Source organism: Amblyomma americanum, chromosome 1, assembly GCF_052857255.1.
Source record: "Amblyomma americanum isolate KBUSLIRL-KWMA chromosome 1, ASM5285725v1, whole genome shotgun sequence".
Lineage (NCBI taxonomy): Eukaryota > Metazoa > Arthropoda > Arachnida > Ixodida > Ixodidae > Amblyomma > Amblyomma americanum.
In genome coordinates this window covers 119,475,746-119,618,914 of record NC_135497.1, presented here as the reverse complement: position 1 = coordinate 119,618,914, position 143,169 = coordinate 119,475,746, and the positions used below count along the sequence as shown (strand labels likewise).

Genomic DNA, 143,169 nt, shown 5'->3' with positions numbered 1-143,169 from the left:
TCGCAACGGCGTCACTGTCCTCTGGCCGGCGACGTTCATTGACGCCCGAGTGGGTTTTGCGGCGCGTGGGGCCGTCGTGGGCGTGCTTCTGGCGAACGCATCACGGACACCGCGCTCTCTCCCTCGTGCCTACGCGAATCTGCTGAAGGCTTATTTAATTGGTGCCTTGCGGCGATAGGACTGCCCACATGCCGGACCACGGCCCATAGCCTTTCTTAAGCCACGCCGCCCCGATAGGTTCTGGAAAAAGTTCCAAAAAGCATGAGGAAATGAGTGCAGAGTGCTAGCCGGAAAAACTGAAGTAGGTAATTAAGGGTTACTTGGTTGCTTTTCCTTCCAGTGTATGGCTTGTCAGAGTTATTTTTTATAAGTTCTGACTGGAGCTTCCACATGCAGTCTGACTTTGAGACCTCCTTCGACATGTATGCTGTGTTTACCATATATAGTAGTCTAGACCCAGCGTATAGTCCGCAATGACTACTTTCGTCCAAAAATAGGCTTGTACACTGTCCGCAGATGTCCCAGGGAAGCATCCCACATCCGTGAACCTTTTCCATTGACGTCAAATTCTTGTGCCACTGCTCGGTCTGACTTTACTGCATGCACATGCTCGACCACCTTAAGCTTGAATGCTGCCAGGAAGGCTCTACGTCTTTTCGATCCATTGCAGCCATTCTTTATAAAGGACTGCAATGCCCTTGTCGTTAGTTCACTGTTTCTTATGTTGTTAATCGAGGTTTTGTGTATGTGCTCACAAATCCGAGCACTAAAAAGCGGTACTACCAGTAACATTTGCTTGCATGTCGAAGCTGATTGCAAATTGGAGCTGATCAAATTTGCTATGTGATTTTAGCACGTCAAAATGTCGCAGGCACAGTTGGGTCTACGTTTTTTTTTTTGCTTTGACAGCCACACTGGGCTTCTCCAGCCCTGACAAAAGGTCTTAAAAAAAATAAAATATGCATAGTCTGCATGACGTGAAATTTCAGCCTTGAAACAGGTATAGTTCATGGGCTATAGGCCAGAAAATACGGTAATTTTTCTCAGAAAAAAAAAAGCTACAGAATAATTGGCCTTCCTAATGCAAAGACGCATCATTTTATTTTATTACTGTCATCATACTAAATATTCATTTTTCTTTTTTTTCCTGTTTGAATACCTGCAGTATTTTCAATGTCGAACACCATCCTAGAATAAGCAACAATGATGCTTGGAGTCTTATTATTTGCTGTTGTTGAACCTTTGGTTCCCTTGATCTTGTTTTGCATGTTTTTTTTATCACATGGTTGATTTTGTCTGGGAAGACATCTGACCCTCATGAAGCTGTTTCACAGCTGTTGTGCAGTTTTTTCAACTAAAATTTAGGACACATATCATGGGTGCTTGTTTTCTAGAAAGCCAAAATGCATTGCATGACAGTTCTGCATCCTTGGGGCTTGAAAATATCAAACTTACTGCTATGAAGCTGGAATTTTATTGGTCATACTTTCTACTCATGTACTTGGTACCATAAAACATTAGTGCTTCGTACTATATCAGTACTTGGCACCACATTTACTTGTGGTTTGAGTACCTAAAGGTACTAATGTGCCGGCTCTTACTCAAAGGTTTGAGTGAGCTGTTCATCCCAATAAGGACCAAATACATGAAATGCACTTGTTTGCCATACTACCAGACTCCTTCAAGGCGCTATTGTGGCCGCAGGGCAGTGTGCGCACCCGTGAGCGAACCTTGGTGAGCCTCTGTGCATGCCCCGAACAGACAGGCTTTGCACCCAGTCTGTTCTCCGCCAGGCAATCACGCGCAGGGACCGAACGCTCCGCGAGTGCTACCTTAGACGATTAACAGCTGGATGCCCCACTCCAGCTGTAGTGAACATAGTTCTGTGCGCTTGTGTTTTTATTGCTTCATCATTAGCTAATCACGCGTGCAACCTGTACATATTTATTATTGTGTAAATAGTTTTTGTGTATATTACCTCTCCCCCCTATCCTCTCTTCTTGTCATAGTTTCTTACTATTAACAGAGTAATATAGAGTTTCTATGAATAGTAAGAAACTCTATGCTTCTTGTCCCCTCACCTCTTTCATTTCATTTCTCCATTCTGCCTGCTATCCTTTCTTTCTGCTGCCCCAGCTCAGGTACTTCAGTATCGATGGCAGATGCTGGGCCTAGCAAAAATCTTTTCCTTCCTTTTTATTATTATTTTAAAAAACCACTTACTACCACGACTACTACTACTTTGCCAAACAATTGCGTTTGATTTTAATATAAATCATATGCTAGTCAAGAATTTTCTTTCCTTTTGGCCCTTCACGGCACTGAGCAATGTTTATAGATATACTTGGCATTGAATGCATCCAGATTCCATTGAACAAAACTTTTTCTCAACTGCCTTCAAAATTTTTTGGCTAAGGCATCACCTGCACATGGAATTTTGTATGTAGCAGAGTCTGTAAGGTAAAAAGCCTAGCGATTATGGAGGAAGTATTATGGTTTTATATGTGCCAGGAGCACGTTTTTCTGCAAAAGTGAAACAAACAAATTGTCATGCTAGTGTCAAAACGTGCATAGTCATGTTTATGTTTAAAAAGTTAATTGGCTGGTATTGTTAAGGTAGGCAAGGAGTTTGGGCTAGCTTACATGATCTAAAAACTTCGTTTTTTTTTCTGCCAGAAGTATATCTGAAGTATGAGTTGTAGAAAGTAATTAAACTTTGCTTGCATAACTGTGACAAAACAGGCATAGGCAATAAAACAAATAAGACCCTCTGCAGATATTTTTTGGTGCTTGTTTGTTGGCTACCTAATTTCCATGGGGAAGGTTTCAACATATTAAGCCGTATTTCAGGGGAAACCCACTGTTCTGAAATGCACAACCTTATGTGATATGCTTTGTGCAAGGTTGTGCTCTTATGATCAGGAAGGTGTGTTTGTTGGGCATTTGACAGCTATTATGCTTTCTTGCTTGTTTTGAGCATGCTGGTTAGCTCCTTCTACGCTGCTGTTATAAGGGGCTCTGAAAGGGGCTCTATTCAAGTTGCGGTATGCCTGTGATGAAGACACCGCTTCACGAATATCCTCCTGGAAAAATTTGTTTGATTCGCTTTGTAGCTGAGTTATCCATAGTCAGAATTTGAATTTCAGCGTCTTCGCACCTTTCCCTCTCCTCTCATCACTTTTTGCTTGCTGAAAGGTAGGCGCTCCTTCGCCGACCCCCCTCTGGGAGCGGAGATTCCCGACCCGCCGGAGCTAAGCGGCTTATTGGCCGCAGCCATGGTAGCTGCCTGATGTCTGAAAGAATCTAACCAATAGCCATCTCAGAACTGGTATACGCAGTAGTAGCGCGACGAAGGAGGGTGCGAGCATGAAACAGTCGCCGGAAAGGGCTCGCGAACTTTCGTGCGTTATTGTGCGTTCTTTGCTGCATGTAAAAGTGCATTAGTATTTGGCTCAGGTGTCCATGACAACACATTGCAGTGATTGAGCGAGTTGATGTGCTCTTCTCGGAAGGTGTTGAGAGAGCCCCTTTAACAAAAGAAGTGGATTATTTTTAAATAACAAAATGTGCTTTGTACCTCTGGGCAAAGCCATTGTGTTGCTATTATTCCTATTGTAGTTCATTTCCTTCTTGTGGCCGATTTGAGTAATTATCACTTAGTCCTTGCATGTGTAAAAGCATCGTTGTTGTCTTGGAGTTTTTTCACTCCTTTGCACCAACCAGCGTGGGTCAAAAGTGAATTCATTTCCAAATTAGTTCTTCACAGAACATATATATATATATATATATATATATATATATATATATATATATATATATATATATATATATATATATATATATATATATATATATATATATATATATATATATATATATATATATATATTCTTCAGTATCGTTATACAGAGCAGCTGACTTATTTGTTGTACTGACCTTGGCACACTGTTTGTAAACATCAAGAATTTGTTTATTGATGTATAAAACTAATATATATAGAGAAAGAAAAAGACACATGCATGCATGTGTGAAGTTTCTCAATGTGAGTGGCTAACCTCAACAACATCTAGTTTGCTTATGTTGCCATCTTACACAACATTTAATCCAATAATGCTGCTCTTGTTCAGGTACAAATGCTCTTACGGGACCTGCAGATGTGCTTTCAATGAACACATTATTGGTCTTTTGTGCAGGTGTTGAGGAGTGGGCTGGCGGTGCTTGTGCAGCCTCCTCCCTCCCTCTCTTTTGTAGCGATACCTACATTACAGTAGCATTTCGAGCCTTTAGCATGGCGCCGCCGCCACCCTGTGGCTGCGTTGCCACGCTGTCACGCGGTTGGTCACGTGGTGCGGAGCAGCTGCCGGTGGCACGGCGCCGTGGCTGATCACCTGGTTCGTCACATGGTTGGTCACGTGACCAAGTTCCACCCAGGCAGCTGTAGCTATCGCGTCACTCCAGGTTTAACCAGAGCTAAACCACCACCAATTTTTTTTTTTGTATGCAGATTGTTTCCTCATATGCAAGGTAGCCAATTCAAGCCTCTTCAAAGGGTTGTCTAATTTTGTGCTATATGTTTTTTCAGAGACAGATCGAGAAGGGCAATGACCTTCTCGAGGAGGTGGCCATGGCATCTTCGGTAACAGGCTTAGCAAAGGGCACTCAGGAGCTTGCAGTGTCACTCAAGCATCACCTTGACTGTTTCACGGATAAGCTGGAGGACACTCGGGAGAAACTGGAGGACACGTCTCGATGCTACCTTCTTCTGGACCATGTGAGCGTCGAGCGACTCTCTTATTTCATTTTTGTAACAGTGCTTGTGCCATATATTGTACAAAGGGTTAAGCTCAATTGAATGATAGTTGAACACAGTGTATAAGTATGCTTGAAAGCTTTTGAGGTCAGTAAGATCAGCAGTTTTTTGGAGGAAAGCTTAAAAGTAGCTAATTGACTGCGTCCATTTTGCAAACAAGACCTGTACATATTTCAAGGTAATATAACAGCATTTAAGGCATTAAGTTCTTTTTTTGTAACAGTACTGGCTGTTCCGGTGTCAAAATTGAGTGTAAGTTCTAACTGTTGCTTTTGCCTCAGAACTAGTTTTTTTTATCGCACTACGTATAAGTACTGGTGTGAATAGAATAAATAGAGCGCAGACTAAACAGATCAGATAATAAGCAGGTGTCAAAATACATTCTTGCATCGCTTGGCAAGAATGGGAAGACCTGATGTGTGCGTGTGTGTGTAATAGTACTGCTGGTTTGGATGCACATGAACAGGCTATGACTCCTAATATGTGCTAAAACAAGCATTATTGTATTTGGGACCATATAGATTAAGTCCTGTTGATTACTTGTGGTGTGCATATTTTGGCTAGTATAGTTTTTTTTATGGTTTACGGGGTTTAACGCCCCAAAGCGACTCAGGCTATGAGGGACGCCGTAGTGAAGGGCTCTGGAATTTCGACCACCTGGGGTTCTTTACCGTGCACTGACATCGCACAGCACACAGGTCTCTAGAATTTCGCCTTCATCGAAATTTGACTGTAGCGGCCGGGATTGAACCAGTGTCTTTCAGGTTAGCAGCCGAGCACCATAACCACTGAGCCACCGTGGCAGCACTTGGCAACTATAGTGTAACATGCCACTTTGCATAATTGACTAGTGTTTTTGTTGATGAAAAAAGTGCCTAGGAGAGTGGTTACCATGAATATTGTCACAAGTGACAATACTTACTAGCTTTGATGGCTTTGATGTATTATGAAATTTGCCATTTGGTGGATGATTTCTAAAGTTACTGTTGCTGTACAGTGGGATCTGTTTAGTTTTCTTTCATTACAATATATCTACAGAGTAGCACTTTTACTTCCAAGAATTAAGCTGTTGCTATTTGTCATTGCCATTCATGAAAAGGCAATAATTTTTTTGTGGGTAGTAGTTCCTTGGAATACTCAGCAAGGGACTGAAGAATACTTTGTTACTGCACACATGCAAGTTGATTACTATTGTTATGTTCTATCTTTAGAGCTATGAATGGGCTTTGGATGCCATGAAATTTGTGTCAAGTATGAAAATGGACAATGCCTCCACTCCTGAAAGCATGACACAGCTCATGAGGCTTCTGCAAGAATATCAAGAAGAGCACCCTGCCCCTTCTGAGCAGAACTTCAGTGAGATGCTGGATTTGGCATCCAAGCTGGATAACCCCAAGCTCGTAGAACAGTGCAAGGTTTGTGCTTAACCTCTTACTTCCTGACTTGTATCATTGCTGTTACCATTTAATCCATGGAGCCAAGGTTGAAAACCCCCCCAAAAATTGGGCTTCTCTAAAGTGATCTTTGCTGGTCATTAAACAGAAGTTGCCGTAATAACCAGTTACATGATCCTTTTTCTTTTACGTGCAACGGCTGTCAGCCTTAAAGGCTCGGTGAGGACAAATTGAATTTGTCTTCTATTGATATAGTTCTGCATTCTAATCGTAGACCAATCTCACTGAAAGTGGAGCTTTTTATAAGCTAAAAAAGATGAAAAAATGAAATACAGATGTCACCATCACTGGATGATTTCGCAAGTAAAATGCGTGCGTCGGACACAGATTTTTGGGCGTAAATGCCTAAGGCTGCGCTACACCTCCATTCAGTTCAAAACAGTTGTAACCCATCCTTTTCGGTAAGGATGCCATAAGTTTAAATCATCTGGTGGGAAGGTTTTTAAATTCAATTTTCCCAGAGATGAATGTATCTTTTGCTGCTCAACAAACTTAAACAGAGCCGGAAAAAGCCAGAGAATCTATTTTTACTTGGAACAATAATTAGATGAAATTGCCCTCAGTGTACCTTCAAGCAATTCTCTTGGAATCGCCCCTGACATCACTGTAGTTTAGTTATGGAAACGGCTACCGGTGGCAATATTTATCTTACATTTTTCGCCCTTTTCTAGCTTTTAAAAGCTCTGTTTTCAGTGACAGTAGCTTCTTTATCATTGAAGTGGCAATCCATTGATCTAAGCCAACTTTGGTTTATCCTCAGTATCTCTTTAAAGAGGATCTTGTGAGGTATTGTGATAAGAGTGTTTGTAGTGTGATGTCACTTGCTGCGTTTTGCTTGAGGCATGTGACATGATCTCTTTCGCTGTGAAGTACCGTACCATAAAGAGAAATGCAAGGCCCTGTGCTTGAATGGGGAAGCCTGCATGGCGATTCTACTTACGAGCATCCTATTGCTCCTTTCTTCAGAATCATGAGGTCACTTTTATGTGTGGGCAAGCCTTCAGGCAGTGGCCATGATGTGTGTGTAATCCAGCGTGATTTTGTGCATGTTTGCTGGTCTTTCTTTCTTGGTCTTTTTCTTGAATTCGCTAAACCGCACACTCTTTGTGCTCCTCGCACAAACCGAAAGTCGAGGTTTCAGTGCATATTGTTACGTGGCGGCCATTTGAAGAAAGAGATGTGATGATCGATGGCAATGAGGTGATTTAATGGCCACTGGCCTAGTGCGAGCGCTCCTGCCCGTGCCACTGCACAGCTCGTCGTCTTCGTCACACTACCTGGGGCCACTGAGCGATCGTCCCGATCAGTGACAAAGAGACGCGCGAAGTGGTTACGGGCATAAGAGGATGGTTGGACAGGAACGAGAAAGTGGAGATGTGCTGACCGCCACGATGAAATAGATGGCTGACTGATGCCTGGTCCACGAAGCTTCCGACCCGCAGGTCGCCAGTAGCCGACGGTCGAGGCCCCAGGACGCCCCGAATGGCCAGGGCAGGGGAACGGTGTCTTCAGATGTAAGCGGGGCCTCGAGTCGGTGGGGTCGGTAGGTCAGGTCCTTGCGTCGGGTTCAGTTCGTCGTGCTGAGTGGTCTGGGCGGGGGACGAGGCGGGGGGGAACAACGGCGAGGTCGGTTCGGGTCTGGGCATGGCCGAGGGGCGCAGGCCAAGAACTCACGGCCGACGACCACAGCTGATGCAGGACGCCGAAGCTCCAGTACCAGGGTGGCGATGATACCCCGCACCTCCACCAAATGTTACATAGCGGCCAGTTGAAGAAAGAGATGCGATGATCGATGGCAATGAGGTGATTTAATGGCCACTGGCCTAGCGCGAGCGCTCCTGCCCGCTCCACTGCACAGTTCGTCGTCTTCGTCACAATATTGCACCTCTTGCAAATGTACCCAGGCCAATACGCCCGGGCCAGAGTGTAATTGTGCATGTATGCTGGTGAAACAGTTCTGTTAATTTCGTATTGCAATCTCTTGAGGGACAGTGGAATAACAACAAAACTAGTGAATGGCAACAATAAGTGTGTCGCTGAACGGCCATGTGAACTTTTCAATCAGGGGTACATTTGCAACAGATATGTTCATAGCGAAGGCTGTGGCCAGGCAATATCTTCCATCGTGCAAGTTTGTGCCACCTGCATATTAACTACAATGAAGCCCCATGTCGGGAGACGTTTGTTATAACCAAAACTCGGTGATATAGTGTACATCGTGATGGTAACATAGCTTTTATTCACACCAAGGGAATTGCATGGCAATGAAATCTAACCGAAGCGCTAGAGTTATACGCCACTTCTGCTCTCTAGAGTATTTACTGGCTACTTTTGTAGGCTACTTCTTGGGCAAGCGTCTGAAAAATGTTGCCTTCGCTCGCCATAGTCCCTTCATATTGCTCTTTTCTGCTTGACTTCAGAAAGCTAGCGGTTTTGTTTCCCTTGGTAGCTTTTGCATCAGAGTGAATACTTTGCGATAGCAGTTACAGAATGGAGAAAATTTGGATTGAGCTTCACCAAGCCGTAGAGGAAGTGGGTTTGGCTAGCACTTATCATCAAACAATGCTCAAACAAGTATGCTGGCTAAAATGAGGCAGAAAAATACTGTTGTGGGAATACTCTTCCTTGTTTTGTCTGCTAGAAAACTGGCTGCATGTTAAAACCATGAACAAATCACGTGACTGCATTTTGGAAGTGTGAGCATAGATCTTCAAAATATTGAAATGCCTAAAAGTATTAGTTTTCAGCATTCCTAAATCTGAGCATTATTTGGTTCAATATTTTAAGGATTTACACACTTTGCTTTAGGCTTCTGTTAAGGTGTTTATAAACTGTGTAGTAAATATCTTTCAAGTAGAAATGCTGCTATATAGAAAAGGATAAGGGGAGGCTAACAAGTCTTTTGTTGCAGAAAATTTTTTCCAGTAAATCATCCAATCTTCATTTGTGGGAGTGTTTTATCTGACAGTGCCATTTGCTTTTTTCTCTTGATGCAGACAGCCCAGGCCAGGTGTCGTGAAACAGCTGAGCTGATGGAAGCACGCCACACAACGCTAGTGAGAGCCCGCCAGCAGTTAGAGCTAGAAGGTCGCAAGTCACCGTCCCTGGGCACCAGCTTTCGTTCAGCAACCATGGAAGGATGCAGTCTCTTTCCTCAGAACAGCTGGGCCCCTGGCTCGACCAGTACACCATACTGTTCGTTTGTGAGGCGCCGCTCTATTGCTACAACACAACCCCATCTGTACTCGGCTCCTCCTCCCATGAACTCATACACAGCATTCCCAGCGCCTGGAGGCACGTCAGTGGTGCAAGACTCCTTTGCTCTTGACCAGTACATTCAGGAGAAAGAAGAGCAACTTCTCAGCCAGGGCCTCATTACTGATGACCTGACCCGAAGGTATGCTTGACGAATTTTTGCCTTGGCATGGTGCAACCGTGCACAGTCAGTAGATGCTCATTTCGGAAATGCTTGTGTAACTTATCTTTCAAAGTGAGTTTGTAGAAAGAACTGAAAAGCAGTCACGTCTTTTTATTTCCTCAGTATCTTCAATGTCTCGTCACTAAAATTATGGCAGACAACTCTGTCAACATTGAACCACTGGCAGTGGCACGGTAGCTAAGACGTTCTGCTGCTGTGTATGAAGTCGGCGTATCAAATTTCAGCTGTTACAGCAACATTTTGGTGGAGGCCAAATTCTAGAATGGCTGTGTGGTGTGCTATGTCGATGTACCTTAAAAAACACCAGTTGACCGAACTTAACCTGGAGCCCTCCACTGCAGCGTCTCTCACAGCAGAGGTGAAACTTAGGTATATTCAACCCCACTTACCTTACCGTATTAATTCATGAAAGTTCTACCATATCAGTGGTCACCTGGTTGAGCAAAACAAGAACATTTGCGTAATGGATTCATAATTCTGTCACATGGCACCACACACTTTTTGCAGAGAGCTGTAGACATAGCCGTAACCAAGTTGAGTTAGGCAAGGCACAGTTTTACGTGCTGTGTTCAGCTTATAAGCTGGAAATTTCCAGCTTATAAGCTGCATCTTATAAGTGAATTTCTTCCTGATGCTGTTTTGGTTTCGTCAGTCGAATGGTGGTTGTGACGCTTTGGGTGAGTTTAGGTTGCGTGCACAAATAAGCTTAAATTTGAATCACTAAAACATAGTTTTAATTCACTACAATGCTTAGGTTAGCTTGTTTCAAGAGACAGAATGACAACAAATGACATATCAGCGGTTGTGTTGCAGTTTTTTTTGTGCCTCACGTGACGTAAACACTCCTACTAGGTCACAGTCCTCGTTTTGTTGATAAACTGAAGCAGTATCAGGAAGAAGAATTCAGTTATAAATTATTTAGTGGTTGCAGGCGAATACCACGTGGTGAACCATGTATTCTAATATCAAACGCATAATTTGAAATAAGAAAACTCAACTAAAATTGGATGTGTTTAGGCTCCTTTAATAGCTATTCGTAGTAATATGCTTATGCTTTTTTGTCAGCTTAAGTTCCTATGTTAAGGCTTCCATTGTAAGGCATCGCGCAGTGTGCCTGTGTGTTTATTAAGGCGTGGAGTATCATTTTTTTTTAACAACGTAGTGGGTTTAGTCCTAGCTTCTTAAACAGTCCTTGAAACACTCTTTTACACCTTTTTGTTAGTTTATTTCAGTCATACTGAATCCCATATCAATCCCACAGAAATTTGTAGCTTTTTTGCATCGCTGAAAATAAATGGCATCAAGTGGATTTATGGAAATGAGGTACGTAGCATGACATTTTACGACTGGAAAAGTACCATAGGCATTGCACATGTTGCAGTGTCCAGGCACCACCCAGAATGGCAAAGTGATGAAACGATTGTGAGAACTCACAAAATCAAAGCACCAGCAGGTGGGATATTTCAAGCCTTTTTCAGCTTGAAATATATATGGAATTAGATTCTGTTGCAAAAGAATAAAGAGGTGCCTACTCTAAACAAAACAATCCCAATGAGGATCGCAGCGGTGGCCAGGTTGTTTGAGCACCCGCCTCATATACGGGAGGTGCAGGGTTTGATCCCCAGTGCGGCCAGGTACCCACCGGTGATACAGTGGGTTTAAGCTTTCCCCTGGCCTGCTGATGTGCTTTCCTGGGGTGAAATGCTTCGAAAATGGGTCTCTGACCCCACCTTGAGCAGATCAGCGTACCTAGTGCCATGGTGCTCGTTGGCCAAAGCTGCCTTTGCGTGATTAAAAAAAACAATCATCGTTATTATAACTCCCACTGAGGCTCAGTGAATGAGTGAGTAAACTTTATTAGTGCTTTTTAAATGCTGAAAAAGGAACTTGTTCACAAGGGCTTGCAACACTATCACAAGTTCAGTAAGGTTGTTTGAGGCCTTGGGATGGGGAAATGGCTTGCAGGGGAGTTTAAAGTGCATTTATGCAGGCTTGGCAGACTGCAGTGAGACATTATTGCAACTCATTGCAACCTTGTCTGTCATGGTTTTGTGTAGGGGTCCTGTGACATCCATTTCACGGAGCTTCCTGGAGTCTCGGAGCAAGGAAGGCGGTCCCCGAACTGCAGGTCTGAGTGCACTGCGTGAAAAAGTGCGCAACTCTTTGCACAAGGATGGCCACCAGTGTCGACCGCAGCGCAAATTAATGAGGCGAAGCTACACATGGCAGCTCTGTGAGGAGGCGCTGAGTCGAGTCAGTGACAGAGTGCGAGCCCAAAATGAACGGTTGGTGTCCGACCGTACAGCCATGGCAGACCTTGAAGGCAGCGATGGACTTGCAAGGTAAAGAATATATAGTATGGATGTGTCACCTCACATATAGGGTAGCCTTCTTCGCCTTCCTCTGTCTTGGTGTTCTGCTTATGCCGGTGGCAGTAGCGAAAATGCAAATGGCAGCAATTGAGGAAGTTTTTTGTTCTGTTTTGTTGAAAACTACTCACATGAGCTCAGCGATTCTAAAGTTCGATTTATTTTACTGGGATTGATCCTAAACTGCGTGATCCTTTGAAAAGATATGAAGAAGTACATTTTGTTGAAAGTGATGCAGCGTCCAACAGATCACTTCTCATCATATGTCTGTGGGTGCATCGACAGGATCCACATGCTGTTAATCTTAATTTCAGGAATGAGTGTGACATTTTGGTATATTCTGTTTAGCACATTGCTTTATGCGCAGTGTTTGTAATATTGGGACTTTGTGAATACTACTTAGATTTTAATATAGTTGTGCTACAGGTGGTTTAGTTCTAGCAGTTTACCAGGATTTAGATTGTATAAAGGCTTGAAAATTGCTTCCGAAACAAAAATCTTGTTTGCGAGGTCAGCAGACAGGTGTGGTAATACTGGTGAGGTTTTCTGCTTCTCTGTGCTCTTTTATCAGCATGTTTACAACATTTACTTCAGTAGAAAGATAGGCCTGTCTGCCTCAGTTTAGTACCTTTTATTGATGATGGTTATAAACAATGGTTATTGGCACCTAACATGAAATTTAGTAAATTGCTACTAGTGTATGCTGCTTGTAGGTATTCCAGCTCAGAGTGGTTGGTTTTGAATGATGTTGGCAGATGTGGTAAGCTAGTGTGTTCTGGTGAGAAAGGCAAAACAATAGCGTAAGGTTTACTTATTTTTTCTTCCCACACAATTTTCCCTACCCCAATAAAAGCTCCATAAGCTCCCCAGAGTCTGAAGAGCTGACTTCGCCGGACTCTGAGCAACCCAAGGGTGAAGGGCAGTCGTCTGACCTCGTTCGAGGGAGCAGAGTTCCTGTACCTGTCAACAGCCATCTCTTGACTCGAGCATCTGCTCTGCAGCTAGCTGACTCGGCCATTAGCGATGCCAATTTCAGCGAGGAACAGCTGAGGAACAGGAAGTCAGTCTGTTGTGCAATCCTCCTTTCATGCTTCTGTGTGCTTGGCTGCTTTGTTTGACTACTTCAATCTCTTCCTCACTCCCCACTCATCCCCTTCTTGTGCATACTGCTTCACTTTTATTGCTTGTATACAATTTCCTTTCCCCGTTAGCTGCCTTGGCTGTTCGTTCTCTTCTTTGTACTCTAGCTCCGAGGCTTTAATGGTCACTTTCACTGTGGCTGTAAATTGCTTTTCCAATACTGCTTGCTGTGTGTACAAAACTTTTGAAGGCTTATTTTATGGTGAATTCAGTAGCGCATTATGGCATGATGCAACTTACTGCGAGATGTCATACTGGCACACATCTATTTGCACTTAAATCATACATTGCAGTATGCTTTCATTCCTTTCCTCCTAGTGTTTTTTTACTTTTTAATTACTTACTGCTTTTCAGACATTTGATTTCAGTATGTAAAAGCCTGTTTTCAGTGGTACTTAATTGGTAATGTGTAAGAGTACAAGTGAAACGCAGACATCTTTATTTTCAGAACTCTGCTGCTCATTATGCGTGAAATGGTACAAACAGAACGGGACTACGTCAAGTCATTGGAGTACATTATTGAGGTGAGATGATTGTCCATAGATGGATCTGTACTGCAAAGCAACTTCATAAGTATAAGCGGCTATGTCGATTGTAAGTGCTTGAATATCAGGCAACTGATGTGCGCAGTTACCTTTGTAAGATGCTTGTAGTATGTTGTCTATCATTTTGGGCGAAACCTCAGTAGTAATTTGCATAAGGTGGCTTATTGTTCATGTGTTAAATATAAAAGTCTCACCCACATTTTTTGGCATACTACTTTGATTTTTGTTTAAAATGGCAGATGTAATGGTAATATTGTCACACTGCTGACACTGTGCCGGCGCCACCTGGCGGCCGAACCTTGTCTCCTAGTGCGGCCAAGCGCAGCTGTTTGGTGAGCCTCTCCCCAGTAAACTGCTGTGCTTCCCGCTTCGTGCTATGTTTGTCGGTGACAATATCTTGCATCCTTTTTTCTGCTGGCAGTGGCTCATTAGAGCAAAACCTGGTCATGGCTTTTAGCTGTCACTTTTTGTCCTGCTAAATGTGTGACTCGGCAGTAACTTAAGTGGCCCAACATGAAAATTTTTTACTAAAATGAATTCCTTGCTGAGGTTTGAGTTACTTTTTTTTTTCCATTGCTTTGCTACAGAACTACATTCCGGAGCTAATGAGAGAAGACATACCCCAAGCTTTGCGGGGCCAACGCAATGTTGTTTTCGGAAACATTGAGAAGATTTACGAGTTTCACAGCCTCTACTTTCTTCAGCAGTTGGAGCAGTGTGAATCCTGCCCCTTTATGGTTGGGCAGTGCTTCTTGCAATATGTAAGTCTAGTAGAAGATTGTCTTCTCTGTTATGATTAAGCACGTGCACAGAAGTTTTATTTAGTTTTTATCTTATAATAAATTAAATTGTACACAAAATGCAGCTGTACTTAACAATAGTTTCTTTTTTGTTCTTATTAGAGCAAATTTCGTGCTTATAGCTATTTGGAAGTGTGTTCAATGTAATTGGTAAGGATGTCAAGGAAATGGGTATTCAAACTAATGTGAATAGAGTAGAAACATTGATTGGCAACCTGGCTGTTGCCTCTCCTGGAGTAATGTGTCAGTGATGAAATGTGTGCAATGCCCCATGTTCTTATATTGGCATAATGGTAGTTTAAAGATGTCACTGGAGAGGAAGACATCACTTTTGCACTTTTTGAGCATTGTATGCTGCATAGGGGCATGTAATTTGGCTGAGCTTTTTGCAGCAATGTGCTCTGTTAAGTTTACTCCCCAAGCTCAAGGTGTGGTTCAAGGTTCCTTTGGGTCCTTTTAAGTATGGAATCGCATCGTGGTTTATATAGTTCATGGTTCATATAGTTACTGTGTGATTACTATTCTTAGTACATGCAAGTTTTTTCTCTAATTGTGTAACTTTGCGACATCATACTCCTTCTCCACAAAGCATTTTTAATGAACATTCTCTGATTCTATTTTTTTTTTTCAGGAACCTCAGTTTTACCTCTATGCCCTGTACAACAAGAATAAGCCAAAGTCTGATTCTCTCATGTCTGAATATGGCAATGCATTCTTCAAGGCAAGTCATGACCATATTATTGACTAATTGGCTGTTTGCCTTGCATTTACTTCTCATCCTTAATTCTTAAGGCGTGAGGGAAGGTGCACATTGGGAGAGAGCCAGGGGCATACAGGCATGAGCCTTTTCATCTTTCTCAATGCCACTGCGGTGCTCATCGTTGACTGTGATGGCGTGATCCAGATTGTTTGCAGTACAGTATCTGCTACACTGATAACGTGGCACATAAGTTACATTGCGAGGAGGGATATGAATGCAGCCAAGGTCGAGGTGAAGCGTAGTGCTCAGGTCACTGCATGTAAGCAGGAGACAAGAGCACGCAAAAGTGCAGTGGTTCAGATGCAGGGAGAATACGCTTTGGACACTGCCTGCAAATGCAGTTCGAGACGAGATCTGACACCCGTGCCCACACGTTTCTCAGACCATAGAGTACTCATTTATAACCTTCCCATAACATTAACATAGCCATTGTACTGTTATGCAAGATGTCGTCATTGCATTCTCCATTTTGTAAAACTTGTCACACCCTTGCGGTAAGCGCTTACAAATTTTTCAACAGGCTGCTTGTGAGTATGTGATGAAGGCAGGCATACCTTTCATAGTCTGAGAACCTGTGTTGCCGGGAAAGCTGCATTTGTTCATTGAGTCTCCTCTCTCACTTTTTGCTTTGTGGTTTGCGATTAGGAGAATTTATACTTTATTAACGCTGACCGCACCAGGAGTTTTATCGAAGTTGGGGCATGACCCAAGAAAGCTTAAAGCTTGCAGTGAACGTTTTTGGGTCCACTCTAATAACTTGTTGACATAAGAGAGGTGTTTAGATTATCAACCGCTGATGTAGATTCATATGAGTAGAGCCCTCTGCTTTCAGGTTTTATTTTTTTTGGTATTAGGGGTAAGAAAAAATACTATATCTTAACTTGAAAAAATTTAGGATTTGCACTCTTTCAAAAGCTGCTGCATAATTCTTTTTACAGAATATTTTTTAAGTGAAAGGAATAAACTTTGTGTGCTCAGTTTGATGTGAGACACTATATAATCTCATTTGTTGTTTACTGTTGTCAAAAATTCTCTCTAAAAGCAGTTTGCAGGATTGAAATGTTTACCAAATTCCACTTTTTTCTCTTAATTACTTATTTTTCACTTATATCAATAACAAATCTGCAGCATTTCCGTAGTCCATGCTAGACCTTTGTGTCTTCGCACGCGTGTTGCAAAAAAATTTTGGAAATCACAGCTGCCATTTGGATTGGAGAACATAGTGTTACTGGGGTGTTTTTAACATGGCTCGTAAAAATTGGGGTAAGACTGATTTTCATGAAGTCTGTTCGAGGTTTTGAAATTGGGAAGGTAAAGGGGGCTATACCTGAAAAATGAAGAGCCCTGTGCATGAACAAAATGGTGGTGCTAGTGGTAGTGGTTTATTTAAAATAATATAAAAGGAAGGTAAAAGATTTTTGCTAGCCCCGAATGCCATCACGTGCTGCGGCACCTGAGCTGGGGCAGCGGAAAGAAAGGATAGCAGGCAGGTGGGAGAAATGAAATAAAAGAGGTGAGGGGACAGAAGAAAGACTGAACAAAATTAATGAATACACAATTGTCTAAATGCTTAAGTGCTAGAAAAATCATGTTTGTAATCAAATTTATCTAATCTAATAAGATGCCTGTGTATTAGGCATCGAGATACTGCTTTTGCGTGTATTTTTTTTTGAGCATCTTTTGTGGTAATGCTTTGCCTTTTTGCATATGTAATTTGAGCATGACTATTGCATATTTTTTGTATGCTTAGTTTTGTTGTGCTTCTTGCTTGCCTTTGTTAGCGATGATTTAGTAAAGGTCAGGGTGCCAAAGAGGTTTTTTTTTTCTGTACTATATTTTTGCTAATGTCGGTCCACAGTAAATTTTTTTTTTTTTTCACATGGCTGGCTTGCTGGCTGGCTCATTTGTACTTGGGCTGCACATGCGTGGCATTTTATATTCGCCCCCCCCCCCCCCCCCCCCCTTTTTTCTTTTTGACGCCAACGGCAGTAGATGCCTGGTCCGATTACTGCAAAATAAAAGCCTCTTTGTTTTCTCCAGCAAATTGTGGCAGGTGAGGTGGTCTCAGTTGAGTGAGGTGGTGCGGGACCGCAGCCTGTTGGGAAGGAGGTGAAGTAAGCAATAAGCAGGTTGCCCGAGAAGTTGCGTGCTTCATCTCCTTAATGATGCGTGGCAGCAGCAGTTTGCTGAGCTGGTAACATTCCATTTGTTGCCACTTGCTGGTATGAATGGGGATGTCATCACTTATTATGAACAATCCAGGCAAGTGCTGTTCTAAAGTGTTACAGGGCAAACAATAGGAAGGAAAGATGCAAACAAAAGATGCAGCATTTTTTTGCAAACTTTCACTGGATATTTCCCATGAAAGTGGTTTAGACAAAAATGCTACCAGAATTGTGAAGTACTGCAGGATTAATGTTTATTAGAGCTGTTTTTGTCGTGTTCACTTCTAAATTGCTGCAGCTTTGAGAGGAAAAGTATTGTATACTTACAATTTTTTTTTTCAAATGTACTTCATGGAATTTGCAGTTTGCTTTCAAGTTAACTGAGACTTATTGCTGTCTCATCAGTCCATACATATCCTCTGCTTCATAACTGCCAGTTGACGTAGGCTGCCTTTCCCTTTGGTACCCTCGGAAAGCGAACCCTCAGGTTGGTCTTTGAAGATTTTCTTGCGCCTTCCTCATTTACAGCAAAAGCAGCTAGAGCTTGGGGACAAGATGGACCTTGCTAGCTACCTGCTGAAGCCAGTACAAAGGATGGGCAAATATGCCCTCTTGTTGAAGCAAATCCTGAAGGAGTGTCCAGAAAGGGAACCTGAACATGCAGATTTAAAGGTACCACCATTTTTGCTTCTTTATAGTCTGAAAGTGCATGCTGTTTTGTGTGAATTTAATAGTGGTACTATTTTTTTCCTTCAGTATCACAAGAATGAGGTGATGTCACATGGTTGAGGCCCTTAATTTACCTGGGATTCTGTGTAAAATCGTGTCTTTTAGCATTTTTCGCCGAATCATGTGTTAGCTGCTGCATCTTCTTTTTTTGATGATGTTGTATGTGTTTGTAGGAATGATAGAATGATGGGAATTTGACTAACCCTCAGACGGACACATTTTCTCCCTTTATTTTTCGAAAGTGGTACCAATGTGGTCGTTTATAGGGGTGTGTGGATATTAGAAATTTTGAATATGAATTGAATATTTTTGATATTCGGTTCGTATTCGAGAAATTGATATTAGAGAATTTTCTAATATTCGGAAATTCCTGAATACTCACCAGAGATCGTATACCATGCTGACTGTCATAAATTCGACTTTGGCAAAACCACAATATCTGGAAAAATTATCAGACGATCAAGTTTTAAGTTCCCGGGAAACAATACAAAGGTCCTGTTCCCTTTCTTCTTTGTCGTTTATCACATGGAAAGGTCACATTCCAATGCCATTAGGCTTGACCTCGTGCGAAATTCTGCAAGTGGGTTTTCCCACTTATCACATGTGCTGCAAACAAGACGGTCGATGACCCACTTCGAATAATCGCAACGCGGAAGTGCACTTTTTTTTTATTCTTCCGTAGTATGTTACGTATCTAATGCGCACAACCATGGCATTCGTCCTGTCTTCTTCATAACTTTCCGAGTTTGACCTCTGCCATCCCATTTTGGTCGACTGTGACATGCAGGAAAGTCTACTTCCGGAATTTCACGTGAGGCTCCCAAAGGGGAAAATCGAGGTGTCACAACAGGGCCAGCGATCCTGTAAAAAACCCGCTTATTGTATGGTGCATTGTAATCCGTGCACCTCTTAACTAGGCATAATGGCTGGTGTGACATTTTGCGGAGAGCCCCTGTTGCTAGGCACAAGAATATCCTGGCCACGTAGGTTTCGTTTCTGAGCTTCACCACTCGCCCGCAGTGATGGCAGTTGTTTGCCCGCACATTCGCTGGTAGTTCAATTCCAGCTCTGCGCCGCTTTTGGATGCCGACTGACGCATCTCTGGTCCTTTCTTTTTAGAAGTAGTCTGCCGTTCGTGTAGTTCATCCAGCACACCGAAACTGGGCGCTCATCACAGGCTTATAAGTTTTTGCATAGGGGAGCTGCCTCGTAAGGCTTTACCGTATTTTCAGCAGTTTTATTTTTTTCGGGGGCTGTGGGGCATTCTATAAATGACCTTTGGATAAACTGGGCATTTCTTCCAGTCTCTTGAACTCTGAATTAATGAGGTTTTACTAGTCATCATATTTTAACTTGATAGTGTTAAAAGCCCTGTTACCCAGAAAATCCTGCATCGGCATTGTTGGCGTTGTGAGCGAAAAATTGCGAACATGAATCTGGCAGGTGGTGCCCAGAGAGCAACATAGGAGGCAGGTGGGCCACCTATGTCACGTGACCTTGCGGTGTCATCACAACTTGTCCACCGAATTGCAGGCAAACTGCCCACTGTGGCAGGTGGCAGTTAAATTAATGAATGGTCGCTCGGGAAGAGCAACTTGGGCTACACAAGGTCCACTGCTGGGAGCACCTGCCATCGTAGGGCAGTGGCATATCGCTGAACCGCTGCACCACTGCACCAGGAGAGGTAGGAGGACTCCAGTGTTGTAGGCGTTACCAAAAAAAGTCACTAAATGCGTTACTCGTTACGCTAAGAAAAAAGGAACGCGTTACCGCTCTACATCACCTATTAAAAAAGGTAACCCGTTACCATTACCGGAAAAAAGTACCGCACGTTACTTTGCCATTACTCCATGGCCATAAATTTTAATCAATGCACCTTCGCTGCAAAACTCGTTATAACAATTTTTTAAAGCCCATATTTCACATAAAACATGTACATAATTCATTCAGTGGTTCTAATGTAACATGTGCCAAGGTTGAAGAAAGAGCTTGTGTTGTGGAAGAAATTTTTGCAGGAATTGTAGCATGGATTTGCATTGTTAATTGCAGTCTGATTAACATTAACATTGAGTTGCTGTGGAGAGAGGCAAAATGCTTAAATTCCCCTAGGGCATCAAAAGAAAATCGTGGGGCATAATTTTTGACAAAAACTTCATTATGATTTTTCTGCACTTGAACAATGTCTGTGGAATCGAAAATGTATGTCAAAGCAGCTGAATACTAAAAGGTCAAACCACTCCATTTAGAAGGTGAAGGCTTTGTTAGCCCAAACTATCTACTTCGCATATGATCGAAATAATTGGCAAGCAAAGTAGTCCAATGCATTTCACTTCATACTGTCTTTTGTGGGTCTCGTGATGGTGCCTACAAGCAAAAGGCTTTTTTTGTGCAGTCACCATGGGTTTCTGAAAAGCTTTGGTGAACCGTGTGTTTTTGATGTTTTCATATAGCCATGATGGGCTGGTGTTAAGTTGGAACCTTTGCTTTTTGTTGTGATGTTACATATCTTGCCCACAGTTGGTATAAAGTCTGAATGGTGTAGGGGGTGCGGCCATAATATTTAAATGAGGGTTATTGCAGGCTTGAATAAAAAGTATAAATTTTTCAAATGCATTGTCGTGTTAGCATGTGCTACCTGCTTGTACTAAAGCATTGGATAATTTCGTCTTTCTGTCTCAATGGTCTTATTCCGCAGCCTACCCACCTGGGTGTTGTGCAATGAAAATAAGTAAGGTGTTAAAAATGCGGATATTTGGATGCCATAAGTGTGTTAATAAGGGCACTGTGCATACAGGATTTTGTTCTACTCTATTATCACCCCACAGGCTGCAGAGGAAATGGTTCGCTTTCAGCTTCGCCATGGTAATGACCTACTTGGCATGGATGCACTTCGAGAGTGTGACGTGAGTCCTTTTCTTGTGCTTCTTGTGTTACGAAATGTTTTGTGAAGTTCTGTAGTCGGTTTATTCAGTACGCGGAGCTCCAGGAATTCAGATGTTGCCGCATGTTCAGTAGCTTCATTTCAGTGGTTCTATGGATCTTGGGAGTCAGCACCTGTGCATTTACTCTTGAGGCAGTTCAAAACACATGAGGCTAGTTGTGGCATAATTATTCTTCACAGTTTCGAACTTCTAGGAGGTTTGTGAATTCAGTTTCACTCTGTCAAAGGCATATTCAACTGCTCTTTGTTTAATTTCCAGGTTAATGTGAAGGAGCAGGGTCGCCTTCTTCGTCAGGATGAGTTTCTTGTGTGGCAAGGGCGCTCACGCAAATCTCTACGGCATGTGTTCCTCTTTGAAGACCTTATCCTCTTCAGCAAAGTTCGTAGAGATCCTGAGCACAAAGGCCATGACATTTACCAGTACAAACACAGCATCAAGGTGTGTATTTGCTTTATTTTCACAGTGGCATGAAATATAACTAGATTGACTAACAAGAACTAGATTCATTGACAAGGCTTCAAACAAGTTCAAATTCTTGTGCTCACTGGTCATGTGCATTTTTACTGTTAAGTGCACATGAAGGGTGGAATGCAAGCACTGCATAAACTTGAGACTAAATATGCCTGTGAGTTTGTGGTAGAGATAACTAGTTTTTATTTTTCTTATCATTTTTGTGAACAGTTGGCACAGTGCCTACAGATGACAATCGAAAATTCGGATGCCTGATTTTTCAGACGTGCTTGATTATTCATACTTTTTCGCGGCAACGAACATGGCCCATAGAGCCAATGTATAAGAGCGCCTGCAATTTCAGATGCACCGCAACTGACTGCTCAATTTTTCGGACCTTGATCGCACTCACTGCCAGTATCCAAGCCGCCAATAATGTGTACAGTGGAACAACATTAATTCAAACTGCAGGAGAGATTGAAAACTTGATCAAAACAAAATGAAATTCAAGCTTAAAGGGAGCCTCTTAACTTGCGATGCTGAAATTCTGCGCGAGTTGGCACATTGTGCCCGCGTGGTTTCGAATTCGTACTTTTTTTGAATGTCTTCCGCTGCACGAACTTGAACAGTAGTCAGAGTTCGCGGAACTCATCTGTGCCGCGTCTTTCGCCCTGAATATGGAAAGAGGTAGCAGTGAAGCGCGTGGGAGGCATACGGCTTCATGGAGACGGTGAGCGCGGGAGCAAATGGTAGTGCATTTCAAAGTGAGGTCAGCGTACCTGTGGCAAAATGCACCACAGCCCTGACTTTTTTGTCGTAAAACCGTAAACAACCGGCGTTTCGATGAGAGGCAAGACGCCTCTCATTATACGCAAGTCACCGCGGAGTGCATATCACCGAATACGATGCCAATTTCGGCTCTAGTCGCTAGGCCTAATGACGAAGGTAACGCCAATGGAGTGCTTGCGGCGGCTGTTTATCGGTTCTTGTTGTTTCGCCATCTTTGCGTTCTCGTTCCGGGTCCACCATGCTGCAGGCGCAGCGCAGTTTCCGCAGCGGCGTGTTCCCTTTCCTGTTTAGGCGTTGTCCGAACCCGTGCGCTCATCGGCGGCATGCTGAGGGCAGCACAGCCAGGTTGAGCCTGTGAAAGCAGTCGCCGCCTGTCGTCTGCACATTTCGCGCGGCAAAATTTAGTCATGAGGAGCTTTAGAATGTGTGCAATACAATTGACCCCTTCCTCTGGCATATTGATAAGTTCGGGATTTTTTCTGTGAAATTTGATTTTCCGGAATGCCTGATTTTTCGGTCGTTTTCACAGTCCCTAAGAGTCCAAAAAATCGGTTGTCGACTGTAGTACGTACTTATTCGGGAAATGGTAAGAAATGGTAACAAATTATGTGAACCGGCCTTTCATGTTTGACGTAAGAATGTCACCTACATGCTTTTAGTAGCTGTGGACATTCATGTCTCTCATTTAGGGCAGGGTGCTGTGAAACTTATTGCTTTCAGGAGTACATGTTTTGTACATAATGACCTGCACCCTATTTATTTATTCACTCAGTTCCTTGTCCATGTGTGCCCATTATGCGTGTCTTGTGTTGAAATGAATTTTATTGCCTTTCCAGACAACTGACATTGGCCTCACAGAACAAATTGGCGAAAGCCCAACGAAGTTTGAGATCTGGTTTCGCAAGCGCAAGTTGAACGATGTGTACCTGCTTCAAGCACCTAGTCCTGAAGTAAAACGGGCCTGGGTGCACGACATCTCCAAGCTTCTATGGAAGCAGGCGCTGCGAAACAGAGGTGCGTTGTTTCTCAAAATTTTCAGTGGTGGCAAAAATAATTTTGAAGCGTGGCAGAGGTATTGCTGGTTTGTTTGCTGAAACAAAATGCTAATGCTAAACCAAGATTTATTTAGCACCGATAATCTGTTCCTGCCCCCCAAATTGTTGCTTCTGAATCAGCTTTGCTGGCTACTGCATTAGTCTGCTTCATCACCTCTGCAGCCAAACATCCCACATATTTAACTGCCAGTCTCTCTCGTTCCGTGCTTTGGATGACATCGTCTTCATCAACTTCTATCTCTGTGCACTGGATCCAGAACACATCGCTATCTCATTGGTTTGTTAAGGTGACTTAAGCAGCCATAATTTTGTGTTATGCAAGGTGTCTGAAGTTTGTAGAAAAGGTTACTGTGCTACATTTTAGGTTTTTCTTGCATATGCATTAACAAATAGTGCTTTTGTTTGGTCAAATTATACTAAAGCTGTTTCACTGTTACCTTGGTGACCTCTTTAGTCACTGACAATGTTCTATCGATTCATATTACTGTATCAGAAGGACAGCTTTTGATATGGGTAAGTTGTTTAGCTCTGATGGTGATTTTTTGGTGGCAATGGTAGTACAGTCGAGCCCACATATAACGGCCCCACTTAAGACGAACTTTCGCTTATAACGAACGAGACCTGCGTGACCGTCAAAATATACATTAGTTCAATGGCACAAAATCACACGTATAACGAACGTCATTAAGCCCTGCTGATCGGTTACAGCGAACAGACGGCGAAAACCCGGCGCCGTGATGCGAGATAAACCTGCCTCGACCGCTTTGTGCCCCCGACACGCGGCATGTTTTCCCGAGCCTCATCGAAAGCGAACTGCCCGCCCCGCCAGACCCGCCATGGCCCCGCTTCGCGCCACTCTCATGCAAGCCCCCCTCCCCCCCGCTGCCCCGCCTGCCTACAAGTGTTGGCTTGTGCGGCGTGCGCCCTCCCGCCCCTCTCCTCTCTCTCTTGCAAAGCAGGCCTTCCGCGGGAGCCAAGAGGTGGCGGCACTGACGCTCATGGACGCCCCTCACGTCGCACGTTTACCGGCGTCTACCCCATCGTGCGCTTTTGTCAGATTTTTGTCACTCCTGTTGCTGTGCGGACGTTCCTTTGAAGTCTCGGGCCCTCGTTGTAATTCGGGATGGCAGACGGAAACACCGTGCCCGGAGCCGCCGGAGCGGTCACGAAACGAAAAGCTCTGGACATGGCAGCCAAGAGATCAATTTTGAAGGAACTGTCGGAAGGTGCCAAAAACTGCGAGTTGGTGAAAAAGTACAATGTGTCGAAATCAACAATCTCGACGATTCTGAAGAACAAGGAAAAGATCACCAGCTCGGAAGCCAACTCGACGGTGAGAAAGCGCCTGCGGAAGGCCACCTATGCGGACGTAGAAGACGCGCTGCTCAAGTGGTTCGTCGACGCATGGGCTCGCAACATTCCGATAAGTGGGCCGATGATGCTGGGAAAAGCCAAAGATTTCGCATTCCTGCTGGATTTTCCAGACTTCTCTCCAGGCAACGGATGGCTGCACCGATTCAAAGTGCGGCATGGAATTGTTTTTAAATCAATTGTCGGCGAGGCAGCTTCAGTGAATGACCATGACCTTGCCACTTGGCTTTTGGCAAACCAAGCCATTATCACAAGCTACGCGGAGCAGGACCTGTACAATGCTGACGAGACTGCATTATTTTTTCAAATGTTGCCGGACAAGACGCACGCCATAAAAGGCGAATCATGCGCAGGCGGAAAACACAGTAAAGTGCGCGTTACTGTACTTTTGTGCACTAATGCCGATGGCAGTGACCGGCGCGTGCCTTTTGTGATTGGAAAATCTAAAAAGCCGCGTTGCTTTTGGAGCTATGTACCCGTGCGCTACAGGCACAGTTCAAAGGCATGGATGACGCGCAGTTTATTTGCAGACTGGCTGAGCGAGTTTGACCGCGACATGCAGAGGCAACGCAAACGCGTGCTGCTTGTGCTCGACAACTGCTCAGCGCACCACGTGCAAGTTTCCCTGACGGCAGTCACTCTGCTTTTCCTGCCGCCCAATACCACTTCTAAAGTGCAGCCGCTTGACTTAGGCATAATACGTGCCTTTAAAGCATCGTATAGGCGTCGCATTGTGCAGCGCTTGCTCATCGCTGTTGACCGCCCGGCTGCCAACTTGCCACTTCGAGTTCCATTGTATTCAGTGGTCGAGATGGTGAAAGCGGCCTGGGCGGAGGTGACGACCACTTGCGTGTGGAATTGCTTCCACAAGGCCGGCTTCGTCGACACAGTGTCTGATGCCGAGCCTGATGCTGCAGAAGATGACCCGCCCGGCGGCGATTTGTGGCAGCGCGTCGTCGACTCCGACATGGGGGGTCATGGCATTGGTTGGAGTGATTTTATTTCTGCCGATGACGACGCCGATACCGCGGAACCATGCACGGACGAGGGCATCGTTTCTGAAGTGCGGGACGAGAGTGACACGGAGGAATTAGAGGAGGATGAAACTTCGGAGCCAGCACCCATAAGCACGCCTGTAGCAATGGGCTATATAGAGAGCCTCAGACAGCTTGTCTATGTCAAGGGCCTCGGCGAAGAGCACGCTTCTTCTTTAAATAAACTGGAAACCGCGCTCATCGCATCTGCGCTGCAAAAACAGACGTCGATCACGGACTTTTTCGCAAAGAAATAAATTTTGTGTATCTTTAAAGCTGTGGTCCACTTACTACGAACTTCGGGATATAACGAACAGACGCCGCGTGACGCTCATGTTCGTTATAAGCGGGCTCGACTGTATTGAATTTGTGATGCTACCTTGGCCTTGCTGACAGCTAAAAATTTACTGAGCTTCTTTTTCACTGCTCTGAAAGGAAGTACCCATTGAGAATGTCTGTTTTATGTAGCAAAAAAATTAAGCACCCAGAAGAAAGTGTGTAAAAAATGTTACGTGGTTCCTTGACAGCATACAGAGGTTGTGACTTACTGTGTGTCTGAATTTATACCATACAGGGCTACCTGCTATTGCTCCACAAAAACTGTTTTGAAAGGATTTGCTTTTATACAGGAGCCATATTATGGAACAATCACAATCTCAAAACAGCTGCAAAACTCGCAAAGCCCTGCTCCTATTGGTCAACATGAACTGGCGAACATATAGACCAGTAGGAGCGGGGCTGATGGACCTGTTTTTGACATGTTTGTGGTTTGATTGTTCTGTAATTCGGCACCAGGTTACAAGGTCTCATGCTGTAGGTTAAAATACTGAGCACAGATGTTTGGTTTGAGCTATTTCAGCTCGTACATGCATATTCAGACCTTGCTTATTAAATATTCGAATCCAAATGAAGGTTTCTGTTCAGGCCTGAAATTAAAAAAAAATCTCGCTACCTTCAGTATGTATATATTGGCACTTGAAAGATAAACTGCAATATGCTTGTACTGTTTCATACCTATTTTTGTGTTTATGGCACACATCATGTGCAAAATTTCTACCTCTGCAGTTCAACTTTTAGTATGAATTTGCCCTGTTCCATCAAAGGTTACTATAATCTAATGCTTAAGGTGTTTACTACCATGTTAAAGCATTACCAGTTAAATGTGAAAGGTTAAAGATACTTCAGTTGGTCTACAAAAGGTGGTATTTGAAGCGGAAAAGAAAACAATGCTCGGCTGGCACATATGGTTGCAGTCATGATCACAATCAGTTCTTTCATAGTTTCTGTGCATGGACAGCAGTTGACTGTATTGACTGTTTACTTCCAGAGATGCGCCTTGCAGAGATGTCGTCCATGGGTATTGGAAACAAACCTTGCCTTGATATTCGTCCCAGCAGTGACCAAATCAATGACCGCTCCATCACCTTCCAACAGCTTAGCCGAAGTATGTTAACATTCTATACCCGACATGCTAGTGAACTGCATTTTGGTCATTTCAGGTGTGTTTCATGACGGGTGTGTTTCGTGTTCCCGTATGAAATGGTACTTTTTTACAATCCTCTTTTGGTGAAATAGCTGTAGTCTCACTCTCTCTCAGCGTGCTTGCATACGTGCATGCAACTTTCATTTCAGCGCCCCTGCGAATATTGGAGCAGGGCACCTTCCAGGCATCCTCTCGATGTAGAGGTGCCCACAAAAGTTTTTGGAACACGAAAATTACTACAAGACATAATTTCTGAGCAGTTTCAGCATGCATCCTTGAATTGACGGATGAACTCCGTTCTTTCCTCCGCAAATAGCACGATGCACTTCTTAATGCCTGGCTATGCCTCTATGTAGTGAGAAAATTAAAACTTTTTGTGATTTCGGCGCTCCAAAGCCTTTTGTGGGCATCTGTACCATGGGCACCCACCAGAGAAAATGCAACTCCCACCTACGAGTCTCCATCTACTACCCACCCACCTTCACCCTTGAGAAGCCTGCAGCAAAATCAAATTCAAAGACACAATGAGAAGACAATCAATGTAAAATCCAAAAATTCAACCAGTGCTGCAGACACAGATGTGTCGCATTACATCGTATGGTTGCCTGTGCATTTTCCTTTTTGCTTCTCTTGTTTGTCTAAATGGCTCAGTCGCATAAATGCAGTGGTCAGCAGCATATGCTGCCTTATTTTGTGCTTCTTTGTGAGGTACACTGTTTAGCAGAGTAGCAACGAAGCAAAGGGGAACAATATTCATAGTGCACTTTACAGGTGCAGCTACTTCAGTTAAATTTAAATGCTGGTATTTGTTGGTTTGCCATGTATGGTTTTCCATAATGCACTACAGACAACGATGAAAGTACTTGTCCCATGTGTTGCTTTCTTTCATCTTTGTTTGTGGTGAGCTGTAAAAGACTATGTACTAGTTAGCTGTTCAGAGTTGTTGGTATTGGTGAAAAGCAGAAGTAGGTAACTAAATGTTGGTAATAAAACCAGACCAACGTTTGTTTCTATGGCTTAGCATGAACAAGTGGAATTAGTAGTTCTGCAGAGGAGTAAATATTGGAGCTTTTGCAGTGCAGCATTCCACCATACCCTCGTCTTTCCTTCCTTAAGACATGAAAACATTGATTTCATGGGATTTCAATAATGCTGGATATGAAGAGCCTGTGTGCTTGATGTTATTTTCTTTTCCACGTTAGCACCTTTGTTGTCTTTGCGAGTTTTTTTGGGAGTGTGGCAAAGCTATTTTGTCAAACACAATAAGTATTGGAGTTCAGTTCCCGCTCATCTTGGCTGGGTTTCGATAGTGCTGAAACTTGAAAAATATTTGCATGGTGACATTTGTTACTTATTGATTACATTATAATGGCATGGGGACCGTTGAACAGATTTTCTGGGAGTATGTGGGCTGTGGGCTGCTGTAATTGTGGCATCCTGGCTTGTAATAGTATTTGAATAGGATATTTTGCCATTTCTCTTGACCTGCTGCTATGGCTGAATGGCTTTGGCATTTGGCTGCTGAACATGAGTGTGTGGGTTCAGTCATGGCTGTAGGGTCACATTTCAATGGAGGCTAAAATGCCAAAAGTTAAAGAACGCCAGGTGGTTGAAATTAATCCGGATTCCTTCACACTGGCGGGCCTCATAGTCCACAGTGTTGCTTTGGCATGTAAAAGTCCCTTGGCTATTAACTGCAAGCATTCTCTGGTGCAGAAGTGAAGTGGTGAAATAAGAAGTGAAGTGTTTGGTAGCTTCTGGGATGTACTGGATTATAAAAAGAAACGTTGTGCTTCAAGCAGTGCTTCTTCTGCGAGAAGAGTGTGTAAACAATTTCTACCAGCAAAGTGGTGAACAGCCAAAGCATTCCAGGGCCACATCAATGAGTATATACAAAATAGGGCGGTTCAGCCAAAATGGCAAACGAGCTGGTATTGTTGAAGCTGCGTTGGCCATGCTCTTTACTTTTTCTTTTCATTTGTATTGCCCTGTTTTAAGTTAATTTGTTCATGAACGTGCCTGCATGATTTTTTTTTTGTTCAAAAATTGTGCTATCGTACCCTGCTTGAAAACTGAATCCGAAAGCTTATACAGTGTCCTCCATGCCTTAATAAGCCTAGCCAGAACTACAGTGACTACATTTGCCAGACTGTGTTCATAGTATCTTATGTAATTGGTGCACAGTGCCCATTGTATTCTCCCACACTACCCTGGTTCCTTTTCAAGAACGTGGTTTTGGCTCCTGCACTGCATTACTTTCTAGTTGTTTTCAGTGCATCTTTGCCCTTACAGTTTATTGCCCTACTGCAGAATACCTTACCTGTAACGGCACATTTATTAATGGAATTGTTAGAAACTATAAAACTAAGCGTTTTTATCATTTTAGTTGAAATTGAGCATTGTGTAAGGAGCTCAACGTTGCTACCACTGAACTTCCAATGTCAAGGTGACATCCATGCCATAGTGAGTGTAAAACAGCCGCACTTTTTTTTTTTCATTTATATATGCGAAGCTGTTTCTTTTGCCTCTTGACTTTGTAAAGAATTTGCATGGGTGCAGCTTGCTTACATCTCATTTCTTTGCTTGCATTTTTTTGTGCACCTTGTAGTTTTCGTTTGATATTTTAGACACAGAAGCGGCTTCGGAGTTTGGCTGCATTGTCTGCGCAGCCTTTTTCAGGCCAAAGTTCAAAGAATGCCGAAAAAAACAACAACATTGGCAGCTTTAGAAGTTTGAACACACTCACACGTTTCATTCATTCATTCCTTCATTCATTCATTCATTCATTCATTCATTCATTCATTCATTCATTCATTCATTCATTCATTATTACATATCTTGCGAAATACAAACAAACATTGATGGATCCATAGCCACTGGCTAGTAAATAAATGCAGCACGTGAACAAATGAAACAAGAAATGCAATTCATAACACAATAACTCATAACATGCATAGTTTATACAAAAATGAATATGGAGTCACTTATTCACAATATTTCTGAAAAAAAGAACCTCTTTAAAGCAGGAGTAAAATTAGGGGCTTGTTTTATGTTTAGTAGCAAAGAATTCCAAATAAGAGCGCCGTTAAATTCTAAGAGCCTTTTCCCGTACAGATTCTGACATGGAGGTAGATTAAAATTTTAATTTGTGGCAGCTCTTGTGTTTAGTAATGGAACTTTGAACAAAGTGATGGGAAGTGGATCTTTAGTTGCTATGATTCTATGAATAATCTGAGCAATTTTGAATTCGTACAGTGCATTTAGTGGCAGAACATGAAGAGAATTGTACAAGTACATGCTACTTTGAGAGGTCCTTGAAAAGGATATAATTAATGTGCGCTTTTGTAGAGAGAATACAGGCAGGTAAGTAGTAAAGGTGTTTCCCCATGACTCAATGCAGTAACTGAGGTGACTTTGAATAAAGGAAAAGTAAAGAGTGCGTAGGATGGGGTACTGGAAACATTCATGAGCTTTAAGTAAAGTTCATTAAAAAATTGACCGAAGTTGTTTCAGGGAACTGGTGAAGAGGGGAAGCGTTGCTGGTTTTTCATTGACCTTAAGCGCATTTGATTTTGTTGCTTTTGCAGCTGCCCCACGGCTGTGCAGCCCATTGGGAATCCTGGAGCTGGGCCGGGAGAGTGGAGCCAGCAAGCGACCCCATTCCATCATTTCTGTGAGCTCTTCATCATCGTCCTCCTCAAGCCAAGGCTCCCTGCACTGTGCCCTAAACCTGGGCTTTGAGGCTGGTGACAGCCCCCGACCCTTGCAGCGGTCACTTACCCACCAGTCCCATTGCTCCACAGGTGAGTCGTGATTGTGATAGTGAAACTGTACATCAAGTTCATTAAAGGAGTATGTATACCTAACTTTTGGGTGCGTGTTTTGTTTGTAAGGATGTATAAGGCATTATTATACATGGATTACCACCTAGCTATCTCCTGTGACCGCTAAATAGTTTATAACCGAATTTCTCGGGGTGCTTTGGTTTCAGTTTCAACAGCTGAATGAGGACTGTGACGTCATCGTGTGCTTACGGGTCACGTGAGACAACTGCAATTTAATCGCTGCTTCCACAGTCGTTGTCATTTTGGCTCTTGAGGAAGGCTGCCTTCAGCATTGTAATGAATAAAAACAACAAAGCAGCGATTGTATCGACGTTTTTCCATGCCTCATGTGACATAAAAGCACTCTTAGACGTCACAGCCATCGTTCAGCTGTTTAAACCGAAACCGAAACAGTATGACAGAAAAAATTCGATTATAAATTATTTTGTGGTCTTAGGCGAATATCACATGGTGATTCATGGGTAGTAGTGTCTTTTGCATCTAGAGAAGAAAACATGCCACCAAAATTAGGTGTCTATACTCCTTTAAGCATGCATTTATGTCTTGCAGTGATAATTCATGCCATACCATCAAGAAATTGGTAATTAACCTTGCTGTAATGAGCACTTTTTTTTTCAGGAGAAATGGAACCCAAAACAGGTTCATTCTGCATGCTCTGTCTGTTGATGAACGCAAGTAAATAACTAAACGTAAACATGCTTAAGTTTCAAGTATTAGTTCTAGGGGGGCTCCAAGAAAATAGCGGGCCCCAACAATGTGGATGCATACACAGGTGATTTTTAGAGTAGGTTTTTTTTGTATGTAGTGGCGCCAGGCTTGGATTCGTTGACTGCAGTGCCATTACTTCTTAGAAGAGAAATGCTGAAAATAAAAGTAAACATATGAAAATGTTTTTGTTTTATGTATTAGATTACTTTTTTGCAGCACCGAATTTGCATACAATAAGCGAAACAAACACAATCTACAAGGAATGCTTTTAACCTTTTTTTTATTGTTTGCCACATGCAGCACCCTCTCTGCAGAACTTGTAATGGTAACACTCGCAGATGTAATTATTTTGTTTTGTTGCGTGCATATAAATGAGACCTTTTTTTGAAGCAAAATTGTTAACCTGGGTACATATTCTGTGTTTGTGTCATAATGAAAAGCGTCGTAATCTGCCGCAGCGGGCACACCTGATTGGTCGAAATGCCGGAAGCGGATGTGGTGGTTCGGATGCAGTGAAAAGGGTTGAAGAAACCGAACGGTGACGTCAAACACATAGCGTACACAGCAGATGCTCGACAGCCAACATGGCGGCGCGCTCTGAAGTGGAGCCTCTCGCTTCGAAGTGAACTCGTCGATGTTACTGCGTTTTTTGGCCCGTGAACTGGCTATAAACTGGATACGGGACTTTCGCTTAGTCTTGTCTTGTCTATAACAATTTGGATGGACGATAAATTCAGCCTGTTTTTTATTTCGTTGGGCGATTCCGTAGCTCCTAGGCCTAACGAGCACCACCGGTTTGTTGCAGAAATTGTTCTCTTCATTCAAACTGGATGGCGCTCCTATCACAGAGTTATCTCATCTGCGTATGTTGACTGATGTAACATAAAGTAGAATGACCCGCAAAATACTTGCGTTTACTGCACACAAACGCGCATTTCCTATTCTAGAGCTCTCTATTAGCATTTGAAGTGTCCTGCGTCATGATCATGTGTAATGTCTGCCAGCGTGAAACTACTCACATGCACGGATGGTCAGTCGCCAGCGATGTGCTGCTACACCGAAGTGTTTGACATGCCAGAGGTGGTTTTTTGGTGTCCTTTACGGTTCTCAATAGCCGCGGTGGTGTGGCAGCATCATTGAGCTTGAGAGTTAGCTTGAAAGTTAGTTTTAAGGCGTCAGGGGCATGCATGCGCTTCGTACCATGGCGAACCTATGAAAACTTCGTCCGCCAAGTCTCCCAACGCATATATCAAGAGAAACACAGTAAGAAGATTTTTTTAGCTCATCCCTTTTATTTATTTGCATTGCCTGCATAAAATGAAGAAAAGACGTAAATTACCGTCTGCACAATTGTCCAATCACAGCACCAATTTACATTCAGCGATGTTGCAGACTGAAAGTCGTCATGACGTCTTGGTTCAGCCCGGCACGAAGCGCGCATTGTGCAGCGAGTGAGTGCATGCTGCAAATTTTCCTCTCTGTTCCCTTTTCCTCAAGATAAATGTAAAACGCCATGTTGTGCTAACAAGATAGCTGCCTTTTATTTACCATCGGCGATCGACAGCTGTAGAGGCTGCCTTCTGTCACTGAAAAGCCATGCGTGGTTGTGTACAATATTTTCTTCTTTAAGTACACCTCCGGCCTTTATGGTGCAGAAAAGACTGCCTGAACTATATTAACTGTATTTGCTGAAGTCAGTTGGGTAAATAGAGCAGCTTTGATATTACTCCTTTACAGTGGAATTCGATGTGCAACCAAACTTGTGGCTGAATGTTTCTTCTGTCGCAATGGTCGCGTTCTTTTTCTCAGCAAAGAGCAATAGTGCCGCTGGACGTTTCGCTGCGGCAACCGCAATGCAGTGACATCCTGCCGCTGCTCACAGTCACAACCGAACCGACATCTGCTTCCGTTTTTTTGACCAATCAGGTGTGGCTGCTGCGGGAGATTATGACGCTTTTTATTATGACACAAACTCTGAATGCGGCCCCTCTTTGAGCCTCCCATGCCTTCTGAAGTCAAACAGCATGAACTCACTAAGCCTAGCAACTCTGCAAATCCGGAAGCAATCTGAAAATTTTGCGCGTCTCATCACTGAAATTTTTTGGTATGGTCATCTGCATGCAAAGGGAAAGCCTTGTACGCTTTTTTTTTTTTGTGTGAATATCAGACACTGTGTAGCAGCAATGGTGTATCGGTGGTGAAGTGGGAGGCCCTGCTTCGATTGGCACCACCATGTTGCCTGAACATAGTCTCATTAGGGCGCACGCAGTTATGGCAAAATATACATTTAGAATAGGGGGCCCTAAGTCTTGGGGCTCCCAGGAAATTGGGGGTGTCGAAATGTGCATGCGCAGAATGCAAGGCACGCCTTGTGTCTGGGGCAGCGGCTCCTATATTCTTTCAGTGCCTGGCAAAAGAAAAGAAATAGAGCGCTACGGTCAGTGCTAGTACAAGGCGCCGCCGCAGTGGTTCTCCACCGCGCGCTTGCCCGTATTGTGTGCATGCAAAGCCGCATTTGTATTTGTGTGCAAAGCCAGGCCCGAACTAAAATTTGTTGTCCCACTTGCCGCACCAAAATGGGCTGAAAACTAGATGCTATGCCCAACTAGCACGCCTTTGCCTGTTACATGTAGAAAGTTGGGAGTTGCCAGCATGCTGCAAGCTCAGCAAAAAAGCCCTGGAGACCCTGCTGCTGCACTGTGATTCAATGTATAGAATGGGTGTACTGCATACCTTGTGACGCTTCCATTGGGATCGAAAAAGTGAATGCGTAAGAAAATCATTTGCATTCCGAGCTTCAGCTGGATGCTTTCTGGAGAGTGGGTTCTTGGCAATTAGTACCAATATGCATCCTGTCTGTCAGGGATGCTGAATGCGCAGTTTGCCAGGTCTCAAGTAGCACGCAGCTATAGCTTCATCACATTTAGTCAGCACATCTTGTCATGATGTTCTTTGCAGTTCAGTACTTTTGAGGCACGGAAAGCTGGAACTGCATGGTCCACTTACATTGAGTGGTTTCCGAAGAGTTGTATTCTCTTTCAATCTTTCATCGGCAAATTCAGTTTTTCAGGCAACGACATAGGTTTATAAAGTCTGCAGAGGGCAGCAAGTTCAAGGTGGAGCATTGCTCAAGATAGACCTTACATTACTGCGGAAATGTCCATCACCTCTTTAGAACAGGATCATGCTAATTATGCTTGCCATGCTTTGCTCTTGTGTTACCTTCGGCGGCAAGTACTGAGGGCGACCATTGAAAACGGAGGGTACAGCACCTTTTCTCAGTTGTCGACTTTTCCCTTCAATAAAATGTTCTTCTTCGGAGTGTCAACTACAGCCCGATGCATCGTTCATTGTCGCGTTCATGGAATCACAGCAAGCCATTTTCTCGCAAGCCGACGTTGCACTTCGTCAAAGTGCCCTGCAGTTTTCTTCTTTTCATCCTACTTGCAGAGAGAAAAGCAAAAACAAGACATTTTGTGCACCACAGTTGCCTGCCTGAAAGCACACGCTGGTCACATTTGCAAAAAGAATCAACCGTTTACGTGGTGCTCCCCTGCGGCCACCAACCATGATGGCGCGATGTTGCTTCAAGGGCGAATTTCTGGGCACTAATATACGCTAATATAGAAGGCACTGCTGTGGGGTTAACATTAGTGGCGAATGCTATTTTGCCAAAACAGCATGCATCCCAACTGCACTATACATTTGGGCAACATGGCGACGCCTGTCGAAGCAGGGCCTCTCGCTTCACCACCATATTGTCATTGTTGCTAACTGTGTCGCAAGTTCACAACAAACGAAAGGCGCACGAAGCTTTCGCTTTCTCTGAAGATGCCTGCACCACAAAATTTTAGCGATGAAACGCGCCAAGTTATCAGATTGCATCCGAATTTACAGAGCTGCTAGGCTTACTGAGTATGCATCATTTGACATTAGAAAGCGTGAGATGTTCAAAAAGGTTAACGATTTTGGTACAAAAAGGAATCTCAAAGAATTTGCTTTCCGCTAAATTTTTATTTATTTATGCAGTAATTTTTATTTGTGCCCAGGTGAAAATTTTCAGTTGGGAATCTGCTGGTTCCAACACAGCTGGGATTTTAGCTGATTCTCAACAAAAGTTGGGACCGGCAGCAGTTGGGACCAACAGGTGCTGGAACTTGTAGGTGCTTGCCTTGGTAGCGCTGAAACATTAAAATAACTTTTCTCTCTGCTTCGGTAAACAATTCATATCAATACCTTTTGTTTTCTACCTTTCTGAAATGTTACAGTCAAGTGCTAAAGTAAGTTTCTATAATGCTAAGTGCACACAAACAATTGAGGAGAGTGCTCGTGACCTACACTAATATGTCAGTCACCCTGCAGGGCCACGCAGATTGCCTATAGTGAGAGCACACTTACAGCTTTAAACCCCATTCGCAGCAACAAGCAATAACTACATTAACACACACAACTTGCATGTAGAACTCATACACTCATGTTCGAACTAATAACATGGGTTCATTGCTTATATATGCCCTCCGTTAAGGGTGTACTAGAGGTGTCATTGAGGAATGGTAAAGGAGCAAAGTTTTGTAATCAAATTTTGGTGCTCTTTATTCAATTTATAGCAGGTACAACCCAAGAGATCTAGCTGAAAATTTCTGTTAGTTAAAAACCATCATTACTATTCAAATGATAGCATAAGTTCTCCAAATTGAACAGCAAAAAGATCTCAGTTGGAACCAACAAGCTCTATAGTTAAGACCAGCTGGTTTCTGCTGGAACCAATTGGTCCTCTAGAAAACCGTCAAAGTTCTTGCTGGGAGCAGTTGGCCGAGTAGAAGACTGGCAAGCTGTGTTGCTGGGACCAGCTGGCACAGTACAAAACCAGCAAGGTTCCTGTGGGGACCAATTGAAACCAGCAGATACCAGCACAAACCAGCAGATTCCCAGTGGAAATAGTAGCCGACGGGTAATTCGGACTCCAGTAATTCGAACTTGTAGGATATTTCGGACCTCGATGAGGCGCCGTCAGTCACCCCATAAAAGCACATACATATTCGCAACGCATATTTCGGACTTCAAAAGTCCAAAAGTTCAATTTTTCAGACTAATTTCAGTCGCCTGCAGGCCAAAATCTGCCATCTTATCGGCTTTTCGCCGGCGCAAAAGGTGCCATCTTGGATTGAGGTGGATTTACGCTGCAGTTGGATTGGCTTAGCATACTTTCGGTACCTCATTGTTGCCAGTAGAGGTCCCTGCGATCTCTGACACTTCGAGGTGGCAGCCGGATTGTCATCGCCGTCAACTTGCTTTTGTCGCCGACGTTGTCATGGGCAGTTATTGCTTGTCCCATACGTTGAAAATTGGTTGTTGGGGGAAGGAAATTGTGCAGGAGCTATCTCGCATCTCGGCGGGAAGGAATAAAGGAGGGACTGAGAGGAGGAAGAAAGAAAGGTGCCGTAATGGAGTGCTCCGAAATAATTTCGACCTTCTGGGGATCTTAACGTGCACTGACATCGCACAACACACGGGCGCCTTAGCGTTTCGCCTCCATCGAAACGTGGCCACCGCGGTCGTGATCCAACCCGGGTACTTCGGATCAGTAGCCGAGTGCCCTAACCATTGAGCCATCGCGGTGGGTCTCATACGTCTTCCATTCGCCATTTCGTCACTTGGGTTCCTCTGACCGCGCCGACTGAGTGGCGCTCAGTCTTCACGAAGTTACATCCGTTCGCTGTTTTGTGATTGCGTTCGGCGGTTCTGCCGCTTTGAACGAAAAGTGCCTTATTTTTGCGTGTGTTTAACGAGCGGTGTGATGCACACTCGGGTTGTGGACAACATGGCCCCGCTGGGTCCATCAAAGAAGCGTGGGAAGTATTCCAACTAAGTGCGGTGACCTTGCTGTCTAGCATGTACAGTGAAAGCACAACTTTGGTGCAAATACAGTCACAAATCGTCGCCAGTAAGAGAAATTTGTCGCGAGGTAAAATCAGTGACATTTTAAAGCTGATTTCATCTCAATAAAGTGGTTTTTTTGTACTTCACGGATTTTTCGGATTGTTCGATTATTTGGACCATTTTCTGGGTCCCTTGGAGTCGAAAAATCGGTCGGTGACTATAACTACATTGCGACAGTAACCACTGCATGTTTTGGCTGAGATGGTGCTGCAAGTGGCCAACAATCCAAAAGAAAGGTCGCAAGCATTCCTTGGATGTTGCATTTGTGTATTATATATATGACTTTAGTGCTGCAGAAAAGTAATCAGACATATGAAACGAAACATTTTCATATGTTTTTTTTTATTTCTTAGCAATTTTCTTCTTGGCCATAATGATGCTGGAGTCACTGAACCCATGCCTGGTGCCACTGGGTAAAGAAAACCCCTATTCTAAATCTTTTCAATAGCATTCATCGCTAATGTTTACACAAGACACAAGACGTGCCTTACGCTATGCACATGTGCATTTCAATGCCCCAAACTTCTTGGGGGCCCCAGCGCTTCTGGGTCAGAGGCTTGGTCCCTGATTTGACTCATGGGGTACGATTTCCCTTGCATTTTTAATTTGATGGGTGGAAGTCCATCATTTTTTTTTGAGATAGCTTAATTTTTGCAATGCATATTCAGTACCTCTGTACACTGAAAATTCTGGTACATTGGGCTCTCTGATTTAACCTCAGTTTGAGCGTCTGGTTCTTTAGAACTGATGCTTTGGTCCTGTCAGCATCAAGCGTATAAAAAATGTTCCCCTTGATTCAAACTCCAGCTGATTGCAGCAAATCTTTGGTCCCCTTTGAGTTTGAGTGCCCAGGAATTGACTGTATTTTCCTTATCTTGGAACTCTGTTTATCTGTTTTTTTTCTTCTTATTTTTAAACTAACTATGGTACTTAGCGAGGCTTTACTGTACACAATGTCTTCTAGGTTTATTCCAAGTCCTCAGCGCAAAAATTAGCTGTGGTTTAAACATTGGTTAACCCTGGTGGGAAGTGAAAGCTTCCTTTTCATGGCTACATTCACGAATGCCACACACACTGCTGAACGGATTGTCTGTAAAGCGTCGAGGAAATGCCCGATGGGGCAGTTGGCACCTACCACGGTAGGCAGATTGTGATGACGTCAGTAGGTCACATCACCTGCCGCTTGACACCTGTCATGTGACTGCAGTGACGTTGCCCTCTTGAAAACCTAGCGTAGTGAAGCTTTCGCTTAAAAAAATTGACAAGGACGACAGAGGAACACCACAAAGGGCCGGCTACAACCAAGTTTATTGCCATGCGCTGTGCCTACATATATACAGTTCAGCGTGCACGCGAAGCAAAAGGTACACAAAAAGTGATGCTATCTCCGGCTGCAGCAGCAACCCACACATGGCGCATGCATAAGGCCCGGCCCGCAAAAAAAAAAAAGAACTACAGAGACTGGCCATATGCGTCGTATGCGGGCCTTATGCATGTGCCACGTGTGGGTTGCTGCTGCAGCTGGAGATAGCGTCACTTTTTGTGTTTTTTTTTGCTTTGCCTGCATGCTAAACTGTATATATGTAGGTGCAGCACATGGGAATAAACTTTGTTGTAGTCAGCGCTTTGTGGCGTCCCTCTGTCGTCCTTGTCCATTTTTTGCGCTGTGGAATTAGAAGCATGAGATACCAACCAGCCGAACAATTTTATTTTGAGCAAGTCTTGTAGGTTGCAGCTTGGTCCTAATAAGTGCTCGCGAATTTCAAAAGTTAACATAGCTAAGCTCATGCTAATTTCCCCTGTTGCTAAGCGATAGTACTCTTTGCTGTTCGATATGTTTGCCAGCTGTCTTATGGATGCTTTGGCACAGGTTTTGAAGCAAGTTGATGGTGAATAAAAATGACAAGGAGCATGTGTAGGCTGAAACTGAAAGCACACCAGCTACTTGTGGTGATACCACTTGGGGCTTTTTTTCTCATGATCTTACCATTTCTACTTCGCATTTTTTCTACAGCATCTCTCATAGCCAGTGTGCTGTTTTGGGGCATTAAATCCCACATGCCATACCATTCTGTTCAATCCTTAAGTAAATGACCAATGGCCGAATTCACAAACGTGCCTCAACTTGACGTTCCAACTTCACCCCATCGAATGGAGAAAACATTTGCTCCTCCACTTGAGTGTCGGTTGGGATTCATGAATGAACGCCGTTTGAGAAACCTCCCTCCACCACACCTTGAGGAAGTGTGAATGGCGCATGGGTACAAGATTAAGGCGAAAAGTTGGCCTGAAAGCTGCATGGTAGAACACGTAGCATTCACATTTTGTCACAATGAGCCTTCTGAACAACCGTCACATTCATCTTGACATTCACAGCCTAGTAGAACATGTTTTGTGGGCTAAATAAACAAAGCAGCACTGAAAAACAGCCAGAAATGTGTTTGCACCTGGCAGCATTCGCTGCCGGTGACGATCTACGCTGGACAGTGATGTAGGGCATCCTGGAATGGTGTGAAAAAATGTCTATTTGGGATTTGCGTAAAATTTCTTGCTCATGGCAGGGAGCAGCGAGCGGGGCGAGTGATGAAAACTTGTGATGTCCTATGCAGCATATTGCAACGCATGGCCCTGAACTAACAAGCTGGGCCGATGTTACGGTGCACTTTTCTGCATCCACATCATATGCAGTTTTGTGAAAAGCTTCGTCTATGGGTATAACGAGGTCCATATGGCGAGCGAAAGATCCGCCATGCTTACAAGCAAACTGGCCGCCGAGCAGCCCTTAAGGGGGACCCTGGTCTTTGAAAAAAAAAAGTTAATGAAGTCACGATTATTCAGTCTTCAGGAACCGTATTTTTGAGTGCTGATTCTTAGTATGTCAACTAATTTTATATAAAACATGTTCCTATGCACTTATGCAATATGTTGTGCAAGTTTTCTGGAGAGAGCATTTAAGGAATTTGGTGCAGAGAACTTTCTGGAAATGCATGCCATTGATTTGTCTTGATATCAGGGAATGCAGTAAGGGTAAAACTTTCATCCTGCCTATCATAGGGGTTTTGAAGTGGCCTCTTCAGAAATGGGAAGAAAAGTAAGTTGGTGTCCCTGTTTCTGAAGTGGCAACCTAAAAACCCCATAAGTCAAGTTCTATGATAGGCATGATAATAATTTTACCCTTATTGCATTCCTTGATGGCACAGGTAATGTCATGTTTAAGCAAGTTCCTTGCAGCAAAATTTCTTAACTCTCTGAAAGGGTACATAGCATATTATATAAGTGCACAGGTACTTTCATTACATGAAATTAAATTACAAATTTCATTACATATTTACATTACATATAATCGTATATTTTGAATCAGCACACAAAAGTACATCTTCCCTGCAAATTGCTAATTGTGACTTCAATAATTTTATTTTTAAAGAGCAGGGTCCCCCCTCCTTAAGGTAGCATTGGTGCTTTCTCGAGATTCTTGAGGAAATCAAGTTTTTCTTTCATTCGAGGAGTGACTTGAGTCGAGGATGGCTTCTGAAACTGGTAACAGGCCTCTTGGGCTGCTTGGCTTAGAAGTTCGATTTGAGGTGCATTTATGAATGCGGCGGTAAGCCTCAATATATTAATTTTATTATACTCTAAATATTTTTGTATCTTGCTCATTCTCATCCCAAAATGGCCATCACCTGCTGTGTTGAGAAGTACTGTATAAACAGGACTATAGGTCGGACCGGATTGTAGGTCAACCTCCCAACTAACCAATTCTAAAAATGAAAAAAATATTTCTCAATGTAAATAGTACTGAACTAACCAATGCTAAAAATGAAAAATATTTCTCAATGGAAATAGTACCGAAAGACACCCTTACCTTGAAACAAATGTGACCAACAGGTTGCACAATGGTGATAATAATAATAATTGGTTTTGGAGGGAAAGGAAATGGCGCAGTATCTGTCTCATATATCGTTGGACACCTGAACCGCGCCGTAAGGGAAGGGACAAAGGAGGGAGTGAAAGAAGAAAGGAAGAGAGAGGTGCCGTAGTGGAGGGCTCCGGAATAATTTCGACCACCTGGGGATCTTTAACGTGCACTGACATCGCACAGCACACGGGCGCCTTAGCGTTTTTCCTCCATAAAAACGCAGCCGCCGCGGTCGGGTTCGAACCCAGGAACTCCGGATCAGTAGTCGAGCGCCCTAACCACTGAGCCACCACGTGACAGTATTTATTTTCATTTAAATGCTGGTCATATGTACACCCGGCCAATTTGTTAACAGTATCATGCGCCCGTCTACCCGCATGTTTGTCAGCACCTTATCGTCACGGCACAGAGCGGCAAAAACAAACAAGATACGCACATGTGTACACATGCATTTACTCTCGCTTCATGCCGTGATGATAAGGTGCTGTTGATTTCAGCCGCCCATTGTTGCAAGACTTCCATATTTTTTCCGCCAATGATCGGTATATAGACGGGGGCCGACTGATAGTGTGCTGACTGAAGGTAGTGTTGACTTCAGCCACCCATTGTTGCAATACTTCCATAGTTTTTCCGCCAATGACCGGTATATAAGACGGGGGCCAACTTTTCGCCATGGTTTTTTGAAAAAAAGTTCGACCTATATTCTGGTTTTTGCAGTAGCCTATTGTGCCCTAGGCAGTGCGTGTGACTATTTTTTCTTTTTCTTTGTTGACCCTTAAGTATGCTTTCGAAAATATGTGGTGAGTCGCCATATGCTCCTGGCATTCATGATTCTTCTCTTAACAAAGCTTTTTGGTGAAGTCTGCACATTTGATGCTCTCTAAAGGTAATTAAATTAATTATTTGTTCTTGATTGACCTTTAATACAGGTGCGTAGACCCCTTGATATCTTTGCCTATGTAACTGCTCAGGGAATAAGACGGTAAAATTGATTTTGGTCAAATGTCTCCACCTACTATGGCTACTCTACCTTGGGGGATTCCCCTAAACATTTGACCAACACCGTTCCCACTTCGAGTTATTGATCAATTCGCTCTCGCCCTACCATAAGCTTGCCGTCCCTGTTAGCTCAGTTGGTAGAGCGACTGCTCCGGTGTAGCGGTGGTCCCGGGTTTGAACCCCGGACCAGGTCGAATTTTTCTTTAACTATGAAGTTTCTGAGAAAGCTGTATAGCTTTCCTTTGTAGCCGTATGGCTGCGCTCGTGTGGATGTCAATGAGTAATTACTCCCTTATGAAAATTGATTTTGTTTGGTGGAAAGGTTGATATAATATGCACATGCAGTCGGAGTTCTGCTTCCTGGCCTAGCCTTTCGGCTTTCATGAGCATGGATTTTCTTTAACTGCATTGCTCAAAATTTTCTTGGCCAGTTCTGTGCTGAAGTTAGGTGCTTGTGTGAGTCGCTAATTTGATTGCTTTTATCCATCGAGAAAAAAATTATACATACTTAAAGCAATTCCCATTTCTTTCACTCCTTTTTGCAGAGAGTGGCTTCTGCACGGATGCCAGCACTGCTGGGGACTGCAGTACAGATGCATCATTGATGACTGTGCGAAGGCACCGCAAGGCAGAACGCAGTGACTCACTCCTGTCCAATGACTCTCTTGCTACACATTCAGAAGAAGGATCCCACTGTGGGGAAGAGGTTACTTCCTCGCTGCATACCCAAGCCTTTTCACTGCATGAGTAAGCATTGCTGTATATTTTACTGCGTGTGGTTTCTGCCAATGCTGTATCTAAGCTTAGGAAGCAACATATTGCTCAAAAGCAGTTTTTGGTTGACAGGGTGTGAAGCTATTGCAGCTGGCGATTGTACAGATTGTGTATGCATTCTTCAGTTATTTAAGTGACAGATTTAAAGATTTTGTGCTCCTGTAGTAGTACATGTGGGCAGTCTCGTATATATTCAATGTAGTTATTTTTCTCTCCGATAGCAAACCCAGAAGAGCGCCGTATTTAATCGCATAATGAACCCACTTTTTTTAGAAAAGTTGACATCAATTTGGGGAGAGGGTTCATTACACAAAAAAAAGTTTTGACAGGTTTTTTTTGCGAGAGTTGAAATTTTATATACATCCACCCATCCATCCATCCATTCATCCACCATCAACAGAAGTGCGCAGTCAGCCTCGTTCATATCGTCAGTGTTTACCATCGTTCTCTTCAGAATGTGTCTGTTATCATGCGCTGTTATCACGGCACGATCTGACAATTTTGTGATAGTTGAGGGTGCTGGCCGGTTGTGGAGAGAGAAAGCGAAAATGCTGAACACTGGCCGTAAAGGTCAGTGTGCATTTTTTATGTGAGGAAAAAAAAAACTCGGACGGTTATGAGTACCGTAAAAACCAGCGTATAATATGAACCCGAATATAATACGAGGTGAGGTTTTAGAGACGCGAAGTGGGAAAAAAAAGTTTTACTTGCGTATAATACGAGTGACGAAAGCTCAGAGAAGACATTTATTCAAATCGCATCCCGCACTTCAATCACTTTCATCTTCAGCAGTGTTTTATTCGGTCATTTTTTTGTCCGACAAATCATCCCAAATGTACTCATCTTCAAATGTACTCATCTTCAGTGCCATCGAGGGCATTCGAGATGCTGCACTTCTTATAAGAACGACGCACAAGATCTTCTGGGATGGCCGCCCACGCGTTTGCGATCCATTTGCACAGCGTGGCTGGGGAAGCCCGCTTCAGCCGCCCGTTTGGCATCACTGCAGGCTCACCTGAGGGCATCCACTCTGCGTAGCACTGCTTGTCTGCGTCCTTGAAGGGTTTGTTTACACAAACATCAAATGGCTGTAGTTGTGAGATCATCCCACCCGGAATCACAAGTTCAGTGCCGCAGTCACGTAGCAGCCTCTTCACCGAGTCGGCCAAACGGCAACGAAACGCATCGAGCATAAGGATGGACGGCAGAGACAACAGTGCACTAGGTCGCCACATGGACTCTACCCAGTCCAAGACTAGATCCTCATTCATCCTCTCTTTCTCATGACATCTCACGATGGCATTTTTTGGCAGCTCCTCACCTTTCGGCATTGTTTTCCTCTTGAAGATCATCTAAGGGGGGAGCTTGTGGCCATCTGCCGTGCACAATAACATGACTGTAACTCGCGTCTTCTCGTTGCCAGTGGACTGGACGCTAACTTTTTTAGACCCCTTCTCGTGCACAGTGAGGGTCGATGGCATGTCAGGTAAACCGGTGTCTGATTGGCATTGCCTATTTGGCCTAACAGAAAGTTCTTTGACATGCGCAAAGAAATAATATGGCGCTGAAAACTCACAAGCAGCTCTTCGAACGCTTCAGGCAGCGTCTGTGAAATCGTGGTCCGCTGGCATAGTGAAAAGCCAGTACGGCATATGTAGCGATGAATCCAGTGCTTGTTCGCTTTGAAGGCAGAGTGCGGTATCCCGTTTTCTTTTGCATGCTTTCTAGCTTTTGCCTGCATAAGCTGCACGCTCACAGCTAGATGAGCGGCTCGCTGTTGCCGTATAAACTCCGTCAGGCCAAGTTCAATTTCTGGGAATGTGCCATTCTTCGGGCCATGAAAGCTTTGTTGCATTTTGCTGCACTCGAAAAATGTTTCTTTCTGTCATCGCCATCCACAAATGCTTCCTTCGATGACACCAAACTGCCTCCTGGCCGCACTGTTGCCGATGTTCTCCGCAGCTAAAATCACTTTTCGCTTGAAAGCAACCGTGTAGTCCTGTTTTCGAGACCCTGACATCTTGCTCCCAAAAAAACATCCATTTCACGAAGCGTGGCTTATGCGAGCACGTGCGTTTTCAACAGGCACATGGCACACCACGATCCCCCGGCACACCCAACGGATCAACAACAAAGAAACGACATCGTGACATCGATTGTCGAGAGTAACGAAGCCAATCCGTAGCCACGCACCAATAGCAAAGCCTAGCTGTAGCCACGCCGCAATAATGAAACCAAAGCTTCGAGCAACTTTGAAAATTTTTGTTCAGATTCACAAATGGTACGAGGTGGAAATTTAGGACGCTAATTATGGGGGAAAAAAACCTCGTATTATACGCGGGTTTTTACGGTATGTAACACGAATGTCTAAGTGTTAGCTATGGTATGAGTTAGGGGTTTAAGCATTTTCGCTTCCGATCTCGAGCGCACTAATAAGCTTGGCGGTCTGAAGGTCCTGGTTTCCATAGAATTTCAGTGTAAAGCATGCTTGACAGCTTGCCAGCTTTGTAAGCATGCACTACAGCAGTCCAGCGTGCAGCAGCATGCCGAGCAAGTCACCGCCGCCGGTGCTTCTGGCAAGGGTGCACTGCATCTTGGAACTGGAGATCCCGCCAAAAGATAAACAGGCCGTGATAAGTTATAGCTGTGCAGCATCTTGGTGCACTGCCAAGGTCTACATTGCAGATGGTGCAGAACTGAGGAACTTAATGCTTTAAAAAAAAAGGAAATTAAACTCTCGGGGACACAAGTGGGGGCCGAGTTCATTTTGTAAGTGGGTCCATTATGCGAGTAAATACAGTTTATCCTTGTCAGACCCGAGCAAAAGTTCAGCCTGTCAGCGTTAACCCAGATCCATATCTCAAGTCTAGGCGGTCTCGTGAATGTACACACAAAATCTGGCAGCCATAGGTCCAACAGTTCGTCCCATATGAGATTTCTCCATGATCTCTGCTACGGGCCTCTGGGCCTACATAAACATGCAACAGCGTTTTGTGGTATATATTTAGTTAAATACATGCATGACAGAATGTGCATTTAAATCAAAATTGCAAGAAATCTCATTAAAAAGCGCGAGTGACTTGGGAGTTGTTCGGCCGCTAGGGCCAGAAATTTGGTTTAGACATATCCACCAACTTAGGAGGCTGCTCAGAGCGCCCGTGTCGTTTCACACTTTTTGAAAAGCTGACTACTTGGGAGAGCACAGGGAGTGCTTTCTGGCTTCCAATCGCACAATTCCGCAAAACACAAACTTGCATTATAATGTACGCGGTGTCTGACGAGGATATATATGTATATTGAATCGTTTTATTGGGTGAAACTCATTTGTGTTGACATGAGATGGAAGTCATTTTTATTGGGTTGAAAGTCATTGGTGTTGACACAAGATGAAGTGTTGTTTCGTTTGGGTCAGTCACTCAGGAGTCTTTTTTTTTTTTTTTCTGCAGCACCTGACTACTGAAACCACAGCAAGAGGAGCGGTTTTCAAAGTGCTGAATTGCAGACCACACGATGATGCTTGCTTCTCTACCTATTATTTTATTATTGTCAAGTAACTTATTTCAGTCGAAAAATGGGGCAAGCAACCGTGTGAAAATCAAAAAGAGAAAAATATGGTGGAGTGGAACACCACTGTAACAACCAGCAAACCTCAGGGTCCTTCTTGTCTTCTATTACTACAACCATTATTCGTGTTTATTATTATTTCTTTGTGAGGGGTCATGTTTCTTTTTTTATCAAACTTCATGCTGCCACGTCACCTGAACAAGGAAGACATGAGCTTACATTGTACAATGTGCCATAGGAGTTGTGAAACTGGGTCTTCCTCCTCCTTTGCCCTCACAGTCTGTGAAATTTACCTGAGATGTCACAAAGACCCCTCTGACGGGAGCAGGTGCAAAATTTCCCACCACTGTGCCACGCTGCAAATTCTTTTTCTGAAAGGGAGGGGCGCGATGGGCTGTGCTGGCCATTGCTTGATGCTGGGGTGCTCTTTTGAAGGGTGAGCAGCCTTTCCAGCGAGCTGCCTGGTGAGTGGCCTGTCTCAAGAGATCGCGCTAGTGCTGTTAACTACCTGAGTGTGGAAATGAACGAGGCATCTCTTTTCCCCACTTTGTTTACTTCAGTTTCTCATTTTTCGTTCTTTTGCTCCCTGCACCATTTTTTTCATCTGCATGTTATGGCAGTATTGTCTGTGGTTCTCCTGCTGCTGTCTGCACATGTTTACCTGTATTTGAGACTGCCAGGACAAAAAAAGAAAAAAAAAAGCTGTGAACAAATTTCAGTTGGGCTTGTTTCTCTTTGTTCTGTCCAATGCTCAGTTACTGTTGGAAGTTGCCCTCTCCAGTTGCGTTCCTTCCTGTCTGTTTTCCTCGCCAAGTGCTCCATGTGGGTGCACTCGTGAGAGTGTGTTGTGTGTGCAAGTGTGCGCATGTAAGCCAAGTGTGCAACATGTAACATGCTGTTGCATTCAAGTGTGAATGTGGTAGCATGCTTACAACAATACCTCTTATATTCCTATTATTATTTTTATTATTATTGTGGTTGCTTAGTTAAGCCTGATATTATTACAGCTGTCATGTTATTTAATTGCATAGTGGAGCACTGCAGTTGGGAGTGTGCTAATCCTGTGAGATATCCTTAGAATGTTCCACTGTTTCCGATCTATCAAGTGATAGGCAAGATGAGAATTGTAAAATAGGGGATACTTCTAGCAGTAGAAAAACACTTATATTAGGAGCAGGTTGAAACACTGCTGCTTCAAGCATTTGCTCTTTTCTCAAACTTGTAAATAATTTGATTGTAAATGTCACAAATTCCAAATTTCTTAATTGTTTTTTCTGGTCACTTATTCACTTGTGCCATTATTGATTTAACTCTGTTATGAGCCTTACTGGATTTGTGTTGTGATGCTGTGTTTCTTTTGTAAATCTTAACACAGTTGTTCTGTGTACCTATTTCCGGTTTGTATAAAATAAATGTTTTGCCTAATAATTAGTGCAGTGCACTTCTATGTATCGTTCTGTCTTGCTGTAATCGGCATCTGAGCTCATTCTCTCTTCGCAGAGCCTGAAAAAGATGCAAGAAAATGTATACTTGATACTGCGCAAAGTTGCTGCCTTTTTTCTGCATCTGTAGTTTTGAAAGGGCTGTTTTTAATTATTTATTTTTATTTATTTGATTTTTTAATACCTGCTTCGCCTTTGCAGGCATTACAGCAGGGGGATACATGAAAATAAGCATCATATTTGAGACAAAGAAACTAATTACACTAATTGCATGAAATATGAATAGAATTAGAAACTGCATCTACCCATTCATACTACTTTGGTCACGGAGTGTAGCCCTCCATGTCAGGAATTGGAGCTTTCTCATGCGGTACATTCTTGATATTTTCATTCTAGTGTTGCACTAGGTAGGGCCTCATTAATAAGCTTAAAAAATGTGGGGGGAAAGCTTATGTGTGGAAAAAACTTGTGAGTGAAAGCCACCAAGATCATTAACGCAACAACAGTAAGTGTAAAGGTACTTTCGCTTCCTAAAACTGTTGCTTGGCTTAAATTTGCTGGTGTGAAGGCTGAAGAGCACCTTTCAGTACTTGCAAACTTCTATATGCATTTGCATTGTCCATAGCACAAAAGAAAATTTGCAACACATTTAGTCCAATCATGGCAAGTTCAAAAGTAGTGGGAAATTCTTTCTCGTTCCTCGATGACTTGTCTTGGCCGAGTTGCATGGGTGGCTCAGTAGTTGTCACGTGTGCAGAGTTGGAAATTTGTGGTTTTTTGAGGAAAGGAAATGGCGCATGTCTCACTTCTAGGTGGACACCACAACCCCTCTGTGAGGGAAGCGAGTCTGGTGGGAGTGCAGGCAGGGGGGAAACAGAGAAAGAGCAAGGCGCTCTCATAGGGGGTTACGTAATAATTTCTGCCGTCTGGGGACCTTTAACATGCACTGACATCGCACAGTACATTGGGCCTTTTGTGGTTTGCCCCCAATCGAAACGCGGCCGCCAAGCGTACATCTGTTAGATCGAGGGTAGTTTAGCGCCATGGGCATGAGAGGAAAGGGAACAGAACAGTGTAATGAGGCCAGACAGACCACCATAGCTGCAGGCACTGGACTGAGTAAGGAGTTGCTGGACCCATCAAGTGATTGCCAGACTCTGATGTGGGAAGCCACTACACAGGCTTGCACTCAGAGTTCCCAAGATGTCGGACTTTCACTTAACTGCTCCTCACTATGCAGAGAAGCAGTCCCTAACCATAAAGCGCGTTTTACAGCGAAAGCTTTACCGCGCCAGCCAGCGAGACATTTCGGCTCGTTGCGCAATTCAGCCGTATGCCGTGGCCGACGAACGACCTTGAGCCGCCGTTGCCTAGCAACGCCGCCGCCGCGTTCCAACTGATGGCGCCGCTCGCTCCCCCAGATGTGCTCCGCTGGGGTAGAGAGAGAGGAGGTGTCGCCTCGCGGGGGGGGGGGGGGCTCAAGAGACGCCAGAAGAACGCGCCGCACGATTCGAGAAGCGTCGTAACGAAGATGCGGCTAGAAGTGCCACGTCCCGGAGTGACTCCAACTGCGGAAGAGACCGGTTTGAGTTCTCGAGAGCGTCGGAGACGCTGCGTAGACGACGTGCCGAGGAAACAAAGCTTTCGCAACTCAACTGGGGTTAACCAGAGCTAAACCACAGCCAATTTTTCCGAAGATGTTTGTTTTTTCATGATACGATATTACGGACGACTCGCTTTATGGCCACTTTTGCACGGGAACCGAAGTGTCCATATTAACGAGGCACGACTGTTCCGATTGGCTACCCTAGAGTGGGCGTAAAAAGGAAAGATACGTGCTCAGGGTTAAGGGCACCAGGCGGAAACGCTACATGGGGTCTCCCCGTCTTTTTCTTCATGCTCAAGAGAAACACCAGATACGCACATAAGGTCAGGTGGCGCGTGTCACGCGACCTCGTCGCCGGGCGATGTGTACAGCGTACCATAAGAGGCAGCGTAATGCGCAGCCGGTATTACGCATTCGGCGCTTGTCTCCACCACTGACGGATGGAGAGGCGCCTGCAGTCGCCCACTCATGAACGCATTGCTGTGGCACACCCAAGTTCGTAGATTTGCCAACAGAATTGGTAACTTGCGTTGCGCCGCTTGCCTAGTGCATGAAACGACGAAATATCTCATTTGCATAGTCAGCACTGCGGCAGTGCTTTAGGCTAAAAAATGCGATAAATATCTATCGTGCAGCAGTCACACCATACCTTGTTTTTTCGAATTGCGTCATTTAATTATCGCAAACCGTATCGGCCAGCTCGCACACCGTAGGTGCACCGAGTGTTCCCGCGAACGACGGCTACAGAGTCCTCCGCGGGCAGGCTCCGGATCAGTGACGGTAGAACCACCCCGTGCACGACTCATGCGGGATGAATCCAGCGAAGTCTGGCCTCTTCTTGCGCAGGCAAGTGGTGCGGCGCAAGTAGTAGCCAGCGAAGTCTGGCTTCCTCTTGCGCAGGCAAGTGGTGCGGCGCAAGATGTAGTCAGCGGAGTCTGGCTTCCTCTTGCGCAGGCAAGTGGTGCGGCGCAAGATGTAGTCAGCGGAGTCTGGCTTCCTCTTGCGCAGGCAAGGGGTGCGGCGCAAGATGTAGTCAGCGGAGTTTGGCTTCCTCTTGCGCAGGCAAGTGGTGCGGCGCAAGATGTAGTCAGCGGAGTTTGGCTTCCTCTTGCGCAGGCAAGTGGTGCGGCGCAAGATGTAGCCAGCGGAGTCTGGCTTCCTCTTGCGCAGGCAAGTGGTGCAGCGCAAGTAGTAGCCAGCGAAGTCTGGCCTCTTCTTGCGCAGACAAGTGGTGCGGCGCAAGATGTAGTCAGCGGAGTCTGGCTTCCTCTTGCGCAGGCAAGTGGTGCGGCGCAAGTAGTAGCCAGCGAAGTCTGGCCTCATCTTGCGCAGGCAAGTGGTGCGGTGCGTTTGACTCGGTCCAGGGGGATGTTCCGAGCCGCCTACACTAGACCGCCGTTCCCTGGAAACTCCAGCGCGGGCGTCAGTCCGATATTTTCCACGGCAACCATTGTGCCGGGGGAACAAACCAAGGACTTGACAACCGGTTGCATCCGTGCAGCGTTCGAACACGTCAGGATCGTTGAAGCTCGTCACGCATACGTCGTATGAGTAGGGATGTGTGTTCCGCCGTGACGTTCCACTGTGGTCCGACTTGCTCAACACGTCGTCGAGGTCGTAGAATGCGTCCACTACGCGAAGTTCCCAGGAAGCTGTATAGTGCAGCACCATTTCGGCAGCAGGCTGCATGGAAAATGATGATGGAGTCCTGTGATTCGGTGACTGCGACGTATTGCACACGCTGGACGTCACTGTTCCTCTGGCGGCTCTGCCCTCGGAAAATGGCGAAGGAACGACCGCGAGCGGCTTTCTGCTGTTGTTGTTGTTGATAGCCAATCAAAAGATGGCACATACCCACCGCTTTCTTCGAGCGAACGCCATCGCGTGGCTGATTCCTCGTTGTCGTCATTCAATTGTAAATAATATATGTAAAATTACAGTTTGTTCTTTAGAAAATTTCGGTCGTCGTACTACAAATATCTGTTAAAGACCCTTGACATGGAAAAAAGCAAATTTCTGCTCTTAGAGCAGCATTCCGGAGCCCTCCACTACAGCACCTCTTTCTTCCTTTCTTCTTTCACTCCCGCCTTTATCCCTTCCCTTACGGAGCGGTTCAGGTGTCCAAAGATATACGGGACAGATACTGCGCCATTTCTTTCCCCCCCAAACCAATTATTATTATTATTATTATTATTATTAGAGCAGCTAGTAGTTTCAGTTTCGCTGCTCGCTGGAAGTAACGGCGCTGCAGTCACGCTTTTCTTCATGTCTCGCGCGTCGTGTGCAACGCTGCTTGGAGGGCACAAGTGTATCCACACTGAGGTTAGGACTAACGATATGATACGAGGCGCGCTTCGCATTTTTACGTGTTTTGTCTCATGCCGTCTAAGCACTTTAGTTTTTCACTGTGTACTTTTCGTCGGTTATTTTATAGCACTTAACCTCAATCGGATGTAATGACAAAGCTGTTACAATGTACAAGCATTTCGCCATGTACTATCATTCCACATGCTTATGATATGAACGCCAGGATCTTCAAAGGTAGGAGATCAACCAGTGCTGTTTAGAATCCTAGGTCTGTAACTTTTGAGAGTGCGGCCTTCAGTGCCAGCTATGACGTTGCTCTTTTTTATACCACGCGGCAGTTGCCTGTGATGAACAGTTACCGACATCGGCGCCTGTTCATCAGATTTGTATTTACACCTGCGCAGGTATATTTAAGCCACCGTCTTCCATCAGGATTCTCTTAAGGTCGGTGACAGAGGCTGCAGTCTTCAGCAGCTGCTTGTGCTGCTTGTAGTCATTCCCGACGTAGCTACCATACTTTTGACGACAGCCTTCGGAATTACTAGACGGATCTGCAGCTAGTTCTCTGCAGTAGAAAACTCCACACACCATCCGTGTAATTTCATCATGTATATACACATGATGAAATAACTGGGATGAAATATGAAATAACAGGCTTCATGTCGCCAGTCCGTAGAGGGTCGCGTCACAGTCGCCATGTCACCAAGCTTCAGTGCATATGTAATATCGCAGGCTGGTCTCTCCGAGCATGCAGGAAAGCGGCACCAACTTATTCGGAATGAGTGCATACGAACGGCTTGCTTCAAGATGACGTATGTTAACTGTCTATGCAAGGATCTCCGGACGTATAAGCTTGCCTACATGAAAGTACGCTTTTTGGGTGGTTTTCGCTTCATTGCATGTTTTGTGTTTTTGAGATTCTCTCCTTAAATTGAACTTGACATGGTTTTTTGAGAATCCGAGGTTATTCATGAATTCCAGTCTATGAAGCTTCTAGGTAAAGCCTGCAAAGTAGTTTTGTACTAGCATTTAAAATTACGGCGTAATCACCGATTAAAACCGCGAAGATGCTCAGACTTCTGCTCACTACGTTGGAGGAGTGCAGAGACACTCGTGAGGACGTCATTGTGGCCGAAATTTCAGATGACCGCCGCCTTCTCACCCGCCGCGGTGGCTCAGTGCTTAGGGCACTCGGCTTCGAACCTGACCGCGGCGACAGCCTTTCGATGGAGGCGAAACGCAAAGGCGCCCGTGTGCTATACAATGTCACTGCACATTAAAGATCTCCAGGTGGTCGAAATTGTTCCGGAGCCCTCCACTGAGGCGCCTCTTTTTTTCTTCTTTCAGTCCCTCCTTTATCCCTTCCCTTACGGCGCGGTTCACGTGTCCGCCGATATGTGAGACAGATACTGCGCCATTTCCTTTCCCCCAAAACCAGTTTTTCCTGCCTTCGCTGCCCCGCCGCGGTGGCTCAGTGGTTAGGGCGCTCGACTACTGATCCGGAGTTCCCGGGTTCGAACCCGACCGCGGCGGCTGCGTTTTTATAGAGGAAAAACGCTAAGGCGCCCGTGTGCTGTGCGATGTCAGTGCACGTTAAAGATCCCCAGGTGGTCGAAATTATTCCGGAGCCCTCCACTACGGACCTATTTGTTCCTCTCTTCTTTCGCTCCCTACTTTATCCCTTCTTTTACGGCGCGATTCAGATGTCCAACGATATATGAGACAGATACTGCGCCATTTCCTTTCCCCAAAAAACCAATGCTGCCTTCGCTCACATGCTGCCATGCGTCGTCCTGTGCATCCAAACAATTCTTCGTGGGCTTCCCTTTCGAAGGCGGTGGTTTTCTTTCTTGAAACAACCTTTTCTTGTCTGGAAACGTAGCGCCACCGTACTTGACGTCATCAGTGCTGCATCTGCCCGTCGCTGTGCACTGCAGAGAAGCCTGAACACCGACCTGGCTTTATTCGGCAGTTGCACCTCCATTTCAAACGCCAGCACAAAAATATTTCGCATGCTTTAACAGCACGTTGCATACATTCGACCACTTTAAACTCACCGAGTTCTAAAACCTCTCAGTTGCTCTTTAAGACAGGGAAAGAGTCCAGGGACGATACCGTGCAGCGCGCAGTTCCCACGAGGTATTTGCACCTTTAGCCGGTTTACAACATGCTTGTCGTCCTTGATAATATCTTCATCCTCATAATGACGCTCACATAGCTAGAAGTGCGACACAGCTGTTCTTACGACGCAATATTTGCTCCCACCTTTTAAACTGGCTGTCATCAAGAGGCGGCGGGAAAAATGATCGGTAGCGTCGTTTCTGTTGCCACTTGTGCAGCCGGGCGCAAATTTCACCACAGAGACGTTTTCTAGTTTTCACAATCACTGCGAGCACCATACACGCAAGATCCAGCCCGAAAATCCGACTAGCCTGTAATTACTGCAGCGAACGAAACTCCCGCGACAGCAGACGATGTAGAAAACCTCGACCACAGCGCCACTAGTTACCGCGGCCGCCACTTCAGGCACCTCCCGAGAGGAGCTGAGTCTAAGAACATTGGCTAGTGTCGTAGAGTTTCTTGCAGAGTATATTCTAGGCACTATACCGACTATACCGCTAACGTGCGTGGCAGTCCGTTTTCGAAAAAAAAATGTTTTAAAATACATGCAACTCATTATAATCTGTTTGAATATTTGACATGTAACACAGTGAGCATGGGCAATTTTCTGCACGGATTAAAATGTATTTTGTGCTCTGCGTTCCCTTGTTTTGCTGCGATTCTGCACTTTAACAAATTTAACACAAGCGTTAGACTGATGCAGATACTTTCACAGAATTACTTCGTGGTTTGCCGTGAGAAGAGTCGTGTTGTGATGGCGTATTGTAGTAGTATTGTAACGTATTGTAAAGGTATTTCGCGTTTTATGCCCAACAATAGCCAAGCCAAATATGAAATGTCATCTTCCGGACCGTGCGGGGGCGCGAGATTTTACCTTGGTACTAAGGTGCATTGAGGCGCCCCACCCCACCCCATAAGCTATATATTTATAATTATTATTCATAAATATTATTAATGCAGATAGTTTTTCATGAATGCTGAAAATACTTCCCGTGATAGAAAGTGTGCAGATCTCTGCAAAGCTTGTCGAAAATTGAAAATTTCTTCTGAGGAAAGGAAATGGCGCAGTAACTGTCTCGCTTCACGGTGGACACCTCAACCGCGCCGTTAGAGAAGAGAGGAAGAGGGGAATCAAAGAAGAGATAAAGAGGTACCGTAGGGGAGGGATCCAGAATAATTTCGGCCACTCGGGGATCTTAACAAGCACTGACATCGCACAGCATACGTGCACCTTTTGCGCGTTTCGCCTCCAAACGACCCTTCCAGACACGTTCGTCTCCAAGATGGCCTACACCCACTAACCACCACCACTCTCCGTAAATAGCCCCCGTTGGATGCACCTTCGGGCACCCACCGGTAAGAAGGCATCTCCCACCTACGAGCCTGAGCCCACAAAATTCTCTAGAAGGCCTTCACACACAACCCTCCGGAGGCACTGCCCTGCGGGTACAATTTCGGATACCCACCGGTAAATATACATCTCCCACCTGCGCTCTTCCACCCACCTACAGCTTCAAGGAGGCCTCCGCACTCCAGAAGCCTCCTCTGACACAGAATCTACGGCGAAATCAAATTCGAAGACGAAATGGGAGGCGATAAGTGTGAAATCGAAATGTAAGTACAATGACTGCTGCTAGCGCAGATTTGTCGCGTCACATCACATCGTGTTTTGAATTTTCTCCTTCCAAAAGTCATCGTTATCTCTATACTTGTCAAGAGGAAATACCTAGATATTTGGAAGGGACATGTGACCATTTTACACTTGCATGAAACAAAGGCGCTGATGTCCAGTTCCCATGCAAAAGGCCCGCACATTTGTTCAGATTAACAACGCTATTGGTTACATAGCAAAACCTGCGAACAACCGACATCACATGGTCTATGCTGCTGTGGTCGCTACAAAAAATTGCCACATCATCGGCATAAGCCATTACCTTAGCTTCACATGCTTCTAGTTCAAAACCACGAATAGAGCTGTTGTTTATTACATTCCGCCAGAGTGGCTCTAGGTACAGAACGAAAAGTAACGGTGACAATGGGCAGCCTTGCCGCACGGATGCTCTCACGGCAATTCTGTCTGTGAGCTCTCGGTTAACAACCAGATTCGTGGTACAGTTACTATAAGCCATTTAAACCCCTTTTAAAATAACTTCCCCAACACAGACATGTTCGAGGATTTTAAAAATAATATCATGACATACACAGTCAAAGGCCTTCTCTAAATCAATCTGCAACATTGCGACTCGCCTAAAGTCAGCGTCACAGCATTCCAGTATACTCCGAGTGGCATGAACACTCGTGAAGATGGTCCGCCCTTGAATATGGTCCGCCACGACGTCTCAAGCTTTAACCATGAATAAAGGCGCATCTAGTGAATCCACTCTTCCGATGCAGAAGTCTACGCGCTTTCGCTACCTATATCCTGACCTAACAGAGCTGGGCCATCAGTAATTTTTATATATGTTTTTCATCAATGGGAGATTAAAAAGCTGAAAAAACAACCACATGCCGCCGGTAAGATCGGAACCCACGACCTCCGAATTTCGCGTTCGGTACTTTACCAACTGAGCTACGGACGCTAATAATAATAATAATATTTTGGTTTTGGGGAAAGGAAATGGCGCAGTATCTATCTCATATATCGGCGGACACCTGAACCGCGCCGTAAGGGAAGGGATAAAGGAGGGAGTGAAAGAAGAAAGGAAGAAAGAGGTGCCACAGTGGAGGGCTCCGGAATAATTTCGACCACCTGGGGATCCTTAACGTGCACTGAGATCGCACAGCACTCGGGCGTCTTACCTCCATAAAAACGCAGCCGCCGCGGTCGAGTTCAAAATCGGGGCTGTCCAATCTTCGGCTTTCCGGGGTATTCATGTCTAGTGTAAGCGAACCTTGAGAGTGTTCATCAGCGCCACCAGTGTTCATATAGCGGCAGACGTAGTACGTCCTGTATTACCGCGAGTTCCAGTTAGTAACGTGGTCGAACGGATAGGGCGGAAGCTCAGCGAGTATACCTCTTTGCTACCGATAGATGGCATCAAGACTGCCAGAATCGAGGCTGTCATTGAACTATTCAGCAGAAAAGGGAATGGATGTTCGTTATGACATACATGACAGAAGCCAGCAGTCAACGAAACCAAGTAGCATAGGGGATGTCTTTTTTTAACTTGTGGTGTTCGTCAGTGGGAGATTCATAAAAGCAGAAGGAAAAGCAGCCACATGCAGCCTGTGGGATTCTTCTGCTACTTCACATAAGCCTGTTCTTGATCGACCCATCACGGTCACCGAAGTCACTATACTTTTGCACGAGAGTGGAAGCACACCAGGGAAGACAACAGGGAGCCAACAAACTCCGTGTAAAGTGCATAAACACCATGTAAAGTACATGGAGTTTGTCGAAAGTATGCGTAGTCATGCCTCGTAGTCATAGTCAACAATCATTGTCATTCTGCAATGCAGCATGATTCAGCACTTTAATGCTTTTGCATTATCACACGTAAGCATGCAGTCCTAAGTGTCTCTGGCGGATTTTTGCGATCGTGTCATTCTGAATCGCCTTCAACAGGTCATGGAGAGAACGGGAGCCTTCCCCTGCTCCTTGTTCTAGTTTCCAGCGCAGCTTTCTGCCGAAGGCATCCTTTTGCAGCTGAAGGAAACCTCTTAGAACATACCTCCCCGCTCAAACCTCGCAAGCTATCCTAGCTCACCATCTCGACAGAGCAATCGGCAATATCGGCCACGAGCTCATTTTCGAACGCCGCTTCACCACGGGTTGCGATGAACGCATGTAGGCTTATGTCCAGGCCTTCATCAGAGATTGCACGGCTACGATGGGCGTAGGCACCCTCTTACTCCACACATACCTTCCCAACGTCTTCCACATACTCAAAACTCACCATCGGAGCATGCCGCGAGTCAAATTGACATGGAAAGAGAGAGAGAGAACTTTATTGTCACGAAGATGGTGATCTTCTAATAATGCTTCAGCCGCTAAAGGTGGCCGGCATAATGCGTAGTGGAGGATTCAGTCCTTGTTTTTACTTCTAGCCTTTTTCTCCATACCCTGTTTTGCACTGTTTTCATACGACATTCTTCACATTCTTGGTTGCATTCGCCGCGCTGCTTTTCTTATATTTCGACGGTCACTGTCCATTGACGGGAAAATAGCGTTCCACGAGAAAGCGCAATAGACACGTCAACGCCGCAGTTGTACGAATCAGTGAGTGGGGGCGCCATGTGTACTTTGCTTTTACGGGATTTTCTGGCTTATAAAAGCTTTGGTTTTGGTAGAAGAGACATATGTGCTATCATGAGACTCTAACCTACCCGTTGAGACAGGAGACAATAACGAATATAAAGAAAAACAGAACGGGAGAACTACTCATCAAAAAGGATAACTTCATCTAACTTCATTCGCTGAGAAGCCAGAAGATATAAGGAAAACCGAAACATGCGCAGAACCAAGACCACACACAATCAACAAGCCCGTTCAACATACGAAATCTCGGTCCTAAAAAGGGTTACAAAGATATCACTAAAACAACCTTTTCCTATCTTTCTTACATGATCTGGTGGGGCCAGAATTGCACATGTCGATAACGTGGCAAAGAGCAACCTCTACGCATTTAATCCCATAATCATCTTGATCAGTCCGACCACATTCACTGCAGGACAAAGGGCACTCCCATATCTCTTAATCCTGGCCTGTGTCAGCCACTGTCACCTTATTCCCGCAAACTTGTTAATCTCGTCCGCCCACCCAACTTTCCGTCGCCTCCTGCTACGCCTGACTTCTCTTGGAATCCTGTACGTCACCCTCAAGGACCATCGGTTATCTTGACTTGGCATTACCCTGGCCAGGCCAATTTCTTCTTTTAATTTCGGTTAGGTAATCATTAGACTGCGTTTATTCCCTCACCCGTTCTGCTCTCTTCCTGTCTCTTAACTACAATTATCATTACACCTGTCCCTTTTCTTTTAATAGCTCGCTGCGATGTCCTCAGTTTAAGTTGAACCCTTTTCGCTAGCCTTGACGTTCCTGCTTCATAAGAGGGTACAGATATAATATATTACGGATACAATACAGATATATTAGTAAACTGCCATTCGTGATTTGATAGTTCCTGCGAAATGCGCTAAATTCCATTCTTATTTTTCTTGTTATTTGTCTATTGCGCTGACGGTGGGTGATGGTGGTGTTGAAGTCTGAGCAGAAAAGAAGAAAAGAAAAGGGAAAAAAGATTTTATACATTTTTGATACTTCGACTTCTTCATCCATTCCTTCATTGCCGCCTTTTCTTCTTCTTTATACCGCACAGCTCAGGAGAAATGTGAGAGCATTGATGCCTATAGGAACAGGGACCGCGAAGGAATCATTCCAATAAATATCAATAGATTTTTCCATCGTTACTGAGGCTCCAGAATAAATTTTGTGCTCTGGTGTCAACTGAAGGCCCCAGGGCTAAAAGGGGCTAATTAAGGGTCCGCTGCCTATTCTAGCCTGGTCTCATTCCGTGTGTCTATCGGCGACATGCTAAAGCGATCACCATCACTCGAGTGGGCTGCTCGAGGCGCGCCGTAGCGAACATCAGCGCGTGGAGCAGCGGCGGTCCGGTCACGAGGGGACCGATGGTCATCGGCAGCAGCCCGAGCATTCCACGGCCAAAGGCAGACACTCGCTACTCGTCTACACGGCTCACCTGGTCAACACATGGCTGGAGAACGTAAGTGGCGATGCACCGCTAGGCAGACCAGCATTTGAGCGAGCCGTACTCCTATAGATGGCCGCCGATGGCCAGACGCGTTACGATCGCGGGGAGGGGCTCTCGCCAGACGTCGACAGTGCTACTTCTCGGGATGGCTTCTGGAACCGCCCGATTCAAGCTTTGCGCTGCCCTGCAGCTTGTGCAGTGCGAGGACCTACTGGGGTTAGAAAGCAAGACTCACGTTGGCGCACAGCTGCCCTTAGTTGCTGCGCGGTGCACTCAAGCTGAGTTGTAAGGTCGCTTCATCCTTCTGATGTGTTCCCAATGCCAACAATGAGTCCCTGAGACTGAGCGGGCGACATTCCTGGAAGTTTCTAGCGGCTAGTGCGGTGAAGGCAGTTAGGGGGATGTGTGCCCCGTGGCGCAAAGAGCCTCTTTTGCGTTGCCTTGTGAGACGGTAAAGAATACGGGGGGGGGGGGGGGGGGTCTATGCGCCTTTTGAGTACATAAGCTGTTGCTCGGTGTACATGCAGGTTGTTTCACAATGTCCGTTCAGGAGCCCCAACCGGGCCGCCAGTGCCGGTCGGTGTCCTTCGACGATGGCAAGCGGCGTGTCATCGCCACCGACCTGGACCCCGAGGTGGAGCCGCTCACGCTGAAGACTTCCGTGGGCAGGCCCCCAACACCCCGGCCGCGGCTAACCGACGCAACACCTCTTCGTCGCCCAACGGCCAGTGCGACGAGTTGGGCGATGGCTGCTCGCGACCCCCCAGCGCAGCCTCGAAGGTGGGTGTCTCTGCCGCCGCCGCTTCCCTGCTGATGGAAATGGAGGTGCGCACGGGAGGCTGTTATATAAATTGGAGGATGTCTCTAATTATAAGCGCACTGTAACAGGGCCGTAGTTCGGCTCTGCTGTCGATTTTAACGTGGTCGCGATAAAAAGAGCTATTGTCGCCGCGGCATCTTTGACCATAACCGAAAAATCCACGATAATTCCCGCTGAGATGCAACGTAGAAGGTAGGTGGGCCACGGGGGTCACGTGACCTTGAGGCTTCATCACAACCGGCCCACCGGATTGTGAGAAACGCGCACCGTGGCAGGTGGCAGTTGAATCAAACATTTGTCCCGTGAGATTGCTGGGAAGGGCAACCTTGATCGCACAAGTCGCACCGGTGGCAGCACCATTGCGACAGTAGTGGTATGATGACTTCAGAAGATCTGTTTTCCTGCCCCACTTGTTGTTGATGCGGGGTTCAGTGCGAAACCTTGTCCCCTGGAAGGTCTATGGGAAGAATGTGGTCTTCCATCTGTTGTCACTGCATATATATGCTGGCAGGAATCCTCTTGTTGCGTATGACTGAAGCGTTCCCATGTGTCTTCATTCAGTGAGCTAGCGCGCCCCACCGTGACGAGAATAAGCGCTTTGAGACCTCACACGCTGGCGGCTCCTCTGCGCAGGTATTGCCGATGGCCATGCACGAGCCGTACCCGGGCCGTCAGTGGCGGTCGGTGACCTTCGACGATGCCAAGCGGCGTGTCATCGCCACCGACCAGGATGCGGAGGTGGACACGCTGAATCTGAAGTCCATCGTGGGAAGGCCCCCGACACTCCGGCCGTCGCGAACCGACTGCTGTTGAAACTTCGTTTTTTTTCATATTTATCCTGTGTATTTGTGTCATTTTTTAATACGCTTCGCGAGACAAAACACAGGCACCTCCCGATTGTTTATGGCCGGCAGCGGCTCCCCTCGGGCGACGGGACTCTGGGAACCCGAGGGAGAGGGCCAAAGGTTGAGACAAGCGGAGGGCTCCTCCGTCTGGAGGGGCAAGGGAAAAGGACAGAACGAGCGGGGAGCCCCAGCGATGAGCATGCAATTTCTCGAGCTCTTGCTCCCCTCCTAATGAACAGTTTGTTTCTTGCAATAAACTAATTTACGTAAACGATAACAATCTACTGTCATCAGAAACGAACTAAATCATTCGGTTTCTACAACTGTACACCACCCCTTCGTCGACCGACGGCCAGTACTACGAGTTGCGCGAGGGCTCCTCGCGGCCACCCAGGGCAGTCGCGGAGGCGGGCGCCCTTACAAAAATTTCCTTACACAATCCACAGACTGTCTATGGACTTTAGTCTAAGAAGTCTATAGACTGTCTATAGACAAATCCAGTAGACCATTCTAAATACAATCTATAGATTTTTCGCCATACACTTTTAGTAGACTTTTGTTGTCTATAGACAGTCCATAGACAAATGTCTACAGAAAGTAAATAGGTCTATAGGCAGTCTATAGACACAGGTCTATAGACAGTCTTTAGAAAATTTACAGATTTATGGCCATTCACTTCCTATAGACTTCTGTCCATAGACCGTCTATAGACAAATGTCTAGTGATAGCAGACACAGGTGTATAGGCAGTCTATAGATGATCTATAGACTTATGCCATACACTTCCTGTAGATTTGTCTATAGACAAAAATCTACTGGTCCAGTAGACATAGGTCTATAGACATTCCACAGTTATATGGCCTGGCAATGCTGTAGATATTTGTCTATAGACAGTCTATAGAGCTCTGTTTAAAAAACCTTAATTGACCATTGTCTGTAGGCTGCCTACAGACAGTCTACAACTGTTCAAAAAGGTCACCACACGGTCTTCACAAATGACATGACGATCAATATACTTACAATTTATTTTATTTCCAAGCTATGCAGGCAAGGAATATGCAACACATGCACCATAAGAATACACCATATAAAAATAAATGCTGAAAGTAATAGTCCGAATATAGTTTCCTCAGAAGCAATCCTGCGACCTGTTGTCTGCAGTCAGTCATCCAGGCATGTTGACCTGTACAGTGGAAGAAAAAAAATAAGAGAAACTGATAAAAAATTCCCACTCCATCTCTACAAATGTGCTTTAAAAAACAAGGCATATATATCCTGGCTATCCCATTGAAGAAAGCTAGTCATGCTTTGGTTTGGTTTTATGTGGTCCAAAAACCCAAGGTGACTCAGGCCATGAGAGGCGCCGTAGTGAAAGGTTGTGGAGTAATTTCGGCCACCGGCGGTTTCTTACCGTGCACTGACATTGCATAGAACACAGGCCTCTAGCATTTTGCCTCTATCAAAACGCGACAGGCTAGACCAGGATCGAACCTGCATCATCAAGGTTGTAGTAGTAGTACAGTTTATTTGGGACAAAAAAAAATACAAAATTTGTCCTGGGTGAGAAGGCAAATGGCATTTTTGCCTGATGAGGCCATCCCACCCCTGACAGCAGTGGCAACCACTATAGGCATATTCGAACACATTTGCAGTACAGTACATCGTACAACAACCAATATGTATGGAAGCACACAAAACAAAACAAATGGACAACCCTGAGGACTGTGTGCATGCTTCTGTATATGGAATAAAAAAAGATTTACAGATTCCCAAATACAATTTACACGTACAACACACCCAAATGTCATCCATGACACAAAAGAAATTCTTTGACTTATTATTCTATTAGGTACATATGTCTTAGTGTTTTCTTTAGGTAGTGATGGGTAGATTGGTAAAAATTGAAACATGGCTGGATATTGATTCAATAAATTTGCTATTTGCGTACATAATCTCACATCACCATAGTTGGTGGGAGATCGGGGCCCCTGTATTTTATCTTCCCTAAGGAGATGTGGAGTGTGTTTCTTTTTGTACTGAACCTCAATATTTGAACGGTGTAACATATACTGCTGCACGATTTCCAGAAATAACTTATATTTGAATAGCTTACTGATCTCTAGTATGTCATAGACCTTAAAGCATGGCAAGCAATGTTCTATTTTTGGTATTTTCGAATACCACATATTGAGCTCTTTTGCAGAGGGTGCAGCTAATCAAGGTTTCTTTGTGTTGTGTCTGACGATACCAGGGAGCAGTATGTTAAACGTGAATGAAAGAGAGCATAGTAAGTTTATTGCTTCACTGGCAACCTGCTTAATATGCCAAAAACACGTGAAGTTCAATTCGGAGAGCTTCTGTGTGCGAATTCCAGAGAAACATTTCATGAATGATAACACCTAGAAAGCAAATCCTTTTAGACTGGTTGATAATGTTATTCCGGAACTTCAATTTGAACTCACTATCTGTTTTGCTACTTTTAGGCTTGAAAATCAGGTATTCCATCTTGTTTATCTTTAGGTCTAGTTTATTAAAGGTTGACTAAAAGTCTAAATAGTGAAGCCATTCATTTGCTTCCCTGTAAACGAAGCTTTCATTGCAACCTGAAAAAAAAAAATACATTAGTGTCATCTGCATGTAATACCATTTCAGAGCAGCCTGGGGTGTTTACAATATCACTCATATATATCAAGAATAATATGGGGCCTAGAATGGATCCCTATGGAACTCCGTATTTAATAGTGCCTCAATCGGATTTGGTGCTCTTTATTATGGTGTATTGCTCCCTGCAAATTAAACAGCTTTCCATCAGGGCATGTGCTGTACCTTGGATTCCATAGAACGGTAGCTTTATTAATAATATATCATGATGGACAGAATCAAAGGTTTTCCTGAAATCAAGAAAGAAACCCAAAGTAAGCTTTCCTTTCTTAATGTTGTCAAGAATTTTCTGTTTAATATAAAGTAAAGCAGTTTCAGTTGCCTTATTCTTTCTGAATCCAAACTGCTTGTTTACTATCAAGTTATGCAGAGTGAGGAAATCAACAATTCTTTTGTTCATTATGTGTTCAGCAACTTTTGAAAAGACTGAAAGCACTGACATTGGTCTATAGTTGTTCGTCTTCAAAAGCACCACCTTTATGAATAGCTGGAACATGCGGAAGCTTCATTTGGTTTGGAAATATCCCTACTTGAAGTATGCAGTTGCATATATGCGTAAGGACTGGAGTTATCAGTGTGGCTACAACTTCACGGGGGAAACTTTCACATCATCGTAGGCTGATGCACAGTTGTCTTTCAGCGTCATGATTATGTTGAGGACTTCTTCGGCTCAAGTTGGAGTGAGAAATACAGCTTGAGGACATTGAACATTAATATATTGTTCACATGATAATGTACCATGAATATCATTTGAGGCACCAACTTCTACAAAGTGCATGTTGAAAAGGTTTGCAATGTTTTTGTCAGTTCAGCCCTGTGTAGCATAGCGGTAATGTCGTCTTGTGTAATAGCCTTAACTTGCAGCTTTTCTAAAATCTCATTTTTTTTGCTTAGCATGTCCTCATCCTGGGTTTCAGTCAATATATGAAGCTCTAGGGTTAGACAGCGACTACGCCACTCCAAATCATCAAGGTCCGGCTTCAGCAGAGTTATATCACTACCTACGTTGTTAGATTCCAGCCCTTCAACTCACTTCGTCAGTTGTTTTGTAGTTTTCTCTTGAACAGTCAGGTGGTTCTGAAAGTCGTCAAACTTATCAGAGAGCAACTGCATTTGCGTCTCAAATGCATCAAACTTTTTTGACAAAGGCAAAAGAGCATCAAGCTTCGTTTCAGTCTGCAGTAATCTGAGTATCACATCGGATTCATGCTTCGGATTTTCTGTGGTGCTTGTGCCGTTGTGGTTGCCTCGACAAGAGTCACATTTCCATGCTTTCTTTTTGGCTTCGTGCTTAGCATTGAAAGATTCTTCTGTTATTCCCGCACATGCACCACGATGAAAATTAAATTTGCACTCTTAGCATGTTGCAAAGGTGCTATCAGTGAGTGGAAGACGGATGTCAAGCACAACAACGAGCTATAGTATGCTCAGATCTTGTACAAAAAACTCATCTACTTAGGGGCAGCGACGACATAAAAGGAAAACAAAATCACATTCAGTGAGGCATAATTATGCACAAACCTGCACAAAGGCAGAGACTGTTACATGATGCTCGCAGTTACGGTCACCACTGCCAAGTGAGGTCCCAGTGGAAGTAATCTTCTTTTATAGCCCACAGTGAACCGTTGATGCTGTGCCGGATTTCCGTGTGACACCGACAACCACGCCTTCCTGGTACGCTGCTCGAGACTACCGTCCGTCTTCAGGGCACGTGCGATGACCAGTGAGATGTACGGCTGCACAGTGGGTAATCTGCACAAAGGCAGAGACTGTTATGTGATGCTCGCAGTTATCATCGCTACTTTGCAGTGGTGACGATAACTTGACGTAGCTTTACATAACATAACTGACGACTTGGCATAACTTGAGCACCTGAAGAACACGATAACCACTGAGCCATCACGCCGGATTCATCATTTCAGTAAATATGCATGACAAATTCTATGTGGCTGTCATAAAACATTGTAACTAATATCCACATTCCGTGCAGCACTCTACCTCTACACTAAATAGCTATTGCGAATACTGACCTCTGTATGCATTCCCTTTACATTAATTGGAATAGAATGCTTAGAAAACTTGTGCCACTTATCATTGACTCGCTACGAGCTGTTGAGAATGCTGCTCCATAAAACGTACATTCAGTGCTCCTTGCAAAAGAATCCCAACTGGAGAATATTCAAGCATTTATTCTTATACCCGCTATTGAACAAGCGCTTCAAAATACCCTGCATGAAGCCTGGTACGTACGCCGATACTGAAACAGGCACAAGCCATGCAAAACCTACCAGGCAGACTGCGAACCAGTTCACCACGGTTTTGCGCCCACAACTTGAAACACTAAGACGAAACAGCATACTCATACACCAGAGTGGGCTCTTTGGAACCAGTGGGTTACAGCGCTTCCATGCCGTGCTGATTATGCAGAAAAACTCAAACAGCACATAGTGGCTGCAGCAGCGCCATTTCAGAACCATACGTGAGCTTCAGACGACAAGCTCATTATTGTAATGATGAAATACCATTTCAAATTGAGTTTTTACTTCAAGTGCAGCCTGGACAGAGCAGTAAAAAGGAGACACTTGCATGCAGGTACCCTAACCTAACGCTGATAGAAAAATCAACGAAAGCAACGAACACGCTCAAAGTAAGAATTATTTCATTGAAACAATTAACGTGTTCATCAAAAGGCGCAGCCATAATAAAACAGCGCGAGCAGAATTGCATTCGCGGCGCAAATAAGCGCCAAGTTACATTGGCGTTTTTGTAATGTAGCAGTGTGAGATCAGAAACGCATACTCTGCCTCTCGCACAATTGGTACTGGAGAAATTTGTGCACGCGTAAGCGGGGTTTATGAATGAGCCTCTCGGAACGAAATGTAAGCCATCTCTTGTCGAGGCGACTTTTACTCAGCTTTCGAAATGAATTGCCCGCAGGCCAGCGGCGGCGGCCAACCGCTCGGATAACAGGGATGGACGAATCCATACGTGTGCAACGAAAGGAGAGACGGGATGCAGCTCGTAGGTTCTTCGCGGTGTTTGTACACACTCGCGATTTGCGCCGGCAACCACTTTTATTTCAACCATCACTCTATTAGCATTCCTCCACCGCCGCATCACTACATCTTTGACAAACGCCTCGAGCTCTAGTCAATAGCGTTACAAAACATATTTGGTGAAACGTCGCTGCCCACGACGCGCACCGAGTGAGCGGCTACAACAAACAAGCAATTAATGCACACCTCTCAATGAACATCACTCCATGGTCCCGACAGGCGATAACACAAAGAATAAAAAATAAATGTAATCCACCTCTGAACTTGATTGTGCGTTTGCGAAGATGCCAAGTAAATCGTGCTCACACGGCTCTAACGCATAGTTTCATTTCGGCCTTCACTCACGGGCTAAGCGATATTTCTGGCTGTGCACCTACCTTTCAGCACGGAAAAGCCAGTAGAGAGCTCACGAGGATGTCTTACCGTCCCGGGTTTCGCACCGAGTGCCTTTCCGCGCGCCAGGAAAGACATAGCGGCACAGACGAAAGCGCATTATTCGAGAACATGGCGGGTGCCGCTGCTCACACAAACGTGCTTACAAACGTGGATAGGAAGTTTGTCGCTGCGCACATAATCTGCTCTGCACACACAGCACTGCTTAGAGTGGCTAAGGAGACCGGATGAATAAAAATAATCGTGTAGACTTACCGTAAGTGGACGATTAAGTTGAATTTCAATCAAAACTTAATCCACGAGAGACAACGCCGCCGACGCCGACACACCGGCGTGCCGGCGTACACAGTTGTTTGCTGCCCGGATGATTTTCCGCCGCCCACGGGCAAAATGGTAAAAAGTGAAACAGAAACCAATTTCAAGTTCATGTCTATATTGGTTGCACTCTTGCCAAGTGTAGCTTGCTCTAGCATCCAAGAACACAAAGGGCCATTGGTTTAAAGCATAAATTCTCCACTCGCGCTTTAAAAACCTTATTACTTTCGCGAAAACCGAAACCTTACAACTTTGTCCATGCGCGCCGTATCTCCCATCGAATAGGATGTGGCGCCCTTTTCAAATAATTATAATGGTGCATAGCATAACGTCTTTGCACGGATCGTCTGCATTCTGCCTTTTCTGACGAATGAAATGTTTCCCCCATCCAATAACGTCTTTTTGGCGTGTGCTCGTGTTTTGAAAACCGGTATGGACAACAGCGTGTTATCGCCTCCGATGCAGCAGGTGTACGGCGAAGAACGAAAATATACTGGGTTTCTGATTGTTGAGTCGCAGCACTTTTTCACGTGAATGCAAACTGCAAAAGTATAAATGGCATATCTTAATTCCGCAGAGAACCATGATCTTTGAGTCTCTTCGAATCATGTTTCTGAGAGATGGGCACATCCTTGAATTCTCACCCCCGTTATTCCCCCTTATTTTACAGGAGGTTTTAAGGAGAAATAAATGTAGTCACTGATGAAATGCTTCTTAATTTATGCGCGTTGGACAGTAACGATAGAACGTGTAATGGTATATTCTCGAGCGATTCCTTTAAGGGAGAGTGTGTTCGTTTGATGTAGTACAGTTTGCAGCAGCCTTACTTCAGAAATGGGTGCCTTTCATCGCTCTACCTGTCAGCATTAAAGATTATTGAATTATATTCTCAATATACGTCGCGGTTTAAGAAAAATTAGCTCTTCAAAGCTTCTAAAAACAATATACATGAAGATATTGCATTGCCGTTGGACAATATTTTTTTTTATCCCTGACATAGCAAAGGAAGCGGAGGACTTTGACATTAGTTGCGGTCACCCGATGCAGTTTGGTTCGTGGGGGTTTAACGTCCCCAGCCAACTCAGGGAATGAGGGATGCCGTAGTGAAGGGCTCCGGAAATTTCGACCGCCTGGGGTTCTTTAACGTGCACTGACATCGCACACTACACGGGCCTCAGGAATTTCGCCTCCATCGAAATTCGACCGCCGCGGCTGGCAACGAATCCGCGTCTTTCGGGTCAGCAGCCGAGCGCCATAACCACTTAACCACCGCGGCGGCCCGATGCAGTTCTACTCAGCATGCAGTGCGAAAAGAAATGGATATTTTATGGACTTAGTCGAAAGGCAGTGTATACATTGTTAGATAAAATTAGGATTGTTATAAACAATAGGCAATAGGTCTATAGACAATAGTCATTACGTAGTCTAAAGATTGTCTATAGACGATAAGAAATTAAGGCGGTTGAGAGATTTTGGTCTATAAATTGTCTGTAGGTCGTCTATAGACAAATGGCTGCTAAGCCGGTTATAGACTAGTCTATAGATGGTTTATAGATTGTCTATAAACAAAAGGAAATTATGGCGGTTATAGGCATTAGTCTATAGATGGTGTATAGATTGTCTATGGAGAAAAGGAAATAAGGCAGGTATCGACTTTAGTCTGTAGAAAATCTATTGACTGCCTATAGGCAAAGGAAAATTATGTTTACTATAGACTTTTTATGCACAAAAGGAAATGAGGCAGTTATAGGCTTCAATCTATAGATAATCTATTGACCGTCTATAGACAAAGAAAACTTGTCTGTTACAGACTAGTCTACAGATATTCTATGGACCATCTATAGACAGAACAAAATTAAGGCGGTTATAGACTTTACTTTATAGATAGTCTATTGACCACTTATAGACGGAAGGAGATTAAGGTTGTTATACACTTTAGTCTATAGATAATCTATTGACTGAATATAGAGAAAGGAAAATTGTCTGTTATGGACTTGCATCTATAGATGATCTATAGACATTCTATGGACAAAAGGAAGTAAGGCGGTTATAGACTTTTGTCTATAGATAATCTATTGACCGTCTGTAGACAAAGGAAAATTATATTTGGTATAGACTTTAGTCCATAGATAGTCTATGGACCATCTATAGATAGAAGGAAATTGATGCGGTTATAGACTTCAGTCTATAAGTTGTCTATGGACCATCTACAGACAAAAGGAAATTAGGAAGGTTATAGACTTTAGTCTAATGAGCATCTATACAGTGTCTATTTAAAACAATAGTCTAAAGGGCGTCTATAGTGTCTATAAAAAGTCTATAGACAGTCTGTAGAACATTTTCATAAGGGCGTCTCGTCCGCCGCCACCGCCAAACAGCCTGCATGTGTATCCATCTCTAATTGTAAATAATACTTGATGCCAGCAGGCACGCTGTCGCAATAAAAACAAAAGCCGGCCATGAGGAGCTCGCCTCTGTGGGTGCGGAAGAGTGAGCGCGACGAAACGCACTGAGAGAAAAGAATGGCGGAAAACAGTAAAGTCATTTCATTCTGTCAGGAGGAGGAGAAAACTTTATTCTAGTCTGCGGCTTTGTGGCATCTTCAGAGATGTTCTATCCTTGGGTGTGTACCCAGGAGTCTCCTCTGTCGAGCTCGGCCAGTTCTAATCAATGGTCGGTTGCCCTCAGTCCAGGACTTCCCTGGCCACTGCCGCCCATTGATCTCGCTGTACCAGACCTTGTTGTTCTTCACAGCGGTCGCTGGAAAGCAGTTTCTCCCATTCGTCCGGACTCGGGTTTTGTATTTTGGGGACCACGTCTATGTTTTGGCATCTGTTGAAGTTTTCTGTGCCACTCCACCATAATGGGGTGATTGACTAAAGGTAGACTCAGGGCATCAAAAAAAAAAGCGTGGTACGCGTGTGAATATGGTGAGTACGGGAATTATTACTCCTTTTCGTCCACTTGAGTGCTGCCATACGGCCACAAATGGGAGCTAGTAGGGAATTTTAGCTTCGCGTAGACGGACACCGGTTTACCGGACGCCGGCTGCGCACGCGGAGTGCCCCGCCTAACCGCACCGCTGTGACTGCGTGCGCGTGTGCATCTAGCGGCCTCTATTAATGCGACAGCATCAGCTGTAACCACACCAAAATCCCGGGGATATCTGGTGTCAGGACAGTCGCTGATTGGTTGAGGGAGCTCACGTGACTTTGTGATGTCATCACAACAGACCACCAGGTTGTGAGCAACCTAGGAAGAGAATCGAAATTAAAATTAAAAAAAGTGATATATGGGAATGTCAGCACCGTCTACGACCTGCTACTGCTTCTTGCAGTGCGAATATCGCAGATGATGGGCCGACAATTGCAAAGAAACTGACGCAATCACGCACAAAAGTTGCAAAAGAAGCGACAATTGTGAAATATAATGCTTTCACATACCGCTCTTTAGTGAGTGAGGCGTCACCGTAGCTTCTTGCTTTAGTTTATAACCGTGTGGCTTGCTGGAGAGGAATAATAACGAGTGATCATTAATGCGGCAGAAGTGACATATGTGCTATCATGAGACTCTAACCTACCCGTTGAGACAGGAGACAATAACGAATATAAAGAAAAACAGAACGGGAGAACTACTCATCAAAAAGGATAACTTCATCTAACTTCATTCGCTGAGAAGCCAGAAGATATAAGGAAAACCGAAACATGCGCAGAACCAAGACCACACACAATCAACAAGCCCGTTCAACATACGAAATCTCGGTCCTAAAAAGGGTTACAAAGATATCACTAAAACAACCTTTTCCTATCTTTCTTACATGATCTGGTGGGGCCAGAATTGCACATGTCGATAACGTGGCAAAGAGCAACCTCTACGCATTTAATCCCATAATCATCTTGATCAGTCCGACCACATTCACTGCAGGACAAAGGGCACTCCCATATCTCTTAATCCTGGCCTGTGTCAGCCACTGTCACCTTATTCCCGCAAACTTGTTAATCTCGTCCGCCCACCCAACTTTCCGTCGCCTCCTGCTACGCCTGACTTCTCTTGGAATCCTGTACGTCACCCTCAAGGACCATCGGTTATCTTGACTTGGCATTACCCTGGCCAGGCCAATTTCTTCTTTTAATTTCGGTTAGGTAATCATTAGACTGCGTTTATTCCCTCACCCGTTCTGCTCTCTTCCTGTCTCTTAACTACAATTATCATTACACCTGTCCCTTTTCTTTTAATAGCTCGCTGCGATGTCCTCAGTTTAAGTTGAACCCTTTTCGCTAGCCTTGACGTTCCTGCTTCATAAGAGGGTACAGATATAATATATTACGGATACAATACAGATATATTAGTAAACTGCCATTCGTGATTTGATAGTTCCTGCGAAATGCGCTAAATTCCATTCTTATTTTTCTTGTTATTTCTCTATTGCGCTGACGGTGGGTGATGGTGGTGATGGAAGTCTGAGCAGAAAAGAAGAAAAGAAAAGGGAAAAAAGATTTTATACATTTTTGATACTTCGACTTCTTCATCCATTCCTTCATTGCCGCCTTTTCTTCTTCTTTATACCGCACAGCTCAGGAGAAATGTGAGAGCATTGATGCCTATAGGAACAGGAACCGCGAAGGAATCATTCCAATAAATATCAATAGATTTTTCCATCGTTACTGAGGCTCCAGAATAAATTTTGTGCTCTGGTGTCAACTGAAGGCCCCAGGGCTAAAAGGGGCTAATTAAGGGTCCGCTGCCTATTCTAGCCTGGTCTCATTCCGTGTGTTTATCGGCGACATGCTAAAGCGATCACCATCACTCGAGTGGGCGCGAGCTCGGCTGTGGTGGGCTGCTCGAGGCGCGCCGTAGCGAACATCAGCGCGTGGAGCAGCGGCGGTCCGGTCACGAGGGGACCGATGGTCATCGGCAGCAGCCCGAGCATTCCACGGCCAAAGGCAGACACTCGCTACTCGTCTACACGGCTCACCTGGTCAACACATGGCTGGAGAACGTAAGTGGCGATGCACCGCTAGGCAGACCAGCATTAGAGCGAGCCGTACTCCTATAGATGGCCGCCGATGGCCAGACGCGTTACGATCGCGGGGAGGGGCTCTCGCCAGACGTCGACAGTGCTACTTCTCGGGATGGCTTCTGGAACCGCCCGATTCAAGCTTTGCGCTGCCCTGCAGCTTGTGCAGTGCGAGGACCTACTGGGGTTAGAAAGCAAGACTCACGTTGGCGCACAGCTGCCCTTAGTTGCTGCGCGGTGCACTCAAGCTGAGTTGTAAGATCGCTTCATCCTTCTGATGTGTTCCCAATGCCAACAATGAGTCCCTGAGACTGAGCGGGCGACATTCCTGGATGTTTCTAGCGGCTAGTGCGGTGAAGGCAGTTAGGGGGATGTGTGCCCCGTGGCGCAAAGAGCCTCTTTTGCGTTGTCTTGTGAGACGGTAAAGAATACGGGGGGGGGGGGGTCTATGCGCCTTTTGAGTACATAAGCTGTTGCTCGGTGTACATGCAGGTTGTTTCACAATGTCCGTTCAGGAGCCCCAACCGGGCCGCCAGTGCCGGTCGGTGTCCTTCGACGATGGCAAGCGGCGTGTCATCGCCACCGACCTGGATCCCGAGGTGGACCCGCTCACGCTGAAGACTTCCGTGGGCAGGCCCCCAACACCCCGGCCGCGGCTAACCGACGCAACACCTCTTCGTCGCCCAACGGCCAGTGCGACGAGTTGGGCGATGGCTGCTCGCGACCCCCCAGCGCAGCCTCGAAGGTGGGTGTCTCTGCCGCCGCCGCTTCCCTGCTGATGGAAATGGAGGTGCGCACGGGAGGCTGTTATATAAATTGGAGGATGTCTCTAATTATAAGCGCACTGTAACAGGGCCGTAGTTCGGCTCTGCTGTCGATTTTAACGTGGTCGCGATAAAAAGAGCTATTGTCGCCGCGGCATCTTTGACCATAACCGAAAAATCCACGATAATTCCCGCTGAGATGCAACGTAGAAGGTAGGTGGGCCACGGGGGTCACGTGACCTTGTGGCTTCATCACAACCGGCCCACCGGATTGTGAGAAACGCGCACCGTGGCAGGTGGCAGTTGAATCAAACATTTGTCCCGTGAGATTGCTGGGAAGGGCAACCTTGATCGCACAAGTCGCACCGGTGGCAGCACCATTGCGACAGTAGTGGTATGCTGACTTCAGAAGATCTGTTTTCCTGCCCCACTTGTTGTTGATGCGGGGTTCAGTGCGAAACCTTGTCCCCTGGAAGGTCTATGGGAAGAATGTGGTCTTCCATCTGTTGTCACTGCATATATATGCTGGCAGGAATCCTCTTGTTGCGTATGACTGAAGCGTTCCCATGTGTCTTCATTCAGTGAGCTAGCGCGCCCCACCGTGACGAGAATAAGCGCTTTGAGACCTCACACGCTGGCGGCTCCTCTGCGCAGGTATTGCCGATGGCCATGCACGAGCCGTACCCGGGCCGTCAGTGGCGGTCGGTGACCTTCGACGATGCCAAGCGGCGTGTCATCGCCACCGACCAGGATGCGGAGGTGGACACGCTGAATCTGAAGTCCATCGTGGGAAGGCCCCCGACACTCCGGCCGTCGCGAACCGACTGCTGTTGAAACTTCGTTTTTTTTTCATATTTATCCTGTGTATTTGTGTCATTTTTTAATACGCTTCGCGAGACAAAACACAGGCACCTCCCGATTGTTTATGGCCGGCAGCGGCTCCCCTCGGGCGACGGGACTCTGGGAACCCGAGGGAGAGGGCCAAAGGTTGAGACAAGCGGAGGGCTCCTCCGTCTGGAGGGGCAAGGGAAAAGGACAGAACGAGCGGGGAGCCCCAGCGATGAGCATGCAATTTCTCGAGCTCTTGCTCCCCTCCTAATGAACAGTTTGTTTCTTGCAATAAACTAATTTACGTAAACGATAACAATCTACTGTCATCAGAAACGAACTAAATCATTCGGTTTCTACAACTGTACACCACCCCTTCGTCGACCGACGGCCAGTACTACGAGTTGCGCGAGGGCTCCTCGCGGCCACCCAGGGCAGTCGCGGAGGCGGGCGCCCTTACAAAAATTTCCTTACACAATCCACAGACTGTCTATGGACTTTAGTCTAAGAAGTCTATAGACTGTCTATAGACAAATCCAGTAGACCATTCTAAATACAATCTATAGATTTTCCGCCATACACTTTTAGTAGACTTTTGTTGTCTATAGACAGTCCATAGACAAATGTCTACAGAAAGTAAATAGGTCTATAGGCAGTCTATAGACACAGGTCTATAGACAGTCTTTAGAAAATTTACAGATTTATGGCCATACACTTCCTATAGACTTCTGTCCATAGACCGTCTATAGACAAATGTCTAGTGATAGCAGACACAGGTGTATAGGCAGTCTATAGATGATCTATAGACTTATGCCATACACTTCCTGTAGATTTGTCTATAGACAAAAATCTACTGGTCCAGTAGACATAGGTCTATAGACATTCCACAGTTATATGGCCTGGCAATGCTGTAGATATTTGTCTATAGACAGTCTATAGAGCTCTGTTTAAAAAACCTTAATTGACCATTGTCTGTAGGCTGCCTACAGACAGTCTACAACTGTTCAAAAAGGTCACCACACGGTCTTCACAAATGACATGACGATCAATATACTTACAATTTATTTTATTTCCAAGCTATGCAGACAAGGAATATGCAACACATGCACCATAAGAATACACCATATAAAAATAAATGCTGAAAGTAATAGTCCGAATATAGTTTCCTCAGAAGCAATCCTGCGACCTGTTGTCTGCAGTCAGTCATCCAGGCATGTTGACCTGTACAGTGGAAGAAAAAAAATAAGAGAAACTGATAAAAAATTCCCACTCCATCTATACAAATGTGCTTTAAAAAACAAGGCATATATATCCTGGCTATCCCATTGAAGAAAGCTAGTCATGTTTTGGTTTGGTTTTATGTGGTCCAAAAACCCAAGGTGACTCAGGCCATGAGAGGCGCCGTAGTGAAAGGTTGTGGAGTAATTTCGGCCACCGGCAGTTTCTTACCGTGCACTGACATTGCATAGAACACAGGCCTCTAGCATTTTGCCTCTATCAAAACGCGACAGGCTAGACCAGGATCGAACCTGCATCATCAAGGTTGTAGTAGTAGTACAGTTTATTTGGGACAAAAAAAAATACAAAATTTGTCCTGGGTGAGAAGGCAAATGGCATTTTTGCCTGATGAGGCCATCCCACCCCTGACAGCAGTGGCAACCACTATAGGCATATTCGAACACATTTGCAGTACAGTACATCGTACAACAACCAATATGTATGGAAGCACACAAAACAAAACAAATGGACAACCCTGAGGACTGTGTGCATGCTTCTGTATATGGAATAAAAAAAGATTTACAGATTCCCAAATACAATTTACACGTACAACACACCCAAATGTCATCCATGACACAAAAGAAATTCTTTGACTTATTATTCTATTAGGTACATATGTCTTAGTGTTTTCTTTAGGTAGTGATGGGTAGATTGGTAAAAATTGAAACATGGCTGGATATTGATTCAATAAATTTGCTATTTGCGTACATAATCTCACATCACCATAGTTGGTGGGAGATCGGGGCCCCTGTATTTTATCTTCCCTAAGGAGATGTGGAGTGTGTTTCTTTTTGTACTGAACCTCAATATTTGAACGGTGTAACATATACTGCTGCACGATTTCCAGAAATAACTTATATTTGAATAGCTTACTGATCTCTAGTATGTCATAGACCTTAAAGCATGGCAAGCAATGTTCTATTTTTGGTATTTTCGAATACCACATATTGAGCTCTTTTGCAGAGGGTGCAGCTAATCAAGGTTTCTTTGTGTTGTGTCTGACGATACCAGGGAGCAGTATGTTAAACGTGAATGAAAGAGAGCATAGTAAGTTTATTGCTTCACTGGCAACCTGCTTAATATGCCAAAAACACGAGAAGTTCAATTCGGAGAGCTTCTGTGTGCGAATTCCAGAGAAACATTTCATGAATGATAACACCTAGAAAGCAAATCCTCTTAGACTGGTTGATAATGTTATTCCGGAACTTCAATTTGAACTCACTATCTGTTTTGCTACTTTTAGGCTTGAAAATCAGGTATTCCATCTTGTTTATCTTTAGGTCTAGTTTATTAAAGGTTGACTAAAAGTCTAAATAGTGAAGCCATTCATTTGCTTCCCTGTAAACGAAGCTTTCATTGCAACCTGAAAAAAAAAATACATTAGTGTCATCTGCATGTAATACCATTTCAGAGCAGCCTGGGGTGTTTACAATATCACTCATATATATCAAGAATAATATGGGGCCTAGAATGGATCCCTATGGAACTCCGTATTTAATAGTGCCTCAATCGGATTTGGTGCTCTTTATTATGGTGTATTGCTCCCTGCAAATTAAACAGCTTTCCATCAGGGCATGTGCTGTACCTTGGATTCCATAGAACGGTAGCTTTATTAATAATATATCATGATGGACAGAATCAAAGGTTTTCCTGAAATCAAGAAAGAAACCCAAAGTAAGCTTTCCTTTCTTAATGTTGTCAAGAATTTTCTGTTTAATATAAAGTAAAGCAGTTTCAGTTGCCTTATTCTTTCTGAATCCAAACTGCTTGTTTACTATCAAGTTATGCAGAGTGAGGAAATCAACAATTCTTTTGTTCATTATGTGTTCAGCAACTTTTGAAAAGACTGAAAGCACTGACATTGGTCTATAGTTGTTCGTCTTCAAAAGCACCACCTTTATGAATAGCTGGAACATGCGGAAGCTTCATTTGGTTTGGAAATATCCCTACTTGAAGTATGCAGTTGCATATATGCGTAAGGACTGGAGTTATCAGTGTGGCTACAACTTCACGGGGGAAACTTTCACATCATCGTAGGCTGATGCACAGTTGTCTTTCAGCGTCATGATTATGTTGAGGACTTCTTCGGCTCAAGTTGGAGTGAGAAATACAGCTTGAGGACATTGAACATTAATATATTGTTCACATGATAATGTACCATGAATATCATTTGAGGCACCAACTTCTACAAAGTGCATGTTGAAAAGGTTTGCAATGTTTTTGTCAGTTCAGCCCTGTGTAGCATAGCGGTAATGTCGTCTTGTGTAATAGCCTTAACTTGCAGCTTTTCTACAATCTCATTTTTTTTGCTTAGCATGTCCTCATCCTGGGTTTCAGTCAATATATGAAGCTCTAGGGTTAGACAGCGACTACGCCACTCCAAATCATCAAGGTCCGGCTTCAGCAGAGTTATATCACTACCTACGTTGTTAGATTCCAGCCCTTCAACTCACTTCGTCAGTTGTTTTGTAGTTTTCTCTTGAACAGTCAGGTGGTTCTGAAAGTCGTCAAACTTATCAGAGAGCAACTGCATTTGCGTCTCAAATGCATCAAACTTTTTTGACAAAGGCAAAAGAGCATCAAGCTTCGTTTCAGTCTGCAGTAATCTGAGTATCACATCGGATTCATGCTTCGGATTTTCTGTGGTGCTTGTGCCGTTGTGGTTGCCTCGACAAGAGTCACATTTCCATGCTTTCTTTTTGGCTTCGTGCTTAGCATTGAAAGATTCTTCTGTTATTCCCGCACATGCACCACGATGAAAATTAAATTTGCACTCTTAGCATGTTGCAAAGGTGCTATCAGTGAGTGGAAGACGGATGTCAAGCACAACAACGAGCTATAGTATGCTCAGATCTTGTACAAAAAACTCATCTACTTAGGGGCAGCGACGACATAAAAGGAAAACAAAATCACATTCAGTGAGGCATAATTATGCACAAACCTGCACAAAGGCAGAGACTGTTACATGATGCTCGCAGTTACGGTCACCACTGCCAAGTGAGGTCCCAGTGGAAGTAATCTTCTTTTATAGCCCACAGTGAACCGTTGATGCTGTGCCGGATTTCCGTGTGACACCGACAACCACGCCTTCCTGGTACGCTGCTCGAGACTACCGTCCGTCTTCAGGGCACGTGCGATGACCAGTGAGATGTACGGCTGCACAGTGGGTAATCTGCACAAAGGCAGAGACTGTTATGTGATGCTCGCAGTTATCATCGCTACTTTGCAGTGGTGACGATAACTTGACGTAGCTTTACATAACATAACTGACGACTTGGCATAACTTGAGCACCTGAAGAACACGATAACCACTGAGCCATCACGCCGGATTCATCATTTCAGTAAATATGCATGACAAATTCTATGTGGCTGTCATAAAACATTGTAACTAATATCCACATTCCGTGCAGCACTCTACCTCTACACTAAATAGCTATTGCGAATACTGACCTCTGTATGCATTCCCTTTACATTAATTGGAATAGAATGCTTAGAAAACTTGTGCCACTTATCATTGACTCGCTACGAGCTGTTGAGAATGCTGCTCCATAAAACGTACATTCAGTGCTCCTTGCAAAAGAATCCCAACTGGAGAATATTCAAGCATTTATTCTTATACCCGCTATTGAACAAGCGCTTCAAAATACCCTGCATGAAGCCTGGTACGTACGCCGATACTGAAACAGGCACAAGCCATGCAAAAGCTACCAGGCAGACTGCGAACCAGTTCACCACGGTTTTGCGCCCACAACTTGAAACACTAAGACGAAACAGCATACTCATACACCAGAGTGGGCTCTTTGGAACCAGTGGGTTACAGCGCTTCCATGCCGTGCTGATTATGCAGAAAAACTCAAACAGCACATAGTGGCTGCAGCAGCGCCATTTCAGAACCATACGTGAGCTTCAGACGACAAGCTCATTATTGTAATGATGAAATACCATTTCAAATTGAGTTTTTACTTCAAGTGCAGCCTGGACAGAGCAGTAAAAAGGAGACACTTGCATGCAGGTACCCTAACCTAACGCTGATAGAAAAATCAACGAAAGCAACGAACACGCTCAAAGTAAGAATTATTTCATTGAAACAATTAACGTGTTCATCAAAAGGCGCAGCCATAATAAAACAGCGCGAGCAGAATTGCATTCGCGGCGCAAATAAGCGCCAAGTTACATTGGCGTTTTTGTAATGTAGCAGTGTGAGATCAGAAACGCATACTCTGCCTCTCGCACAATTGGTACTGGAGAAATTTGTGCACGCGTAAGCGGGGTTTATGAATGAGCCTCTCGGAACGAAATGTAAGCCATCTCTTGTCGAGGCGACTTTTACTCAGCTTTCGAAATGAATTGCCCGCAGGCCAGCGGCGGCGGCCAACCGCTCGGATAACAGGGATGGACGAATCCATACGTGTGCAACGAAAGGAGAGACGGGATGCAGCTCGTAGGTTCTTCGCGGTGTTTGTACACACTCGCGATTTGCGCCGGCAACCACTTTTATTTCAACCATCACTCTATTAGCATTCCTCCACCGCCGCATCACTACATCTTTGACAAACGCCTCGAGCTCTAGTCAATAGCGTTACAAAACATATTTGGTGAAACGTCGCTGCCCACGACGCGCACCGAGTGAGCGGCTACAACAAACAAGCAATTAATGCACACCTCTCAATGAACATCACTCCATGGTCCCGACAGGCGATAACACAAAGAATAAAAAATAAATGTAATCCACCTCTGAACTTGATTGTGCGTTTGCGAAGATGCCAAGTAAATCGTGCTCACACGGCTCTAACGCATAGTTTCATTTCGGCCTTCACTCACGGGCTAAGCGATATTTCTGGCTGTGCACCTACCTTTCAGCACGGAAAAGCCAGTAGAGAGCTCGCGAGGATGTCTTACCGTCCCGGGTTTCGCACCGAGTGCCTTTCCGCGCGCCAGGAAAGACATAGCGGCACAGACGAAAGCGCATTATTCGAGAACATGGCGGGTGCCGCTGCTCACACAAACGTGCTTACAAACGTGGATAGGAAGTTTGTCGCTGCGCACATAATCTGCTCTGCACACACAGCACTGCTTAGAGTGGCTAAGGAGACCGGATGAATAAAAATAATCGTGTAGACTTACCGTAAGTGGACGATTAAGTTGAATTTCAATCAAAACTTAATCCACGAGAGACAACGCCGCCGACGCCGACACACCGGCGTGCCGGCGTACACAGTTGTTTGCTGCCCGGATGATTTTCCGCCGCCCACGGGCAAAATGGTAAAAAGTGAAACAGAAACCAATTTCAAGTTCATGTCTATATTGGTTGCACTCTTGCCAAGTGTAGCTTGCTCTAGCATCCAAGAACACAAAGGGCCATTGGTTTAAAGCATAAATTCTCCACTCGCGCTTTAAAAAGCTTATTACTTTCGCGAAAACCGAAACCTTACAACTTTGTCCATGTGCGCCGTATCTCCCATCGAATAGGATGTGGCGCCCTTTTCAAATAATTATAATGGTGCATAGCATAACGTCTTTGCACGGATCGTCTGCATTCTGCCTTTTCTGACGAATGAAATGTTTCCCCCATCCAATAACGTCTTTTTGGCGTGTGCTCGTGTTTTGAAAACCGGTATGGACAACAGCGTGTTATCGCCTCCGATGCAGCAGGTGTACGGCGAAGAACGAAAATATACTGGGTTTCTGATTGCTGAGTCGCAGCACTTTTTCACGTGAATGCAAACTGCAAAAGTATAAATGGCATATCTTAATTCCGCAGAGAACCATGATCTTTGAGTCCCTTCGAATCATGTTTCTGAGAGATGGGCACATCCTTGAATTCTCACCCCCGTTATTCCCCCTTATTTTACAGGAGGTTTTAAGGAGAAATAAATGTAGTCACTGATGAAATGCTTCTTAATTTATGCGCGTTGGACAGTAACGATAGAACGTGTAATGGTATATTCTCGAGCGATTCCTTTAAGGGAGAGTGTGTTCGTTTGATGTAGTACAGTTTGCAGCAGCCTTACTTCAGAAATGGGTGCCTTTCATCGCTCTACCTGTCAGCATTAAAGATTATTGAATTATATTCTCAATATACGTCGCGGTTTAAGAAAAATTAGCTCTTCAAAGCTTCTAAAAACAATATACATGAAGATATTGCATTGCCGTTGGACAATATTTTTTTTTATCCCTGACATAGCAAAGGAAGCGGAGGACTTTGACATTAGTTGCGGTCACCCGATGCAGTTTGGTTCGTGGGGGTTTAACGTCCCCAGCCAACTCAGGGAATGAGGGATGCCGTAGTGAAGGGCTCCGGAAATTTCGACCGCCTGGGGTTCTTTAACGTGCACTGACATCGCACACTACACGGGCCTCAGGAATTTCGCCTCCATCGAAATTCGACCGCCGCGGCTGGCAACGAATCCGCGTCTTTCGGGTCAGCAGCCGAGCGCCATAACCACTTAACCACCGCGGCGGCCCGATGCAGTTCTACTCAGCATGCAGTGCGAAAAGAAATGGATATTTTATGGACTTAGTCGAAAGGCAGTGTATACATTGTTAGATAAAATTAGGATTGTTAAAAACAATAGGCAATAGGTCTATAGACAATAGTCATTACGTAGTCTAAAGATTGTCTATAGACGATAAGAAATTAAGGCGGTTGAGAGATTTTGGTCTATAAATTGTCTGTAGGTCGTCTATAGACAAATGGCTGCTAAGCCGGTTATAGACTAGTCTATAGATGGTTTATAGATTGTCTATAAACAAAAGGAAATTATGGCGGTTATAGGCATTAGTCTATAGATGGTGTATAGATTGTCTATGGAGAAAAGGAAATAAGGCAGGTATCGACTTTAGTCTGTAGAAAATCTATTGACTGCCTATAGGCAAAGGAAAATTATGTTTACTATAGACTTTTTATGCACAAAAGGAAATGAGGCAGTTATAGGCTTCAATCTATAGATAATCTATTGACCGTCTATAGACAAAGAAAACTTGTCTGTTACAGACTAGTCTACAGATATTCTATGGACCATCTATAGACAGAACAAAATTAAGGCGGTTATAGACTTTACTTTATAGATAGTCTATTGACCACTTATAGACGGAAGGAGATTAAGGTTGTTATACACTTTAGTCTATAGATAATCTATTGACTGAATATAGAGAAAGGAAAATTGTCTGTTATGGACTTGCATCTATAGATGATCTATAGACATTCTATGGACAAAAGGAAGTAAGGCGGTTATAGACTTTAGTCTATAGATAATCTATTGACCGTCTGTAGACAAAAGAAAATTATATTTGGTATAGACTTTAGTCCATAGATAGTCTATGGACCATCTATAGATAGAAGGAAATTGATGCGGTTATAGACTTCAGTCTATAAGTAGTCTATGGACCATCTACAGACAAAAGGAAATTAGGAAGGTTATAGACTTTAGTCTAATGAGCATCTATACAGTGTCTATTTAAAACAATAGTCTAAAGGGCGTCTATAGTGTCTATAAAAAGTCTATAGACAGTCTGTAGAACATTTTCATAAGGGCGTCTCGTCCGCCGCCACCGCCAAACAGCCTGCATGTGTATCCATCTCTAATTGTAAATAATACTTGATGCCAGCAGGCACGCTGTCGCAATAAAAACAAAAGCCGGCCATGAGGAGCTCGCCTCTGTGGGTGCGGAAGAGTGAGCGCGACGAAACGCACTGAGAGAAAAGAACGGCGGAAAACAGTAAAGTCATTTCATTCTGTCAGGAGGAGGAGAAAACTTTATTCTAGTCTGCGGCTTTGTGGCATCTTCAGAGATGTTCTATCCTTGGGTGTGTACCCAGGAGTCTCCTCTGTCGAGCTCGGCCAGTTCTAATCAATGGTCGGTTGCCCTCAGTCCAGGACTCCCCTGGCCACTGCCGCCCATTGATCTCGCTGTACCAGACCTTGTTGTTCTTCACAGCGGTCGCTGGAAAGCAGTTTCTCCCATTCGTCCGGACTCGGGTTTTGTATTTTGGGGACCCACGTCTATGTTTTGGCATCTGTTGAAGTTTCCTGTACCACTCCACCATAATGGGGTGATTGACTAAAGGTAGACTCAGGGCATCAAAAAATAAGCGTGGTACACGTGTGAATATGGTGAGTACGGGAATTATTACTCCTTTTCGTCCACTTGAGTGCAGCCATACGGCTACAAATGGGAGCTAGTAGGGAATTTTAGCTTCGCGTAGACAGACACCGGTTTACCGGACGCCGGCTGCGCACGCGGAGTGCCCCGCCTAACCGCACCGCTGTGACTGCGTGCGCGTGTGCATCTAGCGGCCTCTATTAATGCGACAGCATCAGCTGTAACCACACCAAAATCCCGGGGATATCTGGTGTCAGGAAAGTCGCTGATTGGTTGAGGGAGCTCACGTGACTTTGTGATGTCATCACAACAGACCACCAGGTTGTGAGCAACCAAGGAAGAGAATCGAAATTAAAATTAAAAAAAGTGATATATGGGAATGTCAGCACCGTCTACGACCTGCTACTGCTTCTTGCAGTGCGAATATCGCAGATGATGGGCCGACAATTGCAAAGAAACTGACGCAATCACGCACAAAAGTTGCAAAAGAAGCGACAATTGTGAAATATAATGCTTTCACATACCGCTCTTTAGTGAGTGAGGCGTCACCGTAGCTTCTTGCTTTAGTTTATAACCGTGTGGCTTGCTGGAGAAGGAATAATAACGAGTGATCATTAATGCGGCAGAAGTGACATATGTGCTATCATGAGACTCTAACCTACCCGTTGAGACAGGAGACAATAACGAATATAAAGAAAAACAGAACGGGAGAACTACTCATCAAAAAGGATAACTTCATCTAACTTCATTCGCTGAGAAGCCAGAAGATATAAGGAAAACCGAAACATGCGCAGAACCAAGACCACACACAATCAACAAGCCCGTTCAACATACGAAATCTCGGTCCTAAAAAGGGTTACAAAGATATCACTAAAACAACCTTTTCCTATCTTACATGATCTGGTGGGGCCAGAATTGCACATGTCGATAACGTGGCAAAGAGCAACCTCTACGCATTTAATCCCATAATCATCTTGATCAGTCCGACCACATTCACTGCAGGACAAAGGGCACTCCCCATATCTCTTAATCCTGGCCTGTGTCAGCCACTGTCACCTTATTCCCGCAAACTTGTTAATCTCGTCCGCCCACCCAACTTTCCGTCGCCTCCTGCTACGCCTGACTTCTCTTGGAATCCTGTACGTCACCCTCAAGGACCATCGGTTATCTTGACTTGGCATTACCCTGGCCAGGCCAATTTCTTCTTTTAATTTCGGTTAGGTAATCATTAGACTGGGTTTATTCCTCACCCGTTCTGCTCTCTTCCTGTCTCTTAACTACACCTATCATTACACCTGTCCCTTTTCTTTTAATAGCTCGCTGCGATGTCCTCAGTTTAAGTTGAACCCTTTTCGCTAGCCTTGACGTTCCTGCTTCATAAGAGGGTACAGATATAATATATTACGGATACAATACAGATATATTAGTAAACTGCCATTCGTGATTTGATAGTTCCTGCGAAATGCGCTAAATTCCATTCTTATTTTTCTTGTTATTTCTCTATGGCGCTGACGGTGGGTGATGGTGGTGATGGAAGTCTGAGCAGAAAAGAAGAAAAGAAAAGGGAAAAAAGATTTTATACATTTTTGATACTTCGACCTTCTTCATCCATTCCTTCATTGCCGCCTTTTCTTCTTCTTTATACCGCACAGCTCAGGAGAAATGTAGAGAGCATTGATGCCTATAGGAACAGGAACCGCGAAGGAATCATTCCAATAAATATCAATAGATTTTTCCATCGTTACTGAGGCTCCAGAATAAATTTTGTGCTCTGGTGTCAACTGAAGGCCCCAGGGCTAAAAGGGGCTAATTAAGGGTCCGCTGCCTATTCTAGCCTGGTCTCATTCCGTGTGTTTATCGGCGACATGCTAAAGCGATCACCATCACTCGAGTGGGCGCGAGCTCGGCTGTGGTGGGCTGCTCGAGGCGCGCCGTAGCGAACATCAGCGCGTGGAGCAGCGGCGGTCCGGTCACGAGGGGGACCGATGGTCATCGGCAGCAGCCCGAGCATTCCCACGGCCAAAGTCAGACACTCGCTACTCGTCTATACGGCTCACCTGGTCAACACATGGCTGGAGAACGTAAGTGGCGATGCACCGCTAGGCAGACCAGCATTAGAGCGAGCCGTACTCCTATAGATGGCCGCCGATGGCCAGACGCGTTACGATCGCGGGGAGGGGGCTCTCGCCAGACGTCCGACAGTGCTACTTCTCGGGATGGCTTCTGGAACCGCCCGATTCAAGCTTTGCGCTGCCCTGCAGCTTGTGCAGTGCGAGGACCTACTGGGGTTAGAAAGCAAGACTCACGTTGGCGCACAGCTGCCCTTAGTTGCTGCGCGGTGCACTCAAGCTGAGTTGTAAGCTGAGTTGTAAGATCGCTTCATCTTCTGATGTGTTCCCAATGCCAACAATGAGTCCCTGAGACTGAGCGGCGACATTCCTGGAAGTTTCTAGCGGCTAGTGCGGTGAAGGCAGTTAGGGGGATGTGTGCCCGTGGCGCAAAGAGCCTCTTTTGCATTGCCTTGTGAGACGGTAAAGAATACGGGGGGGGGGGGTCTATGCGCCTTTTGAGTACATAAGCTGTTGCTCGGTGTACATGCAGGGTTGTTTCACAATGTCCGTTCAGGAGCCCAACCGGGCCGCCAGTGCCGGTCGGTGTCCTTCGACGATGGCAAGCGGCGTGTCATCGCCACCGACCTGGACCCCGAGGTGGAGCCGCTCACGCTGAAGACTTCCGTGGGCAGGCCCCCAACACCCCGGCCGCGGCTAACCGACGCAACACCTCTTCGTCGCCCAACGGCCAGTGCGACGAGTTGGGCGATGGCTGCTCGCGACCCCCCAGCGCAGCCTCGAAGGTGGGTGTCTCTGCCGCCGCCGCTTCCCTGCTGATGGAAATGGAGGTGCGCACGGGAGGCTGTTATATAAATTGGAGGATGTCTCTAATTATAAGCGCACTGTAACAGGGCCGTAGTTCGGCTCTGCTGTCGATTTTAACGTGGTCGCGATAAAAAGAGCTATTGTCGCCCGCGGCATCTTTGACCATAACCGAAAATCCACGATAATTCCCGCTGAGATGCAACGTAGAAGGTAGGTGGGCCACGGGGGTCACGTGACCTTGTGGCTCATCACAACCGGCCCACCGGATTGTGAGAAACGCGCACCGTGGCAGGTGGCAGTTGAATCAAACATTTGTCCCGTGAGATTGCTGGAAGGGCAACCTTGATCGCACAAGTCGCACCGGTGGCAGCACCATTGCGACAGTAGTGGTATGATGACTTCCGAAGATCTGTTTCCTGCCCCACTTGTTGTTGATGCGGGGTTCAGTGCGAAACCTTGTCCCCTGGAAGGTCTATGGAAGAATGTGGTCTTCCATCTGTTGTCACTGCATATATATGCTGGCAGGAATCTCTTGTTGCGTATGACTGAAGCGTTCCCATGTGTCTTCATTCAGTGAGCTAGCGCGCCCCACCGTGACGAGAATAAGCGCTTTGAGACCTCACACGCTGGCGGCTCCTCTGCGCAGGTATTGCCGATGGCCATGCACGAGCCGTACCCGGGCCGTCAGTGGCGGTCGGTGACCTTCGACGATGCCAAGCGGCGTGTCATCGCCACCGACCAGGATGCGGAGGTGGACACGCTGAATCTGAAGTCCATCGTGGAAGGCCCCCGACACTCCGGCCGTCGCGAACCGACTGCTGTTGAAACTTCGTTTTCTTTTCATATTTATCCTGTGTATTTGTGTCATTTTTTAATACGCTTCGCGAGACAAAACACAGGCACCTCCCGATTGTTTATGGCCGGCAGCGGCTCCCCTCGGCGACGGGACTCTGGGAACCCGAGGGAGAGGGCCAAAGGTTGAGACAAGCGGAGAGCTCCTCCGTATGGAGGGGCAAGGGAAAAGGACAGAACGAGCGGGGAGCCCCAGCGATGAGCATGCAATTTCTCGAGCTCTTGCTCCCCTCCTAATGAACAGTTTGTTTCTTGCAATAAACTAATTTACGTAAACGATAACAATCTACTGTCATCAGAAACGAACTAAATCATTCGGTTTCTACAACTGTACACCACCCCTTCGTCGACCGACGGCCAGTACTACGAGTTGCGCGAGGGCTCCTCGCGGCAACCCAGGGCAGTCGCGGAGGCGGGCGCCCTTACAAAAATTTCTTTACACAATCCACAGACTGTCTATGGACTTTAGTCTAAGAAGTCTATAGACGGTCTATAGACAAATCCAGTAGACCATTCTAAATACAATCTATAGATTTTTCGCCATACACTTTCAGTAGACTTTTGTTGTGTATAGACAGTCCCATAGATAAATGTCTACAGAAGGTAAATAGGTCTATAGGCAGTCTATAAACACAGGTCTATAGACAGTCTTTAGAAAATTTATAGATTTATGGCCATACACTTCCTATAGACTTCTGTCCATAGACCGTCTATAGACAAATGTCTAGTGATAACAGACACACGTCTATAGGCAGTCTATAGATGATCTATAGACTTATGCCATACACTTCCTGTATATTTGTCTATAGACAAAAATCTACTGGTCCAGTAGACATAGGTCTATAGACTGTCTATAGACATTCCACAGTTATATGGCCTGGCAATGCTGTAGATATTTGTCTATAGACAGTCTATAGAGCTCTGTCTAAAAAAACCTTAATTGACCATTGTCTGTAGGCTGCCTACAGACAGTCTACCACTGTTCAAAAAGGTCACCACACGGTCTTCACAAATGACATGACGATCAATATACTTACAATTTATTTTATTTCCAAGCTATGCAGGCAAGGAATATGCAACACATGCACCATAAGAATACACCACATAAAAATAAATGCTGAAAGTAATAGTCCGAATATAGTTTCCTCAGAAGCAATCCAGCGACCTGTTGTCTGCAGTCAGTCATCCGGGCATGTTGACCTGTACAGTGGAAGAAAAAAAATAAGAGAAACTGAAAAAAAATTCCCACTCCATCTCTACAAATGTGCTTTAAAAAACAAGGCATATATATCCTGGCTATCCCATTGAAGAAAGCTAGTCATGCTTTGGTTTGGTTTTATGTGGTCCAAAAAACCCAAGGTGACTCAGGCCATGAGAGGCGCCGTAGTGAAAGGTTGTGGAGTAATTTCGGCCACCGGCGGTTTCTTACCGTGCACTGACATTGCATAGAACACAGGCCTCTAGCATTTTGCCTCTATCAAAACGCGACAGGCTAGACCAGGATCGAACCTGCATCATCCAGGTTGTGGTAGTAGTACAGTTTATTTGGGACAAAAAAAATACAAAATTTGTCCTGGGTGAGAAGGCAAATGGCATTTTTGCCTGATGAGGCCATCCCACCCCTGACAGCAGTGGCAACCACTATAGGCATATTCGAACACATTTGCAGTACAGTACATCGTACAACAACCAATATGTATGGAAGCACACAAAACAAAACAAATGGACAACCCTGAGGACTGTGTGCATGCTTCTGTATATGGAAAAAAAAGATTTACAGATTCCCAAATACAATTTACACGTACAACACACCCAAATGTCATCCATGACACAAAAGAAATTCTTTGACTTATTATTCCATTAGGTACATATGTCTTAGTGTTTTCTTTAGGTAGTGATGGGTAGATTGGTAAAAATTGAAACATGGCTGGATATTGATTCAATAAATTTGCTATTTGCATACATAATCTCACATCACCATAGTTGGTGGGAGATCGGGGCCCCTATATTTTATCTTCCCTAAGGAGATGTGGAGTGTGTTTCTTTTTGTACTGAACCTCAATATTTGAATGGTGTAACATATACTGCTGCACGATTTCCAGAAATAACTTATATTTGAATAGCTTACTGATCTCTAGTATGTCATAGACCTTAAAGCATGGGAAGCAATGTTCTATTTTTGGTATTTTCGAATACCACATATTGAGCTCTTTTGCAGAGGGTGCAGCTAATCAAGGTTTCTTTGTGTTGTGTCTGACGATACCAGGGAGCAGTATGTTAAACGTGAATGAAAGAGAGCATAGTAAGTTTATTGCTTCACTGGCAACCTGCTTAATATGCCAAAAACACGTGAAGTTCAATTCGGAGAGCTTCTGTGTGCGAATTCCAGAGAAACATTTCATGAATGATAACACCTAGAAAGCAAATCCTCTTAGACTGGTTGATAATGTTATTCCGGAACTTCAATTTGAACTCACTATCTGTTTTGCTACTTTTAGGCTTGAAAATCAGGTATTCCATCTTGTTTATCTTTAGGTCTAGTTTATTAAAGGTTGACTAAAAGTCTAAATAGTGAAGCCATTCATTTGCTTCCCTGTAAACGAAGCTTTCATTGCAACCTGAAAAAAAAAATACATTAGTGTCATCTGCATGTAATACCATTTCAGAGCAGCCTGGGGTGTTTACAATATCACTCATATATATCAAGAATAATATGGGGCCTAGAATGGATCCCTATGGAACTCCGTATTTAATAGTGCCTCAATCGGATTTGGTGCTCTTTATTATGGTGTATTGCTCCCTGAAAATTAAACAGCTTTCCATCAGGGCATGTGCTGTACCTTGGATTCCATAGAACGGTAGCTTTATTAATAATATATCATGATGGACAGAATCAAAGGTTTTCCTGAAATCAAGAAAGAAACCCAAAGTAAGCTTTCCTTTCTTAATGTTGTCAAGAATTTTCTGTTTAATATAAAGTAAAGCAGTTTCAGTTGCCTTATTCTTTCTGAATCCAAACTGCTTGTTTACTATCAAGTTATGCAGAGTGAGGAAATCAACAATTCTTTTGTTCATTATGTGTTCAGCAACTTTTGAAAAGACTGAAAGCACTGACATTGGTCTATAGTTGTTCGTCTTCAAAAGCACCACCTTTATGAATAGCTGGAACATGCGGAAGCTTCATTTGGTTTGGAAATATCCCTACTTGAAGTACGCAGTTGCATATATGCGTAAGGACTGGAGTTATCAGTGTGGCTACAACTTCACGGGGGAACTTTCACATCATCGTAGGCTGATGCACAGTTGTCCTTCAGCGTCATGATTATGTTGAGGACTTCTTCGGCTCAAGTTGGAGTGAGAAATACAGCTTGAGGACATTGAACATTAATATATTGTTCACATGATAATGTACCATGAATATCATTTGAGGCACCAACTTCTACAAAGTGCATGTTGAAAAGGTTTGCAATGTTTTTGTCAGTTCAGCCCTGTGTAGCATAGCGGTAACGTCATCTTGTGTAATAACCTTAACTTGCAGCTTTTCTACAATCTCATTTTTTTTGCTTAGCATGTCCTCATCCTGGGTTTCAGTCAATATATGAAGCTCTAGGGTTAGACAGCGACTACGCCACTCCAAATCATCAAGGTCCGGCTTCCGCTGAGTTATATCACTACCTACGTTGTTAGATTCCAGCCCTTCAACTCACTACGTCAGTTGTTTTGTAGTTTTTTCTTGAACAGTCAGGTGGTTCTGAAAGTCGTCAAACTTATCAGAGAGCAACTGCATTTGCGTCTCAAATGCATCAAACTTTTTTGACAAAGGCAAAAGAGCATCAAGCTTCGTTTCAGTCTGCAGTAATCTGAGTATCACATCGGAATCATGCTTCGGATTTTCTGTGGTGCTTGTGCCGTTGTGGTTGCCTCGAAAAGAGTCACATTTCCATGCTTTCTTTTTGGCTTCGTGCTTAGCATTGAAAGATTCTTCTGTTATTCCCGCACATGCACCACGATGAAAATTAAATTTGCACTCTTAGCATGTTGCAAAGATGCTATCAGTGAGTGGAAGACGGACGTCAAGCACAACAATTAGCTATAGTATGCTCAGATCTTGTACAAAAAACTCATCTACTTAGGGGCAGCGACGACATAAAAGGAAAACAAAATCACATTCAGTGAGGCATAATTATGCACAAACCTGCACAAAGGCAGAGACTGTTACATGATGCTCGCAGTTACGGTCACCACTGCCAAGTGAGGTCCCAGTGGAAGTAATCTTCTTTTATAGCCCACAGTGAACCGTTGATGCTGTGCCGGATTTCCGTGTGACACCGACAACCACGCCTTCCTGGTACGCTGCTCGAGACTACCGTCCGTCTTCAGGGCACGTGCGATGACCAGTGAGATGTACGGCTGCACAGTGGGTAATCTGCACAAAGGCAGAGACTGTTATGTGATGCTCGCAGTTATCATCGCTACTTTGCAGTGGTGACGATAACTTGACGTAGCTTTACATAACATAACTGACGACTTGGCATAACTTGAGCACCTGAAGAACACGATTACCACTGAGCCATCACGCCGGATTCATCATTTCAGTAAATATGCATGACAAATTCTATGTGGCTGTCATAAAACATTGTAACTAATATCCACATTCCGTGCAGCACTCTACCTCTACACTAAATAGCTATTGCGAATACTGACCTCTGTATGCATTCCCTTTACATTAATTGGAATAGAATACTTAGAAAACTTGTGCCACTTATCATTGACTCGCTACGAGCTGTTGAGAATGCTGCTCCATAAAACGTACATTCAGTGCTCCTTGCAAAAGAATCCCAACTGGAGAATATTCAAGCATTTATTCTTATACCCGCTATTGAACAAGCGCTTCAAAATACCCTGCATGAAGCCTGGTACGTACGCCGATACTGAAACAGGCACAAGCCATGCAAAACCTACCAGGCAGACTGCGAACCAGTTCACCACGGTTTTGCGCCCACAACTTGAAACACTAAGACGAAACAGCATACTCATACACCAGAGTGGGCTCTTTGGAACAAGTGGGTTACAGCGCTTCCATGCCGTGCTGATTATGCAGAAAAACTCACAGCACATAGTGGCTGCAGCAGCGCCATTTCAGAACCATACGTGAGCTTCAGACGACAAGCTCATTATTGTAATGATGAAATACCATTTCAAATTGAGTTTTTACTTCAAGTGCAGCCTGGACAGAGCAGTAAAAAGGAGACACTTGCATGCAGGTACCCTAACCTAACGCTGATAGAAAAATCAACGAAAGCAACGAACACGCTCAAAGCAAGAATTATTTCATTGAAACAATTAACGTGTTCATCAAAAGGCGCAGCCATAATAAAACAGCGCGAGCAGAATTGCATTCGCGGCGCAAATAAGCGCCAAGTTACATTGGCGTTTTTGTAATGTAGCAGTGTGAGATCAGAAACGCATACTCTGCCTCACGCACAATTGGTACTGGAGAAATTTGTGCACGCGTAAGCGGGGTTTATGAACGAGCCTCTCGGAACGAAATGTAAGCCATCTCTTGTCGAGGCGACTTTTACTCAGCTTTCGAAATGAATTGCCCGCAGGCCAGCGGCGGCGGCCAACCGCTCGGATAACAGGGATGGACGAATCCATACGTGTGCAACGAAAGGGGAGACGGGATGCAGCTCGTAGGTTCTTCGCGGTGTTTGTACACACTCGCGATTTGCGCCGGCAACCACTTTTATTTCAACCAGCACTCTATTATCATTCCTCCACCGCCGCTTCACTACATCTTTGACAAACGCCTCGAGCTCTAGTCAATAGCGTTACAAAACATATTTGGTGAAACGTCGCTGCCCACGACGCGCACCGAGTGAGCGGCTACAACAAACAAGCAATTAATGCACACCTCTCAATGAACATCACTCCATGGTCCCGACAGGCGATAACACAAATAATAAAAAATAAATGTAATCCACCTCTGAACTTGATTGTGCGTTTGCGAAGATGCCAAGTAAATCGTGCTCACACGGCTCTAACGCATAGTTTCATTTCGGCCTTCACTCACGGGCTAAGCGATATTTCTGGCTGTGAACCTACATTTCAGCACGGAAAAGCCAGTAGAGAGCTCGCGAGGATGTCTTACCGTCCCGGGTTTCGCACCGAGTGCCTTTCCGCGCGCAAGGAAAGACATAGCGGCACAGACGTAAGCGCATTATTCGAGAACATGGCGGGTGCCGCTGCTCACACAAACGTGCTTACAAACGTGGATAGGAAGTTTGTCGCTGCGCACATAATCTGCTCTGCACACACAGCACTGCTTAGAGTGGCTGAGGAGACCGGATGAATAAAAATAATCGTGTAGGCTTACCGTAAGTGGACGATTAAGTTGAATTTCAATCAAAACTTAATCCACGAGAGACAACGCCGCCGACGCCGACACACCGGCGTACACAGTTGTTTGCTGCCCGGATGATTTTCCGCCGCCTCCGGGCAAAATGGTAAAAAGTGAAACAGAAACCAATTTCACTGTCATGTCTATATTGGTTGCACTCTTGCCAAGTGTAGCTTGCTCTAGCATCCAAGAACACAAAGGGGCATTGGTTTAAAGCATAAATTCTCCACTCGCGCTTTAAAAACCTTATTACTTTCGCGAAAACCGAAACCTTACAACCTTGTCCATGCGCGCCGCATCTCCCTTCGAATAGTATGTGGCGCACTTTTCAAATAATTATAATAGTGCATAGCATAACGTCTTTGCACGGATCGTCTGCATTCTGCCTTTTCTGACGAATGAAATGTTTTCCCAATCCAATAACGTCTTTTTGGCGTGTGCTCGTGTTTGGAAAACCGGTATGGACAACAGCGTGTTATCGCCTCCGATGCAGCAGGTGTACGGCGAAGAACGAAAATATACTGGGTTTCTGATTGTTGAGTCGCAGCACTTTATCACATGAATGCAAACTGCAAAGGTATAAATGGCATATCTTAATTCCGCAGAGAACCATGATCTTTGAGTCTCTTCTAATCATGTTTCTGAGAGATGGGCACATCCTTGAATTCTCACCCCCGTTATTCCCCCTTATTTTGCAGGAGGTTTTAAGGAGAAATAAATGTAGTCACTGATGAAATGCTTCTTAATTTATGCGCGTTGGACAGTAACGATAGAACGATGTAATCGTATATTCTCGAGCGATTCCTTTAAGGGAGAGTGTGTTCGTTTGATGTAGTACAGTTTGCAGCAGCCTTACTTCAGAAATGGGTGCCTTTCCTCGCTCTACCTGTCAGCATTAAAGATTATTGAATTATATTCTCAATATACGTCGCGGTTTAAGGAAAATTAGCTCTTCAAAGCTTCTAAAAACAATATACATGAAGATATTGCATTGCCGTTGGACAATATTTTTTTTTATCCCTGAAATAGCAAAGGAAGCGGAGGACTTTGACAATAGTTGCGGTCACCCGATGCAGTTTGGTTCGTGGGGGTTTAACGTCCCAAGCAAACTCAGGGAATGAGGGATGCCGTAGTGAAGGGCTCCGGAAATTTCGACCGCCTGGGGTTCTTTAACGTGCACTGACATCGCACACTACACGGGCCTCAGGAATTTCGCCTCCATCGAAATTCGACCACCGCGGCTGGCAACGAATCCGCGTCCTTCGGGTCAGCAGCCGAGCGCCATAACCACTTAACCACCGCGGCGGCCCGATGCAGTTCTACTCAGCATGCAGTGCGAAAAGAAATGGATATTTTATGGACTTAGTCGAAAGGCAGTGTATACATTGTTAGATAAAATTAGGATTGTTATAAACAATAGGCAATATGTCTATAGACAATAGTCTATACGTAGTCTAAAGATTGTCTATAGACGATAAGAAATTAAGGCGGTTGAGAGATTTTGGTCTATAAATTGTCTGTAGGTCGTCTATAGACAAATGGCTGCTAAGCCGGTTATAGACTAGTCTATAGATGGTTTATAGATTGTCTATAAACAAAAGGAAATTATGGCGGTTATAGGCATTAGTCTATAGATGGTGTATAGATTGTCTATGGAGAAAAGGAAATAAGGCAGGTATCAACTTTAGTCTGTAGAAAATCTATTGTCTGCCTATAGACAAAGGAAAATTATGTTTACTATAGACTTTGGTCTATAAATGGTCTATAGACTTTTTATGCACAAAAGGAAATGAGGCAGTTATAGGCTTCAATCTATAGATAATCTATTGACCGTCTATAGACAAAGAAAACTTGTCTGTTACAGACTAGCCTACAGATATTCTATGGACCATCTATAGACAGAACAAAATTAAGGCGGTTATAGACTTTACTCTATAGATAGTCTATTGACCACTTATAGACGGAAGGAGATTAAGGTTGTTATACACTTTAGTCTATAGACAATCTATTGACTGAATATAGAGAAAGGAAAATTGTCTGTTATGGACTTGCGTCTATAGATGATCTATAGACATTCTATGGACAAAAGGAAGTAAGGCGGTTATAGACTTTAGTTTATAGATAATGTATTGACCGTCTGTAGACAAAGGAAAATTATATTTGGTGTAGAATTTAGTCTATAGATAGTCTATGGACCATCTATAGACAAAAGGAAATTAGGAAGGTTATAGACTTTAGTCGATTGAGCATCTATACAGTGTCTATTGAAAACAATAGTCTAAAGGGCGTCTATAGTGTCTATAAAAATCTATAGACAGTCTATAGAACATTTTCATAAGGGCGTCGCGTCCGCCACCACCGCCAAACAGCCTGCATGTGTATCCATCTCTAATTGTAAATAATACTTGATGCCAGCAGGCGCGCTGTCGCAAATTTCGACCACCTGGGGATCTTTAACGTGCACTGACATCGCACAGCACACGGGCGCCTAAGCGTTTTTCCTCCATAAAAACGCAGCGGCGTGGTCGAAATTATTCCGGAGCCCTCCACTACGGCACCTCTCTCTTCCTTTCTTCTTTCACTCCCTTTTTTACCCATCCCTTACGGCGTGGTTCTGGTGTCCAACGATATATGAGACAGATACTGCGTCATTTCCTTTCCCCCCAAAAACCAATTATTATTATTGTTATTATTAAAAACAAAAGCCGGCCATGAGGAGCTCGCCTCTGTGGGTGCGGAAGACTGAGCGCGACGAAACGCACTCAGAGAAAAGAAAGGAGGAAAACAGTAAAGTCATTTCATTCTGTCGAGGAGGAGGAGAAAACTTTATTCTAGTCTGCGGCTTTGTGGCATCTTCAGAGATGTTCTATCCTTGGGTGTGTACCCAGGAGTCTCCTCTGTCGAGCTCGTCCAGTTCTAATCAGTGGTCGGTTGACCTCAGTCCAGGACTCCCCTGGCCACTGCCACCCGTTGATCTCGCTGTACCAGACCTTGTTGGTCTTCACAGCGGTCGCTGGAAAGCAGTTTCTCCCATAGGTCCGCACTCGGGTTTTGTATTTTGGGGACCACGTCTATGTTTTGGCATCTGTTGAAGTTTCCTTTTCCACTCCACCATAATGGGGTGATTGACTAAAGGTAGACTCAGGGCATCAAAAAAAAGCGTGGTACACGTGTGAATATGGTGAGTACGGGAATTATTACTCCTTTTCGTCCACTTGAGTGCAGCCATACGGCTACAAATGGGAGCTAGTAGGGAATTTTAGCTTCGCGTAGACGGACACCGGTTTACCGGACGCCGGCTGCGCACGCGGAGTGCCCCGCCTAACCGCACCGCTGTGACTGCGTGCGCGTGTGCATCTAGCGGCCTCTATTAATGCGACAGCATCAGCTGTAACCACACCAAAATCCCGGGGATATCTGGTGTCAGGAAAGTCGCTGATTGGTTGAGGGAGCTCACGTGACTTTGTGATGTCATCACAACAGACCACCAGGTTGTGAGCAACATAGGAAGGGAATTGAAATTGAAATTAAATAAAGTGATATGTGGGAATGTCAGCACCGTCTACTACCTGCTACTGCTTCTTGCAGTGCGAATATCGCAGATGATGGGCCGACAATTGCAAAGAAACTGACGCAATCACGCACAAAAGTTGCAAAAGAAGCGACAATTGTGAAATATAATGCTTTCACATACCGCTCTTTAGGTGAGTGACGCGTCACCGTAGCTTCTTGCTTTAGTTTATAACCGTGTGGCTTGCTGGAGAGGAATAATAACGAGTGATCATTAATGCGGCAGAAGTGACATATGTGCTATCATGAGACTCTAACCTACCCCTTGAGACAGGAGACAATAACGAATATAAAGAAAAACAGAACGGGAGAACGACTCATGCAACGGCGAACTTCATCTAACTTCATTCGCTGAGAAGCCAGAAGATATAAGGAAAACCGAAACATGCGCAGAAGCAAGCCCACACACAATCAACAAGACGGTTCAAGATACGAAATCTCGCTCCTAAAAAAGGGTTACAAAGATATCACTAAAACAATCTCCCTATCTTTCTGACATGATCTGGTAGGGCCAGAATTACACATGTCGATAACGTGGCAGAGAGCAACCTCTACGCATTTAATCCCATAATCATCTTGATCAGTCCGACCACATTCACTGCAGGACAAAGGGCACTCCCATATCTCTTAATCCTGGCCTGTGTCAGCCACTGTCACCTTATTCCCGCAAACTTGTTAATCTCGTCCGCCCACCCAACTTTCCGTCGCCTCCTGCTACGCCTGACTTCTCTTGGAATCCTGTACGTCACCTTCAAGGACCATCGGTTATCTTGACTTGGCATTACCCTGGCCAGGCCAATTTCTTCTTTTAATTTCGGTTAGGTAATCATTAGACTGCGTTTATTCCCTCACCCGTTCTGCTCTCTTCCTGTCTCTTAACTACACCTATCATTACACCTGTCCCTTTTCTTTTAATAGCTCGCTGCGATGTCCTCAGTTTAAGTTGAACCCTTTTCGCTAGCCTTGACGTTCCTGCTTCATAAGTGGGTACAGATATAATATATTACGGATAAGATACAGATATATTAGTAAACTGCCATTCGTGATTTGATAGTTCCTGCGAAATGCGCTAAATTCCATTCTTATTTTTCTTGTTATTTCTCTATTGCGCTGACGGTGGGTGATGGTGGTGATGGAAGTCTGAGCAGAAAAGAAAAGGGAAAAAAAGATTTTATATATTTTTGATACTTCGACTTCTTCATCCATTCCTTCATTGCCGCCTTTTCTTCTTCTTTATACCGCACAGCTCAGGAGAAATGTGAGAGCATTGATGCCTATAGGAACAGGGACCGCGAAGGAATCATTCCAATAAATATCAAAAGATTTTTCCATCGTTACTGAGGCTCCAGAATAAATTTTGTGCTCTGGTGTCAACTGAAGGCCCCAGGGCTAAAAGGGGCTAATTAATGGTCCGCTGCCTATTCTAGCCTGGTCTCATTCCGTGTGTTTATCGGCGACATGCTAAAGCGATCACCATCACTCGAGTGGGCGCGAGCTCGGCTGTGGTGGGCTGCTCGAGGCGCGCCGTAGCGAACATCAGCGCGTGGAGCAGCGGCGGTCCGGTCACGAGGGGACCGATGGTCATCGGCAGCAGCCCGAGCATTCCACGGCCAAAGGCAGACACTCGCTACTCGTCTACACGGCTCACCTGGTCAACACATGGCTGGAGAACGTAAGTGGCGATGCACCGCTAGGCAGACCAGCATTAGAGCGAGCCGTACTCCTATAGATGACCGCCGATGGCCAGACGCGTTACGATCGCGGGGAGGGGCTCTCGCCAGACGTCGACAGTGCTACTTCTCGGGATGGCTTCTGGAACCGCCCGATTCAAGCTTTGCGCTGCCCTGCAGCTTGTGCAGTGCGAGGACCTACTGGGGTTAGAAAGCAAGACTCACTTCAGCGCATAGCTGCCCTTAGTTGCAGCGCGGTGCACTCAAGCTGAGTTGTAAGATCTTCGCTTAATCCTGCTGATGTGTTCCCAATGCCAACAATGAGTCCCTGAGACTGAGCGGGCGACATTCCTGCAAGTTTCTAGCGTCTAGTGCTGTGAAGGCAGTTAGGGGGATGTGTGCCCCGTGGCGCAAAGAGCCTCTTATGCGTTGCCTTGTGAGTCGGTAAAGAATACGGGAAGTCTGTGCGCCTTTTGAGTACATCAGCTGTTGCTCGGTGTACATGCAGGTACTTTCACAATGTCCGTGCACGAGCCCCAACCGTGCCGCCAGTGCCGGTCGGTGTCCTTCGACGATGGCAAGCGGCGTGCCATCGCCACCGACCTGGATCCCGAGGTGGAGCCGCTCACGCTGAAGACTTCCGTGGGCAGGCCCCCAACACCCCGGCCGCGGCTAACCGACGCAGCACCTCTTCGTCGCCCAGCGGCCAGTTCGACGAGTTGGGCGATGGCTGCTCGCGACCCCCCAGCGCAGCCTCGGAGGTGGGTCTCTGCCGCCGCCTCTTCCCTGCTGATGGAAATGGAGGTGTGTACGGAAGGCTGTTATATAAATTGGAGGATGTCTCTAATTATAAGCGCACTGTAACAGGGCCGTAGTTCGGCTCTGCTGTCGAATTTAACGTGGTCGCGATAAAAAGAGCTAATGTCGTCGCGGCGTTGGCGGCAACGTTGACCATAACCGAAAAATCCACGAAAAGTCCCCCTTAGAAGCAACCTAGGAGGTAGGTGGGCAACGCGGGTCACGTGACCTTGTGGCTTCATCACAAGCGGCCCACCTAATTGTGAGAAACGCGCACCGTGGCAGGTAGCAGTTGAATCAAACATTTGTCCCTTGAGATTGCTGGGAAGGGCAACCTTCCCTTACAAAAATTTCTTTAGAAAGTCCATAGACTGTCTATAGACTTTAGTCTAATAAGTCTATAGATTATCTATAGACAAATCCTTTAGACCAGGCTATAAACAATCTATAGATTTATGGCCATACACTTTTAGTAGACATTTGTCTATAGACAGTCCATAAACAAATGTATAGGTCCATAGACAGTCTATAGACACAGGTCTATAGACAGTCTTTAGAAAATTTATAGATTTATGGCCATACACTTCCTATAGACTTCTGTCCATAGACCGTCTATAGACAAGCGTCTACTGATAATAGACACAGGTCTATAGGCAGTCTATAGATGATCTATAGACTTAGGCCATACACTTCCTGTAGATTTCTGTCTATAGACAAAAATCTACTGGTCCAGTAGAAATAGGTCTATAGACTGTCTATAGACATTCCACAGTTATGTGGCTTGGCATTGCTGTAGATATTGTATATAGACAGTCTAAAGAGCTCTGTCTAAAAAACCTTAATAGACCATTGTCTGTAGACTGCCAATAGACAGTCTACAACTGTTGAAAAAGGTCACCACACGGTCTTCATAAATGACATGACGATCAATATACTTTCAATTTAGTTTATTTCCAAGCTATGCAGGCAAGGAATATGCAATACATGCACCATAAGAATGCACCACATAAAAATAAATGTTGAAAGTAATGGTCCGATTATAGTTTCCTCAGAAGCAATCTTGCGACCTGTTGTCTGCAGTCAGACATCCGGGCATGTTGACCTGTACAGTGGAAGAAAAAATTATGAGGAGCTGAGAAAAATATTCGCACTCCATCTCTACTTTACAACACAAGGCATATATATCCTGGCTATCCCATTCAAGAAAGCTAGTCGATGTTTTGGTTTGGTTTTATGTGGTCCAAAAACCCAAGGTGACTCAGGCTGAGAGGCACCGTAGTGAAAGGTTGCGAAGTAATTTCGGCCACCTGCGCTTTCTTACCGTACACTGACATTGCATAGAACACAAGCCTCTAGCATTTTGCCTCTATCAAAACGTGACAAGCTAGACCAGGATCGAACCTGCATCATTCAGCTTGTAGTAGTAGCACAGTTTATTTGGGACAAAAAATATACAAAATTTGTCCTGGGTGAGAAGGCTAATGGCATTTTTGCCTGATGAGGCCATCCCACCCCTAACAGCTGTGGCAAGCACTATAGGCATATTCGAACACATTTGCAGTACAGTACATCGTACAACAACCAATATGTATGCAAGCACACAAAACAAGACAAATGGACAACCCTGAGGACTGTGTGCATGCTTCTGTATATAGAAAAAAAAGATTTACAGATTCCCAAATACAATTTACACGTACAACACACCCAAATGTCATCCATGACACAAAAGAAATTCTTTGACTTATTATTCCATTAGGTACATATGTCTTAGTGTTTTCTTTAGGTAGTGATGGGTAGATTCGTAATAATTCAAAGATGGCCGGATATTGATTCAATAAATTTGCTATCTGCATACATAATCTCACATCACCATAGTTGGTGCGAGATCAGCACCTGTATTTTATCTTACCTAAGAAGATGTGGAGTGTTTCTTTTTGTATTGAACCTCAATATTGGAACGGTATAACATATACTGGTGCACGATTTCCAGAAATAACTTATATTTGAATAGCTTACTGATCTCTAGTATGTCATAGATCTTAAAGCATGGCAAGCAATGTTCTATTTTTGGAATTTTCGAATATCACATATTGAGCTCTTTTGCAGAGGGTGCAGATAATCAAGGTTTCTTTGTGTTTTGTCTGACGATACCAGGGAGCAGTATGTTAAACGTGAATAAAAGAGAGCATAGTAAGTTTATTGCTTCACTGGCAACCTGTTTAATATGACAAAAACACATGAAGTTAAATTCGGAGTGCTTCTGTGTGTGAATTCCAGAGAAACGTTTCATGAATGATAACGCCTAGAAAGCAAATCCTCTTAGACTGGTTGATGATGTTATTCCGGAACTTCGATTTGAACTCACTATCTTTTTTGCTACCTTTAGGCTTGAAAATCAGGTATTTCATCTTGTTTATGTTTAGGTCTACTTTATTAAAGGTAATCCAAAAGTCTAAATAGTGAAGCCATTCATTTGCTTCCCTGTAAATGAAGCTTTCATTGCAACCTGAAAAAAAAATACATTAGTGTCATTTGCATGTAATACCATTTCAGAGCAGCCTGCGGTGGTTACATTATCACTCATATATATCAAGAATAATATGGAGCCTTGAATGGATCCCTATGGAGCTCCGTATTTAATAGTGCCTCGATCGGATTCGGTGCTCTTTATTGTGGTGTATTTTCCCTGAAAATTAAACAGCTTTCCATCAGGGCATGTGCTGTACCTTGGATTCCATAGAACGGTAGCTTTATTAATAATATATCATGATGGACAGAATCAAAGGCTTTCCTGAAATCAAGAAATAAACCCAAAGTAAGCTTTCATTTCTTAATGTTGTCAAGAATTTTCTGTTTAATATAAAATAAAGCAGTTTCAGTTGCCTTATTCTTTCTGAATCCAAACTGCTTGTTTACTATCAAGTTATGCAGAGTGAGGAAATCGACAATTCTTTTGTTCATTACATGTTCAGCAACTTTTGAAAAGACTGAAAGCACTGACATTGGTCTATAGTTGTTCAAGTCTTCAAAAGCACCACCTTTATGAATAGCTGGAACACGCAAGCTTCATTTGGTTTGGAAATATCCCTACTTGAAGTATGCAGTTGCATATATGCGTAAGGACCGGAGTTATCAGTGCGGCTACAGCTCTCACGGGGGAAACTTTCACATCACCATAGGCTGATGCACAGTTGTCCTTCAGCGTCATGATTATGTTGAGGACTTCTTTGGCGAAAGTTGGAGTGAGAAATACAGCTTGAGGACATTGCACATTCATGTATTGATCACATGATAATGTGCCACGAATATCATTCGATGCAACAACTTCTACAAACTGCATGTTGAAAAGGTTTGCAATGCTTTCGTCAGTTCAGCCCTGTGTAGGTAATGCACAGCGGTAATGTCATCTTGTGTAATAGCCTTAACTTGCAGCTTTTCTACAAATTCATTTACTTTGCTTAGCAAGTCCTCATCCTGGGTTTCAGTCAATATATGAAGCTCTAGGGTTAGAAAGCGACTATGCCACTCCAAATCATCTAGGTCCTGCTTGAGCTGAGTTATATCACTACCTACATTGTTAGATTCCAGCCCTTCAACTCACATTGTTGTTTTGTAGTTTTTTCTTGAACAGTCAGGTGGTTCTGAAAGTCGTCAAACTTATCAGAGAGCAACTGCATTTGTGTCTCAAATGCATCAAACTTTTTTGACAAAGGCAAAAGAGCATCAAGCTTCGTTTCACTCTGCAGTAATCTGAGTATCACGTCGGAATCATGCTGCGGATTTTCTGTGGTGCTTGTGCCCTTGTGGTTGCCTCAACAAGTCACATTTCTATGCTTTCTTTTTGGCTTTGCGCTTAGCACTGAAAGATTCTTCTGTTATTCCCACACATGCACCACGATGAAAATTAAATTTGCACTCTGAGCATGTTGCAAAGATGCTTTCGGTGAGTGGAAGACGGCAAGCACAACAACGAGCTATAGTACACTCAGATCTTTTGCAAAAAACCGATGCACTTAGGAGAAGCGACGACATAAAAGGAAAACAAAATCACATTCAGTGAGGCATAATTATGCACAAACCTGCACAAAGGCAGAGACGGTTACATGATGCTCGCAGTTACGGTCACCACTGCCAAGTGAGGTCCCAGTGGAAGTAATCTTCTTTTATAGCCCACAGTGAACCGTTGATGCTGTGCCGGATTTCCGTGTGACACCGACAACCACGCCTTCCTGGTACGCTGCTCGAGACTACCGTCCGTCTTCAGGGCACGTGCGATGACCAGTGAGATGTACGGCTGCACAGTGGGTAATCTGCACAAAGGCAGAGACTGTTATGTGATGCTCGCAGTTATCATCGCTACTTTGCAGTGGTGACGATAACTTGACGTAGCTTTACATAACATAACTGACGACTTGGCATAACTTGAGCACCTGAAGAACACGATTACCACTGAGCCATCACGCCGGATTCATCATTTCAGTAAATATGCATGACAAATTCTATGTGGCTGTCATAAAACATTGTAACTAATATCCACATTCCGTGCAGCACTCTACCTCTACACTAAATAGCTATTGCGAATACTGACCTCTGTATGCATTCCCTTTACATTAATTGGAATAGAATACTTAGAAAACTTGTGCCACTTATCATTGACTCGCTACGAGCTGTTGAGAATGCTGCTCCATAAAACGTACATTCAGTGCTCCTTGCAAAAGAATCCCAACTGGAGAATATTCAAGCATTTATTCTTATACCCGCTATTGAACAAGCGCTTCAAAATACCCTGCATGAAGCCTGGTACGTACGCCGATACTGAAACAGGCACAAGCCATGCAAAACCTACCAGGCAGACTGCGAACCAGTTCACCACGGTTTTGCGCCCACAACTTAAAACACTAAGACGAAACAGCATACTCATACACCAGAGTGGGCTCTTTGGAACAAGTGGGTTACAGCGCTTCCATGCCGTGCTGATTATGCAGAAAAACTCACAGCACATAGTGGCTGCAGCAGCGCCATTTCAGAACCATACGTGAGCTTCAGACGACAAGCTCATTATTGTAATGATGAAATACCATTTCAAATTGAGTTTTTACTTCAAGTGCAGCCTGGACAGAGCAGTAAAAAGGAGACACTTGCATGCAGGTACCCTAACCTAACGCTGATAGAAAAATCAACGAAAGCAACGAACACGCTCAAAGCAAGAATTATTTCATTGAAACAATTAACGTGTTCATCAAAAGGCGCAGCCATAATAAAACAGCGCGAGCAGAATTGCATTCGCGGCGCAAATAAGCGCCAAGTTACATTGGCGTTTTTGTAATGTAGCAGTGTGAGATCAGAAACGCATACTCTGCCTCACGCACAATTGGTACTGGAGAAATTTGTGCACGCGTAAGCGGGGTTTATGAACGAGCCTCTCGGAACGAAATGTAAGCCATCTCTTGTCGAGGCGACCTTTACTCAGCTTTCGAAATGAATTGCCCGCAGGCCAGCGGCGGCGGCCAACCGCTCGGATAACAGGGATGGACGAATCCATACGTGTGCAACGAAAGGGGAGACGGGATGCAGCTCGTAGGTTCTTCGCGGTGTTTGTACACACTCGCGATTTGCGCCGGCAACCACTTTTATTTCAACCAGCACTCTATTAGCATTCCTCCACCGCCGCTTCACTACATCTTTGACAAACGCCTCGAGCTCTAGTCAATAGCGTTACAAAACATATTTGGTGAAACGTCGCTGCCCACGACGCGCACCGAGTGAGCGGCTACAACAAACAAGCAATTAATGCACACCTCTCAATGAGCAGCACTCCATGGTCCCGACAGGCGATAACACAAAGAATAAAAAATAAATGTAATCCACCTCTCAACTTGATTGTGCGTTTGCGAAGATGCCAAGTAAATCGTGCTCACACGGCTCTAACGCATAGCTTCATTTCGGCCTTCACTCACGGGCTAAGCGATATTTCTGGCTGTGCACCTACCTTTCAGCACGGAAAAGCCAGTAGAGAGCTCGCGAGGATGTCTTACCGTCCCGGGTTTCGCACCGAGTGCCTTTCCGCGCGCCAGGAAAGACATAGCGGCAAAGACGTAAGGGCATTATTCGAGAACATGGCGGCTGCCGCTGCTCACACAAACGTGCTTACAAACGTGGATAGGAAGTTTGTCGCTGCGCACATAATCTGCTCTGCACACACAGCACTGCTTAGAGTGGCTAAGGAGACCGGATGAATAAAAATAATCGTGTAGACTTACCGTAAGTGGACGATTAAGTTGAATTTCAATCAAAACTTAATCCACGAGAGACAACGCCGCCGACGCCGACACACCGGCGTGCCGGCGTACACAGTTGTTTGCTGCCAGGATGATTTTCCGCCGCCCACGGGCAAAATGGTAAAAAGTGAAACAGAAACCAATTTCAAGGTCATGTCTATATTGGTTGCACTCTTGCCAAGTGTAGCTTGCTCTAGCATCCAAGAACACAAAGGGCCATTGGTTTAAAGCATAAATTCTCCACTCGCGCTTTAAGAACCTTATTACTTTTGCGAAAACCGAAACCTTACAACTTTGTCCATGCGCGCCGCATCTCCCATCGAGTAGTATGTGGCGCCCTTTTCAAATAATTATAATGGTGCATAGCATAACGTCTTTGCACGGATCGTCTGCATTCTGCCTTTTCTGACGAATTAAATGTTTTCCCAATCCAATAACGTCTTTTTGGCGTGTGCTCGTGTTTGGAAAACCGGTATGGACAACAGCGTGTTATCGCCTCCGATGCAGCAGGTGTACGGCGAAGAACGAAAATATACTGGGTTTCTGATTGTTGAGTCGCAGCACTTTTTCAAGTGAATGCAAACTGCAAAGGTATAAATGGCATATCTTAATTCCGCAGAGAACCATGATCTTTGAGTCTCTTCTAATCATGTTTCTGAGAGATGGGCACATCCTTGAATTCTCACCCCCGTTATTCCCCCTTATTTTACAGGAGGTTTTAAGGAGAAATAAATGTAGTCACTGATGAAATGCTTCTTAATTTATGCGCGTTGGACAGTAACGATAGAACGATGTAATCGTATATTCTCGAGCGATTCCTTTAAGGGAGAGTGTGTTCGTTTGATGTAGTACAGTTTGCAGCAGCCTTACTTCAGAAATGGGTGCCTTTCCTCGCTCTACCTGTCAGCATTAAAGATTATTGAATTATATTCTCAATATACGTCGCGGTTTAAGGAAAATTAGCTCTTCAAAGCTTCTAAAAACAATATACATGAAGATATTGCATTGCCGTTGGACAATACTTTTTTTATCCCTGAAATAGCAAAGGAAGCGGAGGACTTTGACAATAGTTGCGGTCACCCGATGCAGTTTGGTTCGTGGGGGTTTAACGTCCCAAGCCAACTCAGGGAATGAGGGATGCCGTAGTGAAGGGCTCCGGAAATTTCGACCACCTGGGGTTCTTTAACGTGCACTGACATCGCACACTACACGGGCCTCAGGAATTTCGCCTCCATCGAAATTCGACCGCCGCGGCTGGAAACGAATCCGCGTCTTTCGGGTCAGCAGCCGAGCGCCATAACCACTTAACCACCGCGGCGGCCCGATGCAGTTCTACTCAGCATGCAGTGCGAAAAGAAATGGATATTTTATGGACTTAGTCGAAAGGCAGTGTATACATTGTTAGATAAAATTAGGATTGTTATAAACAATAGGCAATAGGTCTATAGACAGTAGTCTATACGTAGTCTAAAGATTGTCTATAGACGATAGGAAATTAGGGCGGTTGAGAGATTTTGGTCTATAAATTGTCGATAGGTCGTCTATAGACAAATGGCTGCTAAGCCGGTTATAGACTAGTCTATAGATGGTTTATAGATTGTCTATAAGCAAAAGAAAATTATGGCGGTTATAGGCATTAGTCTATAGATGGTGTATAGATTGTCTATGGAGAAAAGGAAATAAGGCAGGTATCGACTTTAGTCTGTAGAAAATCTATTGACTGCCTATAGACAAAGGAAAATTATGTTTACTATAGACTTTGGTCTATAAATGGTCTATAGACTTTTTATGCACAAAAGGAAATGAGGCAGTTATAGGCTTCAATCTATAGATAATCTATTGACCGTCTATAGACAAAGAAAACTTGTCTGTTACAGACTAGTCTACAGATATTCTATGGACCATCTATAGAGAGAACAAAATTAAGGCGGTTATAGACTTTACTCTATAGATAGTATATTGACCACTTATAGACGGAAGGAGATTAAGGTTGTTATACACTTTAGTCGATAGATAATCTATTGACTGAATATAGAGAAAGGAAAATTGTCTGTTATGGACTTGAGTCTATAGATGATCTATAGACATTCTATGGACAAAAGGAAGTAAGGTGGTTATAGACTTTAGTCTATACATAATCTATTGACCGTCTGTAGACAAAGGAAGATTATATTTGGTATAGAATTTAGTTTATAGATAGTCTATGGACCATCTATAGATAGAAGGAAATTGATGCGGTTATAGACTTCAGTCTATAAGTAGTCTATGGACCATCTATAGACAAAAGGAAATTAGGAAAGTTATAGACTTTAGTCTATAGAGCATCTATACAGTGTCTATTGAAAACATTAGTCTAAAGGGCGTCTATAGTGTCTATAAAAAGTCTATAGGCAGTCTATAGAACATTTTCATAAGGGCGTCTCGTCCGCCGCCACCGCCAAACAGCCTGCATGTGTATCCATCTCTAATTGTAAATAATACTTGATGCCAGCAGGCACGCTGTCGCAATAAAAACAAAAGCCGGCCATGAGGAGCTCGCCTCTGTGGGTGCGGAAGAGTGAGCGCGACGAAACGCACTGAGAGAAAAGAAAGGCGGAAAACAGTAAATTCATTTCATTCTGTCGAGGAGGAGGAGAAAACTTTATTCTAGTCTGCGTCTTTGTGGCATCTTCAGACATGTTCTATCCTTGGGTGTGTACCCAGGAGTCTCCTCTGTCGAGCTCGTCCAGTTCTAATCAATGGTCGGTTGCCCTCAGTCCAGGACTCCCCTGGCCACTGCCGCCCATTGATCTCGCTGTACCAGACCTTGTTGGTCTTCACAGCGGTCGCTGGAAAGCAGTTTCTCCCATTGGTCCGCACTCGGGTTTTGTATTTTGGGGACCACGTCTATGTTTTGGCATCTGTTGATGTTTCCTATACCACTCCACCATAATGGTGTGATTGACTAAAGGTAGACTCAGGGCATCAAAAAAAAAGCGTGGTACACGTGTGAATATGGTGAGTACGGGAATTATTTCTCCTTTTCGTCCACTTGAGTGCAGCCATACGGCTACATATGATAGCTAGTAGGGAATTTTAGCTTCGCGTAGACGGACACCGGTTTACTGGACGCCGGCTGCGCACGCGGAGTGCCCCGCCTAACCGCACCGCTGTGACTGCGTGCGCGTGTGCATCTAGCGGCCTCTAATAATGCGACAGCATCAGCTGTAACCACACCAAAATCCCGGGAATATCTGGTGTCAGGAAAGTCGCTGATTGGTTGAGGGAGCTCACGTGACTTTGTGATGTCATCCCAACAGACCACCAGGTTGTGAGCAACCTAGGAAGAGAATCGAAATCAAAATTAAAAAAAAGTGATATATGGGAATGTCAGCACCGTCTCAGCATAGGGATACCTGCTACTGCTTCTTGCAGTGCGAATACCGCAGATGATGGGCCGACAATTGCAAAGAAACTGACGCAATCACGCACAAAAGTTGCAAAAGAAGCGACAATTGTGAAATATAATGCTGTCACATACCGCTCTTTAGGTGAGTGAGGCGTCACCGTAGCTTCTTGCTTTCGTTTATAACCGTGTGGCTTGCTGGAGAGGAATAATAACGAGTGATCATTAATGCGGCAGAAGTGACATATGTGCTATCATGAGACTCTAACCTACCCCTTGAGACAGGAGACAATAACGAATATAAAGAAAAACAGAACGGGAGAACGACTCATGCAAAGGCGAACTTCATCTAACTTCATTCGCTGAGAAGCCAGAAGATATAAGGAAAACCGAAATATGCGCAGAAGCAAGCCCGCACACAATCAACAAGACCGTTCAAGATACGAAATCTCGGTCCTAAAAAGGGTTACAAAGATATCACTAAAACAATCTCTTCCTATCTTTCTTACATGATCTGGTAGGGCCAGAATTGCACATGTCGATAACGTGGCAAAGAGCAACCTCTACGCATTTAATCCCATAATCATCTTGATCAGTCCGACCACGTTCACTGCAGGACAAAGGGCACTCCCATATGTCTTAACCCTGGCTTGTGTCAGCCACTGTCACCTTATTCCCGCAAACTTGTTAATCTCGTCCGCCCACCCAACTTTCCGTCGCCTCCTGCTACGCCTGACTTCTCTTGGAATCCTGTACGTCACCCTCAAGGACCATCGGTTATCTTGACTTGGCATTACCCTGGCCAGGCCAATTTCTTCTTTTAATTTCGGTTAGGTAATCATTAGACTGCGTTTATTCCCTCACCCGTTCTGCTCTCTTCCTGTCTCTTAACTACAATTATCATTACACCTGTCCCTTTTCTTTTAATAGCTCGCTGCGATGTCCTCAGTTTAAGTTGAACCCTTTTCGCTAGCCTTGACGTTCCTGCTTCATAAGAGGGTACAGATATAATATATTACGGATACAATACAGATATATTAGTAAACTGCCATTCGTGATTTGATAGTTCCTGCGAAATGCGCTAAATTCCATTCTTATTTTTCTTGTTATTTGTCTATTGCGCTGACGGTGGGCGATGGTGGTGTTGAAGTCTGAGCAGAAAAGAAGAAAAGAAATGGGAAAAAAGATTTTATATATTCATGATACTTCGACTTCTTCATCCATTCCTTTATTGCCGCCTTTTCTTCTTCTTTATACCACACAGCTCAGGAGAAATGTGAGAGCATTGATGCCTATAGGAACAGGGACCGCGAAGGAATCATTCCAATAAATATCAATAGATTTTTCCATCGTTACTGAGGCTCCAGAATAAATTTTGTGCTCTGGTGTCAACTGAAGGCCCCAGGGCTAAAAGGGGCTAATTAAGGGTCCGCTGCCTATTCTAGCCTGGTCTCATTCCGTGTGTCTATCGGCGACATGCTATAGCTATCACCATCACTCGAGTGGGCGCGAGCTCGGCTGTGGTGGGCTGCTCGAGGCGCGCCGTAGCGAACATCAGCGCGTGGAGCAGCGGCGGTCCGGTCACGAGGGGACCGATGGTCATCGGCAGCAGCCCGAGCATTCCACGGCCAAAGGCAGACACTCGCTACTCGTCTACACGGCTCACCTGGTCAACACATGGCTGGAGAACGTAAGTGGCGATGCACCGCTAGGCAGACCAGCATTAGAGCGAGCCGTACTCCTATAGATGGCCGCCGATGGCCAGACGCGTTACGATCGCGGGGAGGGGCTCTCGCCAGACGTCGACAGTGCTACTTCTCGGGATGGCTTCTGGAACCGCCCGATTCAAGCTTTGCGCTGCCCTGCAGCTTGTGCAGTACGAGGACCTACTGGGGTTAGAAAGCAAGACTCACGTCGGCGCACAGCTGCCCTTAATTGCTGCGCGGTGCACTCAAGCTGAGTTGTAAGATCTTCGCTTAATCCTTCTGATGTGTTCCCAATGCCAACAATGAGTCCCTGAGACTGAGCGGGCGACATTCCTGGAAGTTTCTAGCGGCCAGTGCGGTGAAGGCAGTTAGGGGGATGTGTGCCCCGTGGCGCAAAGAGCCTCTTCTGCGTTGCCTTGTGAGACGGTAAAGAATACGGGGGGGTCTGTGCGCCTTTTGAGTACATAAGCTGTTGCTCGGTGTACATGCAGGTTGTTGCACAATGTCCGTGGTGGAGCCCCAACCGGGCCGCCAGTGCCGGTCGGTGTCCTTCGACGATGGCAAGCGGCGTGTCATCGCCACCGACCTGGACCCCGAGGTGGAGCCGCTCACGCTGAAGACTTCCGTGGGCAGGCCCCCAACACCCCGGCCGCGGCTAACCGGCGCAAGACCTCTTCGTCGCCCAACGGCCAGTGCGACGAGTTGGGTGATGGCTGCTCGCGACACCCCAGCGCAGCCTCGGAGGTGGGTGTCGCTGCCGCCGCCTCTTCCCTGCTGATGGAAATGGAGGTGTGCACGGGAGGCTGTTATATAAATTGGAGGATGTCACTAATTATATGCGCTCTGTAACAGGGCCATAGTTCGGCTCTGCTGTCGAGTTTAACGTGGTCGCGATAAAAAGAGCTATTGTCGCCGCGGCATCGTTGACCATAACCGAAAAATCCACGAAAAGTCCTTCTGAGAAGCAACGTACGAGGTAGGTGGGCCACGCGGGTCACGTGACCTTGTGGCTTCATCACAACCGGCCCACCGGATTGTGAGAAACGCGCACCGTGGCAGGTGGCAGTTGAATCAAACATTTGTCCCGTGAGATTGCTGGAAAGGGCAACCTTGATCGCACAATTCGCACCGGTGGCAGAACCATTGCGACAGTAGTGGTATGATGACTTCCGAAGATCTGTTTTCCTGCCCCACTTGTTGTTTATGCGGGGTTCAGTGCGAAACCTTGTCCCCTGGAAGGTCTATGGGAAGAATGTGGTCTTCCATCTGTTATCACTGCATATATATGCTGGCAGGAATCCTCTTGTTGCGTATGACTGAAGCGTTCCCATGTGTCTTCATTCAATGAGCTAGCGCGCCCCACCGTGACGAGAATAAGGGCCTTGAGACATCACACGCTGGCGGCTCCTCTGCGCAGGTATTGGCGATGGCCATGCACGAGCCGTACCCGGGCCGTCAGTGGCGGTCGGTGACCTTCGACGATGCCAAGCGGCGTGTCATCGCCACCGACCAGGATGCGGAGGTGGACACGCTGAATATGAAGTGCACCGTGGGAAGGCTCCCGACACTCCGGCCGTCGCGAACCGACTGCTGTTGAAACTCCGTTTTCTTTTCATATTTATCCTGTGTATTTGTGTCATTTTTTAAATACGCTTCGCGAGACAAAACACAGGCACCTCCCGATTGTTTATGGCCGGCAGCGGCTCCCCTCGGGCGACGGGACTCTGGGAACCCGAGGGAGAGGGCCAAAGGTTGAGACAAGCGGAGAGCTCCTCCGTATGGAGGGGCAAGGGAAAAGGACAGAACGAGCGGGGAGCCCCAGCGATGAGCATGCAATTTCTCGAGCTCTTGCTCCCCTCCTAATGAACAGTTTGTTTCTTGCAATAAACTAATTTACGTAAACGATAACAATCTACTGTCATCAGAAACGAACTAAATCAGTCAGTTTCTACAACTGTACACCACCCCTTCGTCGACCGACGGCCAGTACTACGAGTTGCGCGAGGGCTCCTCGCGGCCACCCAGGGCAGTCGCGGAGGCGGGCGCCCTTACAATAATTTCTTTACACAATCCACAGACTGTCTATAGACTTTAGTCTAAGAAGTCTGTAGACTGTCTATAGACAAATCCATTACACCAATCTAAATACAATCTATAGATTTTTCGCCATACAATTTTAGTAGACGTTTGCGGTCTATAGACAGTCCATAAACAAATGTATAGGTCCATAGACAGTCTATAGACACAGGTCTATAGACAGTCTTTAGAAAATTTATAGATTTATGGCCATACACTTCCTACAGACTTCTGTCCATAGACCGTCTATAGACAAACGTCGTCTACTGATAATAGACACAGGTCTATAGGCAGTCTATAGATGATCTATAGACTTAGGCCATACACTTCCTGTAGATTTCTGCCTGTAGACGAAAATCTACTGGTCCAGTAGACATAGGTCTATAGACTGTCTATAGACATTCTACAGTTATATGGCCTGGCAATGCTGTAGATATCTGTCTATAGACAGTCTATAGAGCTCTGTCTAAAAAATCTTAATTGATCATTGTCTGTAGGCTGCCTACAGACAGTCTACAACTGTTCAAAAAGGTCACCACACGGTCTTCACAAATGACATGACGATCAATATACTTACAATTTATTTTATTTCCAAGCTATGCAGGCAAGGAATATGCAATACATGCACCACATAAAAATAAATGCTGAAAGTAATAGTCCGAATATAGTTTCCTCAGAAGCAATCTTGCGACCTGTTGTCTGCAGTCAGTCATCTGGGCATGTTGACCTGTACAGTGGAAGAAAAAAAAAATAAGAGGAACTGAAAAAAAAATTCCCACTCCATCTCTACAAATGTGCTTTAAAACACAAGGCATATATATCCTGGCTATCCCATTCAAGAAAGCTAGTCATGTTTTGGTTTGGTTTTATGTGGTCCAAAAACCCAAGGTGACTCAGGCCATGAGAGGCGCCGTATTGAAAGGTTGTGGAGTAATTTCGGCCACCTGCGGTTTCTTGCCGTGCACTGACATTGCATAGAACACAGGCCTCTAGCATTTTGCCTCTATCAAAACGCGACAGGCTTGACCAGGATCGAACCTGCATCATCCAGGTTGTAGTAGTAGTACAGTTTATTTGGGACAAAAATATACAAAATTTGTCCTGGGTGAGAAGGCAAATGGCATTTTTGCCTGATGAGGCCATCCCACCCCTGACAGCAGTGGCAACCACTATGGGCATATTCGAACACATTTGCAGTAGAGTACATCGTACAACAACCAATATGTATGCAAGCACACAAAACAAAACAAATGGACAACCCTGAGGACTGTGTGCATGCTTCTGTATATGGAAAAAAAAAGATTTACAGATTCCCAAATACAATTTACACGTACAACACACAAATGTGTTCCATGACACAAAAGAAATTCTTTGACTTATTATTCCATTAGGTACATATGTCTTAGTGTTCTCTTTAGGTAGTGATGGGTAGATTGGTAAAAATTGAAAGATGGCTGGATATTGATTCAATAAATTTGCTATTTGCATACATAATCTCACATCACCATAGTTGGTGGGTGATCGGGGCACCTGTATTTTATCTTCCTTAAGGAGATGTGGAGTGTGTTTCTTTTTGTACTGAACATCAATATTTGAACGGTGTAACATATACTGGTGCACGATTTCCAGAAATAACTTATATTTGAATAGCTTACTGATCTCTAGTATGTCATAGATCTTAAAGCATGGCAAGCAATGTTCTATTTTTGGTATTTTAGAATACCACATATTGAGCTCTTTTGCAGAGGGTGCAGCTAATCAAGGTTTCTATGTGTTGTGTCTGACGATACCAGGGAGCAGTATGTTAAACGTGAATGAAAGAGAGCATAGTAAGTTTATTGCTTCACTGGCAACCTGCTTAATATGCCAAAAACACGTGAAGTTCAATTCGGAGAGCTTCTGTGTGCGAATTCCAGAGAAACATTTCATGAATAATAACGCCTAGAAAGCAAATCCTCTTAGACTGGTTGATGATGTTATTCCGGAACTTCAATTTGAACTCACTATCTGTTTTGCTACTTTTAGGCTTGGAAATCAGGTATTCCATCTTGTTTATCTTTGGTCTAGTTTATTAAAGGTTGACTAAAAGTCTAAATAGTGAAGCCATTCATTTGCTTCCCTGTAAACGAAGCTTTCATTGCTACCTGAAAAAAAAATACATTAGTGTCATCTGCATGTAATACCATTTCAGAGCAGCCTGGGGTGTTTACAATATCACTCATATATATCAAGAATAATATGGGGCCTAGAATGGATCCCTATGGAACTCCGTATTTAATAGTGCCTCAATCGGATTTGGTGCTCTTTATTATGGTGTATTTTTCCCTGCAAATTAAACAGCTTTCCATCAGGGCATGTGCTGTACCTTGGATTCCATAGAACGTTAGCTTTATTAATAATATATCATGATGGGCAGAATCAAAGGTTTTCCTGAAATCAAGAAAGAAACCCAAAGTAAGCTTTCCTCTCTTAATGTTGTCAAGAATTTTCTGTTTAATATAAAGTAAAGCAGTTTCAGTTGCCTTATTCTTTCTGAATCCAAACTGCTTGTTTACTATCAAGTTATGCAGAGTGAGGAAATCAACAATTCTTTTGTTCATTATGTGTTCAGCAACTTTTGAAAAGACTGAAAGCACTGACATTGGTCTATAGTTGTTCGTCTTCAAAAGCACCACCTTTATGAATAGCTGGAACATGCGGAAGCTTCATTTGGTTTGGAAACATCCCTACTTGAAGTATGCAGTTGCATATATGCGTAAGGACTGGAGTTATCAGTGCGGCTACAACTTCACGGGGGAAACTTTCACATCATCGTAGGCTGATGCACAGTTGTCCTTCAGCGTCATGATTATGTTAAGGACTTTTTCGGCTCAAGTTGGAGTGAGAAATACAACTTGAGGACATTGAACATTCATATATTGTTCACATGATAATGTACCATGAATATCATTTGAGGCACCAACTTCTACAAAGTGCATGTTGAAAAGGTTTGCAATGTTTTCTTCAGTTCAGCCCTGTGTAGCATAGCGGTAATGTCGTCTTGTGTAATAGCCTTAACTTGCAGCTTTTCTAAAATCTCATTTTTTTGCTTAGCAAGTCCTCATCCTGGGTTTCAGTCAATATATGAAGCTCTAGGGTTAGACAGCGACTACGCCACTCCAAATCATCTAGGTCCGGCTTCAGCTGAGTTATATCACTACCTACGTTGTTAGATTCCAGCCCTTCAACTCACTTCGTTAGTAGTTTTGTTGTTTTTTCTTGAACAGTCAGGTGGTTCTGAAAGTCGTCAAACTTATCAGAGAGCAACTGCATTTGCGTCTCAAATGCATCAAACTTTTTTGACAAAGGCAAAAGAGCATCAATCTTCGTTTCAGTCTGTAGTAATCTGAGTATCACATCGGAATCATGCTGCGGATTTTCTGTGGTGCTTGTGCCGTTGTGGTTGCCTCGACAAGAGTCACATTTCCATGCTTTCTTTTTGGCTTCGTGCTTACCATTGAAAGATTCTTCTGTTATTCCCACACATGCACCATGATGAAGATTAAATTTGCACTTCGAGCATGATGCAAAGATGCTATCAGTGAGTGGAAGACGGACGGAAAGCACAACAACGAGCTATAGTATGCTCAGATCTTGTACAAAAAACTCATCCACTTAGGGGCAGCGACGACATAAAAGGAAAACAAAATCACATTCAGTGAGGCATAATTATGCACAAACCTGCACAAAGGCAGAGACGGTTACATGATGCTCGCAGTTACGGTCACCACTGCCAAGTGAGGTCCCAGTGGAAGTAATCTTCTTTTATAGCCCACAGTGAACCGTTGATGCTGTGCCGGATTTCCGTGTAACACCGACGACCACGCCTTCATGGTCCGCTGCTCGAAACTACCGTCCGTCTTCAGGGCACGTGCGATGACCAGTGAGATGTACGGCTGCACAGTGGGTAATCTGCACAAAGGCAGAGACTGTTATGTGATGCTCGCAGTTATCCTCGCTACTTTGCAGTGGTGACGATAACTTGACGTAGCTTTACATAACATAACTGACGACTTGGCATAACTTGAGCACCTGAAGAACACGATAACCACTGAGCCATCACGCCGGATTCATCATTTCAGTAAATATGCATGACAAATTCTATGTGGCTGTCATAAAACATTGTAACCAATATCCACATTCCGTGCAGCACTCTACCTCTACACTAAATAGCTACTGCGAATACTGACCTCTGTATGCATTCCCTTTACATTAATTGGAATAGAATACTTAGAAAACTTGTGCCACCTATCATTGACTCGCTACGAGCTGTTGAGAATGCTGCTCCATAAAACGTACATTCAGTGCTCCTTGCAAAACAATCCCAGCTGGAGAATATTCAAGCATTTATTCTTATACCCGCTATTGAACAAGCGCTTCAAAATGCCCTGCATGAAGCCTGGTACATACGCCGATACTGAAACAGGCACAAGCCATGCAAAACCTACCAGGCAGACTGCGAACCAGTTCACCACGGTTTTGCGCCCACAACTTGAAACACTAAGACGAAACAGCATACTCATACACCAGAGTGGGCTCTTTGGAACAAGTGGGTTACAGCGCTTCCATGCCGTGCTGATTATGCAGAAAAACTCAAACAGCACATAGTGGCTGCAGCAGCGCCATTTCAGAACCATACGTGAGCTTCAGACGACAAGCTCATTAATGTAATGATGAAATACCATCTCAAATTGAGTTTTTACTTCAAGTGCAGCCTGGACAGAGCAGTAAAAAGGAGACACTTGCATGCAGGTACCCTAACCTAACGCTGATAGAAAAATCAACGAAAGCAACGAACACGCTCAAAGTAAGAATTATTTCATTGAAACAATTAACGTGTTCATCAAAAGGCGAAGCCATAATAAAACAGCGCGAGCAGAATTGCATTCGCGGCGCAAATAAGCGCCAAGTTACATTGGCGTTTTTGTAATGTAGCAGTGTGAGATCAGAAACGCATACTTTGCCTCTCGCACAATTGGTACTGGAGAAATTTGTGCACGCGTAAACGGGGGCAATGCAGCGATGGCGTAGAGGTAGAACATCCGCCTCGCGTGCAAGAGGACCGGGGTTCAAATCCTGGTGCCGCGCAATTCTCCACCGGGTTAAAAAAAAAAAGAAAAGAAAAATCCGCGTGTCGATGGAATTGCATAACCAGGCCTGGAGTGCGGCCTTATCTCGGTGACCAGAACCGACAACGCACTCTCTCACCAGAGCAGGATTTGGCCACCCTGGTGTAGTACTTGGCCACAACCTTCTATGATCAAACCAATTAACCCTCGGCCCTCAGTCCCCAGCGGCTGCAGAGCAACTGACCACGGCGGCGGTCAGACCTGTGACGCAGCGGAGGGTGCTAAGAATCTCTGGCTCCGGACAGGCCGCCATTGGAATCTGAACCTGGCAACGTTTAACGCTAGAACTTTAGCTAGTGAGGCTAGCCTAGCAGTGCTGTTCGAGGAACTAACGGGAATTAAATGGGATGTGGTAGGGCTTAGCGAAGTTAGGAGGACAGGTGAAGCGTATACAGTACTAAAGGACGGACACATACTGTGCTATCGCGGGCTAAAGGATAGACGAGAACTAGGTGTGGGTTTCCTCATTAATAAGGATATAGCTGGCAACGTAGAGGAGTTCTACAGTATTAACGAGAGGGTAGCAGCAATAGTAATTAGGCTGAATAGGAGGTACAAGCTGAAAGTGGTGCAGGCCTACGCACCCACATCCAGCCATGATGACCAGACCGTTGAAAGCTTCTATGAGGACGTAGAATCAGCAATGAATAGAGCAAAATCGCAGTACACTGTACTGATGGGCGACTTCAATGCGAAGGTGGGCAAGAAGCAGGCTGACGACCACGCGGTAGGTGACTATGGGATAGGCTCTAGAAATAGCAGGGGAGAGTTATTAGTCGAATTCGCGGATAGAAATAATTTACGGATCATGAATACCTTCTTCCGCAAACGAGAAAACAGGAAGTGGACCTGGAAGAGCCCCAATGGTGAGATTAAAAATGAAATCGACTTCATACTATGCGCTAAACCTGGCATCATTCAGGATGTGGCCGTCCTCGGAAGGGTGCGTTGCAGCGACCATAGAATGGTAAGGTCTAGAATTAGCTTAGACTTGAAGAGGGAACGGAAGAAGCTAGCGAAGAAGAAGACCATTAACGAGTTAGCCGTAAGAGGGAAAGCACAGGAGTTTAGGATAGCGCTGCAAAACAGATACTCGGCTTTAACTGAGGAAGATGATCTTGATGTTCATTCAATGCACGATAACCTGACATCAATAATTACGGAGTGCGCAGTAGAAGTAGGCGGTAGGACAGTTCGAAAAGATACCGGGAAGCTATCTCAGGTGACGAAAGATCTGATTAAGAAGCGCCAAAACATGAAGGCATCAAACACTACCGATAGAATAGAACTAACGGAGCTATCAAAGTTAATAAATAAGCGCAAGGTAGCCGACATAAGGAAGTTTAATATGGAGAGAATCGAGCATGCTATAAAGAACGGAGGTAGCCTAAAAACAGTGAAGAGGAAACTAGGCATAGGTAAAAACCAGATGTATGCATTAAGAGACAAGCAGGGCAATGTCATTAGCAATATGGATAAGATAGTTAACGTAGCCGAAGAGTTCTACACAGAGCTGTACAGTAGCCAATGTAATCAGAGCGCCAATGAGAAAGACAGCAGTGCACAGCAATGCGTCATCCCGCCAGTAACGAAAGATGAAGTAAAGAAAGCCTTAGAAGCAATGAAAAGGGGAAAAGCAGCTGGGGAGGATCAGGTAACAGCAAATCTCTTGAAGGATGGAGGGGACGTCGTGCTAGAAAAACTAGCCACCCTGTATACGCAATGCCTTATGACCTCGACTGTACCAGAAGCTTGGAAGAATGCAAACATTATCTTAATTCATAAGAAGGGAGACGCCAAGGACTTGAAAAATTACAGGCCGATCAGCTTACTATCCGTTGCCTACAAAGTATTTACTAAGGTAATCGCTAATAGAGTCAGGGCAACGTTAGACTTTAATCAACCAAATGATCAGGCAGGCTTTCGTAAAGGATATTCCACAATAGATCATATTCACACTATCAATCAGGTGATAGAGAAATGCGCAGAATATAACCAACCTCTATATATAGCTTTCATTGATTACGAGAAAGCATTCGACTCAGTGGAAACCTCAGCAGTCATACAGGCATTGCGTAATCAGGGGGTAGAAGAGCCTTATGTCAAAATACTGGAAGATATATATAGCAACTGCACAGCTACTATAGTCCTCCATAAAGTCAGCAATAAAATTCCAATAAGGAAGGGCGTCAGGCAAGGAGACACGATATCGCCAATGCTGTTCACCGCATGTTTGCAGGAGGTATTTCGAGGCCTGAATTTGGAACAGTTGGGAATAAGAATAAATGGAGAATACCTAAATAATCTGAGATTTGCTGATGACATTGCCTTGCTGAGTCATTCAGGAGGTGAACTGCAAATCATGATCAACGAGTTAGACAGGCAGAGCAGATCGATGGGTCTAAAAATTAACATGCAGAAAACCAAGGTAATGTTCAACAGTCTAGCAAGGGAACAACAGTTCACGATTGGCAGCGAGAGCCTAGAAATTGTGCCGGAATACGTCTACTTAGGGCAGGTAGTGACAGCTGATCCGGATCATGAGAGGGAGATAACTAGAAGGATAAGAATGGGGTGGAGCGCATATGGCAAATTCTCGCAGATCATGAGTGGCAGTTTACCAATTTCCCTCAAGAGGAAAGTGTACAACAGCATAATCTTACCGGTACTCACCTACGGGGCAGAAACGTGGAGGCTAACGAAAAGAGTTCAGCTTAAGTTAAGGACAACGCAGCGAGCCATGGAAAGAAAAATGATAGGTGTAACGTTAAGAGATCGGAAGCGGGCAGAGTGGGTGAGGGAACAAACACGGGTTAATGACATCCTAGTCGAAATCAAGAGAAAGAAATGGGCTTGGGCAGGGCATGTGATGCGAAGGCAAGATAACCGCTGGTCTTTAAGGGTAACGGAGTGGGTTCCAAGAGAAAGTAAGCGTAGCAGGGGGCGGCAGAAGGTTAGATGGGCGGATGAGATTAAGAAGTTTGCAGGCAAAGGGTGGATGCAGCTGGCAAAGGATAGGGTTAATTGGAGAGACATGGGAGAGGCCTTTGCCCTGCAGTGGGTGTAGTAAGGCTGATGATGATGATGATGATGATGAAACGGGGTTTATGGACGAGCCTCTCGGAACGAAATGTAAGCCATCTCTTGTCGAGGCGACCTTTACTCAGCTTTCGAAATGAATTGCCCGCAGGCCAGCGGCGGCGGCCAACCGCTCGGATAACAGGGATGGACGAATCCATACGTGTGCAACGAAAGGGGAGACGGGATGCAGCTCGTAGGTTCTTCGCGGTGTTTGTACACACTCGCGATTTGCGCCGGCAACCACTTTTATTTCAACCATCACTCTATTAGCATTCCTCCACCGCTGCTTCACTACATCTTTGACAAACGCCTCGAGCTCTAGTCAATAGCGTTGCAAAACATATTTGGTGAAACGTCGCTGCCCACGACGCGCACCGAGTGAGCGGCTACAACAAACAAGCAATTAATGCACACCTCTCAATGAACAGCACTCCATGGTCCCGACAGGCGATAACACAAAGAATAAAAAATAAATGTAATCCACCTCTGAACTTGATCGTGCGTTTGCGAAGATGCCAAGTAAATCGTGCTCACACGGCTCTAACGCATAGCTTCATTTCGGCCTTCACTCACGGGCTAAGCGATATTTCTGGCTGTGCACCTACCTTTCAGCACGGAAAAGCCAGTAGAGAGCTCGCGAGGATGTCTTACCGTCCCGGGTTTCGCACCGAGTGCCTTTCCGCGCGCCAGGAAAGACATAGCGGCACAGACGTAAGCGCATTATTCGAGAACATGGCGGCTGCCGCTGCTCACACAAATGTGCTTACAAACGTGGATAGGAAGTTTGTCGCTGCGCACATAATGTGCTCTGCACACACAGCACTGCTTAGAGTGGCTAAGGAGACCGGATGAATAAAAATAATCGTGTAGACTTACCGTAAGTGGACGATTAAGTTGAATTTAAATCAAAACTTAATCCACGAGAGACAACGCGGCCGACGCCGACACACCGGCGTATACAGTCGTTTGCTGCCCGGATGATTTTCCGCCGCCTACGGGCAAAATGGAAAAAAAGTGAAACAGAAACCAATTTCACGGTCATGTCTATATTGGTTGCACTCTTGCCAAGTGTAGCTTGCTCTAGCATCCAAGAACACAAAGGGCCATTGGTTTAAAGCATAAATTCTCCACTCGCACTTTAAGAACCTTATTACTTTCGCGAAAACCCAAACCTTACATCTTTGTCCATGCGCGCCGCATCTCCCATCGAATAGTATGTGGCGCCCTTTTCAAATAATTATAATGGTGCATAGCATAACGTCTTTGCACGGATCGTGTGCATTCTGCCTTTTCTGACGAATTAAATGTTTCCCCCATCCAATAACGTCTTTTTGGCGTGTGCTCGTGTTTTGAAAACCGGTATGGACAACAGCGTGTTATCGCCTCCGATGCAGCAGGTGTACGGCGAAGAACGAAAATATACTGGGTTTCTGATTGCTGAGTCGCAGCACTTTTTCACGTGAATGCAAACTGCAAAGGTATAAATGGCATATCTTAATTCCGCAGAGAACCATGATCTTTGAGTCTCTTCTAATCATGTTTCTGAGAGATGGGCACATCCTTGAATTCTCACCCCCGTTATTCCCCCTTATTTTACAGGAGGTTTTAAGGAGAAATAAATGTAGTCACTGATGAAATGCTTCTTAATTTATGCGCGTTGGACAGTAACGATAGAACGATGTAATCGTATATTCTCGAGCGATTCCTTTAAGGGAGAGTGTGTTCGTTTGATGTAGTACAGTTTGCAGCAGCCTTACTTCAGAAATGGGTGCCTTTCCTCGCTCTACCTGTCAGCATTAAAGATTATTGAATTATATTCTCAATATACGTCGCGGTTTAAGGAAAATTAGCTCTTCAAAGCTTCTAAAAACAATATACATGAAGATATTGCATTGCCGTTGGACAATATTTTTTTATCCCTGAAATAGCAAAGGAAGCGGAGGACTTTGACAATAGTTGCGGTCACCCGATGCAGTTTGGTTCGTGGGGGTTTAACGTCTCAAGCCAACGCAGGGAATGAGGGATGCCGTAGTGAAGGGCTCCGGAAATTTCGACCGCCTGGGGTTCTTTAACGTGCACTGACATCGCACACTACACGGGCCTCAGGAATTTCGCCTCCATCGAAATTCGACCGCCGCGGCTGGAAACGAATCCGCGTCTTTCGGGTCAGCAGCCGAGCGCCATAACCACTTAACCACCGCGGCGGCCCGATGCAGTTCTACTCAGCATGCAGTGCGAAAAGAAATGGATATTTTATGGACTTAGTCGAAAGGCAGTGTATACATTGTTAGATAAAATTAGGATTGTTATAAACAATAGGCAATAGGTCTATAGACAATAGTCTATACGTAGTCTAAAGATTGTCTATAGACGATAGGAAATTAAGGCGGTTGAGAGATTTTGGTCTATAAATTGTCTATAGGTCGTCTATAGACAAATGGCTGCTAAGCCGGTTATAGACTAGTCTATAGATGGTTTATAGATTGTCTATAAGCAAAAGGAAATTATGGCGGTTATAGGCATTAGTCTATAGATGGTGTATAGATTGTCTATGGAGAAAAGGAAATAAGGCAGGTATCGACTTTAGTCTGTAGAAAATCTATTGACTGCCTATAGACAAAGGAAAATTATGTTTACTATAGACTTTGGTCTATAAATGGTCTATAGACTTTTTATGCACAAAAGGAAATGAGGCAGTTATAGGCTTCAATCTATAGATAATCTATTGACCGTCTATAGACAAAGAAAACTTGTCTGTTACAGACTAGTCTACAGATATTCTATGGACCATCTATAGACAGAACAAAATTAAGGCGGTTATAGACTTTACTCTATAGATAGTATATTGACCACTTATAGACGGAAGGAGATTAAGGTTGTTATACACTTTAGTCTATAGATAATCTATTGACTGAATATAGAGAAAGGAAAATTGTCTGTTATGGACTTGAGTCTATAGATGATCTATAGACATTCTATGGACAAAAGGAAGTAAGGCGGTTATAGACTTTAGTCTATACATAATCTATTGACCGTCTGTAGACAAAGGAAAATTATATTTGGTATAGAATTTAGTTTATAGATAGTCTATGGACCATCTATAGATAGAAGGAAATTGATGCGGTTATAGACTTCAGTCTATAAGTAGTCTATGGACCATCTATAGACAAAAGGAAATTAGGAAGGTTATAGACTTTTGTCTATTGAGCATCTATACAGTGTCTATTGAAAACAATAGTCTAAAGGGCGTCTATAGTGTCTATAAAGATCTATAGACAGTCTATAGAACATTTTCATAAGGGCGTCTCGTCCGCCGCCACCGCCAAACAGCCTGCATGTGTATCCATCTCTAATTGTAAATAATACTTGATGCCAGCAGGCACGCTTTCGCAATAAAAACAAAAGCCGGCCATGAGGAGCTCGCCTCTGTAGGTGCGGAAGACTGAGCGCGACGAAACGCACTCAGAGAAAAGAAAGGAGGAAAACAGTAAAGTCATTTCATTCTGTCGAGGAGGAGGAGAAAACTTTATTCTAGTCTGCGTCTTTGTGGCATCTTCAGACATGTTCTATCCTTGGGGTTGTACCCAGGAGTCTCCTCTGTCGAGCTCGTCCAGTTCTAATCAATGGTCGATTGCCCTCAGTCCAGGACTCCCCTGGCCACTGCCGCCCATTGATCTCGCTGTACCAGACCTTGTTGGTCTTCACAGCGGTCGCTGGAAAGCAGTTTCTCCCATAGGTCCGCACTCGGGTTTTGTATTTTGGGGACCACGTCTATGTTTTGGCATCTGTTGAAGTTTCCTGTACCACTCCACCATAATGGGGTGATTGACTAAAGGTAGACTCAGGGCATCAAAAAAAAAAGCGTGGTACACGTGTGAATATGGTGAGTACGGGAATTATTATTCCTTTTCGTCCACTTGAGTGCAGCCATACGGCTACAAATGGGAGCTAGTAGGGAATTTTAGCTTCGCGTAGACGGACACCGGTTTACCGGACGCCGGCTGCGCACGCGGAGTGCCCCGCCTAACCGCACCGCTGTGACTGCGTGCGCGTGTGCATCTAGCGGCCTCTAATAATGCGACAGCATCAGCTGTAACCACACCAAAATCCCGGGAATATCTGGTGTCAGGAAAGTCGCTGATTGTTTGAGGGAGCTCACGTGACTTTGTGATGTCATCACAACAGACCACCAGGTTGTGAGCAACCTAGGAAGAGAATCGAAATCAAAATTAAAAAAAAGTGATATATGGGAATGTCAGCACCGTCTCAGCATAGGGATACCTGCTACTGCTTCTTGCAGTGCGAATATCGCAGATGATGGGCCGACAATTGCAAAGAAACTGACGCAATCACGCAATAAGGTTGCAAAAGAAGCGACAATTGTGAAATATAATGCTGTCACATACCGCTCTTTAGGTGAGTGAGGCGTCACCGTAGCTTCTTGCTTTAGTTTATAACCGTGTGGCTTGCTGGAGAGGAATAATAACGAGTGATCATTAATGCGGCAGAAGTGACATATGTGCTATCATGAGACTCTAACCTACCCCTTGAGACAGGAGACAATAACGAATATAAAGAAAAACAGAACGGGAGAACGACTCATGCAAAGGCGAACTTCATCTAACTTCATTCGCTGAGAAGCCAGAAGATATAAGGAAAACCGAAATATGCGCAGAAGCAAGCCCGCACACAATCAACAAGACCGTTCAAGATACGAAATCTCGGTCCTAAAAAGGGTTACAAAGATATCACTAAAACAATCTCTTCCTATCTTTCTTACATGATCTGGTAGGGCCAGAATTGCACATGTCGATTACGTGGCAAAGAGCAACCTCTACGCATTTAATCCCATAATCATCTTGATCAGTCCGACCACGTTCACTGCAGGACAAAGGGCACTCCCATATGTCTTAACCCTGGCTTGTGTCAGCCACTGTCACCTTATTCCCGCAAACTTGTTAATCTCGTCCGCCCACCCAACTTTCCGTCGCCTCCTGCTACGCCTGACTTCTCTTGGAATCCTGTACGTCACCCTCAAGGACCATCGGTTATCTTGACTTGGCATTACCCTGGCCAGGCCAATTTCTTCTTTTAATTTCGGTTAGGTAATCATTAGACTGCGTTTATTCCCTCACCCGTTCTGCTCTCTTCCTGTCTCTTAACTACAATTATCATTACACCTGTCCCTTTTCTTTTAATAGCTCGCTGCGATGTCCTCAGTTTAAGTTGAACCCTTTTCGCTAGCCTTGACGTTCCTGCTTCATAAGAGGGTACAGATGTAATATATTACGGATACAATACAGATATATTAGTAAACTGCCATTCGTGATTTGATAGTTCCTGCGAAATGCGCTAAATTCCATTCTTATTTTTCTTGTTATTTGTCTATTGCGCTGACGGTGGGCGATGGTGGTGTTGAAGTCTGAGCAGAAAAGAAGGAAAGAAATGGGAAAAAAGATTTTATATATTCATGATACTTCGACTTCTTCATCCATTCCTTTATTGCCGCCTTTTCTTCTTCTTTATACCACACAGCTCAGGAGAAATGTGAGAGCATTGATGCCTATAGGAACAGGGACCGCGAAGGAATCATTCCAATAAATATCAATAGATTTTTCCATCGTTACTGAGGCTCCAGAATAAATTTTGTGCTCTGGTGTCAACTGAAGGCCCCAGGGCTAAAAGGGGCTAATTAAGGGTCCGCTGCCTATTCTAGCCTGGTCTCATTCCGTGTGTCTATCGGCGACATGCTATAGCTATCACCATCACTCGAGTGGGCGCGAGCTCGGCTGTGGTGGGCTGCTCGAGGCGCGCCGTAGCGAACATCAGCGCGTGGAGCAGCGGCGGTCCGGTCACGAGGGGACCGATGGTCATCGGCAGCAGCCCGAGCATTCCACGGCCAAAGGCAGACACTCGCTACTCGTCTACACGGCTCGCCTGGTCAACACATGGCTGGAGAACGTAAGTGGCGATGCACCGCTAGGCAGACCAGCATTAGAGCGAGCCGTACTCCTATAGATGGCCGCCGATGGCCAGACGCGTTACGATCGCGGGGAGGGGCTCTCGCCAGACGTCGACAGTGCTACTTCTCGGGATGGCTTCTGGAACCGCCCGATTCAAGCTTTGCGCTGCCCTGCAGCTTGTGCAGTACGAGGACCTACTGGGGTTAGAAAGCAAGACTCACGTCGGCGCACAGCTGCCCTTAATTGCTGCGCGGTGCACTCAAGCTGAGTTGTAAGATCGCTTCATCCTGCTGATGTGTTCCCAATGCCAACAATGAGTCCCTGAGACTGAGCGGGCGACATTCCTGGAAGTTTCTAGCGGCTAGTGCGGTGAAGGCAGTTAGGGGGATGTGTGCCCCGTGGCGCAAAGAGCCTCTTCTGCGTTGCCTTGTGAGACGGTAAAGAATACGGGGGGGTCCGTGCGCCTTTTGAGTACATAAGCTGTTGCTCGGTGTACATGCAGGTTGTTTCACAATGTCCGTGGTGGAGCCCCAACCGGGCCGCCAGTGCCGGTCGGTGTCCTTCGGCGATGGCAAGCGGCGTGTCATCGCCACCGACCTGGACCCCGAGGTGGAGCCGCTCACGCTGAAGACTTCCGTGGGCAGGCCCCCAACACCCCGGCCGCGGCTAACCGACGCAACACCTCTTCGTCGCCCAACGGCCAGTGCGACGAGTTGGGCAATGGCTGCTCGCGACACCCCAGCGCAGCCTCGGAGGTGGGTGTCGCTGCCGCCGCCTCTTCCCTGCTGATGGAAATGGAGGTGTGCACGGGAGGCTGATATATAAATTGGAGGATGTCACTAATTATATGCGCTCTGTAACAGGGCCATAGTTCGGCTCTGCTGTCGATTTTAACGTGGTCGCGATAAAAAGAGCTATTGTCGCCGCGGCATCGTAGACCATAACCGAAAAATCCACGAAAAGTCCCCCTGAGAAGCAACGTACGAGGTAGGTGGGCCACGCGGGTCACGTGACCTTGTGGCTTCATCACAACCGGCCCACCGGATTGTGAGAAACGCGCACCGTGGCAGGTGGCAGTTGAATCAAACATTTGTCCCGTGAGATTGCTGGGAAGGGCAACCTTGATCGCACAATTCGCACCGGTGGCAGAACCATTGCGACAGTAGTGGTGTGATGACTTCCGAAGATCTGTTTTCCTGCCCCACTTGTTGTTGATGCGGGGTTCAGTGCGAAACCTTGTCCCCTGGAAGGTCTATGGGAAGAATGTGGTCTTCCATCTGTTATCACTGCATATATATGCTGGCAGGAATCCTCTTGTTGCGTATGACTGAAGCGTTCCCATGTGTCTTCATTCAATGAGCTAGCGCGCCCCACCGTGACGAGAATAAGGGCCTTGAGACATCACACGCTGGCGGCTCCTCTGCGCAGGTATTGGCGATGGCCATGCACGAGCCGTACCCGGGCCGTCAGTGGCGGTCGGTGACCTTCGACGATGCCAAGCGGCGTGTCATCGCCACCGACCAGGATGCGGAGGTGGACACGCTGAATATGAAGTGCACCGTGGGAACGCTCCCGACACTCCGGCCGTCGCGAACCGACTGCTGTTGAAACTCCGTTTTCTTTTCATATTTATCCTGTGTATTTGTGTCATTTTTTAAATACGCTTCGCGAGACAAAACACAGGCACCTCCCGATTGTTTATGGCCGGCAGCGGCTCCCCTCGGGCGACGGGACTCTGGGAACCCGAGGGAGAGGGCCAAAGGTTGAGACAAGCGGAGAGCTCCTCCGTCTGGAGGGGCAAGGGAAAAGGACAGAACGAGCGGGGAGCCCCAGCGATGAGCATGCAATTTATCGCTCTTGCTCCCCTCCTAATGAACAGTTTGTTTCTTGCAATAAAATAATTTACGTAAGCGATAACAATCTACTGTCATCAGAAACGAACTAAATCAGTCTGTTTCTATAACTGTACACCACCCCTTCGTCGACCGACGGCCAGTACTACGAGTTGCGCGAGGGCTCCTCGCGGCCACCCAGGGCAGTCGCGGAGGGGGGCGCCCTTACATTAATTTCTTTACACAATCCACAGAGTGTCTATAGACTTTAGTCTAAGAAGTCTGTAGACTGTCTATAGACAAATCCATTAGACCATTCTAAATACAATCTATAGATTTTTCGCCATACAATATTAGTAGACTTTTGTTGTCTATAGACAGTCCATAAACAAATGTATAGGTCCATAGACAGTCTATAGACACATGTCTATAGACACGTCTTTAGAAAATTTATAGATTTATGGCCATACACTTCCTACAGACTTCTGTCCATAGACCGTTTATAGACAAACGTCGTCTACTGATAATAGACACAGGTCTATAGGCAGTCTATAGATGATCTATAGACTTAGGCCATACACTTCCTGTAGATTTCTGTCTGTAGACGAAAGTCTACTGGTCCAGTAGACATAGGTCTATAGACTGTCTATACACATTCTACAGTTATATGGCCTGGCAATGCTGTAGATATCTGTCTATAGAGCTCTGTCTAAAAAACCTTAATTGACCATTGTCTGTAGGCTGCCTACAGACAGTCTACAACTGTTCAAAAAGGTCACCACACGGTCTTCACAAATGACATGACGATCAATATACTTACAATTTATTTTATTTCCAAGCTATGCAGGCAAGGAATATGCAATACATGCACCACATAAAAATAAATGCTGAAAGTAATAGTCCGAACATAGTTTCCTCAGAAGCAATCTTGCGACCTGTTGTCTGCAGTCAGTCATCCGGGCATGTTGACCTGTACAGTGCAAGAAAAAAAAATGAGGAACTGAAAAAAAATTCCAACTCCATCTCTACAAATGTGCTTTAAAACACAAGGCATATATATCCTGGCTATCCCATTCAAGAAAGCTAGTCATGTTTTAGTTTGGTTTTATGTGGTCCAAAAACGCAAGGTGACTCAGGCCATGAGAGGCGCCGTAGTGAAAGGTTGTGGAGTAATTTCGGCCACCTGCGGTTTGTTGCCGTGCACTGACATTGCATAGAACACAGGCCTCTAGCATTTTGCCTCTATCAAAACGCGACAGGCTAGACCAGGATCGAACCTGCATCATCTAGGTTGTAGTAGTAGTACAGTTTATTTGGGACAAAAATATACAAAATTTGCCCTGGGTGAGAAGGCAAATGGCATTTTTGCCTGATGAGGCCATCCCACCCCTGACAGCAGTGGCAACCACTATAGGCATAATCGAACACATTTGCAGTAGAGTACATCGTACAACATCCAATATGTATGCAAGCACACAAAACAAAACAAGTGGACAACCCTGAGGACTGTGTGCATGCTTCTGTATATGGAAAAAAAAGATTTACAGATTCCCAAATACAATTTACACGTACAACACACAAATGTGTTCCATGACACAAAAGAAATTCTTTGACTTATTATTCCATTAGGTACATATGTCTTAGTGTTTTCTTTAGGTAGTGATGGGTAGATTGGTAAAAATTGAAAGATGGCTGGATATTGATTCAATAAATTTGCTATTTGCATACATAATCTCACATCACCATTGTTGGTGGGTGATCAGGGCACCTGTATTTTATCTTCCTTAAGGAGATGTGGAGTGTGTTTCTTTTTGTACTGAACCTCGATATTTGAACGGTGTAACATATACTGGTGCACGATTTCCAGAAATAACTTATATTTGAATAGCTTACTGATCTCTAGTATGTCATAGACCTTAAAGCATGGGAAGCAATGTTCTATTTTTGGTATTTTCGAATACCACATATTGAGCTCTTTTGCAGAGGGTGCAGCTAATCAAGGTTTCTATGTGTTGTGTCTGACGATACCAGGGAGCAGTATGTTAAACGTGAATGAAAGAGAGCATAGTAAGTTTATTGCTTCACTGGCAACCTGCTTAATATGCCAAAAACACGTGAAGTTCAATTCGGAGAGCTTCTGTGTGCGAATTCCAGAGAAACATTTCATGAATAATAACATCTAGAAATCAAATCCTCTTAGACTGGTTGATAATGTTATTCCGGAACTTCAATTTGAACTCACTATCTTTTTTGCTACTTTTAGACTTGAAAATCAGGTATTCCATCTTGTTTATCTTTAGGTCTAGTTTATTAAAGGTTGACTAAAAGTCTAAATAGTGAAGCCATTCATTTGCTTCCCTGTAAACGAAGCTTTCAATGCAACCTGAAAAAAATACATTAGTGTCATCTGCATGTAATACCATTTCAGAGCAGCCTGGGGTGTTTACAATATCACTCATATATATCAAGAATAATATGGGGCTTAGAATGGATCCCTATGGAACTCCGTATTTAATAGTGCCTCAATCGGATTTGGTGCTCTTTATTATGGTGTATTTTTCCCTGCAAATTAAACAGCTTTCCATCAGGGCATGTGCTGTACCTTGGATTCCATAGAACGGTAGCTTTATTAATAATATATCATGATGGACAGAATCAAAGGTTTTCCTGAAATCAAGAAAGAAACCCAAAGTAAGCTTTCCTTTCTTAATGTTGTCACGAATTTTCTGTTTAATATAAAGTAAAGCAGTTTCAGTTGCCTTATTCTTTCTGAATCCAAACTGCTTGTTTACTATCAAGTTATGCAGAGTGAGGAAATCAACAATTCTTTTGTTCATTATGTGTTCAGCAACTTTTGAAAAGACTGAAAGCACTGACATTGGTCTATAGTTGTTCGTCTTCAAAAGCACAACTTTTATGAATAGCTGGAACATGCGGAAGCTTCATTTGGTTTGGAAACATCCCTACTTGAAGTATGCAGTTGCATATATGCGTAAGGACTGGAGTTATCAGTGCGGCCATCTTCACGGGGGAAACTTTCACATCATCGTAGGCTGATGCACAGTTGTCCTTCAGCGTCATGATTATGTTGAGGACTTTTTCGGCTCAAGTTGGAGTGAGAAATACAACTTGAGGACATTGAACATTCATATATTGTTCACATGATAATGTAACATGAATATCATTTGAGGCACCAACTTCTACAAAGTGCATGTTGAAAAGGTTTGCAATGTTTTCTTCAGTTCAGCCCTGTGTAGCATAGCGGTAATGTCGTCTTGTGTAATAGCCTTAACTTGCAGCTTTTCTAAAATCTCATTTTTTTGCTTAGCAAGTCCTCATCCTGGGTTTCAGTCAATATATGAAGCTCTAGGGTTAGACAGCGACTACGCCACTCCAAATCATCTAGGTCCGGCTTCAGCTGAGTTATATCACTACCTACGTTGTTAGATTCCAGCCCTTCAACTCACTTCGTTAGTAGTTTTGTTGTTTTTTCTTGAACAGTCAGGTGGTTCTGAAAGTCGTCAAACTTATCAGAGAGCAACTGCATTTGCGTCTCAAATGCATCAAACTTTTTTGACAAAGGCAAAAGAGCATCAATCTTCGTTTCAGTCTGTAGTAATCTGAGTATCACATCGGAATCATGCTGCGGATTTTCTGTGGTGCTTGTGCCGTTGTGGTTGCCTCGACAAGAGTCACATTTCCATGCTTTCTTTTTGGCTTCGTGCTTACCATTGAAAGATTCTTCTGTTATTCCCACACATGCACCATGATGAAAATTAAATTTGCACTTCGAGCATGATGCAAAGATGCTATCAGTGAGTGGAAGACGGACGGAAAGCACAACAACGAGCTATAGTATGCTCAGATCTTGTACAAAAAACTCATCCACTTAGGGGCAGCGACGACATAAAAGGAAAACAAAATCACATTCAGTGAGGCATAATTATGCACAAACCTGCACAAAGGCAGAGACGGTTACATGATGCTCGCAGTTACGGTCACCACTGCCAAGTGAGGTCCCAGTGGAAGTAATCTTTTATAGCCCACAGTGAACCGTTGATGCTGTGCCGGATTTCCGTGTAACACCGACGACCACGCCTTCCTGGTCCGCTGCTCGAAACTACCGTCCGTCTTCAGGGCACGTGCGATGACCAGTGAGATGTACGGCTGCACAGTGGGTAATCTGCACAAAGGCAGAGACTGTTATGTGATGCTCGCAGTTATCCTCGCTACATTGCAGTGGTGACGATAACTTGACGTAGCTTTACATAACATAACTGACGACTTGGCATAACTTGAGCACCTGAAGAACACGATAACCACTGAGCCATCACGCCGGATTCATCATTTCAGTAAATATGCATGACAAATTCTATGTGGCTGTCATAAAACATTGTAACCAATATCCACATTCCGTGCAGCACTCTACCTCTACACTAAATAGCTACTGCGAATACTGACCTCTGTATGCATTCCCTTTACATTAATTGGAATAGAATACTTAGAAAACTTGTGCCACTTATCATTGACTCGCTACGAGCTGTTGAGAATGCTGCTCCATAAAACGTACATTCAGTGCTCCTTGCAAAAGAATCCCAACTGGAGAATATTCAAGCATTTATTCTTATACCCGCTATTGAACAAGCGCTTCAAAATACCCTGCATGAAGCCTGGTACGTACGCCGATACTGAAACGGGCACAAGCCATGAAAAACCTACCAGGCAGACTGCGAACCAGTTCACCACGGTTTTGCGCCGACAACTTGAAACACTAAGACGAAACAGCATACTCATACACCAGAGTGCGCTCTTTGGAACAAGTGGGTTACAGCGCTTCCATGCCGTGCTGATTATGCAGAAAAACTCAAACAGCACATAGTGGCTGCAACAGCGCCATTTCAGAACCATACGTGAGCTTCAGACGACAAGCTCATTATTGTAATGATGAAATACCATCTCAAATTGAGTTTTTACTTCAAGTGCAGCCTGGACAGAGCAGTAAAAAGGCGACACTTGCATGCAGGTACCCTAACCTAACGCTGATAGAAAAATCAACGAAAGCAACGAACACGCTCAAAGAAAGAATTATTTCATTGAAACAATTAACGTGTTCATAAAAAGGCGCAGCCATAATAAAACAGCGCGAGCAGAATTGCATTCGCGGCGCAAATAAGCGCCAAGTTACATTGGCGTTTTTGTAATGTAGCAGTGTGAGATCAGAAACGCATACTCTGCCTCTCGCGCAATTGGTACTGGAGAAATTTGTGCACGCGTACGCGGGGTTCATGAACGAGCCTCTCGGAGCGAAATGTAAGCCATCTCTTGTCGAGGCGACCTTTACTCAGCTTTCGAAATGAATTGCCCGCAGGCCAGCGGCGGCGGCCAACCGCTCGGATAACAGGGATGGACGAATCCATACGTGTGCAACGAAAGGGGAGACGGGATGCAGCTCGTAGGTTCTTCGCGGTGTTTGTACACACTCGCGATTTGCGCCGGCAACCACTTTTATTTCAACCTTCACGCTATTAGCATTCCTCCACCGCCGCTTCACTACATCTTTGACAAACGCCTCGAGCTCTAGTCAATAGCGTTACAAAAGATATTTGGTGAAACGTCGCAGCCCACGACGCGCACCGAGTGAGCGGCTACAACAAACAAGCAATTAATGCACACCTCTCAATGAACAGCACTCCATGGTCCCGACAGGCGATAACACAAAGAATAAAAAATAAATGTAATCCACCTCTGAACTTTATTGTGCGTTTGCGCAGATGCCAAGAAAATCGTGCTCACACGGCTCTAACGCATAGTTTCATTTCGGCCTTCACTCACGGGCTAAGCGATATTTCTGGCTGTGCACCTACTTTTCAACACGGAAAAGCCAGTAGAGAGCTCGCGAGGAGGGCTTACCGTCCCGGGTTTCGCACCGAGTGCCTTTCCGCGCGTCAGGAAAGACATAGCGGCACAGACGTAAGCGCATTATTCGAGAACATGGCGGCTGCCGCTGCTCACACAAACGTGCTTACAAACGTGGATAGGAAGTTTGTCGCTGCGCACATAATCTGCTCTGCACACACAGCACTGCTTAGAGTGGCTAAGGAGACCGGATGAATAAAAATAATCGTGTAGACTTACCGTAAGTGGACGATTAAGTTGAATTTTAATCAAAACTTAATCCACGAGAGATAACGCCGCCGACGCCGACACACCGGCGCACACAGTTGTTTGCTGCCCGGATGATTTTCCGCCGCCTCCGGGCAAAACGGGTAAAAAGTGAAACCGAAACCAATTTCACGGTAATGTCTATATTGTTCGCACTCTTGCCAAGTGTAGCTTGCTCTAGCATCCAAGAACACACAGGGCCATTGGTTTAAAGCATAAACTCTCCACTCGCGCTTTAAAAACCTTATTACTTTCGCGAAAACCGAAACCTTGCAACTTTGTCCATGCGCGCCGCATCTCCCAGCGAATAGTATGTGGCGCCCTTTTCAAATAATTATAATGGTGCATAGCATAACGTCTGTGCACGGATCGTCTGCATTCTGCCTTTTCTGACGAATTAAATGTTTTCCAATCCAATAACGTCTTTTTGGCGTGTGCTCGTGTTTGGAAAACCGGTATGGACAACAGCGTGTTATCGCCTACGATGCAGCAGGTGTACGGCGAAGAACGAAAATATACTGGGCTTCTGATTGTTGAGTCGCAGCACTTTTTCACGTGAATGCAAACTGCAAAGGTATAAATGGCATATCTTAATTCCGCAGAGAACCATGATCTTTGAGTCTCTTCTAATCATTTTTCTGAGAGATGGGCACATCCTTGAATTCTCACCCCCGTTATTCCCCCTTATTTTACCGGAGGTTTTAAGGAGAAATAAATGTACAGTCACTGATGAAATGCTTCTTAATTTATGCGCGTTGGACAGTAATGATTGTACGATGTAATGGTATATTCTTGAGCGATCCGTTTAAGGGAGAGTGTGTTCGTTTGATGTAGTACAGTCTGCAGCACCCTTACTTCAGAAATGGGTGCCTTTCCTAGCTCTACCTGTCAGCATTAAAGATTATTGAATAATATTCACAATGTGCGTCGCGGTTTAAGGAAAATTAGCTCTTCAAAGCTTCTAAAAACAATATACATGAAGATATTGCATTGCCGTTGGACAATATTTTTTTTATCCCTGAAATAGCAAAGGAAGCGGAGGACTTTGACGATAGTTGCGGTCACTCGATGCAGTTTGGTTCGTGGGGGTTTAACGTCATAGCCAACGCAGGGAATGAGGGATGCCGTAGTGAAGGGCTCCGGAAATTTCGACCGCCTGGGGTTCTTTAACGTGCACTGACATCGCACACTACACGGGCCTCAGGAATTTCGCCTCCATCGAAATTCGACCGCCGCGGCTGGCAACGATTCCGCGTCTTTCGGGTCAGCATCCGAGCGCCATAACCACTTAACCGCTGCGGCGGCCCGATGCAGTTCTACTCAGCATGCAGTGCGAAAAGAAATGGATATTTTATGGACTTAGTCGAAAGGCAGTGTATACATTGTTACGTAAAATTATGATTGTGTAATGGGACCGACAGGCGCAGCGCAGCGAAGAAGCGGACGAGTTCAAGCGGGACAACGAAGAAGCAGACGAACTGCAGCTGGGTTTTTCGAATGACGCCTGTGAGTGTGCCCGTCGTGTCGCCGGTCAACCAAGACCAACCGACCTGTGCTTCAAATAAACGCCTTGACACTTGGTGGAGGTGCCTCGGTTCCCGTCCCGGTCCTCATCCTGGAACTTCGAAGTGGAACGCTCCTCGTCTCCGCCACCATGCCGGAAGGTCCGAGTGAACCATCGCAGCCCATCCCTGCCACCGTACTCTGTCACGGGGTGCAGCGCCAGCGTGACCCTTCTCCATTTAGTGGCACCGATGACCAAGACGTCGACGATTGGCTGGCCTCCTATGAGCGCATCAGCACTTACAATCGGTGGGACGATTCCGTGAAACTTAGCAACGTCCTCTTCTACCTAACGGACGTTGCCAACCTATGGTTTCGCAACCATGAGGCCGATCTTCCCACCTGGTCGTCCTTTAAAACGAGCTTCGCCGACGTTTTCGGCCACCCCGCCGTCCGGAAGCTTCGCGCCGAGCAACGTCTTCGTGCTCGATCTCAGCTACCTTCCGAGACGTTCACAAGCTACATCGAGGATATCGTTGACCTGTGCAAGCGTGTCAACCCCTCCATGTCCGAAGGGGATAAAGTCAACCACATACTTAAAGGCATAGCCGATGACGCTTTCCAGATGCTGCTGGCGAAGAACCCCACCTCCGTCGCTACCGTCATCCAGCTGTGCCAAAGCTTCGACGAACTCCGCAAGCAACGCGCATCTACGCGGCAGTCCGGCGCGCCTGCGGTTGGTCTTGCTGGCTTGGCCCTTGGTGGCTCGTCTGCTGAGCAGTCCCTGTTCATGCAGCAAGTTAAAGACTTCATCCGCGAAGAGATCGCTCGCCAGCTTTCTCTGCTGCATCACATTCCCGACCCCGTCTGCCCTCCGCACGACCTGGCGCCATCTCTCACGCCCACTATCCGTCGTGCTATTGAGGAGCAGGTCGCTGCAGTTCTGCCATCCAGTCCCCCACCTCCTCCTGTGGCAGCGCCGCTCACCTATGCTGAAGCAGTCACCGGTACACGGCGCTCGCCCACCTCTGCCGCCTACCCTAGCAGCCCGGCCTTTTATGCTCCACCGCCGTCTATACCCCCGCCGCAGGCCCCGGTTCGTCGACCCCGCCGAAACCCTATGAACCCCTGGCGTACCGAGGACAATCGACCGATATGCTATTCCTGTGGTCTTCCGGGCCATGTCGCACGCTTTTGCCGTCAGCGATCTCCTCGTTCTGGCGATTTCATGCGCAATTTCCGCTACGATTCCGGGCCGCCCTTGCCTAATGTCTCCTCTGCCTCCTCTACACATCGCTCCCAGTACCCTACTCGCCGCTCGCCTTCCCCTCGTCGACGTTCCATTTCTCCGATGCTCCGCCGCCCGGACCCTCTCCCAGAGGAAAACTGACTGCCGCAGTTCAGGGGGCAAGAACTGCGTGTTTTGCCAACTTTTTAAGTCCTCCGTGTTCTCCTGCTAACGTGATTGAGGTGTCTGTTGAAGGCGTCCCCGTTCTCGCGCTCGTCGACACGGGTGCTGCAGTGTCAGTAATTAGTGATGCTCTTCGCCGCAAACTTCGTAAGGTGACAACGCCGCTGTCTGACTTTTCACTACGTACGGCCACCTCTCAGCGCATCCACCCCATCGCAGCCTGCACGGTCCGCGTTTCTATCTACGACGTCGCCTTTACCATCGAGTTTGTTGTGCTGACCGCCTGCTCTCACGATGTCATCCTCGGCTGCGATTTCCTCTCGACCCACCGTGCAGTGATTGATTGTGCCCGTGCGGAACTTGAGCTTTCTTCCCTGTGTGATGTTTCGTTGTGTGACCTACCTGTGCGCTCCGCTAAGCTTCTTGTAGCTGCCGACACCGACATACCTCCCTCCTTTTCCGCCCTCGTTCCGCTCCGCCCCGACTCTTTCCTCAGCGGCCCTGTTCTTTTCACACCTACCGCAGCAGCCGCTCGCCATCAGCGCCTCCTCATTCCATTCGCCGTTGTCTCGATTTCCGATGGCCACTGCGCCATCTATGTCACCAACCCATTTTCTTGCCCGTCGTTTGTTCTTCGCGGCGAATGCCTCGGCTCTATTGAAGAACTGGACCCTGCTCTTGCTTCCGAGTTATCCGATACCCGTGCCTGTTCCCCAGTTACTGCCTTAGCCTGTTGTGCGACAGCGCCCGATCCGATTTCCATCGACGTCTTTCGTCGTAACATCGCTCCCGACCTTCCATCCGCTTACCGTGACCAAATATTGGAACTTCTCTTCCGCTTCCGCAACTCTTTCGACCTTTCCCAGCCCTCCTTGGGGCGCGCATTGGCCGTCTCTCACACAATTGACACTGGTACCCACGCTCCCTTGCGTCAGCGACCGTACCGAGTCTCGCCGAGCGAGCGCCGCGTCATCCGTGACAATGTTGACGACATGCTTCGGCGCGGCATAATACAGCCTTCTCACAGCCCTTGGGCCTCTCCTGTTGTCTTGGTGACGAAAAAAGATGGCTCCATCAGGTTCTGTGTGGACTACCGCCGTCTCAACAAGATCATACGCAAGGATGTTTATCCTCTACCCCGAATCGACGACGCACTGGATTGCTTGCAGGGAGCGCAGTATTTTTCATCCCTCGACTTACGCTCCGGCTACTGGCAGGTCCCGATGGCAGCGAACGACAGGCCGAAAACCGCTTTCGTCACCCCAGACGGCTTGTATGAGTTCAATGTGATGCCATTCGGCCTCTGCAATGCTCCAGCCACATTCGAAAGGATGATGGACACTATTCTCAGTGGCCTCAAATGGGAAACTTGTCTGTGTTGCCTAGATGACATTGTCGTTTTTTCCAAAGATTTTCCTTCCCATCTGCACCACCTTCAGCGCGTACTCACTAGCCTTACTGACACCGGCCTCCAACTAAACTTGAAAAAATGTTACTTCGGTGCAACGCAGCTCACAATATTAGGCCATGTCATCTCCAAAGACGGCGTTCTTCCTGACCCTGCCAAACTTCGCGCCGTCGCTGACTTCCCCAAACCAACCACCTTAAAAGAACTTCGCAGTTTTATAGGCTTATGCTCATATTTTCGCCGCTTCATCCGAAATTTCGCCAGTGTCATCGCCCCTTTAACGCAGCTTCTTGCCAGCAGCCCGAACCTTTCGTCTTGGTCCCCCGCCTGCGATACCGCGTTCAGCACTTTACGCCGCCTGCTGGTCTCTCCCCCCATCCTTCGCCATTTTGATCCCGCCTGTCCGACAGAAGTTCACACTGACGCGAGCGGTGTGGGCTTGGGCGCAGTTCTTGCCCAGCGAAAGCCTGGGTATCCGGAATACGTCGTTGCTTACGCCAGCCGCGCCCTCACCAAGGCGGAATCAAACTATTCTGTCACAGAAAAAGAATGTCTCGCCATCATTTGAGCAATTGCCAAGTTCCGCCCTTACATTTACGGCCGGCCCTTCTATGTCGTCACAGACCACCACGCCCTATGCTGGCTATCCTCCCTCAAAGATCCTTCTGGCCGACTCGCCCGCTGGGATTTACGTCTCCAGGAGTTTGATATACACGTCATTTATCGCTCCGGCCGCAAGCACTCGGACGCCGACGCCCTTTCTCGTTCACCACTCCCATGCGAGTCAACCTCTGCCCTCGTCTGTGCCTACGAATTCTCTTCGTTCAACATCCCTGATATGCTCTCCGAACAACTGAAGGATCCTTGGATCACCTCGCTGCTAAACTTCCTGAACACTCCCTCGCCGCATCATTCGACCCGGACCCTTCGCCGCCAAGCCCACCACTTCGCCGTTGGTGATGGCCTCTTATACCGCCGTAATTACCTCCCCGACGGCCGGAAGTGGCTGTTGGTCATCCCTCGACACCTCCGTGCTACAATCTGTGCCTCTTTTCACGCCGCTCCACAATGCGGCCACGCCGGTGTACTGAAAACATATGCTCGCCTTCGTCAGCGATTCTACTGGCGAGGTATGTACCGCTACATACGTCAGTATATTCGGTCATGCACCGCCTGCCAACGTCGCAAGAAACCTCCCCACTCCGCCGCCGCTCCTTTGCAGCCGTTACCTTGCCCTGGCCGTCCCTTTGACCGCGTCGGCATTGATCTTAATGGCCCGCTTCCAACTACTTCGGCTAATAATCGGTGGATCATCGTTGCCGTTGACCATCTCACCCGTTACGTCGAAACGTCGGCTCTCAAATATGTTACCGCAAACGATGTCGCTCACTTCATTCTACACAGTCTTGTTCTTCGTCACGGCGCCCCGAAAGAACTTCTAAGTGACCGCGGCCGTGTTTTTCTCTCGGACGCCGTCGAGGCCCTGCTCAAGCAATGCCAAATCGTTCATCGCTACACCAGCGCCTATCACCCCCAGACCAACGGCATGACTGAGCGGTTCAACCGCACTCTGAGTGACATGCTCGCCATGTACGTTGACACCGCCCACTCCAACTGGGATCAAGTGCTCCCGTTCGTCACGTACGCGTATAACACAGCTACTCAGACAACAACGGGGTTTTCTCCTTTCTTCCTCTTATATGGCCGGGAGCCTATATCCACCATGGACACCATCCTTCCTTATCACCCTGACCCTTCCGAGACCACCTTACTCTCCGAAGCTCACCTGTACGCCGAAGAATGCCGGCAACTTGCCCGCTCTTTCACCACACAGCAACAATGGGATCAGAAGCACCGTCGGGATTCTCCGGACCCTCCAGCGTCATACCCATCTGGCGCCCTCGTTTGGCTCTGGGTGCCTTCCTCCACTCCCGGCCTCGCCACGAAACTACTGTCTCGCTTTCACGAACCTTACCGGGTTGTCCACCAAACTTCTCCGGTGACTTATATAGTTGAGCCGCTCGTTCCCTCTTCGGACCACCGTCGCCGGGGGCGCGAAACTGTGCACGTTGAGCGCCTCAAGCCTTACTATGACCCGCCCATCCTCTCCTCTCCGTAAGTCGCCAGGATGGCTCCTTTTTCGGAGGGAGAGTAATTGTAATGGGACCGACAGGCGCAGCGCAGCGAAGAAGCGGACGATTTCAAGCGGGACAACGAAGAAGCAGACGAAGTGCAGCTGGGTTTTTCGAACGACGCCTGTGAGTGTGCCCGTCGTGTCGCCGGTCAACCAAGACCAACCGACCTGTGCTTCAAATAAATGCCTTGTCAGTTGTTATAAACAATAGGCAATAGGTCTATAGACAATAGTCTATACGTAGTCTAAAGATTGTCTATAGACGATAGGAAATTAAGGCGGTTGAGAGATTTTGGTCTATAAATTGTCTGTAGGTCGTCTATAGACAAATGGCTGCTAAGCCGGTTATAGACTAGTCTATAGATGGTTTATAGATTGTCTATAAACAAAAGGAAATTAGGGCGGTTATAGGCTTTAGTCTGTAGATGGTGTATAGATTGTCTATGGAGAAAAGGAAATAAGGCAGGTATCGACTTTAGTCTGTAGAAAATCTATTGACTGCCTATCGACAAAGGAAAATTATGTTTAATATAGACTTTGGTCTACAAA

General features: G+C 45.2%; 4 protein-coding genes, 6 long non-coding RNA genes and 1 pseudogene across 17 annotated transcripts in view; 5 read left to right on the top strand and 6 right to left on the bottom strand.

Moving 5' to 3' along the window:
- LOC144113549 (puratrophin-1-like) overlaps positions 1-48,526 on the top strand; it is a 302,508-nt gene extending 253,982 nt beyond the window's left edge. For 4 of the 5 annotated variants that reach the window (XM_077646684.1, XM_077646680.1, XM_077646683.1 and 1 more), the window contains 16 exons: positions 4,583-4,771; positions 6,022-6,225; positions 9,261-9,661; positions 11,761-12,045; positions 12,926-13,132; positions 13,661-13,736; positions 14,345-14,518; positions 15,189-15,278; positions 18,011-18,154; positions 21,037-21,114; positions 21,412-21,591; positions 23,229-23,406; positions 27,180-27,296; positions 30,923-31,138; positions 43,289-43,490; positions 46,964-48,526. In XM_077646684.1, the coding sequence (XP_077502810.1) occupies positions 4,583-4,771; positions 6,022-6,225; positions 9,261-9,661; positions 11,761-12,045; positions 12,926-13,132; positions 13,661-13,736; positions 14,345-14,518; positions 15,189-15,278; positions 18,011-18,154; positions 21,037-21,114; positions 21,412-21,591; positions 23,229-23,406; positions 27,180-27,296; positions 30,923-31,138; positions 43,289-43,490; positions 46,964-46,970 (2,748 nt within the window). In that variant the 3' untranslated portion in view covers positions 46,971-48,526. The remainder of the gene's footprint in view (positions 1-4,582; positions 4,772-6,021; positions 6,226-9,260; positions 9,662-11,760; positions 12,046-12,925; positions 13,133-13,660; positions 13,737-14,344; positions 14,519-15,188; positions 15,279-18,010; positions 18,155-21,036; positions 21,115-21,411; positions 21,592-23,228; positions 23,407-27,179; positions 27,297-30,922; positions 31,139-43,288; positions 43,491-46,963) is intronic. The other variant, XM_077646681.1, reaches the window with a different exon arrangement.
- An 11,639-nt stretch (positions 48,527-60,165) lies between these two features.
- On the top strand, positions 60,166-62,084 carry LOC144135360 (uncharacterized). The gene is made up of 3 exons (XM_077668042.1): positions 60,166-60,280; positions 60,796-61,048; positions 61,722-62,084. The coding sequence occupies exons 1-3, from the start codon at positions 60,186-60,188 to the stop codon at positions 61,899-61,901; spliced, it is 528 nt and encodes a 175-aa protein (XP_077524168.1). The 5' UTR covers positions 60,166-60,185; the 3' UTR covers positions 61,902-62,084.
- Positions 62,085-62,945: 861 nt separating this feature from the next.
- Positions 62,946-68,415, bottom strand: LOC144113548 (uncharacterized). Of its 2 annotated transcripts, XR_013310821.1 has the most exons (4): positions 68,298-68,415; positions 66,115-66,345; positions 65,627-65,670; positions 62,946-63,115 (listed from the first exon to the last, which is right to left on the bottom strand). It is a non-coding gene; the product is annotated as an uncharacterized LOC144113548 (long non-coding RNA). The 2 variants fall into 2 exon arrangements; XR_013310820.1 differs by lacking the exon at positions 65,627-65,670.
- A 4,769-nt stretch (positions 68,416-73,184) lies between these two features.
- LOC144135368 (uncharacterized) lies at positions 73,185-75,179 on the top strand. 2 transcript variants are annotated; one of them, XM_077668045.1, is made up of 3 exons: positions 73,185-73,356; positions 73,867-74,119; positions 74,793-75,179. In XM_077668045.1, the coding sequence occupies exons 1-3, from the start codon at positions 73,262-73,264 to the stop codon at positions 74,970-74,972; spliced, it is 528 nt and encodes a 175-aa protein (XP_077524171.1). In that variant the 5' UTR covers positions 73,185-73,261; the 3' UTR covers positions 74,973-75,179. The 2 variants fall into 2 exon arrangements, with proteins under 2 accessions (XP_077524171.1, XP_077524178.1); XM_077668052.1 differs by having other exon boundaries at positions 73,270-73,356; positions 73,890-74,119.
- An 836-nt stretch (positions 75,180-76,015) lies between these two features.
- On the bottom strand, positions 76,016-81,486 carry LOC144113547 (uncharacterized). Of its 2 annotated transcripts, XR_013310819.1 has the most exons (4): positions 81,369-81,486; positions 79,186-79,416; positions 78,698-78,741; positions 76,016-76,187 (listed from the first exon to the last, which is right to left on the bottom strand). It is a non-coding gene; the product is annotated as an uncharacterized LOC144113547 (long non-coding RNA). The 2 variants fall into 2 exon arrangements; XR_013310818.1 differs by lacking the exon at positions 78,698-78,741.
- Positions 81,487-86,986: 5,500 nt separating this feature from the next.
- On the top strand, positions 86,987-113,689 carry LOC144135348 (uncharacterized; annotated as a pseudogene).
- LOC144135339 (uncharacterized) lies at positions 89,106-94,559 on the bottom strand. Its single transcript, XR_013315456.1, has 3 exons — positions 94,452-94,559; positions 92,271-92,501; positions 89,106-89,275 (listed from the first exon to the last, which is right to left on the bottom strand). It is a non-coding gene; the product is annotated as an uncharacterized LOC144135339 (long non-coding RNA).
- LOC144135331 (uncharacterized) lies at positions 101,528-106,860 on the bottom strand. Its single transcript, XR_013315455.1, has 3 exons — positions 106,774-106,860; positions 104,593-104,823; positions 101,528-101,615 (listed from the first exon to the last, which is right to left on the bottom strand). It is a non-coding gene; the product is annotated as an uncharacterized LOC144135331 (long non-coding RNA).
- Positions 113,690-114,585: 896 nt separating the features above from the next.
- LOC144135324 (uncharacterized) lies at positions 114,586-123,162 on the bottom strand. Its single transcript, XR_013315452.1, has 3 exons — positions 123,084-123,162; positions 117,679-117,909; positions 114,586-114,685 (listed from the first exon to the last, which is right to left on the bottom strand). It is a non-coding gene; the product is annotated as an uncharacterized LOC144135324 (long non-coding RNA).
- A 4,911-nt stretch (positions 123,163-128,073) lies between these two features.
- On the top strand, positions 128,074-130,047 carry LOC144113398 (uncharacterized). Its single transcript, XM_077646444.1, has 3 exons — positions 128,074-128,168; positions 128,673-128,925; positions 129,599-130,047. The coding sequence occupies exons 1-3, from the start codon at positions 128,074-128,076 to the stop codon at positions 129,776-129,778; spliced, it is 528 nt and encodes a 175-aa protein (XP_077502570.1). The 3' UTR covers positions 129,779-130,047.
- An 820-nt stretch (positions 130,048-130,867) lies between these two features.
- Positions 130,868-136,226, bottom strand: LOC144135316 (uncharacterized). The gene is made up of 3 exons (XR_013315449.1): positions 136,138-136,226; positions 133,958-134,185; positions 130,868-130,972 (listed from the first exon to the last, which is right to left on the bottom strand). It is a non-coding gene; the product is annotated as an uncharacterized LOC144135316 (long non-coding RNA).
- Positions 136,227-143,169: the final 6,943 nt, after the last annotated feature.

Bases quoted from the DNA above. Each gene is read 5' to 3' on its own strand.
- LOC144135360 (XM_077668042.1), top strand. From the start codon at position 60,186: ATGGTCATCGGCAGCAGCCCGAGCATTCCACGGCCAAAGGCAGACACT. The intron at 60,281-60,795 runs GTAAGTGGCGAT...GTGTACATGCAG, and splicing joins TCAACACATGGCTGGAGAAC to GTTGTTTCACAATGTCCGTT. The intron at 61,049-61,721 runs GTGGGTGTCTCT...TCCTCTGCGCAG, and splicing joins CCCCCAGCGCAGCCTCGAAG to GTATTGCCGATGGCCATGCA.
- LOC144135368 (XM_077668045.1), top strand. From the start codon at position 73,262: ATGGTCATCGGCAGCAGCCCGAGCATTCCACGGCCAAAGGCAGACACT. The intron at 73,357-73,866 runs GTAAGTGGCGAT...GTGTACATGCAG, and splicing joins TCAACACATGGCTGGAGAAC to GTTGTTTCACAATGTCCGTT. The intron at 74,120-74,792 runs GTGGGTGTCTCT...TCCTCTGCGCAG, and splicing joins CCCCCAGCGCAGCCTCGAAG to GTATTGCCGATGGCCATGCA.
- LOC144113398 (XM_077646444.1), top strand. From the start codon at position 128,074: ATGGTCATCGGCAGCAGCCCGAGCATTCCACGGCCAAAGGCAGACACT. The intron at 128,169-128,672 runs GTAAGTGGCGAT...GTGTACATGCAG, and splicing joins TCAACACATGGCTGGAGAAC to GTTGTTTCACAATGTCCGTG. The intron at 128,926-129,598 runs GTGGGTGTCGCT...TCCTCTGCGCAG, and splicing joins ACCCCAGCGCAGCCTCGGAG to GTATTGGCGATGGCCATGCA.